Source organism: Megascapheus bottae, chromosome 6 (assembly GCF_031878675.1).
Source record: "Megascapheus bottae isolate mThoBot1 chromosome 6, mThoBot2.hap1, whole genome shotgun sequence".
Taxonomy (NCBI): Eukaryota; Metazoa; Chordata; class Mammalia; order Rodentia; family Geomyidae; genus Megascapheus; species Megascapheus bottae.
The window spans coordinates 78,713,209-78,855,103 of record NC_143514.1 but is presented as its reverse complement, the minus strand read 5'-3'; the positions used below and the strand labels follow the sequence as shown (position 1 = coordinate 78,855,103).

At 48.2% G+C, this 141,895-nt stretch overlaps 2 protein-coding genes, 1 long non-coding RNA gene and 1 other non-coding gene across 5 annotated transcripts; 2 read left to right on the top strand and 2 right to left on the bottom strand.

Annotated features, from left to right (window-relative positions):
- The first annotated feature begins 41,861 nt into the window (after positions 1-41,861).
- Positions 41,862-55,486, top strand: Pik3cd (phosphatidylinositol-4,5-bisphosphate 3-kinase catalytic subunit delta). The gene is made up of 22 exons (XM_090335878.1): positions 41,862-42,025; positions 42,962-43,190; positions 43,266-43,495; positions 44,005-44,184; positions 44,646-44,795; positions 45,100-45,189; positions 47,007-47,228; positions 48,089-48,185; positions 48,277-48,407; positions 48,744-48,794; positions 48,872-49,039; positions 49,131-49,252; positions 49,367-49,510; positions 49,678-49,777; positions 49,861-50,039; positions 50,140-50,252; positions 50,431-50,509; positions 51,333-51,500; positions 52,024-52,147; positions 52,429-52,574; positions 52,897-53,029; positions 53,559-55,486. The coding sequence occupies exons 1-22, from the start codon at positions 41,885-41,887 to the stop codon at positions 53,694-53,696; spliced, it is 3,135 nt and encodes a 1,044-aa protein (XP_090192004.1). The 5' UTR covers positions 41,862-41,884; the 3' UTR covers positions 53,697-55,486.
- Positions 55,487-55,564: 78 nt separating this feature from the next.
- Positions 55,565-125,720, bottom strand: Clstn1 (calsyntenin 1). 2 transcript variants are annotated; one of them, XM_090335879.1, is made up of 18 exons: positions 125,555-125,720; positions 89,794-89,916; positions 81,398-81,427; positions 80,071-80,266; positions 77,901-78,109; positions 77,154-77,303; positions 76,841-77,026; positions 71,242-71,490; positions 70,790-70,911; positions 66,873-67,035; positions 61,320-61,477; positions 60,939-61,087; positions 60,186-60,412; positions 59,586-59,756; positions 59,166-59,311; positions 58,116-58,251; positions 57,463-57,647; positions 55,565-57,146 (listed from the first exon to the last, which is right to left on the bottom strand). In XM_090335879.1, exons 1-18 carry the CDS (start codon positions 125,673-125,675, stop codon positions 56,949-56,951), a joined length of 2,919 nt encoding a protein of 972 aa, XP_090192005.1. In that variant the 5' UTR covers positions 125,676-125,720; the 3' UTR covers positions 55,565-56,948. The 2 variants fall into 2 exon arrangements, with proteins under 2 accessions (XP_090192005.1, XP_090192006.1); XM_090335880.1 differs by lacking the exon at positions 81,398-81,427 and having other exon boundaries at positions 125,555-125,719.
- Positions 102,191-102,378, bottom strand: LOC150062542 (U2 spliceosomal RNA). Its single transcript, XR_016536115.1, has one exon. It is a non-coding gene; the product is annotated as a U2 spliceosomal RNA (small nuclear RNA).
- Positions 125,721-126,142: 422 nt separating the features above from the next.
- LOC150062540 (uncharacterized) lies at positions 126,143-134,806 on the top strand. The gene is made up of 3 exons (XR_016536016.1): positions 126,143-126,411; positions 126,681-127,950; positions 134,024-134,806. It is a non-coding gene; the product is annotated as an uncharacterized LOC150062540 (long non-coding RNA).
- Positions 134,807-141,895: the final 7,089 nt, after the last annotated feature.

The window sequence follows — 141,895 nt, the reverse complement described above, 5'->3', positions numbered from 1 at the left end:
CTGGCCCCACACGTGTGGGGTCTTCTTTATAAACATCTTGTTTTTGCTCTTCTTTTGCTGGGGTGGCGGGGTGGGGAGCACTGTGAGGTGGGTCCTGCCAGCAGCACGCCCATCTTTCCCTAGGCCAGCTGCAAGTCCCCTGCAGTGTGCAAAACAAGAGCAGGAGGAGCTGGCTTCCGAGTCTGAGAGTGCAGGCAGGGAGGGAGGACAAGAGGGACAAGAACTGAGAAATGCCCTGGGCTCTGCGGTGCCCCCAGAAGGCCCACCACATTCTGGCCAGAAATGAAGATAAATGTCTGGCCTAAGGCTGGTGGGTCACACTAGTAATCCTAGTTGGTCAGGAGTCATGATCCGGAGATCATGGTTCAAATCTAGACTAGGCAGGAAAGTCTATGAGACTAACCACCATTAAAAAAAAAAAAAGTGGTGGCTCACACCTATAGTCCTAGCTACTCAGGAGGCTGAGATCTGAGGATCAAGGTTCAAAGCCAGCCAGGGCACAAAATGACCTGAGACTCTTATCTCCAATTAACCTCTAGAAAATGGGAAGTGGGGCTTGGCTCAAGGATAGGGCAGTAGCCTTGAGCTGAAGAGCTCAGGCACAGCGTCCAGGCCAAGTTCAAGCTCTATGACTCACAAAAAAAAAAAAAAATTGGCAGTGTGGCTTACGTGGTAGAGCACCATCTTTGAGCAAGTCAGTAAGAACTTAAGGCTCTGAATTCAAGCCCCAGTACTGGCTTTAAGGAAAAAAAAAAAGGTAAAGGGCTGGGAGTTTTGCCTAGTGGTTAGAATGCTTGCCTAGTATGCACAGAGATTGGGGTTCAATTCCTGGGTAACACATACATAGAAAAGCCGGAAGTGGTGGTGTTGCTCAAGCAGTAGAGCGCTAGCCCTGAGGAAAAGCCCAAGGACAGTGCTCAGGCCCTGGATTCAGTCTCCAGGACTGGCAAAAGGAAGGAAGGAAGGAAGGCAGGCAGGCAGGCAGGCAGGCAAACTACAGACCAACAGACTTTATTTGGGAGGAAAATCTAAAAAGGGAAACTAAGTCTCCTTCAGCCTGGCTGAAGAAAAAGTGGTGCATCCCCTTTACAACTAGGTCCCTTTAAATATCAGGCAGACAAGTGAAGTCAGGGTGGGCAGATGGAGGCTGGGGTAAGTGGAGGCAGGAGGGGGGAACACGGCTGTTTTGACTGAGGAGTTTCAAGGTCTCAACAGCCTCTGTGTCCACCAGGGACATCAGCGCCTGACTTGGCAGCTTTGCCCTCTGGCTCGCTGGTTCTCTGGGTGCGTACGTCCAGGTGGAAGGGGCTGTCGGGGACACAGGGAGGAAGCACAGGTCAAGGCAGGTCACAGTGGGTGGGAGCTTGCAGTGCCCGCGTGGGGAGTACAGGGGAGGCCACTGAACAGGGGGGGGGGCAGCTACAGGAAGGCAGGGCTGGAGGCTGTAGTGGACACGGGACCCGGAGCAGCTGGAGAGGGTGGAGAGAGCAGGCGCGCTCTAGGCTCTCGCTGTCCTGTAAGCAGAAAGGGACACAGCTCTGGAGTGGTTTGTCCTCCGCAGCCCAGGAAGTGAGGGAGTTTCAGCCTTGCTGCCCCCACCACCGCCCAAGTCTGCATCTCTGCTGGAAGGTGGTAGGCCTGAGCTGGAGAAGAAATAGTGACTCATCTTATCCCAGCCGGCAGGGGGTGGCCCTGTGCTCTGAGCTGTTGCTTGGGCGGCAGCAGCAGCACCCCTCATTGCCACTAGATGGCACCCTGTGCCTTTCTTGAGCCCAGTAATCTCCAGGCAGAGAGGTCCAGATGCCAGGGAGATTGGCAGGCCTATGTAGGGGTGGGCAGCCCCAGTGGCTGTCGCAGCTGTCCTAGGGACAGCCTCTGTCCCCCCAGTCTTCCTGCACAGATAAGCATGAGTGCAGCGTGTGTACCTTCAAATGTGATCCCAAACAAGAGGAGATGAAATCACCCCCCCCCTCGTGCCCAGAACACAATCATCCAACAAGCTTAGGCCCCGTTCCTGTTCCTCCTCAACACTGAGCAGATGTGAGCGTGGCCTTTGACCTCTCTGTCTCTGCCTTCTCAAGGGTGGAGTGGGAGCGTTGTGCCGATCTGCAGGGCTGGTGTGAGGATTCGTCTAGCCAATAATGCCAGTAATATCTCAAACACCTACTGAGTTCTCACTAGCCATCAGGCGCTGTTCTAACACTTAACACATTCACTTAGCTCATTATCATAATTCCCAATGAAACTCCCCCCTAAAAGGAGGCCAGGCCTCCCTTACAATTCCCAACATTTCCCCCTGGGCCTGGGTGCTGCCCGGTTCCAAAGAGTCTGTGTGTGTGTGTGTGTGTGTGTGTGTGTGTACACATGTACACGTGCATGCATGCTCAGGTACTGGGACTTGAACTCAGGGCCTCTCTCTTGCTATCTATCTATCTATTTAGTTTGTTCAAGGCTGATGCTCCCTCGTTCAAACCATACTCTACTTCCAGCTTTTTGTGGCTTTATTGGAGATCAGAGTCTCTTGGATTTGTCCACCTGGGTTGGCTTCAAACCGCACTTTTTAGACCTCAGGTGAGAGCCACCAACTCCTGACACAGCTGAGACGTTAAGAGCTGCCGGCTGCTCATGTTACCGGTTTTGAGGACCAGCAGCCCATTGTGCGAGGGAGCAATGGTTGCCTGCGGCGTAGAGCCTGCAGATGCGAAGGAAGGGCTTTCTCCCTCCTTCCCTGCCTGGCTCCTACTGTGCTCTGCACCGCCCTGGAGGCTTCTGGGAAAGGCAGCCTGCTGTGGAGAGAGGATGGGTCCATCACGGGTGAGTGAGGGCCACAGTGTGACACCAGGGTTTCAACCTTGGGAACGAGTGGCTAGGATGGGTGGACTGGGGGGGGGGGGCTGCTTTTGAGATGTGCAGAGTTTGGGGACTCTATGGACTCTATGGAGGAAGCTGGAGGTCCATGGCGAGGGTCAGGATGTAGGGGGGAGCCTGGGAGAGAGCACTGGTCGTAGTCTGAGAGATACTGGGTTCTCAAGGCCCTGAGGCAGGGAGAGGCCTGGTGGACGTCTCCAGAAATCCCTGTGACAGTGCAAGCAGTCTGACTGACAGGCTCGCGAACCTGGACCCACGTGAGGACTTGGGCTTGAGGAGAGAGGAGGTCAGCAGGAGTGTGTGTGTGTGTGTGTGTGTGTGTGTGTGTGTGTGTGTGTGTGTGTGTACCAGTACAGAAGTTTGAGTTCAGGGCCTGGGCACTGTCCTTGAACCACAGCTCTACTTTCAGCTTTTCAGTGATTAATTGGAGATAAGAGTTTCAGGCATTTTCTGCCCACCTGGCTTCCAACTGTGATCCTCAGACCTCAGCTTCCCGAGTAGCTAGGATTACAGGTGTGAGCTGCCCGTGCCTAGCCACTTTAGGGTCTTACCTCATCCGGACCCTTGAGTCCCTTAGGTTCTGGCTCTGATGATGCCTCTGACCCTGAAACTGCGCCTGAGGCTGCTGCAGCCCTAGGCTTGGGAAGGAAGAATTCTGAAGTCACCAAAAGTTCTGGGCCTCTCAGCCCACTGAGATCAGGAAGAGCCCGTGTTGTTTGTTTGCGGGGAGGGGTTCATGTCTAGCACTCTGCATCACTGGGGTGACATTCTCTCTCTGGCCTCAACAGAGACCAAGATAACGACACCTTTTGGGAACAGGCCCCAGAGCCTCCGTGATCCCGCCTCCAGTCCTGAGTGCAAGGAGGCAGAAACAGCTCCACCACTGCGGAGCACGCAGGCCCAGACCCAAAGCATATCACTAACAGAAATCCAAGTCTGAGAAAGACTTTGGCTCTGTCACTTACCCTCTCTGAGTCTCACTCATCTGGCCTCGATCTGGAAGAGTTTGTGAAATGCTGAAAGCAGATGTAAGGTACAGGGTGTACAGATGTGATGAGTGATCCCCACATAAAGCTCCTCCTATAGGGGTCCTTCCAGGCTCTCCCCCTACACAGTCAGGCCTGGAGCACTGGGGCCACACACCTCACTATGATCTGCAGGGCGCACTGGTGTCCACTTCCTGTTTTTCTCACCAACAATTGTGTGCACAGCTCTTTCATCAGGGGTGCTGGGGCGGGAGGCCTTCAAGTTAGACCACCCTGGACATCGAGAGGCTGGCCAGAGGGGTGGCTCAGAGCAGATGGGGATGGACAGAAGGAGGGAGGGAGGGAGGCCGCCTTTGGGGGGAGCAAAGGGGCCTCACTTCCTGTGTTCTCTCAGCCTGGCTTGAGAAGGACCTGGGATGCATGGATCCAGGTTGAACCCTTCTTTCGGTGAAATAAGGGACAGAGGAGCTGCTGGAAAAAAGGAAACCCAGCCTCTCTGCCTCCCTGTGGCCCTCAGGGTTGAACCTTGGGCTTTAGAATTGTGGTGTGAGCCAGGAACCTGTGGCTCACACCTGTAACCCTAGCTAAACAGGAGGCTGAAATCTGAGGATTGAGGTTCAAAGCCAGCTGGGGCAAAAAGTCCATGAGACTCTTGTCTCCAATTAGCCAGAGATAGTGTTGTGGCTCAAGTGGTAGAGTGCTAGCCTTGAGCTGAAGAGCTCAGGGACAGTGTCCAAGCCCAGAGTTCAAACCCAATGACAAAATAAATAAATGAATAAATAAATGCTGTATGAAAGCTCCAACTTGAACGGGTGGGGATTGAAGGGACTTCCTCCTCTTTTTTCTTTTCTTTCTTCCTTCCTTCTTTCCTTTCTTTCTTTCTTCCTTCCTTCCTTTCTATCTTGGTGTGTGTGTGTGTGTGTGTGTGTGTGTGTGTGTGTGTGTGTGCGCACAGAGGCATCCTGGAGCTTGAACTCAGGACCAGCATGCTGTCCTCAGATTTTTTGCTTACCGCTAGCACTCTACACTTCTGACCTTTTGCTGGTTAGTTGGAGATAAAATTCTCATGGATTGCATGAAGACCTGGGTTCGATTCCTCGGTACCATATACATAGAAAAAAGCCGGAAGTGGTGCTGAGGCTCAAGTGATAGAGCTCTAGCCTTGAGAAAGTCCAAGGACAGTGCTCAGGCCCTGAGCTCAAGCCCAGGACTGGCAAAAAAAAAAAAAAATTCCCATGGACTTTTCCTGCTTGGGCTGGCTTTGAACCTTGATCCTCGGATCTCAGTCTCCTGAGTTTCTTCCTCTTCCTGAGCCCGCCCCCCATTCCTCCTTGAGACAAAAAAATGGCCTTGTCCATTAGTTCCAGGGTTGTTCATTCAACATGCTGCGCTCTCCTCGCTAATGAGCCCTGTGCCCAGCAGGGGACAAGTGGCTCAAGATGTGAGCCCTGATCAGTGTCCCTGCTCCCAACAGAAAGGTGGGCTTCTGTAAGCAAGGGATTGCCTTGCTGCTCATTCCTTGGCTACTTTGATGGCAAAGTGGTCGGCCAAGGCTCTGTCCCTGAAAGTGCTAAGTCCAGTCCCACGGCCAACCCTACAGAGTTTCTTGGGAAAGTAGAGAGTTTTTGTTTGTTTGTTTGTTTGTTGGTTGTGGAGCTTGAACTCTGGGCCTGGGCACTGTCCCTGAGCTCTTCAGCTCAAGGTTACCACCCTGCTCCTTTAGCCGCAGCACCACTTCTAGTTTGCTGGTGGTTAATGGGAGATAAGAGTCTCATAGACTTATGGCTGGCCTGTCTTTGAACTATTATCCTCATATCTCAGCCTCCTGAGTAGCTAGGATGACAGGTGTGAGCCACTGTGCCTGGCTTGTTTCTGTTTTGTTTTGTTGTAAGCTTCTACTGGGGCTTGAACTCAGGGCCTTGTGCTCTTACTTAGCTTTTTTGCTCAGTGCTGGCACTCTACCACTTGACCCACACCTCTGCCCCCAGGCTTTTGCTAATTAATTGGACTAAGAGTCTCTCCAATTTTCCTGAGGGCTGGCTTTGAACAGAGATTCTCAGATCTCAGCCTCCTGAATGACTAGGATTTACAGGTAAGAGCCAGCGGTGTCTGGCTGAAAATATATCTTTTGTAGAAGGAAATAGAGCCATCTTAGCCCCTGTCTCTTGGTGGTCCTGAGGCTTTGACCTGGCATCCCTTTGAGGGAATGATGAGATGTCGCTAGCTCACAATGCCAGGCTTGGATCCTGATGGCCTTCGTAAGGTCCTGCAGATATTTGGTGGTCATGGCATTTGTTAATGGCCAGTGCTCTGAGATCCAGCCCTGGTGAATATTCAGCTTTGTCCTCGGCCAGGCCACAGGGCGTGGGTCCCCAAGGACCTTGCAGGAGATGATGTCTTTTGTTCAGCCCAAGCTTGAGAAGGTGAAACTCACTGGGGCTAGGGAGGAAGGAAAACCTTGGTATCCATTCTCTGGTGTCCACTCCCTGCTCTCCTGCCCTTTGCAGCACACAGCATCTCCATGCTGTCAGGCTGGAGGGAAGGGACGTTAGCATGTGTTCTTCCCAGAGCCTGCCAGGCACAGAGTGCTGACTTTAGTACTGTATGCAGAGTGATCCTCATGCCATGTAACTGCTCCCTTCCCACCCAAGGATGGGAAACCTTCACTGCCTCTTGCCACACCACTCCTTTATCTTGTGCTTAAAAGACTGTTTTTGTAATATCAAATTCTTCCTCCACTAGTATCTGTAGTCACTGAGATTGTGTGTGTGTGTGTGTGTGTCTGTGTGTCTGTGTGGTACTGAGGTTGAACTCAGGGCACTGACTGGTTTTTTTTCACTCAAGGCTGGTGCTCAACTACTTGAGCAACCTTTCTGCTTCTGGCTTTTTGCTGGGTAACTGAAGATAAGAATTTCACAGACTTTCCAGCCTGAACTGGCTTTGAACTGCAGTCCTTAGATCTCAGGCTCCTGAGTAGTTAAGGTGACAGGCATGAGCTAGTGGTAATTGAGATTTTTTTTTTAATCTGTCCTGAGGCTTGAACGCTGAGCCTGGGTGCTGTCCCTGAGCTCTTTAGTTCAAGGCTACTGCCCTACCCCTGAGCCTGAGTGTTGTCCCTAAGCTCTTCAGCTCAAGTGTACTGCCCTACCCCTTGAGCCACAGCACCATTTCTGGTTTTCTAGTGGTTCATTGGAGAGAAGAGTCTCTCAGATTTTAGTGCCCAAGCTGGCTTTGAATCTCAATCCTCAGAGCTCAGCCTCCTGAGTAGCTAGGATTACAGGCGTGAGCCACCATGCCTGGCTAATTGAGATTTTTTTTTGTTTCAAATAATAGTAACTAGTATTACAGGGTTTATTCTGGCTTAAATATTACTCTTCATCCCCTCAATAATATTAATGTTGGCTCAGAACCTCAGAAAGTGATCTGAAAAGAAAACATATTTTTGAATAGGTGCTAGTTTGTGGTGAGGTCACACTGGCACTGGGTCTTTAAGAAATTTGGGCTGCTCACCAGTAGCTCCTGCCTGTAATCCTAGCTATCCAGGAGTCTGAGAACTGAGAATCGTGGTTTGAAGCCAGCCCAAGCAAGAAAAGCTGTGAGACTCTCAACTCCAATTAACTACCAAAAAAAAGTCAGGAGTGGAGCTGTGGCTCAAAGGGTAGAGTGCTAGCCTTGAACAAAACAACTCAGGGATAGCATCCAGGCCCTAAGTTCAAGCCACTCCAAACAGTCAAAAAAAAAAATTTTTTTTTAAAGGATAATTAGGCTGGGGCTGCAATGGCTCAAGTCTGTAATTTTCCAGATACGTGGGAGGCTGTGATTGGAGAATCAAATTTGGAGGCCAACCCAGGATAAAAGTTACCAAACTCTTATCTGAAATAAACAAGCTGGGCTTGGTATTTTACAACTGTAATCCCAGTTACTCAAGACTGGGAGATGGGAGGAACAAGGTCTGAGGCCAGACTGGGGCAAGAGCAGACCTAGTGACTGAAACAAAAAAGACTGGAAACATGGCTCAAGTGGTAGAGCTAGACCTTGTGTCCAAAACTATAGTAATAAAAAAAAAATGATAAAAGGGTGAGAGGTATGTTCCTAAACCCAATACAGACTTCAAAAGGATGCAGAGACGCTGGGGCCAGGAGTGGGGCCTAGTGCTAGCATGCTCACCTTGCAAGCACAAAGCCCTAGGTTCAATTCCTTGGTACCACATACACAGAAAAAGCCAGAAGTGGCACTGTGGCTCAAGTGGCAAAGGGCTAGCCTTGAGCAAAAAATGTCTAAGGACAGTGCCTAGGCCCTGACTTCAAGCCCCAAGACTGGCAAAGAAAAAAAAAAGATACAAAAAGTAGCCTGGCACCAGTGGCTCACACCTGTAATCCTACCTACTCAGGAGGCTGAGATAGGGTTACAGTTCTAATCCAGCGTGAACCAGAAAGTCTATGAGATGCTAATCTCCAATTAGCCATCAAAAAGCTGAACATGGAGCTGTGGTTCCAAAGATAGAATACTAGCCTTGACCAACAAAGCTAAGCCAGGCCTTGAGTTCAAGCTCCAGTACTGGCACCAATTTAAAGTGGGGTGTGGGAAAGGAGCGCTGAGATCCAGAGGATCAAGGTTTCAGGGAGAAAACTTTGCGAGAGTCCATCTCTAAAATAATCAGCAAAGTAGGCAGGCTAGTGGTGTGGCTCAAATGGTAGAGAATCTGCCAAGTAAGCTAAGCTGAGCAAGCTCAAGGCCCTGAGTCCAAGCAGCAGTTTTACTAATAGGCTTGTTTTTTCTTCCTCCATTTTCATTCATTTATTTGAACTAGGCCTCACACTTACCAGGCAAGCACTCTGTCATTTGAGCCACACCTCTAGCCCTTTTCCTTTCAGATCATAAGATCTGATTATACCTGGGCCAGCCTTAGACCTTAGTCCTCCTACTTCTATTTCCTGCTGCCAGGATTTCCAGCTAGGATTGTCAAGCCCTACCTAAAGGAACAACGACCCCAGAGGCTTAGACGCAGGAAGCTGAGATCTGAGGAGCATAGTTCAAAGCCAGTTGGGGCAGAACCATGCATGAGATTCTTATCTCCAATTAACCAATTCAAAGCTGGCAGTGGAACTATGGCTTAAGTGGTAGAGCACTGGCCTAGATTTTAAAAAAAAAGCAAAGGGATTAGCAGCCAGGACCTGAGTTCAAACCCTAGTCCTGGCACACAAAGAGATGCTGATAGCTGGAGAGGCACCACAGTGACCTTGCCCCCCAGTGGCGCGCCCCCTGCCTCAGGCCACCCTTTCTTTGTAATGGTTGCTACCTCCTGACACTGTATCTTATTTTAAGTCTTCAAAGTTTCCCTTCCCTGCTGGGAGATGGGAGATAGGCTGGGGGAATCAATTGTAGCAAGTATGGAGCAAACAGAGCTGTTGGCAGGAGTCAGTGTAGCAAAGCCTGGGTCACCGCAGGGCTATGCGGGCATCCCGTGGGGGTGCAGTTGGCCCCCCTTCCAGCAGTGACCCCACCTTCCTGGGCCAGGAACAAGATCACAATAAAGATTTTTGTTTGTTTTGTATTCCAGTACTAGGACTTGAACTCAGAGCACAGGCATCTTCCCTGAGTCCTTCCTTGCTGGGAGTGGACCCCCAGGCTGAAGTGGTCACCCCACACAGGCGCATGCACACACGTATAGCTGGTTGAAATTGCAAGCAAAATAGTATGGGCTAGAGGAATTCGTGTTTTTCAGAACTTGATGACTTGTCCGGAGGCCACAAACCCAGCTATTAGCCTTGGGCCTGAGGGCCTGCTCCTCCAGGGGCCTCTGCTGCACCTCTGCTCTGGGTCATTGTGAACTCTTTCACCAGGCCCCTGCCTGGAATCAGGATTAGGGACCCCATTCCTCCACCTCCACAAACCCAGCCTGAGGGTCAGAGAGTCCCAGGCCCAGGACCTCGCCCTCTCCCTCCTCAGGTGACCCCTGCCAGTCGCCTCTCCACAAGTCAGACTTCAAGCTCCACTTCCCAGGAATGTCCCTGAAGGCGGCGGATGCCCTGACTCTGTGCTTTGTGCTTCCCTTCCTAGCAGCTGCAGGCGGCCGTGATTCAGGCCAGCCCTATCTGTTTGTGCTGACATGACCTGTAATTCATCCTGAATTACACACACACAAACACACGCGCGCACGCACACACATACACGCACACACACACATACACACACACAGGAACACACAAATGGAGCTACAGTCTCTGGCACTAAGATCACTACGTAATATCCATATTACATTACAGAATCACCAATTTCTAGTCTTTTTTAAATTCAATTTTTGTATTGTTATTATAAAGGTGATATACAGAGAGGCTACCATTTTATAAGTAAGGTAATGAGTACTTTTTTTTTTTTTTTTTGCCAGTCCTGGGCTTGAAGTCAGACCCTGAGCACTGTCCTTGGGCTTTCTCAAGTTCAGTGCTCAACCACTTGAGCCACAACACCACTTCTGGCTTTTTCTGTATATGTGGTACCGAGGAATCAAACACTCCATGCATTCTAAGCAAGCAATGGGTACATTTCTTTTTGAACCATCTCACCCCTTCCTTCCCTATTTTCTTTTTCATTTGTTTGGTGGCAGGGATTGAACCCAGTCAGGGTCTTTCACACACTACCATTGAGCTACTTTTCCAGACATGACCCTGTTTTTTGGTTTTTGTTTTTCCAGTCCTGGTCTTGAGCTCAGGGCCTGAGCACTGTCCTTGGGCTTTCTCAAGGCTAGAGCTCTAACACTTGTGCACAGCACCACTTCCAGCTTTTTCTATGTATGTGGTACCCAGGAATTGAACCTGGGACTTTGTGCATGCTAGGCAAACACTCTGCCACTAGGCTAAATTCCCGGCACCTTGCTTTGGTTTTTGTTTAGGGTTTGAACTCAGGACCTGTGTGCTGTCCCTGAGCTTTTGTGTTCTACCACTTGAGCCCAGCTCCACTTTTGGTTTTTTGGCTGTTAATTGGAGATAAGAGTCTCACAGACTTTCTTGCCTGGAAAGGCTTCAAACCATGGTCCTCACATCTCAGCCTCGTAAGTAGCTAGGATTCTACACATGAGCCATGATGCCCTGCTAAAGTGGGCTTTGTGCCAGCCTGGGATATGGAGGCAAGTGCCTGAATCCCCTTGTAGACTGGCTTGTCACTTGCCCTGCTCTGCACCCAGGTGCTCAGGGCTGCTCTGAGATAACCTTGTCTGTGGGCACGTGTGGGTGTTCCTGGCAAAACCACTCAAGGCTGCTCCCAGCAAAGCCACTTGCTTGTCGGGGACCTGCGGAAGTTAGTTGGCCTGGCAGGGGAAGTTGTGCAGAAGGCTTGAGGCATGTCTCTCTGCCTGCTGTCCACTGACCAGCCCCCACCCTGCAGGATGGAGACCTTTGTCCCTCCCATCAAACAGAGCCTGAATTGACAAAGGGACAGCATGGGTCAGGCTTCTCACGGCTATGGGCCATTTTTCTTCAGATTGCTATAAATTCTGTTGTAACTGGCTCGTTTTGTTTAGTTCAAAGGGAACTGGAGGTAGCTTCCGCCAGTACACACACGACACCAGTTAAAAATAGAGTGAGAGAGATCAGAAACTACAGAGATGAAGGCAGGAGGCCATTCTACCAGGAACTAGAGGAACCATCATGAAGAGTGCAACAGTTCTTCAATGTCCAATTTAGTTAGACTGAGCTTCCTGGTACTCTAAGCAAGAAGGACATGCTAAGTCCTGACCATTATTTTCAGGAAGATGACACTTCTTAGGAGAAGCTATGGCAAAGTAAAAGGTCTGGAAGGAGGTGGCCATATGCTGATAGTGTGGTCTCTGAGTAAGATTTAATCTTCAGAGCCTCAGATTTTTTCTTTAATCTATCCATGGGAAATGACAAAACATGATAAGAAGGTTAATTTGGCTTGTCTATTGTGGGGACCCAAGAGGAAAAAAACAGTCTAGGAAGCACTTTCAGTGCTTGATTCTCCTAGGACAATTTTCATGGTAAAAAAAAAGGCATGAGCTAGTGGCTCACACCTGTAATCCTAGTTATTTAAGAGGCTGAGATCTGAGGATTGTAGTTCAAAATCAGCCCCAGGAAAGGAAAGTCCTCGAGACTCTGATCCCCAATTAATCACAGCAAAGCTGAAGTGGGAGAGTGCTATCCTTGAGCCGGGAAGCTCATGCACAGTACCCAAACCCTGGGTGCAGTCCCCAAATAGCCTAGCGCTTAGCAAGCACAAAGCCCAACGCAAAGAAAGCCAACGACGATAATCACAAAATACCTCCACAACAGGCACTAAAAGGCTGAGCCCTGGGAGCTGTTCCTAAACTTAAAAAAAAAAGTTATTTTATTATGACTATTTGTTTATTTGGTAGTGAGGAATTGAACCCAGGGCTTTAGTGTATATTAGGCAAGCCTTCCTCCTCTAAGTCCCAGTCCCCGCCTGGTCTCGGGCCTTTCACTCAAGGCAGCGCCTCTTGCGGTCCTTTGGGGTCCTTTGGAGTCTGGGGGGACTTTCTTGCCCCAGCTGGCTGTGAAGACCACTGGGATGGCAGATGTGCATGTGTGCCCAGTGCCAGGGTAATTAGGATTCATGACGGCTTCATTCCGTACAGAGGTCCCCAGCTGCCTCCTCGCAGGGGACCCTACTGGGATCTGAACCCAGCGCGCTAGGCTTGGGAGAGGCTGGCCTTGTTGTGTTGCTCAGGCGCTGGTGTGGAACGGTGGTGACTCCCCACCCGCCTCGGGTTCTCCAGCTGCCCCCTCCCCCAGGCTCTGGCGAGGAAAATGGGGGGTGCTGGGGGCACCTGTCTGGCTGTTGGCCTGTTTTGGAGAACGGCAAGGTGGGGCTTCCCCGGGGGCGGGGCGCAGGAGCGCGGAGGCCCGGTGCTTTTCCTGTTCCGAGTAGACGGACGGCACACCAAGTGGGAAGTGGGGTTCGCGGGCCGCCGGCTGCCCCGCGCCGCCCGAGCCCCGCCTTCGGCCTCCAGCCTCGCTCGCCGGGCGGCCTCGCTCCGGTGGCCTCCGCAGGGCGGCCGGGCTCCGGCTCTGCCAGCTTCGCCCGATGGGTAAGCGCCTCGCGGGGTTGCACTGGGGATGCGGGAGGAGGGCGGATCGCCCCACCAGGGGCCAGGACCCGGGGTGGACGCGTGGGCACGGATGCCGGGCGCGCTCCGGACCCGGTGGGGGGGGGGAGCACGGATGCCCGGCGCGCTCCGGACCCGGGTGAGGGGGGCACGGACCCCGGACGCGCTCCGGCCCGGGTGGACGCGCGGGCATGGACCCCGGGGTGGCACGGTTCGTGGTGCGCTCCGGCCCGGGCGCCCCCTGCGCTTGGCCAGCGGGCCGGGGCACCGGGGCTGGGTCGTGGAGATCTCTTCCAAAGAGCCCTGGGGACCCGACACCCTTGATGTTTGCGTTCCAAGGGACACGCGCAGCTCCCGGCGCTGGTGCTTGGTCGGGGAGGCGAAAGGCTCCCAGCCCGGGGTGGGGGCTGCGCCGGGGACCACGTTTCCGAGCCCCCTCTTTCTGCGTGACCCCCACCCTCTCCCGCGGATTTTGGGGTTCAGAGGCCCCGCAAGGGTGAAATCGGCCTCCAGATCTGCTGTTAAACCCGGGTGACAGCGGCAAAACCGCCTCCAGTTTTGCATTTCCGGATGTTTTTTAATACTTACGAGCCTAATCCTAACTTAGTCTGAGTGAGCCTATTTTTCTTTTTTTAAGTTTCCTGTTTTTATTTAGGCTTCCTCCCATCTTGAAATCAAGGCGATGGGATGGGGACGACCTTCATGGATTGGGGGGGGGGTCCTGAGCAGCCTCTTTCTATCCTGGAGAAGACGAATGCGAGGTGGGAGGGGTGGGGGGCTCTGAGCCGCCTACTACAGGGGTCCACTCGCCACCCCGGTTCATGGAGCAGTGGCACAACCAGCATCTCTGACTTGGTTCCGGCTTTCCCAAACGGGACCAGTGGGCCTCGAACCCACCACACTCTCAGCAGCTGGACTGTTGCACCTGGAGTTCTGAGAAGCCACACCCTGGAGCCCCTGAGTCTTGGGGCACCGTTGTGTGTGGAGGGGGGCTATGCTAGGAGCAAGGCCCCAGGAAAGGGGAGGTCCGGCCTCCTCCCCCAGGGGTTCATGGGACATGGGACACAGATACACAAATAAAGCCAGGGTGTGTGTGGGGGGGAGAGAGAGGGAGAGAGGGAGAGGGAGAGGGAGAGGGAGAGGGAGAGGGAGAGGGAGAGGGAGAGGTTGTTGTTTTCCCCTTGGTGATTGGTTCAGTGATTATTTTCAAAGCCAGTTTGGTTTGGAGAGCAACTTCCCCCCTCCCCGGGGCCAGCTGCTTCTGCGGTGCCTAGCAAATGTTTCCTTAGTGCCGGGCTTTAGAAAAGCCAGGAGGCAGAGGGACGTCCCCTGTACAGCAGGGGATGGAGGGTCCAGCTGGGCGGTAGTCAGGGAAGATGAGAGAGGAGAGCCCTGGGGTGGGGCATGTTGTGTGATAAAAATATGGAGCTGCAGGCCTGGAAGCTGGCGGAGGCCTGGCTTGTGTGGCTGGGAGAAAAATGGCGCGTTTGTCCTGATAATAGGGCAGGTTGCAAGTTCTCATTCTTCCCCGCAGTGAACCGTAACAAAAGCAGAATGAGGCAGGAGCTGGTGGCTTCTACCCTCTAACTGTAGCTTACTCCGGAGCTGCCATCTGAGGATCACAGTTCAAACTTACCTTGAGCAGGAACATCCAGTAAGACTCTTCTCACCAAACAAAATCCAGAAGTGGAGGTGTGGCTTAAGTTGATAGAGTGCCAACCCTGAGCAAAAAAAGCTAGGGGACAGTACCCAGGCTCTGAGTTCAAGCCCGAGAAACACATACACACACACACACACACACACACACACGCGCGCGCGAATGATCACTAACAAAGCTGGTGGAAATTCCCAGCCATCATATCAGAAAAGCTGTCAGTTTCAAGGTGGAAAAAAAAAAAAAAAACAAGCCTAGCAGGAAGCCTCCCTCTTCTTTCTTTGCAGCTAAACACTTTCTGTGGGGTACAGCAAAATGTAGTCCCCATTCTGCACTCCCAGGGGGCCAGGACAGTCCCTGGGGCCTGAGAAAGTTCCCCACCTGGCTGGCTGCTGGTACACGAGAACCCCCCCCACCCCAGTTCTCTTCCCCCAAAGTGACAGCTCCCTCTGTGCCACACCACATGGATGAGGGTCAGTCTGCTCCTCCTGACGAGGCCAGCTTTCCCGTGGGTCTTGCTTTCTGAGCCCAGAGCAGTGGGTGGTGAGATGCTGTGTTCATTTCTTGTGGCTTCAGTCACATAGGGCTATACACCCAGAATGTCTTCTGGGTGGTTTGGAGGCCAGAGGTTGGACATGGAAGGAGCAGTGGTCACTGTTTCCTCGCATGGTTCTCTGGGCGCATCTTTCCTTCTTCCGTGGCTCCCAGTGGTTCTGGCTGGCGACTGCCTCCCCTCCATCTCCTCTGGCTTCACTTGGCTTCTCCATTTGTGTCTCCTCTTTGCTTTGCAAACACGTGGCCTCAGGCACAGGCTAGGAGGAAATCATGGCCTCATCTACAATGACAGTTTTTCCACGTAAGGTGCAGCTTCCAGGAGCTGAGATGTCTGGAGGTATAGGGTGGGGGGGATGGCATTTCTTCTCTCCTGCCACTTCCCTGGGGAGACATCAGGCCCAGATTTCAGTCCCCAGTGGTCTCTGCAGGACTGCATATCCCAGTTTTCACTCTGCCCTCTTTATTGATCAGGCTGTCCCCATCACCAACACTTGGGGTCCTGGGATAGGAAAGAAAATTGCTTCAGGGCTAGAAGCATGGCCTAGTGGTAGAGTGCTTGCCTAGCATGCACAAAGACCCAGGTTCGATTCCTTGGTACCACATACACAGAAAAAGCCAGAAGTGGTGCTGAGGCTCAAGTGTTAGAGCTCTAGCCTTGAGAAAGCCCAAAGACAGCCAGGCGCAGTGGCTCACACCTGAAATTCTAGCTATTCAGGAGTCTGAGATCTGAGGATCACGGTTCAAAGCCAGGCCAGGCACTGAAGTTTGTGAGACTCTCATCTCCAGTTAACCACCAGAAAACTAGAAGTGGTGCTGTAGCCCAAGGGTTAGGTCAGTAGCCTTAAGCTGAAGAGCTCAGGGACAGGGCCTAGCTGAGTCCAAGCCTCACAACAGACCAAAAAAAAAAAGTGCTTCACTCTCTTCCTTTCCTTCACAGCCCCTCCTTGTCTGGACCTTTTTCCCCCTGCCCGGACCTCCCTCCACAGCCCCAACACAGCCCCTCGGGTTTTGAACTTAATTTTGGCTGAGCAACTACCAAGAAAGGGGACAGCAGGCCAGGTGGGTACACGGTGGCTCACTCCTGTAATCCTAACTACTCAGGAGGCTGAGACCTGAGGAGTGAGGTTCAAAGCCAGCCCAGGCAGAAAAGTCCCTGAGCTACTTTTCACCAGTTAACTGGCTTAGATTGTGGCTCAAGTGTGAGCCACACTTTTACTTAAGGCCTCAGCTTCTGGTAAAAACAAGAAACCCTGAGTTCAAGCCCCAGAATGGGTGCCCTCCCCCCCAAAATGACAGTAGAACTCAGTTGTTGTTTTGCCAGTCCTGCAGCTTGAACTAAGGACACTGTGTCTTAGCTTCTTTTGCTCAAGGCTAGCACTCTACCTCTTGAGCCACAGAGCCACTTCCAGCTTTTTCTGTGTATGTGGTACTGAGGAATCAAACCCAGGGCTTCATGTCTGCTAGACAAGCACTCTACCACTAACGCATCATTCTCAGCCCCAGTACTCAGTTTTGCCGTGTGTCCCCAAGTCCTCCTTAGAGACCATAAATGCTTTACTGTCCCCAAAGTTTTTATGGGGTGGGGTTGACGGTGTTGGAGGAGGTCTGGGAGCCTGGACTGGATGGGGTGTGTGGAGCTCACGTCTCTCCCCCTGAGAGGGTCAGATAAGGATCTACTTTTCTTTCCTCTTTTCTTTTCTTTCGTTGTTCTTCTTCTCATTTCTTCTCTTTCTTTCCTTCGTCTTTTGTGCTGTGAAAGCCACAAGTGCTTTCTTGCAAATAAGGAAGCAAGAGCAGAGAGAGGCCCATTACAGAAACTTCGGGAAGTTGTTGGTTTCTGGGTGACAGCGGGGCGGGGAGGGACAGAGGTCACAGAAGGATTGCCACATGGCAGCAGCAGACCCTCCTCCCGGTCAGGATTGGGTTTTCATCAGCTGATTTTTTTTTATCTGCTGGGTGACTGGGAAGATTGCTTAATCCTTAATCCTTCCCAGGCTCCCCCCCCCCCGCCCCCCCCAGGCCCCAGCTGGGAGAGTATCAAATAGCAATGGCTAGGTGTGAAATGTTTGCCACTTCCTACATTGTCCTAAGTGCCAGTGTGCAGGGACACTCAGGATGTGGGCAATATTGCTTTGGGGGGGGGGACACTGGCATGTGGTTTGCTGTTGTCTGCCAGGTCAACACAGCCATGTCCCATTTAGGTGTGCTTTCTCATGGCTTGTGTTATGTGAGGTTTATTTACCTGTTATTTATACCAGTCCTGGGGCTTATAAACTCAGTACCTCACACTTGTGCTTAGCTCTTTTTGCTCAAGGATGGCATTCTACCACTTGAGCCACAGCTCCATTTTTGGCTCCCCCCCCCCCCCCCCGCCTGGTTGGTTGGAGATAAAAGTCTCACAAACTTTTCTGTGCAGCCTGGCTTCAGACCTTGATCCTCAGATCTCAGCCTCCTGAGTAGCGAGAATTACAAGCATGAGCCACCAACATCCAATGTGCTGCACTTTCATTTTAATTTAGTTATAACATGTTTTTGTAGAGATGCGTTTCTCTATAGAGCAAGTATTCTTGCCCTATCCTCTGAGGGGCTAGAATGACAAGGTTCTTGCCACTAGCCATTACTTATTCATATTTGGACCTCTTTTATTTTGGGGGCTGGTACATGAGCTTGAACTCATAGCTTCCAGCTTACTCAATTGTTGCTATACCATTTAAGCCACATTGCCAGCCCTTTGCTTCCTAGTTATTTTGAGATGGTGTTTCTGTAATTTTTCTGTGTCAGCCAACCTTGGCCCTTCATTCTCTGAATCTTTGCCTCCATGTGTGTGCTGGTCCTGGGGCTTGCACTCGGTGCCTGAGCATTCTCCTGAACTGCTTTTGCTCAAGGCTAACGTTTTAGCACTGGGCCTCAGCACCATTTGTGACTTTTTCTGAGTAGTTTATTGGACCTAAGAATCTCACAGATGTTCCTGCCTGGACTGGCTTTAAACTGTGATCCTCCCATCTCAGCCTCCAGAGTAGTTAGCATGAGCTACCAGCACCCGGCTACTTACACGTTGCGGGGAAGTTTGGTCTGAGCTTTTGTAGGTGTTTCTTTTGTTTTGTTTTTCACATCACGTTGGCTGGCTCATCCTTTTGCACATTGCTTCATCACCTAGCCAACCACTCAGCGCAGTGTAAGTGTCCTAACACAGGAATGCAGCCACTTTCTGAAGTGCCCTCCATGGAGGGACATTAATGTGGCTTTCAGACAGTCATCCACACTCCCGTCACATGATGGCCACCAGTCTATCACTGCCCACAAGCTGTAACTGGTATTTTTAGGCATGTGGACTTCCCATGTTCAGAAACTATCACATCAAAAACATTGAATGTGTTTGTGGCTCTTGGAACTGAATGGTTTCCCAGAAACGCTGCACTAATTTGTCTTGATGATATATAATAGTTTGTAACACCCTGCCAAGCATGAAAAAACATTGAAGGCGATGTTTTGCTAATGTTTTCCTAAAAGGTAATCACTTGAAAGTGTATTTCTTTCACTGCTAATGAGGTTGAGTAGTTGTCAAACACTCAAACTCTGACTTGCTGCAATCAGAGTCTAACTAAAGCTCATGGCTCCCCTACTGTGTAACTTCTAGAAGATTACCGAACCTCTCTGATTCTCCATTCCCTTGTTGGTCAAATGAGGATGATAGCATTTGTTCCTAGGTTTCTCTTGGAGATCAAATGAGACAATTTAGATAATGAACCTCACCTAGCACACTGCGCATACTCAGTTGATACTTATTATTATTGTTTTTGTTTGTGTACTAATACTGGGACTTGAACTCTGTGTCAGGGCATTATCCATTAGCTTTTTCACTCAAGACTGGTACTCTCTCACTTGAGTGACAGGCCAGCTTTTGGATTTTTGGTGCTCTAATTGGAGGTAAGAGTTTCATGGACTTTCCTGCCCCTGAAGGCTTTGAGCAACAGTCCTCAGATCTTACCCTCCTGAGTAGCTAGGATTACAGGCCTGAGCCACCAATGCTAAGCTATTACTATTAATTATTATTATTATTATTTTAATGTAAGTTTACAAGTTGCTATTCAAAGAGCTTACCCTGAAGCCAAAGGAATTGGTTGTCTAAGAATTCATTTTTCTTCCCCAGAGGTAGATGATCTTAGGAGGTTTCTGGTAAATTCTCCCTGTCCAAATGTGTCCTTGGCTGGATTTGGGCGGGAAAGGCAAATGACCCTACCTATAGTGGGGTGCTGGCCCCTCACAGAGCAGCTGTGGGGCTCTGAGGGCCTGGGAGGGGCGCCAGGCCTGAGAGGGTCATTTCTCCAGGACTCCACATACCTGGCCGGCTTGGACATGGAGAATTAAGATTACTCGCGCATGAGCTGGGTACTGGTGGCCTTTCACCCTAGCTACTCAGGAGGCTGACATCTGAGGATGGCAGTTCAAAGCCAGCGTAGACAGGGACATTCTAGCCTTTACTACCTTGCTTCCTCTCCCGCCTGCGGCGGCCCTCAAGAGCAGAGTGGCCTTGCTGTCATCTCAAGTGCTTTGCTCAGAGACTCCCAGGGGCCAGGACCTGCCCAGGGGTGGGGCACTTGATGCTCTTTCCTCTCCACTGCTGCCCTGCTGATGAGAAGGAAGTTCAGAAAGCCAGGACATTGGTCTCAAGTTACTTCATGAGAAATCTCCTCCAGGGGAGAGAACTCCCCATCCCCCCCTTACCCTCCTCCCCTTACCTCCCCTCAGCCCCAGCCTAACTTCCCCTCCAACCTGTCTGTCTAACAAACTTCCATCAAAAATGTTTACTATGGCCGAGAGTTTGGCCTAGTGGTAGAGTGCTTGCCTAGTATGCATGAAGCCAGAAGTGGTGCTGTAGTTCAAGTGGTAGAGCTCTAGCCTTGGGAAAGCCCAAGAACAGTGCTCAGGCTCTGAGTTCAAGCACCAGGACTGGCCAAAAAAAAAAAAAGTTTATTGCAGCCTGGTACTGGTGGCTCACATCTGCACATCTGTAATCCTAGCTAGTCAGGAAGTTGAGATCTGAGGATCAAGGTTTCAAGTCTGCCTAGGTAGGAAAGTTCATAAGATTCTCATTTCCCACTAACTAACAAAAATGTTGGAAGTGGAGAGCTGTGTGTGGTTCAAGTGCTAGAGTGTTAGCCTTGAATGAAAAAGTCAGGCGAGAATGGTAGGCCCTGAGTTAAAATGCCAGTACCAGACCACACACACACAAAATGTGTTTCATGCCCAGAACCAAGAAAAGAATGGTCACTGAAATGATTGGGTCACGGGCCAATTCCAGAGTCCCGGTTGTGTGATATGCCAGATATTTGGTCAACACAACCCAGCTGTGGTCATTTGGAAACCACTTTAGGTATAGCATATCTAATAAGGGGCCACTGCCTGAGGCATGCATTGCTTCATATTTTGCTGCTTTGAAGAAAATGAATGACTTCAGGCACTCAAGGCGTAATCCTAGTTACTTAAGAGGCTGAGATCTGGAAGATCAAGGTTCAAGGTGAGCCCAGGCAGAAAGTCCCAGAAATCCATCTGCAAAATAATCAGCAAAAAAGCCGTGTTGGAAATGTGCCTCCACAATAAAGCTCCTACCTAACAAGCTCTAGACCTTGAGTTCAAATCCTAGGACCAGCACAGGGGTGGGGAAATGAGTTCCTAAAACCCTGGCTTCTAGGAAGCTGAGGAAGGAGGACCACAAATTTGCGGAGAGCTTGAGTTCTGTAGCAAGACCTTGTCCCTTAAAAAAGAGAAGGGGTGGCCAAACGCGGTGGCTCATGCCTAGCAATCCTAGCTACTCAGGAGGCTCAGATCTGAGGATCATGGTTCAAAGCCAGCCCGGGCACAAAAGTCCATGAGACTCTAACCACCAGAAATCCAGAAAGTTGCACTGTGGCCTGGGGTAGGATGGTAGCCTTGAGCTGAAGCGCTCAGGGACAATGCCTAGGCCCATAGCCCAAGCCCGACGACTGACAGAAAAAAAAAGGAGGGAATGGTGGTGGAATTGGAGGCTTGGCTCAGTGGGTAGGTGCCAGCCAATAAGCAAAGTGTCAGGTATCAAGGTTGAGTCCCAATCTTACAACAACAAAAACAAGTACAGAAAAAAAAAAAAAAGAAAGAAAAAAAGACATCTAGGCATGGGTGGCTCATGCTTGTAATCCCAGGATTCTGAGACCTGAAAGTAAAGGCAGGATGGGGAAAAGGTCATACAAAAAGCTGAATTGGATTTGTGGATTAGGTGGTAGAGTGCCAACTGAGAAATTCTTTTAAAGAAAAGAATTAAATACATGGTTAATTTCTTGTCTTTGATACTGCATGGATGTAATCTTGATAAGCTAAAAGGTTCTTATCTAAAAAAAACACAGTGAAGGGGGCAAGGAATTTGGCCTAGTGCTAGAGTGCTTGCCCAGCATGTACAAAGACCTGGGTTTGATTCCTCAGTACCACATACATAGAAAAAGCTGAGAGTGGTGCTGTGTCTTAAGTGGTAGAGCACTAGCTTTGAGAAAGCCCAAGGATAGTGTTCAGGCCCTGAGTTCAAGCCCCAGGACTGGCAAAAGAAATAAAAATTTAAAAAAGTACCGCAAGCCGGGAGTTTAGCCTAGTGCTAGAGTGCTTGCCTAGCATGCACGAAAACCCTCGTTCGATTCCTCAGTAACACATACATAGAAAAAAAGCCAGAAATGGTGCTGTGGCTCAAGTGGTAGGGCTGTACCCTTGAGAAAGCCCAAGGACAGTGCCCAGGCCCTGAGTTCAAGGCCCAGCCCTGGCAAAAACAAAAATGCCATGAAGATATGTCTTTTTATTATTAAATATTTTTATCATTATTATAAAAGTGATATGCAAAGGGTAACCATTTTGTAAGTCAGATAATGAGTACATTTCTTTTTGTACTATGTCTCCCTGAAAGCACCTCTCTTACCAGATTGTTGAAAAAATTAGAAGTAATGAAAAATCTATAGCAAGGTATAGCCACTGAAAAAGTTGCATGTTGTGTGGTGTGATGTGGCAGATTTCTATTACTGTAATAAAACACCTGAGACAATTAAAAAGAGAAAAGGGTTGGCTCACAGGTTTGGAGGTTTTAGCCTCTGATTAGTTGGATCCATTCTTTTTTTTTTTTTTTTTCCAATCCTGAGTAATGTCCATTATAGGTGTGAGCCACTGGCACCCAGCTATTAAAAAACAAAGCAAAAAACCAAGAGAGGGTTACTTAGTGACTCTACTTCCAACGAGGCTCTACCTCTTAGAGGTCCCCCGACCTGAGGACCAAGATTTCACATGGAGGTTTGGTCTTTTGTATTGTTGGTGTTGGTTCTGGGATTTGAATTTGGGGCTTGGCCACTGTCCCTGAGCTCTTCAGCTCAAGCCTAGTATTCTACCATTTGGAGCCACAGCTCCACTTCTGGTTTTCTGGTGGTGAATTGGAGAGAAGAGTCTCACTGACTTTCTAGTCCAAGGGGGCTTTGAACCATAATCCTCAGATCTCAGCCTCCTGAGTAACTAGTGTTACAGACTTGAGCCACCAGCACCCATCCCAAAGTTTGTTCTTTATCAGCCTGTTCTGATGTGGGAAGGAGCTGCAGGTAGCAGAGCCATTGGTCAGATGTCATCTGATCCATTTCCCCACTCCTCTAGGGCCCAGGCAAGGACCACTTTCTGGACTGACTCTTGGGGTCTGGACTGGCTGGTAAGATAGCAGGCCAGATAGACCCACTATCTACTGACCCAAGTCACCACAGAGGACTCTGGGTTGGCCCCATGCATGTAAGCTTCAAGCTGACACTCCTGGTGGACAAGCTGCTCTGGAGGCAGTTACCCAGGGATCGTGGGGAAATGGCTAGATATGTGGCAGCAACTTTGACCCTAATGGACCATTCTCCAACATTCCCACCCTCCACTGGCCAGAGGAGTTGGCTGTGTAACCCTGGCCTGCAGCCTTCCACCCCACCCAGGACCTTGCTTTGAAGCTTCAGGTTCTATTTTTAGCCTTAGCATTAATTTTTACATTCTATTCCATGATACTTACATGTTTATTTTACTATAAGGAATATTTCCCTTCAACCTCTGAGTCAAATAGATGCTCTGGGAAGATGTTTAGGTTTTCTCTGTGGCTTCCACTACTCCCAGCACAAATTCAGATCTTAGTTTGAAAAGAATGTGGATTCTGGGTCATATGGTGAGTGGAGAGATAGAATTGTGACAAGAAATGCATATTTTAGCGGGAGCCTTTCAAGTCTATGTGATCCACAGTGGTTGAGCAATTTAGATTTGGGGAGAGAATAGTCAGAAAGCTATACTTCAGGTCTAAGCATTTTGTTTGATGATTTCATTTTATTTAGTTAGTTATTTTTGCACCAATACTGGGGTTTGAACTCACCCAGCACCCAGATGTGCTGTCTGTCCCTTGGGCTTTTTGCTCAAGGTTGGTGCACTATCACTTAAGCCACAGCTCCACTACCACACTTTTGCTCACTAATTGGAGATAAGCATCTCTTGGATTCATCTGCCCAGACTGACTTCACAGTGAGGTCCTCTGAACTCAGCTCACCCCCTAAGGGTTCTCTCACATTATATCAGCTCCAGACCGGGAACCTGGAGCTGCTGTAACTCTTGGACCCGATCTAAACTACAGAGGGATGGCTCAGATACGGATAGTAGCATATGGCTATTAGTATGTAGGATATTAGCATTAGTCACCTGTCTTTCCTTTTACCACCTGATCTTAAGTGCAGTTCTGTACCATGTTTGGTTTAACATTGCCATATTCATTTTATTTACCTTCTTCTGACTCAGACCCAATTTCTGATGTTTTCCTAGCTTTTAGTCTAAGTTTCTGAAACACATCTAGAGATTTTTGAAAGAAGATTCTAGAAAATCAGTTCCAGACATTCAGGAATTTATCTCATGGGCCTTGGTGTGAGACCACGGATTTCCTTCTTTTATCCAGGAAGTATTCATAAGTAGCCTTGTCCACAAAGAGAATGGTGTTTCCCCTTTAAAAGATTATGTGTAAAAAAATGAAGAAAAAAGAAAAAATACAAAGAAGTTGCAGGCAGCTCACATCTTTAATCCTAGCTACTCAGGAGGCTGAGATCTAAAGGTCTTAGTTTGAAGCCAGCTCAGGCAGGAAATCATGAGACTCTTATCTCCAGATAACCAGCAAAATGCCCAAAATAGGCATGTGGTTCAAGCGGCAGAGCATCATCCTTGAGCAAAATAAGCTAAGGGACAGCATGCAGGTCCTGTGCATGCATGTACAAATGTGGGTATACAGACAGACAGACAGATACACACACACACACACACAACACACACACACACACACACATACACTCACACACTATATGTCTTTTCTTTTTTTGTCAGTTGTGGGGCTTAAACTCTGGGCCTGGGCATAGTCCCTGAGTTCTTTAGCTCAAGGCCAGCACTCTACCACTTGAGCCACAGTGACACTTCCAGTTTTCTGGTGATTAATTGGAGATAAGAATCTCATAGACTTTCGTGCCCCAGCTGGCTTTGACCCGTGATCCTCAGATCTCAGCCTCCTGATTAGTTAGGATTCCAGGATGATATACTACAGTAGAGAGGCAGGAGCCAATGCCACCTCCTGCAGGTGCTGCCTTGACCCTTCCTCCATGTCCAAGGTCAGCCCTGGGTGCCGGTACCTCTCCTCACTAACAAAGCTCCTCTCCACTTGGCCGTGGTCTCCAAATCTAGTACGAAGCGGAGCTGTGCTCCTGCACCAGCTTCAGGGATGACACAGGAAGGAATGACGACTGTGAACCCAAGGCTCTTCTTTCTCCCCCCACCCCACGATCCCCCCACGCTCCCAGCCTCCTTTAAGACAGGCTCTTGGTCTAAGCTTAGGGAATTGATTTAAAAAAAAAAAGGTTCAGGTTCTAATTAACTTTTTAACTACAGTTGAGCCACTTTTTGAGCTCACTGAAGGGTGAGAATGCAAAAATTAATGAAAGTATGTAAGGACAGCAGGAGAGCAGCGTCTCCTGTAATTAGGCTTGCCATTCACCCTTGTCTTTTGAGAATGAAAATATAAAGACATCAGTCAGGTGTAGTGGAACACAACTTTAGTCTCAGCTACTTAGGAGTCTGAGACAGGAAGCAATTGTGGCCAGCTTGAGCAACATAGCAAAAAATCACATTTCTAATCAACTCTTCCCCCCCAAAAAAAAAACTCCACACAAACAAGACAAGATATATACTAAGGAGGGAAAGGGGGTGAATTCATGTGAATAAACATGGAGGAACTCACTCCTTTTTGAACATTTTCAAAACCTTCTTAGTAGAAGGAAAAACTAATATTTTAGTAGGTGCATGTGGCTTGAGCCTGTGATCCTAGCTACTCAGAAGGTGAGATCTGAGGACTGCAGCCTAAAGCCAGCCAAGGCAGGAAAATCCTTAGGCTCTTATCCCCAGTAACAATCAAAGAGCCAGAAGTGGAGCTGTGGCTCATGTGGTAGAGTCCTAGACTTGATTGAAAAAGCCAAGTGAGACCATACCACCTGGAGTTCAAGCCTCAGTCCTGGACACACACAGACAGAACAAGTATGTGCTAGGTATTATTCTCAGGTAATCCTCCTGAACAATCTATCATGGTGTCTCTCCAGAGTTTGCTGGCGCAGTTCAGGCACGTCTTTGTAGTACAGCCATGGGACTTTTTGTAGGTTTTGCCATTTCAGAGAAACCAGGGCCTGAGGCTTCCAGTCTACATGCCTGGCCACCACTGGGTTCCATGGCTAATGGTCCAGGACCTTGTCTTTGAGTTTGGCAATAACTCAGACCCAAGCTGGAGCAAAAGGGAGGCTGGAGGCTGGAGGACTTGGCTGGTCGGGGCCCCTGGGTGGGGTGGGGTCGCGCAGCTCCTCTCCTTGGGAACTCAGTATCACCATCTCTTGGTTTGAGAGGAAGGGGGGATGGGCGCCCCCCTCTGTGCCCAGCTGGCTGTCGGAAGGACTTCCAGTTTCTGTGGGTCAAAAGTCCAGCTGTGACTTCTGGCGACTTTTTTCTTCTCTCTAGACATCCCCACCCTGTGTGGGTCCCTGGTGGCCTGCGCTCCATGCCCTGCCTGGGGAGCTGAGCTGTCCTGGTCCAGCGGCTCCCAGGCCAGACGTGGTCCTCCTCGGCGGGGAGGAGGGTGGGGCGGGGCCTGGCCGGTCAGGCACCGCCCAGGGTCCCGGCTCCGCCTTCCCGGAGGCAGAGGGTGGGCCTGGAGCCAGCCTCGCAGCGATGCCCTCGGGTGTCTGTGCCCGCAGCTGGGTGGAGGGTGTGTCTGCGGCCTTTGGGTGTGTGACATCCAGGGGTGGCACTAGCGGGCACTGCCCTCTCCCGTCCCCCGAGCCCCCGCCTAGGGCCCCTGGATGTCTGCCGAGGGAAGCTCGGGGCAGGGGCTGGAACTTGCCGGGTCTCGGCCGCCCTGCCTCTGGTGAGATTCCTGGACGCTCCTGCCGGAGTCTCCCCCAGCCTCCCTTGCTGGCCTGCGGATTGCTCCCAGGGCCGGGCGGGATGGGCAGCCCGTGCCCCCTGCGACGCCCCGCGCACTGCTCCGCCCGCCTCACACCTAGGCCGAGCCTGGCTGTGCGGTCCCTGTCGGGGAGAGCAAGACCCTGGGCTCGGCCATGCCGAGCTGGCCCCCGGGCTCGGTCAGGCTCCAGGGCTGGGAGCGAGGCCTCGCCCGAGCCGGAGCCTGCTGCCCTGGGGGGTCCGGGGGGGGCCAGCCCGGCCTGCAGCCGGCACGGCCACGCGCAGCCCCGCCCCGCCGCCCGCCAGCCCTGGGCTCGGCTCGGCCAGTGGAAAGGTGGGTGGGGAGGTGGCGGGCTTGGGAAATGACACGTCGGGGGAACCCCTGATGGCAGGACCTCGCAGGGGAATAGCCAGCAGCCTTGATTCGAGCCCCAGGTTCCTGCTGGCTAAGTTCTTGGGTGCCCAGTCGAGCCAGTGGCCTGGTTCTAAGTACTGGGACCTGACAGTCACGCCCAGGGCGGGGTGGGTGGGGGTGCAGTCCTCAGGCATTTGGCAAAGAGACACCGGCAAACCGCTCTCTACGAGACGAGGCCCAGGGCCGAGCCAGCAACTGCTCTGGGGCTCTGCGTGCTGGGGAGTGAGAGAGGGCCCCTCCGGAGAGGGTCCTGGTTGGCATGCCCCAACCGTGGGAACCCGGGCAGGCGCTCCAGCGCGGCGGCTGGCTAGGGATGAGAATTTGCAGACGGTGCCCGGCGTTGTGGCCCCGCCCTCCGCGGCGCCCCGCCCCTCCGCGGAGCCCCGCCCCTCCGCGGCGCTCGCCCCGCCCCCTCCGCGGAGCCCCGCCCCTCCGCGGCGCCCGCCCCGCCCCCTCCGTGGAGCCCCGCCCCCAGGCCCGCCCAGGCTTCCAGATGTTGCGCCCCGCCCCGGCCGCGCCCCTCCGCTGCCGGCGGCCCACACCTCCCGCTGCCTGTCCTCCTCGCCCCGCGGGCTCCTGTGCAGCCAGCCACACCCGGCCACTCCAGGACCCGCAGCCCCTGGGCAGCAGTCTCCCGGGAGATCGAGCCCCGCCCCTGGCACCGACACCGGGTACGGAGCGCACCTGCGCGGGCGTCCGCGGGGTCCCCGTGCGGGGCGCCCCCCACCCCGAGCAGATGCGGGGCACCGCCCAGCGCTGGGCTTTGTCAGCCTGGGGCCGGGGTGGGCGGCCCCTGGGGGTCGGGGCGCGCGGGGCCGGGGGGAGCGGGTAGGTCCGGAGCAGACCGCGCACACGCGCACCCCGCGAGGCGAGGCTGGGGAGCCCCGGCATGGCCCGGCGGGGGCCCTGGGACGCGAGCCTCTCCTCGTCGCCTTGCATCCCTTTGTGCTTTCCGGAAGACGGGGTCGGGGTGTCCGGGTGCCGCCCGTGGCGGGACAGGCGGGCCCCGGGTGGGCTCTCCAGGACCGGGCTGTTCACTCGTGAGAGCCCGAGCGGCCCTGCGCCCAGCGCCCCGGCCCTCCCGGGCGCCCCGGTTCCGCCCCGGTTCCGCCCCGCGCTCCGCCTTGCGGGCTTCGCCCTCGGACCCCGGGGTCCAGAGGGGTCCGCCCACCGCAGGGGCTCCGGCCTGCTCCCTCCTGGGCCTCGGTGAGTCCCGACCTGGCTCCTGGGGAGGAAGCCTCGCCGCCGCCTCTCCAAGCGCTCCCTTCTCCAGGCTCCATGCCGCTCTTGTCTCATCGTTCCTGTTTTGAAAGCGCTGTCCCGTGCTCGGTCCTCCTTCCACCCCGCTATTCTTCGTCCTCTCTGTGGCGCTCACTCGTGGACCGTGGAAGTTATTTCTCCTTAGTCTTTGGCTTCCCCTTCTCCGGCTGGGAAGCCCCGGCCGCTCTCTGGATGCAGAAGAAAGCATCCTTTGCATCCTGCATCCTGGGCCGGCGGCTGGGACCCGGAGCATTCCTCCAGGGCTGCTTAGCAGGCCAGAGGCCTCCAGTTTCCTTCCTGGGAAGTGTGCTCCCATAATAAATGCACTTGCAGTGGGTACCCAAGAGCTCTGCTTTTTCTGTCCTGTGGAGAAGCCAGTAGTTTAGGTTTTCTGTTGTTTATCAAGAGCCCTCCTCAGCTGGCCTAGGTACTTCCAGGCCAAAGGCCCCAGCCAGGGCCAGGATTGAGAGTGCAGCTGGTTCATCTGGGTTCATCTGTCTGAGCTGGAGCTCTGGTAACTTTCCCCCCTTTTTCAGGGTCATTTTGTTTTTAGGAGTGGGGGGGTACAGATGCACTGAGCAGGTGGTCTCACCCTCTCTCCTTTGCTTTTCATCTTCAGTCCAACAGGGAAGAATTGTCATTCGTCTTGGGCTTTGAACACATCTACATAGGAAATCAAGCTAAATTCATGAACTTCCCTTTTGTAGCCATTGAATGGAATTGGAGATCAAGTGAGATCAATTACTTTGCTTTCAAAAAGCCAGACGAAACCAACCTGCAGCTCTAAAACTCCACGAGCATCATTTGCGAATCTGCTCCTGTCGCAGACTCTGGAAGTTTGCTTTCATGCCTCTGAAGGGAGCTGAGGGTGGCATGGGAGAAGGTCATTAGGAAGGCCCAAGAAAACACCATGGATTGGTTTGCAGCAAGAGAAACCAGGCTGAGGCTGCCACTTTTTTGTGTATGTAAAGAGGGCCTCATATTTTTGTCTGGGTAGCTTGGACCGTGATTCAGACACATGCGATTATGCCCAGTTTCCAGCACTCAGAAAAAGATGGTGGTCTTTTAAAATGGGCTGGCCTCCAGTTATGATCATCTTGTCTACATCTCTTGAAAATAGCTAGCATTATAGGTGTGAGCCACTGTGGTCAGCCAGCTGCCACTTTCTGCCTTCCTTCCTTCCTCTCTTCTTCCCTTCCTCCCTTCCTCTCTCCCAGGACCAGGACTCAACCTTAACTACCTGATGCTTTTGCTCATTAGCTGTCACTCTACCAACTGAGCAATGCCTCCAACCCCTAGCTGTCACTTTTGTGTTAACATTGTGTAAGAGCACAGTTTCTGAAATTCCCTTGCTTTTATAACTGTTCTTCTTTTCTTTCTTTTACTTCAGACATATCAGAAGTTCAGAGTCAGGAAAGGGTGGGATGAAGCTCACTGATGCCCGAGCACCTGTGATCTGCCAGCCAGAGGGGCCCCTGCCGGCCACCTCGCGTGGCCCATCCGTGAGAGGTAGGTTGGAGGAGGGGCGCAGTCCTGGGAGGAAGAAAGAATGTGTTGCTGGTAAGTTAAGGATTTGGAGAAAACTCTCTGTCTCCACCTTTCTAGCCAAAAGAGGACTTCACCAGAGGCCTAGCATGGCCAGAGGAAGAGGATGGGGACAGAGGACATGACCCTAAAGTAGTAGGGCACAAGGCCTGGCTTCCATCCCAGCACCAGAGAAAGGGATACTGGGGAAATGAGAAGCACAAGGGGGAAATAAACTAGAACTCATCCTCGAGAGGCTGGGACCTGGGCAGGGGTGCGGGGTGGAGGATACAGTAGATGGTTCTGGGCTGGGGTCCCAGCTAGGGTTATGGAGGTGAACCACCAGCCTCTGGCCTGCAGGACTTTGTAAGTGTGTTAATGATCTATGGGCTCCTTCTTTGCTTCATTAATTAAACAAAGAAATTAGTTTCACTAATTAAGCAAGTGTTTTTGTTTTGTTTTGTTTTGTTTTGTGCTGGTCCTGGGGCTTGAATTCAGAGCCTGGGCACTGACCCTAAGATTTTTTTTTTTTGCCAGTTCTGGGGCTTGAACTCGGGGCCTGAGCACGGTCCTTGGGCTTTCTCAAGGCTCACTTGAACCAAAGCACCACTTCTAGCTCTTTCTATGTATGAGGTACTGAGGAATCAAACCCAGGTCTTCATGCATGCTAGGCAAGCACTCTACCACTAGGCCAAACTCCCAGCCCCCTGGGATTTTCTTTTTATTGTTATTACACATAAAGGAATGTATAGAAAGGTTGCAGTTACTTAAGTCAGATAAGGAGCCCATTTCTTTTTGGACAATGTTACTCCTTCCCTCCCTGTCTCTGGTTTTTCCTCCCATCCCCACCCACAAGTTGTATCGTCATTGCCACATCGTACCATTGCTGCCTTTGTTTACCCTTTTCTGTGTCTCCTCTTACTCTCCCAAAGACAGAGAAAGAAACAAATAAGATGAAAAGAAAAGAAGAAACACAGCAACAAAGAAAAATACCTCTTGCTTCTATTTCCTAGAACTCATTTAAATATTAGTTTGTATGACCAGATGCACATAGGCGTTGTGCCTTTGTGTTCCTCTCGTAAGAGTGTCCTCCTCTGGTCTCACTGTGTGTGAATGCCTACAGTCCTGTATGATTCATCATGTCCCATGCATTTTAGATCTCGCTCCTGCATATGAGAGAAAACACACACTATTTGTCTTTCTGATCTTGGCTAACCTCACTTAACGTGATTTGTTCTAGGTCCATCCAGTTCCCTGCAAGTGACGTAATATTTTTTCTAATGACTATATAAAATTCCATTGTGTGCAGATACCCCATGTTTTGGATCCACTCATCTATTGTGGGGCACCTGGGCTGTTTCCATAGCTTGGCTATTGTGAAAAGTGCAGCAGTGAACACGGATGTGCAAGTGTCTTTATGGTTTCCCAGCTTGCAGTGTCCTGGGTAGATTCCCAGGAATGGTATGGCTGGGTCCTAGGGAAGATCTATGTTTCATTTTATTTATTTATTTTGTAGGTTTGGAGCTTGAACTCAGGGCCTGGGCTCTGTCCCTGAGCCTCTTTGCGCTCAGGGCTAGCACTCTACCACTTGAGCTACCGTTCCACTTCCAGTTTTTTCTGAGTAGTTTATTGGAGGTAACATTCTCACAGACTTTCCTGCCCAGGTTGGCTTTGAACTATAATGCTCAGATTCCAGCCTCTTTGGTAGCCAGGATTACAGGTGTGAGCCACTGGCACTTGGCTATGTTTGTTTTTTTGAGGAACCTCCAGACTTTTGTTCAGAGTGGTTATACTAGTTTACATTCCCACCAACAGTGCTATAGAGCTCTTTTTCCCACATCCCTGCCAATATTTATTTGTTGTTGTCGTCCAAATTCACAGCGTTGGCCAATCTAACTGAGTAAGTTGGACTCCCAGAGTTGTTTTGATTTAGATTTTCTTTTTCTGTTCTTTTTTTTAAAGATTTTGTTAACATTGATTTTTACATCCTATTTCAAATGTCATGTTTAATAAACAAGTATTCAAGAAGGGAATCTATATACAATTACTGACACATAGATTTTAGGACATAATATTAAGCTGAGGGTTTGTATGTCATAGGTACATATTAATCTATGTAATAAAGCATTATGTCTATAGAGTACCTAGCCCATCATAGATTTTTTTTTTTTGCCAGTCCTGGGCTTGAGCTCAGGGCCTGAGCACTGTCCTTGGACTTTCTCAAGGCTAGAGCTCTACCACTTGAGCTTCAGCACCATTTCCAGCTTTTTTCTACGTATGTGGTACCGAGGAATCAAATCTGGGTCTTCATGCATGCTAGGCAAGCACTTTAACCACTAAGCCAAACGCCCGGCCCCCCATCATAGATTTTTATGTCTATGTAGTTATGTTTATATCTCTAAGACCATGTCCACAACCTTGGGTACCCAAATATTGAGTCCTCGCTCTTGTACTGTTTGGATCTAATATCCACATATTAAGGATACCAATGCCTTTTGTTCCTTTGGTCTTGACTTAGCTCATTCAACATGATTTGCTCTAATTTTATCCACTTCCTAGTGAATGCCATTATTTCTTAATGGCCAGGGATGATGATTTCCTCCTGTGTTTCTTTGCCATTCTCACCTCTTCTTCTGAGCAGTCTCCCCCTATTCCCTGCCTATTTAGTGATTGGTTTATTAGCTTAGTTTCTTGAGCTCCTTGTATATATTGGATATTAGGACTTGTGGGATATATTGCCAGTAAAGATCTCCCAGGCTGTTGGCTGTCTTTCTAGTTTAGTAAGAATATGTAAGATTTAGTAACCAAATGTAGTCCCATTTGTCAAATCTCTCTCCCATCTGCTGTGCCCCTGGGACTTCTTTCCAAAACGTTTCTGACTATGCTTATGAATTCTAGTGTTTCTCCTACTCTCTCCTATAGTAATTTTGAAGACTGATGTCTGATGATGAGGTCTTTTGATCCACTTTGAGTTGATATTAGTGTGTGGTAACAAACAAGGATCCACTTTTAGTTTTCTGCAGATGGGTTTTCCACCACCAATTATTGAAGAAGCTATCTTTTTTCCACTGCATATCTTTGACTACCTTGTCAGATATGAGATAACTAAGTATTTGGCTTTAAATCTGGGTCTTCTAGCCTGTTCCATTGATCCTATAGTCTATTTTTGTGCCAGTACCAAACTGCTTGAGGTCTGAGATTGTGATACCACCAACATTGCTTTTTTTGCCTAGAATTGCTTTGGCTATTCAAGGTTTTTGTTGTTCTATAGGAGAATTTTTAGATTGTTCCCCCCCCCTCTCTCTCTTTTTCTCTCTCTCCCCGCCAAAGAACTTTATTGGGATTTTGATGGGGATTGCATTAAATTTGTAGACTGTTGGAAATATGTCCATTTTTGCACTGTTAATTCTACTTACCCACAAGCATGGAAGGGCTTCTCATTCCTGATCATCTTTGATTTCTTTTTTTTTTAATAGTTTTTGCCAGAGGTTTTTGGCTTCTTTGGTTAAATTTTATTCCTAGATTTTTTTTTTTTTTTGCCAGTCCTGGGCTTGAGCTCAGGGCCTGAGCACTGTCCTTGGACTTTCTCAAGGCTAGAGCTCTACCACTTGAGCCTCAGCACCACTTCCAGCTTTTTTGTATGTATGTGGTACCAAGGAATCGAACCCGGGTCTTCGCTCATGCTAGGCAAGCACTTTAACCACTAGGCCAAACTCCCGGCCCCCTAGATTTTTTTTTGAGGCTATTGAAAATGGAGTTGTTTTCCTGATTTCCCTCTCTGCTACTGATTAGCCAGGCATGGTGCTAGGATTACCTGTAATCCTAGCAACTCATGTTCAAAGTCAGCCTGGGCTCTATAGTTCATGAGACTCATATCTCCAGTTAACCACCAAAAACCAGAAGTGTGGCTGTGGCTCAAAGGGTAGGGCAGTAGCCTTGAGCTGAAGAACTCAGGGACAGCGCCCAGGCCCAGAGTTCAAGACCCCTGACTGACAAGAAAAAAAAAAAAAAAGAAAGAAAGACAGAGAAATGCTACTGATTTTTGTGGGTTAATTTTATATCCTGCTACTTTGCCAAAGTTATCAGTGAGCTCTAGGAGCTTGGGAATGAAGTCTTTTGGGTCCTTTAGATATAAGATCATGTCATCTACAAATAGGGATACAAATGTGAATCCCCTTTATGTCTTTTGGTTGCCTATTGCTCTTGCTAGGGATTCCAGAACTGTATGAAGAGGAGTGGAGAGAGCTGGCGTTCTCGCTTTGTTCCTGAAAATGGAGCCGGGCCTTGCTCATGCTAGCCATGTGTGTCTGTGCCACTAAGCTACATCTCCAGATTCCAAAAGTGCATTTTCTTTCCTCTTTTTTCCCCAGTCCTGGGGCTTGAACTCAGGGCCTGGGCAGCTGTCTCTAGTTTCAAGGCTAGCACTCTACCACTGGAGCCAAAGCTCCACTTCTGACTTTCTCTGTGTATGTGGTACTGAGGAATCAAACCCAGGGCTTCATATATGCTAGGCAAGCACTCTACCACTAAGCCACATCCCCAACCCAAGCACATTTATTATTATTATTATTATTATTATTAAGATGATATACAGCGGGATTACAGTTATTTAGATAGGTGATGAGTACACTGACCGTGACTGGGCTGTCTGCCCATAGGCTGCTGCTGTCTGCTAACCCTCAACTATCTGTGCGTCCTCAGGTACCGGGTTCCAGGCCCTTGGCTCATGTCCAGTAAGCAGCTTGATTTACACTGAGGGGAAATGCTTGCTGTGGTTTTCTTTATTTCTTCCTCCTTCTCTTGCTCCTGCTCCTCCTGCTCCTCCTCTTCTTCCTCCTCTTCCTCCTCCTCCTTTTCATCTTGTCTAAGCACCATTTTGTTTTTGAAATCAAGGCTAGCATTCTCCCACTTGAGCCACACCTCCACTCCCAGCTTTTTGCTGGTTACTTGGAGCTAAGGGTCTCAGTTTTCTCTGCTCAGGCGGCTTTTGAACCAGGATCTTCAGATCTCAGCCTCATGAGTGGCTAGGGTGACAGGTGTGAGCCACCAGCACCGGGCAAAAATGAGGATATTCACACTAAACGTATGCTTCGCTATTTTTTCCCCTTCGTGGTGGGGTTTAGACTTGGTGCTTTGTGCTTGCTTAGCTGCACACTCAACGGATGCTCTGCCGCTACCGACAAGCATCCAGCCTGGCTGCACTACCTACTCCCTGCTCACCTAACTCATCCTCATCCCATGTGCCCTTCTATCACAGCCCCCTTTCACAGCCCCAGCAGCAGTGGGCATCGCTGGTGGTTCTCCCCTCCTCCCCCCAGCTCTTTTGGCTCCTCTGCCTCTCATGTTGGAATTCTTTCCTCACAGGGGTCTTCCTGCTCCCCACTCCCCCAATATGCTGTGACTTTTCCGTCTCCTTCTTGGCCCGGCATGGTCTGCTCTCCCGCCCTGGCTGGTTCATTTATCTGCTGACCTGAGCACTGGTAGATCAGTGTCTCCCCTGGGTGGGGTGTGAGCGCCTTCAGGACAGTTTCTACTCTGTTGCCAGCATCCCCTGAAATTCCTGGCACACAGCTGGGTTCCATAAATATCAGTGGAATGAACAGATAGCTCAGACTGTATGATCTGCACAGACAATCGAATCCAGGCGTTCTCTATGATGTCACCTCACGACACCAGCAGCTCTTGCATTTGATTCTTTTTTTTTTTTTTTTTTGCCAGTCCTGGGGCTTGAACTCAGGGCCTGGGCGCTGTCCTTGGACACTTCTTCCTCAAGGCTAGCACTCTGCTTTGAGACACAGTGCCACTTCTGGCTTTTTCTGTGTATGTGGTTCCAGGGAGTTGAACCCAGGGCTTCATGCATGCTAGGTGAGCATGCTACCATGAGGCCACACTCCTGGCTCATCTTGCATTGGATTCTGAAAGTCGTTCCTGGGACAGGCTGGGAGAGCCTGGCTCCGGGCAGAAAATGCCCGGCAGGTTGGCCAATAAGCTCAGATGTATAGAGAGTATGGAACACCATACAATCAGACTCTCTGTCTGGTCAGCTCAGAATTCCAGGCTTGGGCCAAAGGGTGTAGAACCTGTGATATGGTGGAGTTGGTGAAGGTACACGGTTAGGCCTTCACAGCCAGGGGGGAGGGGGTGACACCCCATCCAGCCCACCTGGTGAAGTGGATTCCTCTGGGTTCTTTTAGGCTTGGCACAGAGGGTGGGGACTGGCTGTTGTGGATGGGCCCGTCTCCAGGGAGAGAATCTTGCAAATGCTAGATGCTTCCAAATGGGAAGCAGGCTGCTTTCAACTGTAATCTGCAGAAATCCAAACTCTGGCAAGATAAAAGACAAACACACACGAAGGGATAAAGGTGCAGTTCACTGGCTGACAGGTCTGTAAAGCCCAAGGATAGAACTAGCTGCAGGTATGGCTGTATCCAGGGAACTGAAGATGCCAGAACTCATTCATGGATCGATTCTCAAGTTCTGCTCCTGCAAGCAGAGAATAGTTCTGGCAGCCACCAGGTAGATAGTCCAGCTTTTCTGCTACTCTAGAAAGAAGTTACATGTCAAAACATCATTAAACTGTATTGAAGCTAGATATAGAAAAATATATGCTTGTAATCCCAGCACTCGTGAGGCTGGGGCAAATGGATCATAAATTTGAGGTGAGCCTGGACTATATAGGGAGAAATGTTGTCTCAAAGAAAAGGGGGGAGTGGTTTATGTTCGTCCTGTGCTCATAAATGAGCACTTTTTTTTTGTTTTAAGTTTTATACTGTAAGATCCATTTATCTGTCTGTCTGTCTGTCTGTCTATCTATCTGAGCTTGATCCTGGGGCTTGTAATTCCACTTGGCTTTCTTGCTCTTGGCTGGTGCTCTACCACTTAAGCCATACCCCCAGTCCAGCATTATGCTGGTTATTTGGAAATGGCGTCTAGTGGACTTCAAACTGTGGTCCACCAGATCTCGGCTTCATGAGTAGCTGGGATTATAAGCCACTGGTGCCTGCTTCTGTAAGACTTCAGCATGTGATCGCATGCATTTGTAGACTATGCATCATGCTGCATTCCATTATTTCACTGGGAAGAGAAAAAACATTTAATTTTGCATCCTGTGCTGTTGTACATCAGAGGAGGCTCCAGTCGGGTGTTGTCATGAATGGCACTTTTTTTTTTTTTTTTCTGGGTGGGCCATGGGGCTTGAACTCAGCCTGGGTGCTGTCCCTGAGCTCTTCAGCTCAAGGCTCCCACCCTACCCTTGGGCCAAGCCCCACTTCCCATTTTCTAGAGGTTAATTGGAGGTAAGAGTCTCAGGTTGTTCTGATCCCGGGTAGTTTTGAACCTTGATCCTCAGATCCCAGCTTCCTGAGTAGCTGGGATGACAGGCATAAGGCACAGGGCCCAGCTACGAATAGCACCTCTATGAACCCTCCCCACTTGTCCTTTAGCTCATTCCTATGAGCCCAAGCCTGGGAGAGATTTGCCAGGTGCCAAGGCACAGGAATTAATTACATCTGTACATCTTACAGATTGAATGGACCAATTTGCACTGTTTCCCCCACCCCTGTGTTTGAGCTTAGGGTCTAGATGCTATCCCTAAACTTTTTCACTCAAGGCTGGTACTCTACCACTTGAGCCACAACTCCATTTTTGGAGTTTTGCTCATTAATTGGAAATAAAAAGTCTTGTGGACCTACCCAAGCTTGTTTCAAACTCTGCTTCTCTGACCTTAGCCTCCTGAATAGCTGGGGTTATAGGCCCTGGTCTAATTTGCATTTGTGTGTGTGTATAACATTTTATTGCTATGATTAGGATATCGTACAGAGGGCTTCCCACTCATTTCACAAGCCCTGTATTAAATGCACTTCTTTTATTGGATAATGTCACCCTTTCCTTTGTTTTCTTTCCTTCTTTTTTTTTTTTTTTGGTTGGTTATGGGGACTCTGGGCCTGGGCTCTGTCCCTGAGCTCTTCAGCTCAAGGCCACCACCCTACCCCTTGAGCCACAGTGCCACTGCCTGTTTTCTAGTGGTTAATTAGAATAAGAGTCTCTTGGACTTTAGTGCCCCAGCTGGCTTTGAACCTTGATCCTCAGATCTCAGCCTCCTATGTAGCTAGGATTCCAGGCTGAGCCACTGTGCCCTGTTCCTCTAATTGGCATTTTTGAGACAAAAATGGAAGTCAGGTCCTCTGGGAGGTGCTGGATCTCCACGTCCTTAGGTCCCTAAGGCCGAGGCTCGGCTGGTGTGTATGAGTCACGAGTCAGGGGCCAGAAAGAGAGCGGGAGCCCCATCGGGGAGGACACAGCCGTCGTGGTTGTCAAGACCCAGGCCGCCTAGAGTCCTTTCCTACCACCCCGCTGCGGGTAGGCTGGGGCAAGGGCAGTGCCAGGGAAGCCAGGCCTCGGCTGGCACCCAGAAGCTCCTGCGCCCTCGGTGCTCCACCTCACCTGCCCAGACTGCGTGGCCCAAGGGTCCCCCCTCTCCATGCGGAGCAGAGCAGGCAGATGGCTGCTCCAGCATTTCTGCCTGCCTCCCCGAGTGGGATCGGTAGGAAGGTCTGGCCCAGCCTTTCTCGGAAAGAGGAACTCCACGTAGGATGTGGTTTCACGATCTGAGGAAGTGGCTGAAGCTGCTGTGGCCTGGGCGTGTGAGCTGATGCGCGATGCTGCACAGTGAGGCTGGGCGGCGTGCATGGGTGGCTCGCTGCTGCTGCACAGGGAGGCGGAGGCGCTGTGAGGCTTAGGGATGGGGTGGGGCTTGGTGAGGCTGGAGGTGCTGGAGGGTGAGGCAGGGTAAGGCTCGTGAGGGTCTGAAAGGCGCCCTGAGGCTCAGCACCTGGAGGCTGGCTGCTGCACACTGAAGCTTCCATTCTGCTGCTCTGAGCTGCAGCAGCAACAGCCAGCAGGGCAGGGGAGGCCTTGGCCCAGTCTCCGCAGTCCCCCAGAGGACTCAAAGCATGTGTCTTCTTGCAACCAGGACACAAGTCACTTGGATTCAGGAGAATGTGACTTTACATTAGGTGCAAAAGCTTTTATTTATTTATTTATTGCTTTGGGAGTTCAAACCCAAGGCCTCATATATGTTAAACATGTGCTCTGCCATCGAGCCACACCCCAGTCCAGGCTTGTGTTCTGCATGGCCAGCAAACCATAAAACTCAAAAGAAAGGGCCGGGAGTGCAGCCTAGTGGTAGAGTACTTGCCTAGCATGCACAAAGACCCAGGTTTGATACCTCTGTACCACATACATAGAAAAAGCCAAAAGTGGTGCTGTGGCTCAAGTGGTAGAGCTCTAGTCTTGAGAAAGCCCAAGGACTGTGTCTAGGTCCTGAGTTCAAGCCCCAGGACTGGCAAAAAGGCAAAACAAAAAAAAATATGGGGCTGGGAGCAAACCTTATCAGTAGAGTGCCTGCTTAGCAAGTGAGAGGCCCTGAGTTTAAACCCCAGTACCACGTGGAAGGAAGGAAGGAAGGGAGGAAGGGGGGAAAGGAAGGAAGGAGGGAGAGAGAAGGGCAAAGGGCAAAGGGAAGGAGAAGAGGAAAGGAAAGAAAGAAAAGGGAAGGGCAGGAAATGAAAGGGACAAATTTGTTGACTGCATCAACATGAAAAACTTTAGCTCACCAGAGAAACACCATAAACAGAAATGGAAAGATGACTCCAACTAAGAAAACGTGTTCCCAGATTTTAATCCACAAAGGGACATAATGAAGAATAACCCAGAATGCAAAGATAAATAACCTCATCAGAAAATGGGCCAAGGTTATAAGCGGGCTATTTAAATAGCAGGGGATTACTGTTTGGCAGATAATCATGGAAATGCAAATTAAAATAGCCACCCAAAGGAGTAAGGGTTACCACACTGAGGGCACGGAAGGCAGAGATGAAGCCTGGATTAGCAGGGCATGATTGCTAAGGGCTACTACCATGTGAAGAACAATTTAATGCTATTGAGTAAAGTGAATGATGTAGTTGTACCTATTGGATTATGACCACATGTTTTCTTTTTGGGGGGGTACTATAATTGAGGGTTTTATTTTAAGGAATGGAATTTTAAAACAATTTAATTTACATTAAGTTAGTTTGGTATGGGTAGCTTATACCTGTAATCCCAGCTGTTCAGGAGGCTGAGAGTGAAGGATCATGGTTGGAGGCCAGGGCAGGCAGGAAAGTTCATTACGTTCTACCTCCCAAATGATCAGCAAGAGGTTAGAGGTGTAGCTCAACGGTGGAGTTCCAGCCAAACAAGTGCAGACCCTGAGTTCAAACACTAGTACTGCAAAAAGAAAGTACATTCATTCATTTTTAAATTTAAAAATTGATACATGATTACTAGAAGAGTGTTGAGACACCCGGAGTCTGGGAATCTCCTTATCACCTACATCTCTGCAGGGCTAACTCTAACCGAAAAGCTAGCAGCAAAAATGCTAGTGACATATTCCTAAATTCAATCACCAGAATCAAAAGGTGTCAAGAAAGTATCTCATTAGTCACTTTTCTATTGATTACATATGAGGGTTACCATTTTTGGGGTATATTTAGTTAACAAAAGGGCTAAAATTAGCCGGCTGGTAGCTCACCCCTATAATCCTAGCTAATCAGGCGGCTGAGATCTGAAGATCAAGGTTCAAAGCCAGCCTGGGCACAAAAGGACCTTGAGACTCTTATCTCCAATTAACCTCTGGAAAACAGGAAGTGGGGCTTGGCTCAAGGGTAGGGTGGTAGCCTTGAGCTAAAGAGCTCTAGGACAGCAGCCAGGCTGAGTTCAAGCCCCATGACCCACCAAAAAAAAGCTAAACTTTCACTTGGCCTGCTTTTTCTTGTTTTGTTTTGGTGATTCTGGGGATTGTGCTTGCATAGCTGAAGCGCTGGCAGATGAACCAGGCCTTCAGTCTGGATCATCATCCTCCCATTTATACCTCTTATCTGCCTGGGATAACAGGTGCATACCACCATGCCCAGCTTTTCTTGTATATTGGTGGAGACGTGAGTACCTTGAACGTTTTGCCTAGGCTGTTCCCTGTGTCTCAGGAAGCTAGGACTCCAGGCCCTACCTAGCCAACTTTGTTTCCCTGCCTCCCCCAGACTGGTCAGAAAAGTCCATGAGACCTTTTTTTTTTTTTTTTTTTTTGCCAGTCCTGGGCTTGAGCTCAGGGCCTGAGCACTGTCCTTGGACTTTTTCAAGGCTAGAGCTCTACCACTTGAGCCTCAGCACCACTTCCAGCTTTTTTCTATGCATGTGGTAGCAAGGAATGGAACCCGAGTCTTCATGCATGCTAGGCAAGCATTCTACCACTAGACCAAACTCCAGGCCCCTTCATGAGACTTTTATCTTCCATTAAACCACCAAAAATGTGAAAGCGGAGGTGTGGCTCAAGTAGTAGAGCACCAGCCTTGAACAGAAGAGCTAAAGGACCGTGTCCAGGCTCTGAGCTCAAGCCTTAGGAGTGACGTGCAAACAACAATCAGGGATTGTTCATTGTAAATAATTAGCATAATAAATTGTATTTTAAAAACCTGCACAGCACTACAGACAAGTAGATTCCAGTTGGTGACTTGGAGGTGAGGGAAGGGAAGTGGTTAATGGGGGATCGGGTAGCCAAACACTTTTAATCATGTCTGTAGTGTTCTTGTGGCTTGCTGTGGGGCCAGGGGGCAGACGGGGGTGGGGCAGAATGATGAAGCTATCCAGCCAGTTGTTACATGGCCAAAGCCATTTTCAACCAAGTGGATTCCTGGTTAGAGCGGGGCCTCCCTGGACCCCGGCCTCCCTGCCTGCCCTGGTGTTTCCTTGCCAGCGCTGTGATGGGGCCTCTCTGATGTGTGTATTTCTGAGGGAAAATGGCTGGGCCAGGAGCTGGCGTGGATCTGTTCCCAGGGTGTCATTGCCTCTGGTGGAGGCAGTGGGACCCGCAGGATAGTGGGGTGTGGTAGGAGCCCATGCCAGCTGCCTGCACAGGAGGAGGCCCCACATCCAGAAGACCCACACTTCCTGCTCACTCCCCTGTGCCTCCTCCCTCTTCAGAGCAGCTGGCCTGTGAGAAGTGACAGGGCAGGATGTCCCCTGGAGTGGACTGCCCCATGGAGTTCTGGACCAAGGAGGAGAATCAGAGCGTGGTGGTGGACTTCTTGCTGCCCACTGGGGTCTATCTCAACTTCCCCGTGTCCCGTAATGCCAATCTCAGCACCATCAAGCAGGTATGGCCGCCACCACAGTATGTCAAAGACAGACACACAGACATCATTTCCCAAACTTGCGAAGTCTTCAGTGTGTGTGTGTGTGTGTGTGTGTGTGTGTGTGTGTAGGTGCCGGTACTGGGGCTTGCATTCAGGACCTGCGAGCTGTCCCCTAGCTTTGTCACTCAAGGTTAGCTGGCCACTCTACCACTAGTGCCCACAGCTCTCCTTCTGGCCTTTTGGTGATTCGTTGGAGATGAGTCTCATGGGCTTTGATGCTTGGGCTGCCCTCAAACTGTGATCTTCGCATCTCAGGCTCCTGAGTAGTTGGAGTTCCAGGCATTGCGCCACCGGAGCCTGGCTTAGATGTGAATTTTAAAAGATGTAAAGTTCCCAAGGATCATTTGTAAACTTTGGTTAACCTCCACTTGCTATTCCGAATTCTGCTTCCCCTTTAGCAGTGCCCCCTTCCTCTTGCTAGATGGCTGCATCACTGGCTACTGGACTAGAAGGCAGTGGAGATGGTGGTTCTTACCACAACTGGCCACTGAAGAGCCTGTGGGCCTTGGCTCTAGAAATGTCATCTAGAGTCCAGCTTTAGTGGCTCACACTCGTAATCCTAGCTACTTGGGAGGCTGAGATCTGAGGATGAAGATTCAAAGCCAGCTTGGGCGGGAAAGTCCATGCGACTCTTAAAATACAAAATGTCTGTGCCGGGAGTGTGGCCGAGTGGTAGAGTACTTGCCTCACATGCAAGAAGCCCAGGGTTTGATGACTCGGTCCCACATGCACAGAGAAAGCTGGACATGATACCGTGTCTTAAGTGGTAGAGCGCTAGCTTTGAGAAAGCTCAAGGACGGTGCGCAGGCCCGGAGTTCAAGCCCCAGGACCAGCTTGCCCTCCTGCGCGGGCTGGGCCCCCAGGCCAGCGGGGACTGACCAGGCCTGTCCCTCCCAGGTGCTTTGGCACCATGCCCAGTACGAGCCGTTCTTCCACATGCTCAGCGACCCCGAGGCCTACGTGTTCACCTGCGTCAACCAGACGGCGGAGCAGCAGGAGCTGGAGGACGAGCAGCGAAGGCTGTGCGACGTGCAGCCCTTCCTGCCCGTGCTGCGCCTGGTGGCCCGGGAGGGCGACCGTGTGAAGAAGCTCATCAACTCACAGATCAGCCTGCTCATCGGCAAAGGTACCCTGCAGGCGCCCCAGTCACCCCGCTGGGTGCCCCCTGGCCTCTGGGCTCACCATTGGCCTCACCCTGCAGGCCTCCATGAGTTCGACTCCCTGCGGGACCCAGAAGTGAACGACTTCCGGGCCAAGATGCGCCAGTTCTGCGAGGAGGCAGCCGCGCACCGCCAGCAGCTGGGCTGGGAGGCCTGGCTGCAGTACAGCTTCCCCCTGCAGCTGGAGCCCTCGGCCAGGGGCTGGGGGGCGGGCACCCTGCGGACCCCCAACCAGACCCTGCTGGTTAATGTCAAGTTCGAGGGCAGTGAGGTGAGCCCGTGGCTCCTGTGTCCCAGCTGTGAGACCCTGGCTCCCATTCAACTCCTCATTTACCCACAAGGTCCCAAATCTATCCTTGTCCTGGGGCTTGAACCCAGGGCCTGCACACTGTTCAGGAGCTTCTTTTGCTCAACGCTAGCGATCTACCTCTTGAGCCACAGCACCACTCCCAGCTTTTCTGAGTAGTTTAGTGGAGCTAAGAGTCTCATGGACTTCTCTGCCTGGGCTGGCTTTGAACCGTGCTCCTCATATCTCAGCCTCATGAGTAGCTAAGAAGTGTAAGATAGCATTTGCCAGGGCTCCAGGCACGCGGAGGCAGTAGCCAGATGTCCACAGGGCAAGTTGGACTGGGCGCAGGCGCCAGGGGCCCATCGATTCTCTGGCCCCGCATTTAGGTGTTGGCTAGGTGTCTTCCCCCGTGGGCTCACATTCAGGGTGGCTGTGGCCCAGGAGCTCGGGAGGCCTGCCCGGCCCCGGCCTGACCCTCCCTCTGTCCCCAGGAAAGCTTCACCTTCCAGGTGTCCAGCGCAGACAAGCCCCTGGCGCTGATGGCCTGCGCCCTGCGGAAGAAGGCCACGGTGTTCCGGCAGTGCCTGGCCGAGCAGCCCGAGGACTACGCGCTGCGGGTGAACGGGAGGCAGGAGTACCTTTACGGCAGCTACGCCCTCTGCCAGTTCCAGGTGACCTCCGCTCCTGACTGCTCTGCTCTAGGGACACCGTGTGGGGGACGGGGATATTTTGGGTCTGTCTTGAGCGATCAGATCAGCCGGGGCTTTGGGCTCACTGTGAAGAACCAGTCAGGCGCCTGTGGCAGCTACTCAAGAGGCGCAGCCAGCCTGGGCAGGAAACGCCATGGAACTCCTATCTCTAATTAAGCCAGAAGTGGCTCTGTGGCTTAAGTGGTAGAGCACTTGCCTTGAGCCAAAAAGCTTAGGAACAGTGCCCAGGCCCTGAGTTCAAGTCCTAGGACCAGCACATACACACACACACACACACACTCGCACACACACGCACACACACGCACGCCCTCCCAGAATATGCTGTTGCTGAGTGTGGGAGTTGGCAGAAGTGTTGGGGCTCTCAAGGCCCAGGATGGGAAGAGCCACCATGGGCAGCTGACCCTGCAACCCTCCCCCCCCAGTACATCTGCAGCTGCCTGCACAGCGGACGGACGCCCCACCTGACCATGGTCCACTCGTCCTCCATCCTCGCCATGCGGGATGAGCAAAGCAACCCCACTCCCCAGGTCCAGAAACCACGCGCCAAGCCGCCCCCCATTCCCGCCAAGAAGGTGAGAGAGGTGCTCTCCTCCCCCTCCCTCCCTTCCTTTCTCCTGTGGTCCAGCTGCCTGTTGGGCAGCACCCTAGGATAGCCACAGGTCCAAGGGTCCTTGGTTGGTCCATGAAGAGGCTTGGGACTTTGGGAAGGGAGGCCATCTTCCCAGGCCTGGTGCCAGGCCTGTCAGTACAGCCTGAGAACTGGCCCTTCTCTGTTGACCTGGGGGTATAGGGGGTGAGGAGGTTTTCTGGAGAAGGTTGCTGTTGGGGACCAATGTTGGGGCCATGTCATAGACTCTGCCCCCTCCTGTCCCCCAGCCTTGCTCAGCGTCGCTGTGGTCCCTAGAGCAGGCATTCTGCATCGAGCTGATCCAGGGCGGCAAGGTGAATGCAGATGAGAGGATGAAGGTATGTGGGAGCTGCTGGGCCGGGCGAGGGAGCCCGTGGGTTTCTATCACAAACAATGTGTTTGTAGGCTGGAGGGGGAGGCAGGGGAACAAGGGGGAGGTGTCACACGAAAGCCACCTGACCACATTACCCAGAATCCCCTGTGTGCAGTGGCTGTGAGCCACTGCAAAACAGGAAGAGGGGAGGGGGGGCGGCCCAGTGGGCCACAGGCTGATTCGTGGAAACCAGGATGAGCCCATTTCTGGGTATTTCGCTTTGGTGTTGGTTGTGGGGATGAAAGAGGTGCAGGCTGGGGAGGTGTGAAGTGCAAGGAGGGGGCGCTTGAGCCAGTGCAGGGTGTTCTCAGAGACACCTGGATGTGCCTGCAGTCTGAGGGGGTGCAGGGCCTGGGGGCAGGGGCGCCAAGCCTCCCTTTGGGTTTCGAGGACAGTCTGGAAGTTTGTGACACTGTTAAAACACTTCCATATACACCCAAACACAACTGCTGGTCGGGGTGGAGGGGGTGGGTGTGTGTGTCTGTGTGGGTGTCTGTATGTATGCACATGGGCGCTCACGTAGATCCGATCTGGGGCTTGAAGTCGGTTCTGGGTGCTTTCTCTTAGCTTTTGCACTCAAGGCTAGTTCTTACCATTTTGAGTCTCAGCTCTACCTCAGGCATTTTTTGTGGTTCATTGGAACGAAGACTCTCAAGGACTGTTTTGCCCAGGCTGGCTTTGATCCTTGATTCTCGCATCTCAGCCTCCTGGGTAGCTAGGATTGCAGATGTGAGCCACCAGAATCTGGCTGCTACTGAGCCAGACTTGCAGTCCAGCTTGTAGGATGTGATACCTGGGTCCACAGAGGCCAGGTCTCTTGCCTGGTCACTTTTGTTGGGGGTGAGGGGACTGCTGGTCCTTGAACTTGAACTTGGGGCCTGGGCACTGTCTGAGCTTCTTTTGCTTGAGGGCAGTGCTCTTCCACTTAAGCCACAGCTATACTTTCAGTAGTTGAATGGAGATAAGAGTCGCAGACTGGGACCGGGAGTTTAGCCTAGTGGTTAAAGTGCTTGCCTAGCATGCATGAAGACCCGGGTTCGATTCCTCGGTACCACATACATAGAAAAAAGCCGGAAGTGGTGCTAAGGCTCAAGTGGTAGAGCTCTAGCCTGGAGAAAGTCCAAGGACAGTGCTCAGGCCCTGAGCTCAAGCCCAGGACTGGCAAAAAAAAGAGTCTCAGACTTTTGTGCCCAGGATGCTTTAAAGCCTGATCCTCACACCTCAGACTCCTTGGGTTGGGGTGATTTTACAAGCCTGGTGGGAAACATGGATTGGATGGGCAGGGCTCTCAGGATGGCTGGCAGGCTTCCGCTGGACGAGGTGCTGCTGGAGCTGGACAGGGCATGCTCAGTGGCCAAGACTGCTTGAAAAGGGAGCTGGAGGATGTTAGCGCCAGAGGCACCTAGAATCATCCAACCTCAATGAGGAAACGGATCTTGGCTCTGAGATCGAGTTGTCGGCACTCAGCTACAGTGGCTCCCTGCTTTGATCACCTGTCCAGCTGTGGTCTACAGCCCATGGTATTTGCTGGACCCTCTTCCTCCATGTAGGAAGTCTAGATCCAGATGCCTGTGAGCACAAGGGCATTTGAAGGGCTAGGGGCGTGGCTCAAATGGTAGCGCTTTTGCCTGACATGTGTAAGGCTCCAAGTTCAAACCCCAGTACTCCCTTGCCCCAAAGTACAAGGCTATTTGAGGGAGGGATTAATTCATGGGGGGGACCTGAGAGACAGAGGGACCCCAGGCCTCACCCCATCACCTTGCGCCATCCCCCGCCCCGCAGCTGGTAGTCCAGGCCGGACTCTTCCATGGCAATGAGATGCTGTGCAAGACTGTGTCAAGCTCGGAGGTGAGTGTGTGCTCGGAGCCTGTGTGGCAGCAGCGGCTGGAGTTTGACATCAGCGTGTGTGACCTTCCCCGCATGGCCCGGCTCTGCTTCGCGCTCTACGCCGTGGTGGAGAAGACCAAGAAGGCTCGCTCCACCAAGAAGAAGTCCAAGAAGGCGGTAGGTAGGGCTGGCCAGGAAGGGGCTGTGTCTCACACAGCCGGCACAGCCACTTGTGGGCCTGGGAGCCCAACCTCCCCGCCTGTCTGCAGGCTAGCCCTGCTTCAGTAACCAGGCATGAGCAGGCTGACCCAGGGTGGTGGGACTGTGGCCGAATCTTGAGTCGGCCCAGGTCATGACTGGCCCCTTGGCCCTTCTGACTCGTGCCAAGCAAGCTGGGCCAGCACAGTGGCTATTGGAGCTGGTTCTGAGCTTTCTCTAGAAGCCAGGAGCAGGGAAGCAGGCAAGAGGTGATGTGTGGCTTCATCACTGGGACCACAACAAGAAAGAGGAATCAAAGCCAGACACGGGTGGCTCATGCCTGTAATCCCAGCTACTCAGCCGGCTAAGATAGGAGGATCACAGTTCCAAGCCAGTCTGGACAGGAAAGTGTGTGAGAATTTTAGCTTTAATTAATCAGCAAAGACTCAGAAGTGGAGGTATGACTCAAATGGTAGAATGCCAGCCTTGAGAGAAAGAATAAAAAATAAGGGACAGTGCCTAGGCCTTGAGTTCAAACCCTAGTACTAGCATTAAAAAAAAAAAAGGAAGGAAAGAAGGAAGGAAAGGAGGGAGGGAAGAAAAGGAAAGGAAAGGAAAGGAAGGAAGGAAGGCAGGAGGGAAGGGAGGGAGGGAGAGAGGGACGGAGGGGGGAGGAAAGGGAGGGAGGAGAATCAGTGGGTCCTCCCACTCCCTGGCTTCCTTAGAGACTCAGGGTAGGGGGACCTCAGAGGATGGGGTCTTCTCTCCTGTGTGGCCTGGAGGCAGCTCCCCATCTGAGATGAGCCGAGTTGGCGCTGACCCCCAGCGTCCTTTTCCAGGACTGTCCCATTGCCTGGGCCAACCTCATGCTGTTTGACTACAAGAACCAGCTCAAGACGGGAGAGCGCTGCCTCTACATGTGGCCTTCTGTCCCAGGTAGACCCCAACCCTGGGCAGGGGAGGCTGGAGGGAGGGCGTGGGAGGGCCTGCGCATGCCCTGTGCAACTCGGCCTGTGCCCGTGCTCAGATGAGAAAGGAGAGCTGCTGAACCCCTCGGGCACCGTGCGCAGCAACCCCAACACGGAGAGTGCGGCGACGCTGCTGATCTGTCTGCCTGGGGTGTCCCCCCACCCTGTTCACTACCCCGCCCTGGACAAGGTCAGTGTGCGCCTGTCCTGTGGCCCCAGGGCCCTCTGCCTTTGCAGCTCCTCCACGGGCTGACCCGCACCACGCCAGGATATGTGGCTGGTGCCTGCTGCGTGGGTCGCCATGCCCATCGGGGGCTTCTAGGGGCCTTTCCCCACCAGGGAACATGGGTGTTAATGGGAGGGGGGCTCCTGGCATGTCAGAGGTAGAGGCTAGGGATGCTGCCAGACACCCTGTAGTGCCCAAGACAGAGCAGTAGGCACCAGTACCATGGTGCAGATGCCCAGAGCTGGGCTCTGCTGGGCGGGTCTGAGCCCTGGGAGCTGACAGCAGTGGGGTTTGTTGCAGATCCTGGAGCTGGGCCATCATGGGGAGCGGGCACGAGCCACGGAGGAGGAGGTGAGCAGGTGGGGGGGGTGTCCCGGGCAGGGGTGGAGCTGGGGGAGGCTGGGTCCCTCATGGCCGGTGCATTTCAGCAGCTGCAGCTGCAGGAAATCCTGGAGCGCCGGGGTTCTGGGGAGCTATACGAGCACGAGAAAGACCTGGTGTGGAAGCTGAGGCATCACATCCAGGAACGCTTCCCAGAGGCGCTGGCCCGCCTGCTGCTGGTCACTAAGTGGAACAAGCATGAGGATGTGGCCCAGGTGGGCAGGCGGGAGTGGCCGGGGGGCAGAGCTGGGGGACAGAGAGCAGGGTCCACCCAGCCACCACCTGACCACAAGCACCCATTCCCAGATGCTCTACCTGCTGTGCTCCTGGCCCGAGCTGCCCGTCCTGAGCGCCCTGGAGCTGCTGGACTTCAGCTTCCCCGACTGCCACGTGGGCTCCTTTGCCATCAAGTCTCTGCGGAAACTGACGTGAGTGCTGGCTCCTGGTGAGGGCCTAGCCCCGGCCCCGGGGAGTGGGTGCTGGCAGCGGTGAACCTGGCCGGGCTCCACCAGCCTCACACGCCCGGCCTTCCTTTGCTGCAGGGATGACGAGCTTTTCCAGTACCTGCTGCAGCTGGTGCAGGTGCTCAAGTATGAGTCCTACCTAGACTGCGAACTCACCAAATTCCTGCTAGACCGGGCCCTGGCCAACCGCAAGATCGGCCACTTCCTCTTCTGGCACCTTCGGTAGCTGGACAGACTCTGGCTGGCTCCTTGGGACCCTCCCAGGAAGGCCCTGCTGACCTTGTGTTTCTAGCAGGCCGGGGTGTTCAGGTCCCCCCTGGGGCTCCTCCGGGCTGGGAGGGGCCGTGTGGCTCTGCCTGGTGAGACTCAGCCTTTTTCCTTTCCTCCAGCTCTGAGATGCATGTGCCGTCTGTGGCCCTGCGCTTCGGCCTCATCATGGAGGCCTACTGCAGGGGCTGCACCCACCACATGAAGGTGCTGATGAAACAGGTGAGGCGCCCCGTCCCAGGGACCCGCCCACCAACTCCTTTAGAACCACCTGCCGAGGCTGTCTTCCCACTGTCCCCCACTAGGGGGAAGCACTGAGCAAGCTGAAGGCGCTGAATGACTTCGTGAAGGTGAGCTCCCAGAAGACCACCAAGCCCCAGACCAAGGAGCTGATGCACTTGTGCATGCGCCAGGATGCCTACATGGAGGCCCTCTCCCACCTGCAGTCCCCGCTGGACCCCAGCACTCTGCTGGAGGAAGTCTGGTAAGCACAGGCCCCTCTCCTCCCGTGGGGAAGCTCCCTCCCCAACCCCCGCCCCTCAGGACCTGTGGATTCACCCCTGCCGTGTTCTGCCCGGCCACAGTGTGGAGCAGTGCACCTTCATGGACTCCAAGATGAAGCCCCTGTGGATCATGTATGGCAGCGAGGAGGCGGGCAGCGCTGGCAGCGTGGGCATCATGTTTAAGAATGGGGATGGTGAGTCAGGGGTCAGGAGACCTGCTAAGATCTGGGCAAGCCCATCTCCTCCCTGTCCTGTCCTGTCCTGTCCTGTGTCTGGGGGACCTGGGGAAGGAGCTGCAGAGGACAGGGTCCTGCAGGGCCCGGCAGGAGAACCCAGGAGAACTCCGTGTTCTTCCTCTTCTGACCACTGCAGACCTCCGCCAGGACATGCTGACCCTCCAGATGATCCAGCTCATGGACGTCCTGTGGAAGCAGGAGGGCCTGGACCTGAGGTAGGGCCAGGGCCTTGGGAGGGTCCCCGCTTAGAGTTGTTATCATGGCATTGGCTGGGAAAGGGGCCGTTCTCAGAGCTGGGAGGCTACAGGGCAGCTTGAGAAGGCCGGGAGTCATTCCTGGCATCTGCCTCCTTCCCTCCCACGTTGCCTCGCTTCTCCGCCTGCTTTGGGAAGCAGCAGCATCCTTCTTCCAAGCCCCCTAGCTTCAGAACCAACCCAAGCTTAGCCGGGGTGAATTGCCTCTCAGAAGTACTGGTGCTTTTCCTCTCTGCAGCAACTTGAGCAACAGTGTCCTCTGTGATTTATTTTGTTGTGCTAGTCCTGGGACTAGAACTCAGGGCCTGGGCACTGTCCCTCTGCTTTTTTTTTTTGTGTGTGTGTGTGTATGCGTGGGTTATGGGGCTTAATGGCCTAGGCACTGTCCCTGAGCTCTTCAGCTCAAGGCTATCACCCTACCCTTGAGCCAAGCCCTACTTCCCATTTTCTAGAGGTTCATTAGAGTTGTGCCTGGGTTGGCTTTGAACCTTGATCCTCAGATCTCAGCCTCCTGAGTAGCTAGGATTACAGGGGTGAGTCACCATGCCCAGCTTGTCCTTCAGCTTTGAACCACACCACCACTTCCAGCTTTTTGGTAGTCAATTGGAGATGTGAGTCTCACAAACTTTGATCCTCAGATCTCGGCCTTCTGAATAGTTAGGACTGCAGGAATGAGTCACCCAGCTTCCCTGTGCTTCTTTTTGTGTGTATGCCTCTAACTCCTGGGGCCCCATAGTCCACGGAGAGCCCTTGACCATGACGTTCCCCCCCCCAACTTGTGTAGGATGACCCCCTACGGCTGCCTCCCCACCGGTGACCACATGGGTCTCATTGAGGTAGTGCTCCATTCGGACACCATAGCCAACATCCAGCTGAACAAAAGCAATATGGCGGCCACAGCTGCCTTCAACAAGGATGCCCTGCTCAACTGGCTCAAGTCCAAGAATCCTGGGTAGGTCTGTCTCTCCTGAGAGGCACCATGCAAGAAGGGCTGGCTTTGTACTAACTCTGTGCTACCTGGCTGAGCCAGGAAATAACCTGTCTGGGTTGGGACAGGCCAGTTAGCGATTGCTTTGTAATTCTATTAACACTTAAAGCCTTAAAGCAATCACCATTTCTCACTGAGCTCAGTTGAATTGTTCTGTTGGCCTTGCTTGGAATGGCCTCACACAACTGCTGTCATCTAGGACTTTGCCTGAGCCTGGAGGCCTGAGATGGCTCCAGTCAAATGCCTGTCAGCCTTGCTCTCTGGGTGGCCTGTTACCATTCAGTACCATTCCCCTGCCTCAGCTTTTCTCCATGGTGACAGGGGATGGTGGGGGGTGGCTTCAAGATCTGCAAGCTATCCTTAGGTGAAAGCTCTGGCATGGGTCCACTGTGTGCCTCTGATGAAAAGCATCACAAGGCCAGGTTCAAGGGGAGGGGAAAGGGGCTGCAAAACAGTTGTGGCCACAGCTTTGGCTCTTCTCACCCAGGGAGGCCCTGGATCGAGCCATCGAGGAGTTCACGCTCTCCTGCGCTGGCTACTGTGTGGCTACCTACGTACTGGGCATTGGTGATCGGCACAGTGACAACATCATGATCCGAGAGAGTGGGCAGGTAGGGGGCAGAGCAAGCAGCTGCCCCACAGGCCTGTCTATCAGGCCCACAGCCTGTTCTTGTGTCCTGTACACTAACTTCCTGAGCACAGCTGGCTCCCTTCTCCCTGAAGAAACGCTCTGTCCTTCCTTTGCCATGCTTTCCCGCTCTGTCCCTTTCTTCCTGAGGTGCTGGGGCCAGGGGTCTCATGCACACTAGAGTAAGACCCCATCGCAGAATGGCATCCCAGCCTTCTTTTCATTCCCCTTCTCCTCTGAGTGCCCCCTCTTCCTTTCCCTTAGTTGTTCCACATCGATTTTGGCCACTTTCTGGGAAATTTCAAGACCAAGTTTGGAATCAACCGTGAGCGAGTCCCGTTTATCCTCACCTATGACTTTGTGCACGTGATTCAGCAGGGGAAGACTAACAACAGTGAGAAGTTTGAACGGTGAGGGTGGCAGGGCCCCCAGGGAAGGCGCTGAGGTTTCTGGGCAAAGCAGGGTCTCAGCCTCAGTTCCACTCCTGGCCCCTAGCTCCTCATTACTGGTAATTGTAAGGTATTTCTACGTTCTCAGCAGAGGAACCCCAGACCTGGATGTGCTTTGGGGGCTGGGAGGGAGGGTGTCCATGGGCCATGTGGGAAGCAAGCTGGGGTTTAGCTAGAGGAACCCAGGGCCCTGTGCACCAGGATAGGGGCAGCTGCTTGGCAGTGTTGGGCTGGGCTGGCAGGGAGGATGTGGGGCCTCACCTGCTCTGCCTCCACACTGCAGGTTCCGGGGCTACTGTGAAAGAGCCTACACCATCCTGCGGCGCCACGGGCTCCTCTTCCTCCACCTCTTCGCTCTGATGCGGGCGGCAGGCCTGCCTGAGCTCAGCTGCTCCAAAGACATCCAGTATCTCAAGGTGGGCCAGGCACAGTTGTGCCAGGCAGGATGCTTGCCTGAGCAATATGTGGGCTAAAGGATCTTACAGGGTGTTCCCGCTAAAGGGGTCCTCATGCTCTCCCACGTCCCAGCAGCAGAGTCTGCTGAGAAGTGGCCAGTGCTGTCAAGCGAGCTGGACTCAGAGCTGCAGTTAGATGAGCCGCCCCACGGCCATCCTGGGTCACCAGGCCCTGCTTGTGCACAAGGGCTGCCTGGGCTAAGCTTCTGCCCCCCTCCACAAGATGGCTTCTTTCTACCCACCTCCGTGTTTTTGAGTGATGGGGCAGGCTGCAGAGCCTGCACCTCCTAAAGCCCCTCCTTCTCCTCCTTCCTCCCAGTCAGGGCGAGACCCCATGGCAGTGGTTCAGGCCTGGGCAGCTTAGAGATGAGTCCGCTGGGAGCTCTCGGGACCCCCTTCAGCAAATCTCCCATCCCCTAGGGGAACAACAGGCAGGCAGATGGGGCTGGGAGACGGGGTGGGGACACTGACGCTGGAATGACTCTCTCAGGACTCTCTGGCCCTGGGGAAAACGGAGGAGGAGGCACTAAAGCACTTCCGGGTGAAGTTCAACGAGGCGCTGCGGGAGAGCTGGAAGACCAAAGTGAACTGGATGGCGCACAACGTGTCGAAAGATAACAGGCAATAGCAGCCCTGCCCTGGCGGCGGCGCACGCTGTGCCCCGCTGGCTCTGGGCCGAGAGCAGCAAACCGCTGGTCCTAGGGGCCAGGCACCTCAGTCATCTTAAAAGGAGCCCAAAAGCCTGAGCTCCACCTCATAGGAAAGAGCCACACAATTGCCTTTTGTTTACACTGGTTATTTATTTGACTCCAAACGTTTAAGGAACAAACAGCCATAAAGGGAAGTGCACCTGGGCAGGGAAGGGCACTGCCCCGCGGCTCCAATCAGAGCACTGTGAGCTGGGCACCTCAGGGTTGAGCCTTCCTCTCAGCTGAGGCCTCTCACCCACATCGACCAGCTGGTGGATCCTCACCTGGCAGTGCTCACCGTTCTCTAGGAAAAGCCTTCCCAGGCTCCCATCCGATGCCCTGCATCTCGGCGCCCCCGGTGCTCACGTGGCACCTCCCAGCCAGGCGCAACACCTCAGTCCTCAGCTCACCTCTGCCACCTTTGGGTGGCCCACTCAGTGATACCCACTGACCAAGCTCTGGGAAGCTCCTGAGGAAGTGGGGTGCCGTCCAGACTCAGGGACACTTGCTCTCCACAGCGGAAGTGACATGATTCTTGGATATGGGGAAGCCCCCCCACCTCTTGCATTTGCGGGTAAGGAAACAGCCAGATTTCTCCCTGAGCCTCTGCCGCTGGGGAGAATGGAGCTCCCGCCCAGTGCAGTAACACATGCTGGCCCTGTGAGAAGCCTGGAGGTGGGCTCGCCTGGTCACAAACCGGAGTGGCAGGAAGCCACCATGACATCCTCAGTGCAGTGATGGGGAAGCCTCTCGGGCTCAGCCCCAGATCTCTCCATGCTAGTTATTACCTTCTGAGAACGTCTTAAGGAACAAACAGCCATAAACAGAAACGCATGCTTGTGCAGGGGAGGGACGCTGTGCCCATGTCCCCAGTTAGAGCACTGTAATCTGGCCACCTCAGACTACCTGGGGAGCTGTGGGGAGGCAGCAGGGGTGTGGCATGAGGGTGAGTGGAATCATTTTAGCTCAAGTATTCAGTTCAAAACAGTTCAGGGTCAGCTTGGACTCCCCCAAAGGGCTGGATCAGAGCAACTTTACAAGATCAGGTTCAGGACTTCTCAGTCTTCCAAAACGTAATTGTTGACAGACCCTGAACCAAGGATTTTAAAAGCCCATAGTGGGCTGAGAACACAGTTCACCAGTCCCAAGCATACTGAAGAAGCATGAGGCCTTGGGTTCCACCCCAGCACCCCCAGTGATAAAATACATGGGTGGGTGCTGTTCTTGGTACACTGGCAGCTGACTCAGGACCCGCTGGCTCACTGTGGAGCTCACAGCACTGCCCTTCCGCGGGCAGGCGCACAGCTTCAGGAGCCCAGAGCCAGCTCCCTCCATTTTGATGAGCCAGGGATTCAGCAGCAACTGGTACCACTGCAGAGAACTTGCTTTGTTCAGTAGCCATACTCTGCTCCCCAACTCAGTGCTGCACCCCCAAGAACACCTCACTTGCTTTGAGACAGGAAAAGCCTCGTGTATGTATACATGTTATGTTATTTATTCAAGTTTGGGTGCTCCGATGCGGCCTGCAGATTTTGCATACCCATGGCATTCGGGTTGGGTGTGCAGTCTGTGCGCCTGGTGAGAAGAATATTTTCTATTTTTTTAAGTCATGTCATGTTTCTGTACAGGGAGGCAAGTTCTGTATCCATGGTATGATAAAACAGGCCTGTGAAAACTTTGAACAAGGTAAAGGCAGGTGAAAAGAAATAAAAGCCTTTTTACGTTCTTATGTTCTTGGCTCCAACAGTAACAAGGGCCTGCGGGGTTAAAGCAGAAACAAGACGGAAACCAGCCCGTGCGGCTGGAGTTAGAGCTGGGAGTTTTATTGTGGTGTATACACCTTCCGACCTAGCATCAATATACACATCTGAAGGGGACACGTGAGCACACGCCACTCTGCCTTAGTGTCTTTCCATCGTCGAAACAGCAGCTACAAGTACAGGACACAGAAGGGCGGCCACACAACATAGCACAGCTGTCAGTGTCCTCAAAGGACCAAGAGGGGCCCAGGATGGTGGGCACAAATGAGCTCCCATTTGTGGCAGTGTGAGGTTCACATGGGTTTACATTGGACTGCTTTCTTTTTACCTTACCACTGAGCCCCAAGGAGGGATCCTGCCTATTGGGGTACAGACTTCACCACCACCCGGATGGCAGGGGTATCCATAGGGCCCCAGGGAGAAGAGGAGAACAAGGGGGTCTGTTTGGGGACACCCTGGCACTTTGCCTTTGGGCCTCAGGGTCTCCTTTTGGAAGAAGGCAGATCCCTCAGGCCAGCACTGACTTCCAATAAGCCAGGTGGCACGTGTGCCCGCGGCGGTGTCTGTGAGCTCTGCACAAGCCTGCACTACTAGGGAAAGCCTCATGTATGAGGCTGGCACACGGAGTCTAGGCTAGTGTGCAGGGGCAGCCAGGCAAAGGAGGGGTGTGTAAGAAGCCATGGAACGGCATCACTGCGTCACTCTTGCGGCCAACACCCAACTAGGAACCTAATCCTGTCCCGTGAGCAGCACTCCAAAGCCGAGGGCCCTGACCGCACAGGAGACCGGACAGGGCTGGGGTGAAGCAGCCTCTGCAGCCTGGCTTGAGGCAGGACTGGAACCCTGCCCCCCCCCCCCCACGCCTGGCCTTCTCAGCCTCACTTTACATTCCTGGACTACACTAGCACGAAGGACACACAGAATCCCTATTTATTTACAAAATATTAAAAAGTCAGTTGGTCATCTACATATTAACCCCCATTCTGCCATTTTATACATGCACTAATTGGAAAAAATAAAAACTTTCTTTAAAAAAACAAAAGAAAAGATGGTTACCTGGTGAGCTCGAGCACATCGAGCTCTGTCACCAAGTCACTGCTGCTTCTTGGAGATAAGGGGCCGGTGGCTTGCTGCCAGCACTTAGGGGACTCTGGCCGCATGTGGGGCCGTTGCAGTGCGGGGGGGAGGGGGAGTCCCATGGCAGCAGTGCGGCCAGGGAGGAGGCGCCAGCTCCTGGCATAGCTGGCAGAGGGAGGGCAGAGGGCAGGAGCCTAAGGTCCTACACACCAAGCACGCGGACAGGGGTGGGGGGTCTGCAGACCTGCTGGCCCAAATAACTTTGTACACCGTGGACCCGCTGGGCTGGGGAAGGCTGGCGGAGTCTGGAGAAGGGAGGACAGGCGAAGCAGAGGGCAGGCGGTCGGGCGTGCGTTAGTAGCTGAGCGTGGAGTCGTCCCATTCCAGCTGCTGCTGCCGAGTAGCGTTCTGGCCATCTCCAGGGCCACCCTCCTCCTCTTCGCTGCTCTCTGACTCAGCACTGGTGATATCCTCTTCCTCCTCCCCATCCTCACTCTCCTCCTCCTCCTCTTCTTCCTCCTCCTCCTCACTGCTGTGTTGGTCCTCATATGTCTGGCAAGCAAACAGCAGCATAAGCCCAGCCTGTGGCTCCATCACCACAAGGGAAGGAGAATGCCCCGGACTCCCCAGTGAAAGGAGAAGGCTGGCGCCTAAGGGGAGGCTCCCACTGGGGACAGTACCTGGCTCTCTGTTGAGAAGACTCGGGCATAAAGAAGCAGTAAGGCCTTCAATAGGCCTCTGAGCCTTGGTCACCCATCTGAAAACGAGGCCCCCTAACCTCGGAGAGCTGTCATTCACACTCTGTGCCATGGGCAGGCGGACGCAAGCGGCCACGGCCAGGCTTCGCAGTCAGGCTGTGGGCTCCTACCTCCATGGGGTTGACGGTGATGGTCAAGGCGGAGTCGTCCCAGTCCATCTCGTTCTCCTTCCCCGAGTCCTGGTCCCGCATGCTGCGCTGATGTGCAGCCCGGATCCGAAACACTCCCAGGATAATCATGAAGACCAGGAAGCTAACGCACACCACAATCACAACCGTGGCGGTACTGGGGACCACTGTGAGGAGATGGGAAGGTGAAGCAAGCCTGACGGCTGCAGTTAAGTCAACAGGCTGGTGGGAATGCCTCGCCCCACCTTCAGAGACCAGGGTGGGTACAAGAAAAAGGCTTCTCAACTCTCACATCTGCTCTGTGGCTATGAGTTAACTTTTTGTCCTTGTGTGACATGTAATTACAAGGACAGAGAGATGAGGTGTCCGCCTGGACCCTATGTGGATGCCAGTGTTTGGGCTCCAGAGCTCCCCCTGCTATTTTTTTTTTTGCCAGTCCTGGGCTTGAACTCAGGGCCTGAGCACTGTCCTTGGACTTTCTCAAGGCTAGAGCTCTACCACTTGAGCCTCAGCACCATTTCTGGCTTTTTTTTCTATGTATGTGGTACCGAGGAATCGAACCCGGGTCTTCGTGCATGCTAGGCAAGCACTCTACCACTAGGCCAAACTCCTGGCCCATCCCCCCGCTATTCTACCTGCGAACGGGTGAGGATTCGCCAGGTTGTGTCCTGACAGGTCCACGAAGGAGCGATGTTCGGGGTGAACAAACTGTGGCTGGGCAGCCATGTGGTTGGCGTGTTCCATGGGGTTGGCCGTGTGGATGACATTCACCTGCGGCGAGAGAAGGGCATTACTGCTGACTGAGACCAGCACTGCACCCGGGGTGTCCCAGAGATAATACCAGGCAGTAGCTGGCAAGGCACATGGCGTGGTCCCTCAACCATGAGGGGAAGAGGGACCATCTGTGACCAGGAAAAAAGGGAAGCCCTAGAGGCAGTGCAATAGCTCATACCTGCCTGCCACGTCACACAAGAAGAGTAAATAGGATCGAGGTCCAGGCTAGCCTGGGCATATATGTGGGATCCAAGACCCAAAATAACTAAGGCAAAAGGGTGGGAGATGCACAGATGCCGCTTAAGTGGGAGAATGCTTGCCAAGCAAGCATGAGGCCCTGGATTCAAGACTTACAACTGCCTAGCATACACGAAGACCAGGTTCATTTCCTTAGTACCACATACATAGAAAAAGCCAGAAGTGATGCGGTGGCTCAGGGTAGAACACTAGCCTTGAGGAAAGCCCAAGGACAACGCTCAGTCCCTGAGCTCAAGCCCAGAATGGGAAAAAAAAAAAAAAGGAAGAAAGGAAGAAAGGAAGAAAGAAAGAAAGAAAAGAAAGAAAATTGAGCATGAACCTCGGCATGGTGGCTCATGCCTGGAATCCTATCTACTCAGAAGGCTGAGATCTGAGGATCACAGTTCAAAGCCAGCTCAGGTACCAAAGAATGTGAGACTTATCTCCAATTAACCACTAGAAAACAGGAAGTGGGGCTGTGGCTCAAGGGATAGGCAGTAGCCTTGAACTGAAAGAGCTCAGGGACAGTGCCCGGGCCTAGAGTTCAAGACCCATGATCCACAAAAAGAAAAGAAAAGAAGCTGAGAAAGAGTGCAAGGCCAGAAACCTGGAGCTCGCCAACACCGGGCCTGGTGTAGTGTGCTCAGTGCTGACTCATGAGTCCGTAGACTCACCTCCACCTTAAACTCATTGCTGAGGTAGCGGCCGTTTAGCTCAGAGCATATGAGCTTGAACTTCCGGTCCAGCAGGGACCTGGTGTGCCAGTTCCGATAGCGCAGGAGGCGCAGAATCTCCTCGTAGCTGGCCATAGTGTCCACACCTACAGGAGGAAGGGAGAGCCGTGTCAAAGGTCACACCCAAAGGTCCAGACAGCTCAAGTCTGACACCTCGATTGGCCATAATGGGAACACATTTGTAGCTGGGTTTGGGAAAAGGTAAAGCCCGGGGTTGGGAAGGAAGGGGGTAAGGGGAGGGAATGTGCCTCAGCCCCACCCTTGCTAAGCAGCACCTACTTCCCCTCCCTATCCCAAAGGGTCAGTGGTCAATAGCCTCCATTTTCTATTCCTGGCCTCTGGCCCACTCCAGCCTCTCACCTGTGAAGACCACGCCCAGGTCCGAATGGCTCACTTCAATGCCCTTCTGTTGCAGGCGGGCCATATCCACCTCCAGGCTCTCCTGCTCAGGATTCAGCTCTTCCCCCTCCACTGTGACCTCACAGGTATCCAGGTCATGCACGATTTCCTCAGACACCAGGGACTCTTGAACTGTAGAAAAGGTCCAACCAAAACTGTCAAGAGGCCTGGGACTCAATGGACAGCTGGCTCATGCACAAAGTAACAAAGCCTTTCTAAGAACCAGCAGCTGATAAAGGAAAGACTCAAGAAGTGGGGGTGCAGCCAGTGGTAGAGGCCCTGGGTTCCATCCCCAGCCCTGGTGAGTCCCAAACAAGAGCAATGGAGATGACGGCCTTCTGGGATGGCCTTCACGCCGCGTCTCTGAGCCTGATGTCACCCAGAAAAAGCTGGAAGCATCCACAGGGAGGTTTTCAAGGCTAGTAATGACTCCAATTACCAGCAGGGTCTAGAGACATGCACAGCACCGAAACAGCAAAATCCCCAGGCCCACAGAGAGCAAGCGCTCCGTCCCTAGGTGAGTGGCAGCATAGGGGTTTCTGGCAGACAGAAAACTCTCACCTGTGGGGTCCTCGGCCCCATCCCCCTCTGGCTCCACTTCTCTCGTGATGGTGCTGATGATCCGAAGCTCGGGGAAGAGGAACACCCCTTCTGAGCTCTCAAACTCAGAAGCTGCTCGAGCAAAGTGATGGATGCCACTCAGGCTGATCTTGGGCTCCTCCGGCTGCAAAACCATCACATAGCCTTCCACAGGGGGGACCACAATGCAAGTGGCCTCGTTAAAACACCTGCCAGCAAAAAGCGGGAGAGGAGGGGAGGGACTGTCAGGGCTTGGACAGCCCTCTGTAACCCACAACTGCGAGGGTTTGTGGAGGCGGTACCCACAGGCTTCCACAAGTACCCAGGGTGGGGTAGGGAGGGGGGAAAGTGTCCCCTCCCCTCCAGGTACCCATTTCCTAACACAACACAGCCATTTTCCAATCCCTGAGGAGCAAATGATAGCTTGCTTCCCTTCTAGAAAGGAAGTAAGGATGTGTGAGGCAGTGTCACGGCAGGATCATAGTCTGAGGCTAGTCCTACGCAAGTTTCTGCCTGAATTAATAGTGAAGCAAAAAGGGCTGGGGCTGTGCCTCAAGTAATAGGGTACTTGCCTAGCAAGTGCTGAGATCCTGCATTCAAACTTCAGTACTGCCAAAACCAAACAACCCCCCACCCCCGGCCAAAAAAAGCGCCTAAGTGTACATATTGTCTTCTCAAGGATCACTGAATGAAATAAGTTTGTTGAGTGAGAGAGAGAGAAGAGGGGGAGCATACTTGACATTGCTGGTGATTCTGATCCTTCGGATGCCGGGAGTGGGGAACTGCCTGGAGTTGAGGTAGGACACACGCTGCATGGCTTTGTCCAACTCCCCAAAGTCGTCTCCTACCAAGGTCAGCACCGACTGACTGGGGCTTGCTTGGATCTGAAATCAGGTGGTATGAGGGGACAGGGAGGAGAACAAAGGCTCCAGCTGCGGCGCTGTCATCACGCATGCCCACAGCAATTTGAATTGGTATGAGAAAGAGACGAGCCCCTCTTACACCAGGGTAACATCCACGATGCAGACACACCCAGCTCAGTGCCCACCTCCCCAGCACTGCCCCGTGTGTGTAGGCAGCGCATGTGTGCGCTGTGGTCGGTGAATGCTCTGTTACCTGCACACCCCGGCTGCCATCATCAGGGATCTGGAGGTCCAGCCCCTCTTTGCAGGTGTACAGACAGTCAATCACCTTCTTATCTGCCAGTTTCCCAGAACGGACTGTCAGACCAGCCAGGTTGCCCCGAAAAAACTGTGTCATGTGTAGGTCGCCACCTTTGGAAGAAGGGGAGAAGTGAGGCGTGCGGCGCGCAGCAGGGGCGCGGCATCATCTGCAAGGCAGTGTTACCGGTGGCGGCAGCTCAATGGATGGGCATGCAGGTTAGTGTAAACCGAATCCTGTTAGCCTTGCACTCTACATGGAAGCGCAATGGAGAAATTAAATCCTTTATGATCATGCACACGGCCTGGAGAAGAGGAGCGGTGGTCTTTACCTAAAGCCCAGGAGCCCGGGGATCCTATCAGAGTCCCTGGTGATAGCAGCTTGTCCGAACCTATCACTCCGGAGCACAGCAACATTTCCTACCAGCATCAGCCTCTGCAACCTCTGCCACTGGTGGGTTGAGTACTCTGGGCCGCTGTCCCTAGCCTTGGAAACCCATGTTTATGGGTAAAGCCATGCAAGCATGACAGGAACACAAGGATGTGAAGTCACCATCTGCACTAAAGCCTGTGCCACACTTTGTCCAGGGAGCTGCTTTGCCAAGGCCCATGATGTTTTTCACAGGATGGGAAGAAGCCATAAGTAAACAATCACCCAGAGGACAGTCCTTCAGACTATAACGAAGCGCCAACATCTAAACATGCCTCATTCTGATAAGGACACACATGGAAAGTTAATGCTAGGGACAGAGATTGCTAGGAAATGTCAGTTTAGAAAAAGCCAGAAACAAGCCTTGTCCTGTCTTGTGGCTCAGCTGCATGAATGCCGTGAGGTGGCCCCCGCCCCATGCCATGGAGGAGTAAGGGAGGGTGCAGAGGGGTTAGGATGGGGCTCCGTGAGGAACTAAGGACCCCTGGAGCATATGGCATGATGAGTCATCTGCCCTGTCAGAAGGCAGAAAAGGAAGTCCCACGAGGTGACGGGAAGCACAATGCAGGGAAGCAGCTGAAGGTATCAGGGCTAAAAGGCAACTGGTGCATTTCATGCGACATGGAATGAATCAATGTCTCATCTTTAAATGAAACACAGTAGTGAACTATACAGGGGGAAAAAATCCAGCAACCTGAGGAGGCCATAGTCACAGGCTCAGTTTCATTGTCACTTTCAACTCCTGAATACTCTGTGGAAAAGCAAGACAAAGACAACAGAAAAGGACCAACAGGTTAGGGTGTTCAAACTGCACTGCAAAAATCAGTTCTGAAGCAAGCAAACATGAAACCCAAATATTTTCCAGGAAATTCCCCCGATGTCCTCCTTGGAGATATGTTCCATGTAGATAGAAGCTCACACTCAGTCACCTTTCCCGAGAAGGAGTATCTGCAACCCCATGTGTCTTTGGTACTTTTCATCGTGTCCTCTAATATCCTCTTGTCAGAACATAAATTAGCTTCCACATAAAGTGAATAAAAGCATTCATCATCCTGACTCCAATAATATGCTCCACCTAGGCTACCAAAGCAGGACAGTGGAGGAAGGTTTAACCTCAACTGCAGCACTGGACCAACATCACCTTCAAACAGGGAAGACAATTTTTTTTTTTTTGGTGGTACTAGAGTATGAATTCAGGGTGTTATTCTTGCTTAGCTGGTGTTCTACCACTTGAGCCACACCCACTTTCTGGCTTTTTCTATGTATGTGGTCTATGTGGTACCAAGGAATTGAACCTGGGTCTTTGTGCATGCTAGGCAAGCACTCTGCCACTAGGCCAAGCTCCCCGCCCCAGCCCTGGTTTTTGATGGCTGTCTTGTATGTTGTGTCTCACTGACTTTTCTAACCCATGCCGACAGCAATCCTCTGGAGCTCAGCCTCCTGAGTAGCAAGGATTATAGGTGTGAGCCACAGGAAGACACACGTATGTGTCCCTCCATCCGCCCCCCCCCCCCCCCGCAGTCTTGGGGCTTAAACTCAGGGCTTGGGCACTGTCCCTCTTTTTGCTCAAGGCTAGTGCTCTACCACTTGAGTTACAGCACCACTTCTGGCTTTTTCTGTTTTTTTTTTTTTTTTTTTTTTTTTTTTTGCCAGTCCTGGGCTTGAGCTCAGGGTCTGAGCACTGTCCTTGGAATTTTTTCTCAAGGCTAGAGCTCTACCACTTGAGCCTCAGCACCACTTCGGCTTTTTTCTATGTATGTGGTACCGAGGAATCGAACCCGGGTCTTCATGCATGCTAGGCAAGCACTTTAACCACTAGGCCAAACTCCCAGCCCCTTGTTTTTTATTTTTAAGAGATAGAGTTTCATGAACTTTTCTGCCAGGGCTGGCTTTGAACCACAATCCTCATACCTCAGCCTCCTGAGCAGCTAGGATTTGCAAGCATGGGGCGCTGGTGCCCGGTGAGTCTGTATATTGTGGAAGCTCAATATAAGTTTGCCTGTCCAAGCTTTCAGCAACAGAAAAGTGAAAGCATTTTAAAGCATGTTCTGAGGAGGAGACTGGCCAGGTAAGGAACTCACCCAGACGAACAAATCTCAGGGCGGGCCCACACCCCTCACCTGTAGAAGCTACAGATCAGGGCCGACTCTGATGCCCTGCTGGTGGGCAACAACATCAAGTTCTGGACCATGCTGCAGGAGAAACGCTCCCCACTCACGCTGCCAGTGATGGCTGACAATCAGCTCAGACCTTCTGTGTAGTAAGTGTGGGACACACTTGGGGTAAGGTTAGACCTGTGTGTCCAAGTGAAGTGGCGTGTCACATCCACACCCACTGCCATTCCTTCTTAGCACATGGTTACTGCTGACACAGCATCCATGGAAATCCAGCTGCTGCCCACAGCCTGGCCTTCCTGGAACTGAACTAGCTAGGAGGGAGGCTCACATCACTGAGGAGAGAGGGCGCCCTCCTTCCTGTTAACCAACGTTTAAAGAATTTGTTTGTTTGGTCTAGGAATATAAGCCAATCTTTCTAGCTGAGGAGATTGAGACAGCTGAGGTAAAAGGAGATGAGAGAAGATGAACAATAATTGCCATTTGATGGCAGAGGCACTGTGAATAAACAGGAACCAAAAGCGACAGGGTGGGACATGATGGTTGATTCTAACCAACAGGTGAACCTCTGGTACATAAAGGTTTATTTAGGCTGACACTTGTATCTTTAGTCTTATTTCTTTTTTTTTTTTTTTTTTTTTATTTTGGCCAGTCCTGGGCTTGGGCTCAGAGCCTGATCACTGTCCTTGGGTTTTCTCAGGCTAGAGCTATACCACTTGAACCACAGCACCACTTCTGGCTTTTTCTATGTATGTGGTACCGAGGAATCGAACCCAGGTCTTCATGCATGCTAGGCAAGCACTCTACCACTAGGCCAAACTTCCGGCCCCTTATTTCTAAAATACTAGTTAGAAATTACTTACTCTCGGCATTAAATCTGAATTTAAAAATTAAATATTTCTATATCCTTCGTAAGTTCTTTTTTTTTTTTTTTTTTGCCAGTCCTGGGCTTGACCTCAGGGCCTGAGCACTGTCCTTGGACTTTCTCAAGGCTAGAGCTATACCAATTGAGCCTCAGCACCACTTCCGGCTTTTTTCCTATGTATGTAGTACTGAGGAATCAAACACGGGTCTTCATGCATGCTAGGCAAGCACTCTACCACTAGGCCAAACTCCCGGTCCCTCACAAGGTCTTTCTTATTGCTGGGTTCCACACCCCATTTTCTCATGGTTAGTTGTCACCAGAACTAAATTTGTGGATCTGTTGGAAAGATTCACCCAATATACATCTCAAGTGTACCCTCCCTTTCTTCCTTTCTTTTACTGCCCCTCTCTTCCTCTCTTCCCCCTCCCTTTTACTGGGAAGTATTCTACCACTTTAGCCATGCCCATAGCCTTGTTGCTTTACTGTCTTTGGTGCTCTATCACTTGAGTCCTGGTTTTTGGGTTAGTTGTTTTTCATATAGGGCATCTTTGCTGAGGGCCAGCCTCAGACCATGACACTTCTACCTATGACCACAGGCACAGGCCACCATACCCAGCTGCTGAGATAGGGTCTCAATAACTTTCTACCTAAGCTAGCCTCAAAGGATGATCTCTACTTGCTAGGAAGCTGGGATTACCTGCACGAGTACCAAGCCTGACTCTTTATAATTTCCTAATTCGAGTTAAAGCGCCATGTTTCCAAAGGGAGAATATAATATTCAAAGGAGCTGATTAACAAGCACAGGTAGTGATGGTGATGCCTGAGATGACAGAAGATGAGGTCAAGTGCAAGGGCCAAAGTAGGGATCCTGACTTCAAAGTAGTCTGAGGGGTCCACTGTTCTCTTGGATGAGAACAATTAGCACTTATTTCCATTCACTTCAGATATTTAAGTATCTCTTTAGGCCATGACAAACCATGGCAGTGTTTGCAGTAACTGTCACCAATCCAACACATTGCTATCTTTATATCACACCATAAAGCCTGCTCCTGTCTTGTTCACAGAACACCATGCTCTGATGAGTTCATCGATAAACAGTATATTGTATGTAGAATCCATTCTACATACCCATGGTTCAAAGCCAGCCTGGGCACTAAAAACCATGAGACTCTTTTTTTTTTTTTTTGGTGGGTCATAGGGCTTGAACTCTAGGTCTAGGCCCTGACCCTGAGCTCTTCAGCTCAAGGCTACCGCCCTACCCTTGAGCCACAGCTCTACTTCCTGTTTTTCTAGTGATTAACTGGAGATGAGTTTCATGTTCTTTAGTGCCTGGGCTGGCTTTGAACTGATCTTCAGATCTCAGCCTCAGGAGTAACTAGGGTTACAGGCCTGAGACTCTTACTTCCAATTAATTACTAGGAAACAGGAAGTGGTGCTGTGGTTCCAGGGATAGGGCAGTAGTCTTGAGTTGAAGAGCTCAGGGACAGTGCCCAGGCCCAGAGTTCAAGCCCAACAACAACAACAGAATCAATTCTACAGGGAATGTTCAAATCCTTGGTCTGGTAGGATCCTGTAGGGATTCTGGATGCACTGGTTTGTCAGGTTCTAGTCCCAGCTTTGTGATTCATCATCCGAGTGACCACAGAGTCACTATTTCTGAGTTCAGGTTCTTTAGCTATACATATAGGACTATGAGGATGCATGGAGAAAACATATGTAGATACAGCCACAGAATCCTCTTCAAACATGGCATGTGCCAGTTCCTACCAAGATGTCTAGCTCTAAAGCCTTTGGGAGTTCGGACTGCTAACTGTTGCCTGTTTTTGTAAACTTCAATAAACAGATGCACTTATAAATGAGTTCCCTCAATTACACGCTGCCTGTGCAGCATTTGCACCCTCCCTGGATCAAAGGGAAAAGGTGGTAACACACCTTTACTGAACAGATGGGGTTACATCCATATATGATACCATCAGTGAACCTAAAAAGGCTATGCACAGAAAAAGGGATAAATAAAATGAAGGTAAATAATGTGAGGTTCTAATAACAGATGTAATTATTTAACTCCTGAGCCTTAGCGAACAGTGGCCAATGACTTACCTTGCCAGCAAGCACCGACTACGAGCTGCGTTTCGATCTTGGCTGGATGAAGTGGATAGTCCTCCGTCACAGAGAAGGGCTCATGAGAAACTCCATCCACATAGAGAGTCACACGCGGAAGCTCCACATTGAGGACCAAGTGGTGCCATTCTTCATCACAGACCTACCCAGGGCGGAGAAGCAGGAAAAGTCAAGCTGCTTTGCTCCCAATGACACACACTGAGAACAAAACAATTGGGCATGGCAATCAAGTCATGGATAACGAATATCAGTCTCCCAAAAACAAGATTTTAAAATAAATGTAACAACAAGTATTCTGCAAACATATCTCACCAATAAGGGACAAGTCAACACCATAATTTCTAAAACATTTCAAATCAGGTAGTGTTTATCACTCATCACAGGACAGGACCCCAGGAAGCACCTCACTTTTTCACCAATAGCATGATACAGAAAGTTTCTCAATCAGCAGGCTGGGTACCCACCTTCTAATGGCTGACTTAGGCTGCTATCGAGACATTCTTTTTCTGAATCAAAATTAAAAGCAACTCTGATCTCAAAATGAGGCACACAATTTATCAATTTCTTCAAATTGATAATCTGAATAGGAATTTACTTGGGATCCATAGTAGCTCAAAGACATGTGCAAGGCCCTTAGCTGGATCCTCAGGACAGAAATTACATCTATCTGTCTATCTGTCTGTCTGTCTGTCTATCTGTCTGTCTATCCATACTACATACATACATATACACCCATAATACATACAAGCAGAAAAAAGTCAAAACCCATAGCTCAGACTGTAGTTAGAATTACACTGTGTTCCTTTCCTGTTGAGGACGGGCATCATCTAACAACCAATTTCCATGTATGATCTGTAATTTGGATCCTGACTTAAGCAAATAAACTGTAGACACAAAAACATTAATGAAGCCAGATGCTGGTGGCTCACACCTGTAATTGTAGCTACTTGGAAGGCTGAGATCTGAGGATGATGGTTCAAAGCCAGCCTAGGCAGGAAACTCCACAAGACTCTTATCTCCAATTAACCAAGAAAAAAGTGGCTCAAAGGGATAGAGCACTAGCCTTGAGCAGAAAAGCTCAAGGACAAAGCCCAGGCCCTAAGTCAAACAACACAACCAATTTTTAAAACAATGAGACAATCTATAACTTGACTCATGAGTAGTTGATTACAATTAAATTGTTTTTTTGGGGGGGGTTGTCATGGGGCTTGAACTCAGCCTGGACACTGTCCCTGAGCTCTTCAGATCAACCCTACCCTTGAGCCAAGCCCCATTTCCCATTTTCTAGAGGTTAACTGGAGGTAAGAGTTTCAGGTCCTTTTGTGTGTGGGCTGGTTTTGAACCTTGATCCTCAGATCTCAGCCTCCTGAGTAGCTAGGATTACAAGGCATGAGCCATCTCTCTCTCTCTCTCTCTCTCTCTCTCTCTCTCTCTCTCTCTCTCTCTCTCTCTCTCCCTCTCTCTCTCTCTCTCTCTCTCTCTCTCTCTCTCTCTCTCTCTTTTTTTTTTTTTTGCCAGTCCTGGGCTTGAGCTCAGGGCCTGAGCACTGTCCTTGGACTTTCTCAAGGCTAGAGCTCTACCACTTGAGCCTCAGCACCACTTCTGGCTTTTTTCTATGTATGTGGTACCGAGGAATCGAACCCGGGTCTTCATGCATGCTAGGCAAGCACTTTTAACCACTAAGCCAAACTCCCGGCCCCTCTCTCTTTTTTTTTTTTGGCCAGTCACTGAGCTTGTACTCAGGGCCTGAGCACTGCCCTTAGGCTTTTTCCTCAAGCCTAAGCACTCTGCTACTTGAGCCACAGCACTACTTCTGGCTTTTTCTGTGTATGTGATACCTTAGAATTGAATGGAATTGAACCTGGGTTTTCGTGCATGCTAGGCAAGCACTCTACTACGAAGCCAAACTCCCAGCCCAGTTTCAGACATTTTTGATTTGAGTATTAATATATTTTCTTTCTTTCTTTTTTGTCAGTCATGGGGCTTGAATTCTGGGCCTGGGTGTTGACCCTGAGCTCTTCAGCTCAAGGCTAGTGCTCTACCACTTGAGTCACAACACCAATTCCAGTTTTCTGGTTAACTGGAAATAAGAGTCTCCGGTGTTTTTGTATTTGGGCTGGCTTTGAACCTTGATCTGTTGGGAGCCAAGTGTGGGGTCAGGATGACCTATGGATCTGCATCGTTGATACAAGGAGATGAGCTGTTATGAAAAACAACTTGTACCATGATGGATGATACCATGCTTACAAATTTTGAGCTGTGTCAACAGTATTGTGAACTTTCTGGCTTCTTCTAGGCTGTTATGTCTGAAATGTGCTTGTTGTTTTGTATGAAAGTAACCCCTGGATGTTTCTGTTTCTAAGATAATATATAAGACTGGAACTAAGAATAAACGGAGCTGCAGTCTTAAGCTGCAGACCTCCCGACCCCATCTGTTTCTTGTCTTTTTCTTTTCATCCTCACCCCCTAAATCAGGAATCCCGCCTTGCTGCCACTGGCTCTGGCACTGATCCTCAGATCTCAGCCTCCTGAATAGCTAGTATTACAGGCGTGAGCCACTGTGCCAGGCTAAAGACATAACATTCTTAAAAAAATAATGTAATCTAGTCAAAACCATAAACTACCTTGTATAATGTTTCAAGGATATAAAGATTACTGGTTCCTTGAAATTTTAAAGCTCTCTGTGTACCTTACCTGCTGAGTCACTCTAGCAGTGACACAGTCCACCACCAGAGGCGTAAATAGTGAATTAATATTTAAGCAAATGGCCCATACTTCAATAAGTAATAGGATTTCAAGTTTAAGATATATAATTTTTTGGAGGAGGGGTCAGTCATGGGGCTTGAACTCAGGGCCTGGGTTCTGTCCCTGAGCTCTTCAGCTCAAGGCTACCACTCTACCACTTCAAGCCACAGCACCACTTCCATTTTTCTGGTGGTTAATTGGAGATAATAGTCTCATGGATGGGGCCAAGAGTTTAGCCTAGTGGTAGAATGCTTGCCTAGTGGTAGAGTGCTTGCCTAGCATGCACGACGACCCGGATTCAATTCCTCAGTACCACATACATAGAAAAAAACCAACTGGTATAGCTCTAGCCTTGAGAAAGTCCAAGGACAGTGCTCAGGCCCTGAGTTCAAGCCCCAGGACTAGCCAAAAAGAAAAAAAAGGCTCAAGGACTTTTGTGTCTGGGCTGGCTTTGAATAGTGACCTTCAGATCTCAGCCTTCTGAGATCTAGGATTATAGGCATGAGCCACCGGTGCCCAGCTAAGATACATAAAAAAAATTTGGGGGGGGGGGAGCAGGGAGCATTGGTCATGGGGCTTGAACTCTGAGCCTCAGCACTGAGCACTTTTTTGGCTCAAGGCTAGTGCTCTACCACTTTGAGTCACAGCACCACTCCTGGGTTTTCTATGTATACAGTACCAAGGAATTAAACCTGGGTCTTCATGCATGCTAGGCAAGCACTCTACCACTAGGCCCCATAATAATTCCACCCCCCCCCCACCAGTCATAGGGATTGAACTCTGGGCCTGGGTGTTTTCCCTGAGCTCTTCAGTTTAAGGCTACCACCCTACCCTAGAGCGACAGTGCCACTTCTGGTTTTCTAATGGTTAACTGGAGATAAGAGTCTCTTGGACTTTTGTGCCCAGGCTGGCTTTGAACTGCCAATCCTCAGACCTCAGCCTCCTGAGTAACTAGGATTACAGGCATGAGCCACCACGCCCAGCCCCATAATATTTTATCTGTATTTTATGTCTAAAATACACACATGGAATGAAGGACTCTCAGTGGAAGGATGTCAGTGAGTTGAAGGGACTAGCTTATGACCCACAGATAAACACCACACAAGGCCACATTTCCTAAAGAGCCAGAGTGCTGAGGAGCCCTTGCTCACCTGATTCAGCTTCCAGTGGAATTCTGCAGGTTTGTATTTCTTTTCCTCAGAAGGATCCTGGCGGAGTAGGAAAATAAGCCTGCACCCATGGACATAGAGCGAATAATGGTGTCGGTTCATATCTGCAAAGATAGTTTCTATGGGTAAATTGCCAACTTAAGATCCAAGGGAAGAACAAGAGCTATTTCCTTAATGGATTTTAAGGTCATATTTCATTTGCATAAATAAACCCTGAAGCTGGGACAAACCCACTTGGGTTTAACTGGGAAGTTGGGCCCACAATAACTGCTGGGTAAAATGAATCAGTTCCTGAATGCCATGTCTCTTGAGGACACTGGGTCTCCAATACCAAATAAAGACCAGCAGGAGGCTTTTGAAGCTGAAGGCACCTGCTTCCAGCCACTACCCTGTGGATGATGAGAAATGATATAACGTACAGACACATAACCCACCTGTTTTGTCGGAACTACAGAGAATCGTCTCCTTCCTCCGGCCGAAAGGCCCATGCCGCATCCACACAGAAATTGTAAAGGGCTCTTTGGGGTTGAGGGACACAATGCCGTCAGGGATCCTCACTGCTTGCGTGCCATTGAACTCGAATACCTGGTCACTATCGTGGCCATTGTCAGTAGGGAGGCCGATGGTCCAGTTCAAGGAGCTGCTGGGAGAAGGAAGCAGCTCGGCGGTGCCAGCAGCAGCCCCTGAAACCACAGCAATGCCCAATGCAGGAGTGGTTCAAAACCACACGAAAGGATGACTGTATTATCCCAGGGTCACTCTATTTACAATTTCAAATTTACTTTTCCTCAAAAATAGGATTAAAAGGGCCAGGAGTTAAGCCTAGTGTTAGAGTGCTTGCTAGCATGCATGAAGACCCAGTTTCGAATCCTTGGTACCACATACATAGAAAAGGCTGGAAGTGGTGTTGTGGCTCAAGTGGTAGAGCTCTATCCTTGAGAAAGCCCAAGGATAGCACTCAAGCCCTAGAACTGGCAAAAAAAAAAAAAAAAAAGAAATTAAAAGATAATAATTGTATTGTTCCTACTAATGTGTTGTACAGAGGGACTACCATTTCATAAATTGGGTAATAAGTGTGTGTGTGTGTGTGTATTTTTTTTTGCCAGTCCTGGGCTTGAGTTCAGGGCCTGAGCACTGTCCTTGGACTTTCTCAAGGCTAGAGCTCTATCACTTGAGCCTCAGCACCACTTTTGGCTTTTTTCTATGTATGTGGTACTGAGAAATTGAACCCGAGTCTTCGTGTATGCTAGGCAAGCACTCTACCACTAGGCCAAACTCCCAGTCCGTATATTTCTTTTTTTATGGACAATGTCACCCCTTCCTTTGCTTTCCCTCAGTTTTCCCCTCCCATCCCTGCCCAGAAGTTACCCAAGTTATTTTCCAAATAGTATATACTGAATAGCATGTGGCATTTGTTCCCCCTTCATCCCACCTTTTCTGGGCCAACCCTTTACTCCCTTAGAAGAAAACAATAAAGTAAAATGTAATAGTACAGATAGGAGAAAGATGCAACAAGTGGAACTACATTAAAATAAAGTTTCTGCTAAGAATATAGTTACAAAAAGTAGAAAGACAGCCAATCAATTAGGAAAAAAGATCTTTACCAGCAATACTTCAGATGAAGGCCTATATGTACAAGGAGCTCAAGAAACTAAGCCCTTCCAAACTTCTTTTTTTGTTTTCCCAGTCAGTTGGGGGGCTTGAATTCTGGGCCTGGGGGCTGTCCCTCTGCTCTTCACCTCAAGGCTAGCGCTCTACCACTTGAGCCACAAAGCCACTTGCAGTTTCCTGGTGGCTAATTGGAGATAAGAGTCTCATAGACTTTCTTGCCCGGACTGGTTTTGAACCACGATCCTTAGATCTCAGTCTCCTGAGTAGCTTGGATTTCAGGCATGAGCCACTGGCACCCAGCTCATTCCAAACAATATACCAGTTACTAAATGGGTAAGGGAACTAAGAGATTTCTCATCAGAAGAGGTAAGATCAGCAAAGAAACACATAAGGAAATATGCATTATCCCTGGGCATAAAGGAAATGCAAATCAAAACAACTCTGAGATTCCAATCTCACCCAGTTAGATTGGCCAACAGGTTGAATTTGAATAACAAGTGCTGGTGAGGATGTGGGGGAACAGTACTACACTAGGTGGGAATGCAAACTATTGCAACTACTCTGGAAAGTAGCCTGGAGGCTCCTCAAAATACAAACATAGGGCCGGGAGTTTGGCCTAGTGGTTAAAGTGCTTGCCTAGCATGCACGAAGACCTGGGTTCGATTCCTCGGTACCACATACATAGACAAAAGCCGGAAATGGTGCTGAGGCTCAAGTGGTAGAGTGCTAGCCTTGAGAAAGTCCAAGGACAGTGCTCAGGTCCTGACCTCAAGCCCAGGACTGGCAAAAAAAAAAAAAAAAGAATACAAACACAGAGTTTGGTCTAGTGGTAGAATGCTTGCCTAGCATGCACAAAGACCCGGGTTTGATTCCTACATATCACATACATAGAAAAGCCAGAAATGGTGCTGTGGCTCAAGCCTTAAGGAAAAAAATCCATGGACAGTGCTGAATCCCTGAGCTCAAGCTCCAGGACTGGCAAAAAAAAACCCAAAACAAAAAAACCCCACAGACCTTCCCTATGACCGCACCACTGCTCAAGCACCCTGAGCATCCTGAATCAGGACATAATAAAGACACTTGCACATCCATGTGCACTGCTGCACTACTCACAAGTGCCAAGCTAAGAAAACAACCCAAATGCCCCACAATAGATGAGTGAATCCAAAAACCGTAATACTGCCAGGCACAGTGGCTCATGCCTGTAATCCTAGCTGCTCAGGAGGCTGTGATCTGAGGATCTCCGTTCAAAGTCAGCCAGGGCACTAAGCCTCAAGGGGTAGTGCAGTAGCCTTGAGCTGAAGACTCAGGGACAGTGCCCAGACTCAGAGTCTGAGCCCCATGACCGACCCAAAAAAAAAAAAAAAAAAAAAAAACAAGGAATACCTATTTTACAATGGAATTTTACACAGTCATTAAAAAGAATGAAATAAGGTTGCGTCAGGTAAGCCAAGATCAGAGAAAGGTGCATGTTCTCTCTGATATGAGGAAGTTAGATATAAAAAGCACTTAGATATGACAAATTACAAAGGATTCTAGGCATTCACATAAAGATACCAAAAGAGGGGGTTAGGAGTTTGGCCTTGTGGTAGAGTGCTTGCCTAGCATGCATGAAGATGGGGTTTGATTCCTTGCTACTATGTACATAGAAAAAGCCAGAAGTGGAGGTGCTCATATGGTAGAGCACTAGGCCTTGAGAAAGCCCAAGGACAGTACTCAGGCCCTGAGTCCAAGACCCAGGACTGACAAAAAAAAAAAAAAAAAAAAGACACCAAAAGAGGATTGTCTTAGGAGAGAATCACAAAGGTGCTATGCCTAAATCCCTCTTCCTATTTATGTAAAATAATATACATACTGAAATAAATTCCAAAGGTATGAAACTCAAATATTTTTTTTTTTGCCAGTCCTGAGGACTGAACTCAGGGACTGAGCACTGTCCTTGGGTTTTCCTCAAGGCTAGAGCTCTACCACTGAGCCACTGCACCACATCTGACTTTTCTATATATGTGGTCCTGAGGAATGCATACTAGGCGAGCAGTCTACCACCAGGCCACGCTCCCAGCCCCTCAAATAATTTTTCAAATTTGTTTTTTTCCTTTTTCTGATGATTCTGTATTCCTTCCCTTATATATAGTACACTCATGAGTATATCTTCAGGAGGGGGGAGGGGAGGGCGTAGAACTCGAGAAATCAAGGTGAAAAAGAAAAGCAGCAGAGCACTGTGGACACTGGTGAATGTGAACCATACAAGTCATGGTGGAGATGGGAGGGAGTGAGGGAACAGATGACACTACAAAAAGAAATATACTTACTACCTGATTCATGTAAATATAACCCCTCTATAATAAATATAATAAATGATGCACATTTTTCAAAGGGAGACAAACAAATGAGGTGTCTCTTATAATCCTACCCAAATAGATGCCATCTGTGTACAAACATTTTTAGTCTTCTTTTATGAATTGTTTTTTTTTTCTTTTTGTGCCAATTCTGGGTCTTGAACTCAGCATTTCATGTTCTAGCTTATTTTTTTTCCCCTCAGTGTAGGCACTCTAATATTTGAGTCACATTCCACTTCCAGCTTTGGTTAACTACAGATAAGAATCTATGACTTGGGGTCGGGAGTTTGGCCTAGTGGTACAGTGCTTGCCTAGCATGCACAAAGACCCAGGTTCGATTCCTCTGCACCACATACATAGAAAAAAAGCTGGAAGTGGTGCTGAGGCTCAAGTGGTAGAGTGCTAAGCCTTGAGAAAGTCCAAGGACAGTGCTCAGGCCCTGAGCCCAAGCCCAGGACTGGCCAAAAAAAAAAAAAAAAAAAAAAAGAATCTATGACTTAAAAAAAAAAAAAAGAATCTGGGACTTTCCTGCCCAGGCTGATTTCAAATCTCTGTCCTCTGATCTTAGCTTCCTGCACAGCTAGGATTGTAGGCATAATCAGTGTCTTGATTAAAAAAAAAAAAACCCAAAACTTGCCGTCTTAACATACATATATTTTCCTTGGTATTGGTCTGTAGTATAGTTTAGAATGTCTGCAAAATGTTTCGCTATACAATAGATACTCTAATTTATACTAAACCCATCTCCCAAGTAGATAGTGAGGCTGTTCCTAATTCTTCCCACTATAAACCTCTGTGATGAGCTTCTATGTATCCCCATGATTAAGCTCTGAAATAAACTTCTAGAAATGGAATTGGCAGATCAAAAAACAGGGGGAAATTTTCTTTTTTCCTTTTTGGGGTAGGGATTGCATCTAGGGCTTCATGTGTACACATACTGTATTACTGAGTTGCACCTGCAGCTCTCCCAATTTAAATTTGTTCACCAAAATATTTTTTTGCATATTTGTTAGTCTTGGGATTTGCAGGACTCCTGTGAACCATCCTGGTCTGTGGACAAATATGAGATCCTGATCCAAATCTCAGCTCTGCCACAATCTAAAATGTGCCACTGGGCAAGCTATTAACCTCTCTTAATCCCAATTAGCTCCTTTATAAAAACAAAGACAGTCCCACCTACAGCTGTTAGGAAGATTAAGTTAAAGCACACATGAAAACACTTGGTCTGTGGTATATTACATGCCAGGATCTAAATATCAACTCGTAGCCAGTTTCCAGTGGCTCGTGCCTGTTTTCCTGCTCAGGAAGCTGAGATCTGAAGATCATGGTTTGAAGCCAGCCCTGGTAGGAAATGTCCATGAGAGTCTTATTGTCAATTAAACACCAAAAAGGTGGAAGTGCAACTGTGGCTCAAGTGGAAAAATGCTAGTCTTGAGGGGGAAAAACAAAATGCCCACAGGACAGGCACTAAATTCAAGCCCCAGGACCAAGATACATATACGAAATTATCAAATACAGGCAGGTTGTAGACAGCTGACAAACATATCTTGTCATACACCAAATGATTTCATAAGCTTTATATAATCTGACTTTGTATGGCTAGATTATAGGCTTAATCCACCACTCCCAGCTAGAGACCATTTTTTTTTTTCTTCTTCAGATTGCAGGGCTTGAAGTCAGGACCTAGGCACTATCTCTGATCTCTTCAGCTCAAGACTAGCACTCCACCACTTTGAGTCACAGTGCCACTTCTAGTTTTTGAGTGGTTAACTGGAGATAAGAGTCTCATGGGACTTCGGCCTGAGCTAGTTTGGAACCATAATCCTCGAATCTCAGCTTCCTGGCAACCAGCTGGACTAATTTTTAAAAAATTTGTATTAAGGGATTTTATCATTAACATTTCATTCAGATACCAGTCTGAGTAAAACCAGGTTTATGTACTCCCCAAAGCCCACTCAAAATGAGCAGCCAAGAAGGTAGCAAAAGCCTCAGAATGTGGATGTCCATTCTGCTTATAATGCACATGAAGAAACACGCACGTTTCTGGTTTTGAGGGTCTCTCTTGCCTCCCCTGAAGACTTACCACAGAGCCGGTGAAGGGACTTCTCAGAGTAGGTGTCTCGATCACAGCCTTTCCCTATGTGGCTGGTCTCCAATTCCACCGTGGCCTGAACTGAGGCAACTGGCTCATCACAAGTCTCCAGGTGGATGTTTGGGAAAACAGCCAAAGCTCCCGTGCCAGGTTCATATTCGATCCTATTGCTCCAGCCTGTGTTGACGCACAGGTTGGCGTGGGGAAAAAAGGAAAACTCACACTAAGGTTTCAGAACACTGAGATTTCAGAAACACTAAGGTTTCTGAACAGATATGGGGGCTAAGGAGAGAGTGCAACTCACCTTGCCACCCAGGCGTGCAGGTGGGTTTAATGGTGATCTTTACCAGCACATCTTCTGTGGCTCTCTTCTTCCCACAATCATATGCAGTGACAGTCAGCTTGTACTGATGCTCTTTCCCATAGTTTAGCTTTTCTGTGTTTTTTATGTAACCTGGCAGAGGAGGAAAACCAACAGTAAAAACTGTCTTAACTTTAGTTGTCTTAGAATTGAGAAAGACAAAAAGGCAGAAGATTCTAGTTAGAGAAAGGAAACAAGAGTAGAGGTCCATCTCATTCAGATGCATGTGGATGAGAAGTGAAAAAATGCAAGGAAGCATGCTGAGTGAAGGCATTTAACAGATTTGGGTGGAAGCCCAAGAGGACTTAGAGCTCTGGGTTCTAGAGAAGCAACCAGGTCAGGGTAAAAATCCAAATGTGAAATGCACACACCCAGGCAGGTCTCCACCAAATGGTGAGCTTGCCTGTTACTGAGAATAAAGTTGGGTTCAAAGCTGACAGAGTTGGGCAGGGAGCGTGGCCTAGTGGTAGTGTGCTTGCCTAGCATGCATGAAGACCAGGGTTTGATTCCTCGGTACCACAAACACAGAAAAAGCCAGAAGTGGTGCTGTGGCTCAAGTGGTAGAGGGCTAGCCTTGAGGAATGCCCAAGGACAGTGCTCAGGTCTTGAGTCCAAAGCCCAGGATGGGGGGGAGGGGAGAAGCTGACAGGGTCGGAGGGGTCGGGTCAGGCTGCCAGGAGATGTCCTTACCATCTTTGTCCACGGTAAACGGCACATCCGGAGTGATGATGTCATAGCTGCAAATCTGGCTGAACTGAGGGGAACAGTCTGCATCGACAGCCTCCACCCTCAGGATGCTGCTATACTGCTTGCCTTCCACAACAGTCGCTTTGTAGGACTTTTCCTTAAACACGGGCGCATATTCATTCACGTCGTTCACCTGGATATGGACAGTTGCCCTAAACGAAGGGAGAAAAAACTGTTGCAACTGTTGCAAGGATTTTGGTTTAACTTTTTATCCAAAGGATAACAATTCTATCTTATTTCTGGTACATCATCTCCTGAAACACTTAGGATAAGGACAAGATACAAAACCAAACTTCATTATTTTAAATTCAGCAGGAGAGGCAAGAGAAAGGTAAAACAGGGGCAGGCATGGTAGTCCTGAGTGCAAGGAGACAGGCATGAAGAAGAAAGAGAGACAGACAGAGACAGAGAGAGAAAGAGACCATTCAATGGTGGATGCTTGTCTGGCAATTTTTTTTTTTGCGGGGGGGGGGGGGGGGGGCAGTCCTGGGCTTGAGCTCAGGACTTGAGCACTGTCCTTGGACTTTCTCAAGGCTAGAGCTCTACCACTTGAGCCTCAGAACCACTTCTGGCTTTTTTTCTATGCATGTGGTACTGAGGAATCGAACCCGGGTCTTCATGCATGCTAAGTAAGCACTCTACCACTAGGCCAAACTCCCGGCTCCCTGGCAAATCTTTTTTGTGCAGTGCTGGGACTTGAACTCAGGGCCTGGGCACTGTCCTCGGGCTTTCTCAAGGCTAGCACTCTACCACTTGAGCCACAGCACCACTTCTGGCTTTTTCCATGTATGCAATATTAAGGAATCAAACTCAGGTCTTCGTGCACCCTAGGTAAGCACTCTACTACTAGGCCAAACTCCTGCCCAAATCCTTTTAGTTTTTGTCAATTGTGGGGCTTGAACTCAGGGCCTGGACACTGTCCATGAGCTCCTCTGCTCAAGTTAGCTCTCTAGCACTTTGAGCCACAGCTCCACTTCTCATTTTCTGGTGGGTAACTGGAGATAAGAGTCTCATTCATAATCTTTTGTGCCCAGGCTCGATTTGAGCCAGGATCCTCAGACCTCAGCCTCCTAAGAAACTAGAATTACAGGTATGAGCCACCAGTGCCCAGCTGTGTGTGTGTGTGTGTGTGTGTGTGTGTGTGTGTGTGTGTGTGTGTGTGTGTGTGATGGGGCTTGAACTCTGGGCCTGAGCGCTGTCCCTGAGCTCTTCAGATCAAGGCTATAGCTCTACCACTTGAGCCACAGCACCATTTCTGGTTTTCTGATGGGTAATTGAAGATGAGAGTCTCATGGATTTTAGTGCCTGGGCTGGATTTGAACTGTGATCCTCAGATCTCAGCCTCCTGAGTAGCTAGGATTACAGGTGTGAGCTACCGCACCCAGCTTCTAACAATTTTTTTTAAGGAAACAGCAACATCACATTGTATAAAAAGGTAAGGAGTAGGTCCAGGAGCGTGGAAAACTGAAAGTGGGGCTGTGGCTCCAGAGGTAGGGTGGTAGCCTTGAGCTAAAGAGCTCAGGGATAATGCCTAGGCCCAGGGTTTAAGTCCCATGACCGACCAAAACAAAACAAAACAAAAAACAACCTTTCCTCAGGGCATTGTAGGCTTTGGGAATGCTCACAATAGGGTGTTAGTTTATTTACCAGAGTATTTTGTGATATAAAATTCGCTTTTTTTGTGTGGGGGGGGGAGTCATGGAGTTGACTCTGGGCCAGGATGCTGTTCCTGAGCAGTTTAGCTCAAGGCTAGCACCCTACCACCTGAGCAACTTCCATTTTTCTGGTGGTTAACTGGAGATAAGAGTCTCATGGACTTTAGTACCCAGGCTGGCTTTGAGCTACAGTCCTCAGCCTCCCGAGTAGCTAGGATTACAGGTGTGAGCCACCGGTGCCCAGCTTCACGCTTCACTTATTTTTCACAACCTGCTACATGCCAGGCTCTTCCAGGAGTTCCTGCCCTGAAAGACCCCAACTTTGACCCTTGAGAATATCTCTGCCTCTAATTTCAAGATGTAGTCTGAAGAATGGGAATGGTCACTGCTATCTCCTTTATATACAAATGTGTCTACTCAGGGGGGGGTTCTCCAGGCTCTTTGCCCTGCTTGCTTACTTGTGAGATTTCTTCACGCCGGTGCCATCAGGTCCTTTTCCACAGTCATAGGCCTGGATGGTGAATGTGTAGTCTTTCTGCAGCTCACAGTCCAGTTTCTCTTTTGAGCGAATTATTCCCTCACCTGTGGACTTATCCACTACCACTGCATCAAAAGGGACATTCTGCCCATGAATTTTAAAGCCACAAATCTCACCTGGGGAGTCAAAGCACAACAGGTTACAATGACTACTGTCTAACGTCACTACATTGCCCCCCTCTCCCAGAGAAAATAAAAAACAACAATTTGGCAGCCAGGGATTTAGAGGGTCCGTGGACAAAGCAGGGGCACTGTGCTTTCACATGGGTGAGTTCTGGGGCTTTAGTAAAAAGAAGCAGATTCTGGCTTTCCAAGCAACTTGTTTACTTTGCATCCATTCATGCAGGAATACAAAAGACAGAGAGAAAGAGAGAAGAAATAGACAGGCATTCCACAGGAGCACTTAGGATCGCTTGAGGGTAAAAGGAGTCTCATTAGCAAACAGCCAAGGCCTGAGCACACCAGGCTGCCCTGGCCACCAGAGGGCCGGGCAGTTCTTTGGGTTTGGATCAGAGAGGAGATAAAACGCAGTTAAGTGTTGAGAGAGGAAGAAGCGTGAGATATAGGACCAGCACCATAATTACAGAAATTCTGTCAAGGAAAAAAAATCCAAAGAATCAAGTCTTCCTGTGCAATGAGCCTGGCTAAAATTAGGGAATCAAAACAAACTGCTAAATGAGAAAGGTAGAAATACCAACTCTTCAGACATCCATTTCAACAACAGCTCTCCAGTGTCTGGCATGGAAGAAATTTGCTAGTCTTCTCTGTTTGGGGCTTTACCCTGTCCAACCTGAGAAACACTTCACTATAGCTAAATTAGCACAGAAGCTTAAATAGAAGTTTTGGGTTTTTATTTGTTTTAAATCTATGTTCTATTCTTGCCCATGGGACAATAAGCACAAATATTTTGCTGTATATATGAAACTTTACAAAATTTAAGACTGAACTCTTCAACAAGTCTAATGAATAAGAAATTATAACAATGCAAATCTCTAAAGTTCAACTAAACAAAAATAGATAGTATTGTCAATGTGGTTCAAATGGATGTCTGATTTCTAGGTATTTCTAACCAAGGGGTCTTGGTTACATACAATTTCCATCAATACATTTTTAAAAACCAGAAACAAAGTAGGAGAATAAATGAGGGTAAAGCATGACAGTTGCTTCTGTTTAGGGGCTGATTCCCAATTTTATTAACAAGTTAGTGGGTTAATACTCATAAAAGGGAGACAAAGAACCCTTGATCACCTTCTTTGGTGACTGTCACCTCAAAACTCTCTAAAGGGAGAAAAGATAAACAAACCCATGTCAGTAATTCAAGAAAGAGTAAAGATGGAATAACAAGGAAATAAAGTCAAAGATGCATGTATTACACAGAAAAGCTTGATATAATTTAATCCTACACCCAGCAACTAGAATTAGAATTGCTGCAACTAGAACTTGAACTGCTGCAATTGAGTCAGATGCTTAATGACTGAATCCTGCTCACCCTGAGCTACCATCATCTTAAGAGTTATATTAAGCAGAAGTACAACAGGGACCACTATCAGGTTTCTTAACTCCTGTACATGTATTAAGATTTTTCCTTTAATGAATACTTTGATGCCAATAAGTAAACTAATGTCTTTTCATTTTTAAATGTTCTCTTGGCTAGATTGTGGTAACAACCTCATTAGATTTAATGAAGCAAAAGTTTGGAATGAAAGATTTTAATACTTAGTTCTTAATAATAACATTTCTTAATCTAAAATACCCAACCAAGGCAAAAAATATGAGTCCCTCTTAACCAAACATTAGCTTAAATGTGAACACAAACCAGATCAAAACTATCTGCAGTAGCCAGGTGCCGTGGCTCACATCTGTAATCCTAGCTACTCAGGGACCTGAGATCTGAGGATCACAGTTCAAAGCCAGCCCAGGCACCCAAGTCCGTGAGACTTATCTCCAACTAACCACCAGAAAATGGGAAGTGGGGCTGTGGTTCCAGGGATAGGGCAGTTGCCTTGAGCTGAAGAGCTCAGGGACAATGCCCAGGCCCAGAGTTCAAGTCCCATGACAAAAACAAAACAAAACCAAACAAAAAACTATCTGCAGTGATGGCCACTGTTTTTGTCTGTGAAACACTGTTCTGCCAACTCAACAGTAACCCTGCAGGCCACACCGTCTCTTGGCCCTTCAGAAACATATTCATGCTACCTCCTCTCTCCCAAAGATAGCAGTGCTTGAATTCCCTTCCTTTTACCACGTACCCACCTTGGACAATAGTTTCATTTCGCTTGTTTTCAAGGTTTTAAAAACAACATCTAGGGTCGGGAGTGTAGCCTAGTAACAGAGTGCTCGCCTAGCATGAATGAAGCCCTGGGTTCGATTCCTTGATATCACATACACAGAAAAAGCCGGAAGTGGTGCTGTGGCTCAAATGACAGAGTGCTAGTCTTGCACAAAATGTGTTCAACGACAGCGCTCAGGTCCTGAATTTAAGCCCCATGACTGGCAAAAAATAATAATAATAATAACAGCAACAACAAAACCCAGAATCTCATGACATGCCCTTTTTATCTTTTTCCTTTCTTTCTTTTTCATCAGTCATGGGGCTTGAACTCAGGGCTTGGGCACTATTCCTGAGCTCTTTTGCTCAAGGTCAGCACTCTACCACTTTGACCCACAGTGCCACTGCTGGTTGTCTGCTGCAACTAAAGAGAATCATAGATTTTCTTGCCCAGGCTGGGTTTGAACGAGCAATTAGGAATGCAGACATAGCCATGGGTACCTGGCTTAAGAATGGCTCTTTCAAAGGGCTCTATCAGCCAGAAAGTAATCTTAACTATTCAGGAGACAGAAAGGACAGAAGTTTGAGACTGGCTCTAGCAAAGAGTTAACAAGACCCCATCTTAATCAATTATTTTTAAAAATCTGAGTGTGGTAATTCATACCTGTCACCTAGCAGGAGACATAAATGGGAACACTGCAGTCTTGGTTGACCCAGGTTTTTTTTTTTTTTTTTTTTTTTTTTAACCAGTCCTGGCCTTGAGCTCAGGGCCTGAGCACTGTCCTTGGACTTTCTCAAGGCCACAGCTCTACCACTTGAGCCTCGGCACTATTTTCAGCTTTTTTCTATGTATGCGGTACCGAGGAATCGAACCCGGGTCTTTGTGCATGCTAGGCAAGCGTGCTACCACTAGGCCAAACTCCCGGCTCCGGCCCAGGTATTTTATGGAGTCACATCCCTGTAACTACACACACAGCTCCTCCCTTGGCTCTCTTCAACTCCACTTCCTTCTCCTACAGAGGAGAGCCTTCTTGGGAGAAGTTCTTCTACCCCACGCAAGAAAGGATCTCCTCCTCTCACCTCTCCCATGGGACTACTTTTCTGTTCTGCTCCCACTCACTCAACTCAGACTCTATACTGAAGTCAACTAAAACCCTGCTCTCATCACATTAGAAATTCCTGGCCAGGTTTCCAGGCTGGGACAACATGGGAGTGGATGAAACCTTTTCCAGTCTCCTCTCCCTATGGCCCACCATTCTTCTAAAACTACCCAATTAGGAGTAGATCAAATCTTTCTCAATCGAGTTCCTTTCCCATTTCCCTAAGACCATAAAAAGAGGAACAATCTGAATATTTTTTGAATGTCTTTCCTCCTTCATCACCCTATGATCAAAATTGTTGAAAGGAACTTTATTAAGGGTACTTTAAGAGTTTAAGGATGTCGGGCCGGGAGTTTGACCTAGTGGTTAAAGTGCTTGCCTAGCATGCACAAAGACCCGGGTTGGATTCCTTGGTACCACATACATACAAAAAAGCCGGAAGTGGTGCTGAGGCTCAAGTGGTAGAGCTCTAGCCTTGAGAAAGTCCAAGGGCAGTGCTCAGGCCCTGAGCTCAAGCCCAGGACTGGCAAAAAATAAAAAAAAAGTTTAAGGATGTAGCTCAATGGTAACATGTTTGCCTGTCACTTTACAAGGTCCTGGGTTCAATCCCTAGTAAGATTAAAAACCAAAACAAAAAAAAAAACGATTTTTTTTCAAAATTTAAATATTGAGTCAGGCATGGTGACACACATAATAATAATAGCACTAAAGAAACTGACACAAGAGGACCGGGAGTTTGGCCTAGTGGTTAAAGTGCTTGCCTAGCATGCATGAAGACCCGGGTTCGATTCCTCAGTACCACATACATAGAAAAAAGCCGGAAGTGGTGCTGAGGCTCAAGAGCTAGAGCTGTAGCCTTGAGAAAGTCCAAGGACAGTGCTCAGGCCCTGAGCTCAAGCCCAGGACTGGCAAAAAAAAAAAAAAAAAGAAAGAAACTGACACAAGAGAATCTTGAATTCCAGCTCAGCCTAGAATACATAGCAAGAGCTTGTCTAAATAAATAAACAAAAGAGCCTGTCTAAACAAACAAACAAAAATCCTTTAGAAACCAGGAAAGTAATGATAGTAGGGCAGTGAATAAAAATGGGGCAGAAAGGCGGTGGGAGAAGTAAGTGCCAGGGCTCTGGGGGAGCAAGCTCGTATGGCCACAGGCTCCGCCAAAGCCTCAGGAGACAGAGCAAAGGCGTGTTCCCAATGGTGGAGTGCAAGGCACGACTGGAACAGGAGCATCAGCTTAAACTGTGTGTGAGAACAGCGCACTCCACAACAAGATAACACCACATAACAAAAGAGTAAAATATAACAACATATAAACTGGATGAACCCAAATCTAGATTTGACTTCCAAATACATGAACTCATCTCTAGGGTCCTCAGCAGACAATTTCCCGACCTTCCTCTATTTCCTCAACTGCTGCTTCAGAACTCCCAGCCACAGGCTGGCCCTGCCATTCTCCCCACGTCCTTCTCCATTCGGAGCAGGTGCAGGAATCTCCATTGCCTCACTCAAGGGTCTCCCAGCTTTGGGGAACTTTTCCTTTCCATGACAAGTATGCTTTTGCACCTCACGGCAGTCAATAGTTCTATGACTTCAGAGAACAGATTCATTCTAGCTAATTTAGGCAAAATGGAATTTACTAGAATGCCAATGGGAACTCATGCAAATGGACTGTAGGTCCAAGAAAGGGAACTGGAATGTCAGAAACCAAAGCAATTCAGAAGCAGGGACTGTACGAGCCCCAAGCCAAAGCCAACCGGATAGATAGAATGGAACTACAACTATTCTAACATCTTTGCTTACTATTGGAATTCTAACACACACAAAGGGGAGGTGGGTAACAGGCTACGGTTTCTCTGTGCCCAATGGGCAAGAGATCAGGGGCCATTAAGAAGGGAGAACAGACACTAGCAGCAAGCATCCTTTCCAATGCACCAACTAGTACAACTCCTTCCCTAAACCACTTTGTTCTGGTCTACTAGATGTCGGAACTCACTAATGAGGAACACAGGCTGGGGCTTAGTTTAGGAGACTTGTGCTTCCTTGCTCACTGGTCCAGGATGTTTTCTGGGACAGCCTTATTTGTGGTGCTCATGAGCACACTACCAAGATACATTTACTTATTTATTTAGGTGCTGGGAATGGAAGCTAGGGCCCTACACATGCTACAAAAGTACTGCACCAGGGCCGGGAGTTTGGCCTAGTGGTTAAAGTGCTTGCCTAGCATGCATGAAGACCCGGGTTCGATTCCTCGGTACCACATACATAGAAAAAAGCCAGAAGTGGTGCTGAGGCTCAAGTGGTAGAGCTCTAGCCTTGAGAAAGTCCAAGGACAGTGCTCAGGCCCTGAGCTCAAGCCCAGGACTGGCAAAAAAAAAAAAAAAAAAAAAAAAAAAAAAGTACTGCACCACTGAGCCACACCCTAAGCCCTTGTTTTGTGATGGAGTCTCATGTCACCAGGCTGGTGATTCTCCTACTTCCAACTCCTCAGTACTGGGATTATAGGCATGTGTCACCAACCTAGCTCTGCTGACATACTTAAATATACAGTTAACAATACACACACACACACACACACACACACACACAGAGTCAGGGCTATGTTCTTTTCCATTGCTGATTATTGCAGTTCTTTAAATCTGGGTGTGCCAAGAAGAGTCTGGAAAGCTTGTTTACACTTTGGTTTTCTAAGCCTTATCTCCAGATATTGTGACTTAGCAGTTCTGGGGGCAGATCCAGTACTAGCTATTTTTAATGAATGCTGCCAGATGGCTCTAGTGCCATGTCTGCAAAGAAGAACAAGCCTATGCATGGTTCCCAAGGCCAGCAGTCTGGACTGATTCTCAGACTCCAGCCCTGGAGTTCGGACTGGGTAATCAAAGGGAGCACAGAAACCCGCATTTACACTAAGTGACGTGGTCACAGAGTTAGTGTGCGCATGTGCGTGCTGACACTCCACCTGTTCTGACAGCTCAGCATGGGAATGTGTGCACCTGGAGTGACCAGTGGACTCCAATCTTCTATTCCTAATACTAGATCCTTAGAAAAACAGCTACTCAATAGATTCTCCTCTTTCATTAGGTTTTGCCATGTCAAATTTCTATTATTTTTGTGTTTTCAACATACAAAATGTCTATTTCTCATGGACCAACCTGACTTGTCTAATTCACAGCAGCTAATAGTGTCAGTCCAGACCACATGTGTATGCTGAAAAGGCAACACTCAGCCATCCCATAGGTTAAAGGCAGGGCTACAGTTGGCCTATCTTTGATCCTCAGGGCACAAGTCCCATACATTACCAGAGAAAAAACATTAGATCTTCTGAAACAGTGGATATCAATGAGAACATGACTCTCATTCTTTTGGATTCTATTGAGTCCAATTCTCATGTTCAGCCAGGGAAGGCAAGACACAGAATGCTGGAATAGCCTGAACTGCCAAAGAGAAGAGCTCACAAGAGAGAGGGGCACAGACAGTCCCCAGGTCTGAGACACGTCTGACAATAGTAACATTATGGCTTATAAATGTCATTCACACCTTCACCCTCCACAAAATCATGACATGTATTACCTTACATCTACCCAGGTTTTTAATAGGTTAAGGAAAAGGGTAAAGTAAGAAAGTGAGTCACTCGGGCCAGGAGTTTAGCCTAGTGGTAGAGTGCTTGCCTAGCATGCACAAAGATCTGAGTTCGATTCCTCTATGTATACTACATACATAGAAAAAAGCCCGAAATGGTTCTATGGCTCAAGTAGTAGAGTACTAGCCTTCAAAAAGCCCAAGGACAGTGCTTAAGCCCTGAGTTCAAGGCCCAGGACTGGCAAAAAAAAAAAAAAAAAGAAATGAAAAGAATTTGGGCTGGGCACCCATGGCCACTCAGGAGGTCAGGATCTGAGGATCAAGGTTCAAAGCCAGCCTGGCAACAAAAGACCATGAGATTCTTATCTCCAACTAATAACTACCAGAAAACCAGAAATGGAGCTATGGCTCAGTGGAGGAGTGCTAGCCTTGAGCTGAAGAGCTCAGGGACAGCACCCAAACCCAGAATTCAAGCCCCACAACTAACAAAAACAAAACAACAACAAAAAAACCCTACAATTTGGGCTCCCCTGTGTGTTCCACACCAACTGTGATGGTGACAAAGCATCCTATAACATATACATGTGTCTCAGAGCTGACAAACCAACTCAGTGGTTTCTCCCACAGATTTGCACAGGGCTCAGACTAGGAACCACTGCATTTGTAACTTTCAACACATCTGTAACTTGTAACAGCACAAGAGCCACACAGTAATCCTCAAAACCCAGGCTGTAATTAATTAGATCGCTGGACTCAAAAAAGACTTAATACTTATGAGCTGTATTGTCTTGGGTAACTCATTCTACGGGACACCTACAAAGCGCTTACAGGTTCTTCCCAGCCTTTGTCCTAGGTGCTAGGAAGAAATACACAATGCAGTCTCTGCTGTCATGTGACTGACAGACAGCTCTGAGCCAGTGTCCTCATCCAGGAAATGGGAACAATGAGAGCATCTTCTCCACACACACACACACACACACACACACACACACACACACACACACACACACACGCACGCACGCACGAACGCACGCACTCATGCACAAATATGCTGGGAAAAACCAGGCAAAGTGGTCCACACAGAGTTTCAGGACAGCCACATTAGTTAGGTGCAAGCTGCTGTCACTTCTCAGCCATCCTTATCACAGAGCTACAGCAAACTACTAAAATCAATCCAAGCTCAAAATAAGGTTCCACAGATCTCCAGATCTGGCCTCAGCCTTGTACAAAATTTATTCTAAGAAACTGTGAGAAAACAGAACATTCTCAAGACTTTTGTAAAAAGATAGTAAACTATTTCTCACAGAATATTTTAAAAACTGTAAGTGGAAAAATATTGAGAGGCTCTGTGCCCACCACTGACTCACTGGCATAAGCAGGTCCTCATGTTATTTTTCTGAAATGGGGCACAGCACTCGAACAGAATGTACTGCAAATTTATTCTTTAACTAGGTTTTCAGAAACAACCCCACTCATTTCCCTCAATTTCATATAGAAAAATTAATGTATGATATATTTTATATAAGCTCACCTAATCATTTTTATTTGTTCCTAAACAGAACACTTTTTAATAAAAGAGGTTTTGATCTGGGGAAAAATTATGTGAAAACTGCTCTTTAAAAATTAACTTTTGGGCCAGGAGTTTGGCCTAGTGGTAAGAGTGCTTGCCTAGCATGCATGAAGACCTGGATTCAATTCCTTGGTACCACATACATAGAAAAAAAGCTGGAAGTGATGCTGTGGCGCAAGTGGTAGAGTTCTGGCCTTGAGAAAGCCTAAGGACAGTGCTCAGGCCCTGAGTTCAAGGCCCAAGACTGGCAAAAAAAAGAATTAACTTTTGAAGATTGGGTGCCAGTGGCTCACACCTATAATCTTAGCTACTCAGGACGCTGAGATCTGAGGATCACAGTTCACAACTGGTCTGGGCACAAAAGTCCATGAGACTTTTACCTCCAATTAACCACCAGAAAACTGAAAGTGGCGCTGTGGCTCAAGAGGTAGAGGACTAGCATTAAACTGAAGAGCTCAGGGACAGGACCCAGGTCCAGAGTTTCAAGCCCCACAGCCAACTCCCATCTCCCTCTTGCAAAAAAAGTAAATAAAAATAACTTTTGCACTAGCCTTGAGAAAGCTCAAGGATAGTACCCAGGCTCTGAGTTCAAGCTCCACGACTGGGGGCTGGGACTCAAAACCGTAGAGAACTAGCCTTGTGGTAAAAAGAGCTCAGAGACATGTCCCAGCCTTCCTTCAAACCCTACAACTGACAAACTAAATAGATAACTTTTGCAAGCCAGACACTGGTGGCTCATGCCAATAATCCTAGGTACTCTAGAGGATGAAGTCTGAGGATCATGGGTTCAAAGACAGTCCAAGGCTAGAAAGCCCAGGTGCCTCTGGTCCAGCACAGCACGTCTGTACTTTATTTATCAGTCCTCAATGTGCATGATGAACTTTAAGGCACTGGTCTAGAGAGTATCTATCAAACTGCATCAAGGCAAGATGTGGAATGATATAATTAAGATAAACATTTTCCTTCTCAACAGTCAGAACAAGTTTTAGTCAGCTATCTGGAGGAGAGCATGTGGTGTTCAGGAGGCACAAACAACCCTCAGCGCTTTCTGCCCCACTCAGAGTAATTGGAGGTGTGCCGCACCTATGCCGTCCACGTTTCCCAGAAAGGAACAAAACCAGCACCATACCTGCAAAACGCAGGGGGGCATCTTTATCCAGGGCGATGAGGGGAGGATCGAGCAGCACCGTGTTGTCATTCTCCGTAACTATTCCGTGGTAGGTAGGTTCGAGCCACGGCTTATGCTTGTTAACTGTGTGAGAACAAAACAAAACACAGAATGACTGTTTTAAACTCTACTACCTTAGACACATAGGCAAATTGTTTTAGGGCCTGCTGGGATCATTGGCATGGAACAGAGAGCAACACTCCCCTCTGTGATGGAGCTGGGCATTTACCTGACTGCCGGAGCCAGCATCTGCCTCAGGCAGCCTTTTAAATAAAACATGCCATAACGATAGCCGGGGACTTGCAGTGAGTGACCACAATAAGACAAATAGGCATTTTTAATACACACAAACTCTGAATGTGCTGCTGTTTGTCATTTTTTTTTTTTTTTTTTTACCAGTCCTGGGGTTTGAACACGGCCTGAGCACTGTCCTTGGGCTTTCTCAAGGCTAGAGCTCTACCACTAGAGCCACAGCACCACTTCCTGCTTTTTCTATGTATGTGGTACTGAGGAATCAAACCCGGGCCTTTGTGCATGCTAGGCAAATACTCTACCACTAGGCCAAACTCCCGGCCCAATTCCTCATCTTTTAAAACTAAAGAACAGAAACTTTTTTTTTTTTTGTCAGCTGGGGGGCTTGGACTCTGGGCCTGGGTGCTGTCCCTGAGCTCTTCAGCTCAAGGCTCGCACCCTACCCCTGAGCCACAGTGCCACAGCACCAGCAAGAAGAAAAACTTGTTCTCAGATTGGAGACTAAGCCTCAGCTCAAAGAACCAGAATGTCAGCTCTGGTGAGCACTCTCTTCTTTACCAATAGGTAACTGCCTTCTCACAGTAGCCACCCAAGGCAGAAAGAGCCAAACTCTAATTTCAAAGCACAAACAAAAGTCAGGGCGTCAGTGGTTCAAGCCTGTAGTCCTAGCTACTCAGAAGGCTGAGATCTGAGGATCAAGGTTCAAAGCCAGCCCAGGCACAAAAGGACCTGAGACTCTTATCTCCAATTAACCTCTAGAAAATGGGAAGTGGGGCTTGGCTTAAGCGTAGGGTGGTAGCCTTGAGCTGAATAGCTCAGGGACAGTGCCCAGGCCAAGTTCAAGCCCCATGACCCACAATAAATAAATAAATACATTCATACATACATACATACCAAAATTAAAAAAATTTTAAAAACAAAACAAACCCCCGAACTATTACTCTGATTTACCATTAATAGCATTATTTGACTCTAATTTATTTTATACTTAAGATTATATTAATAAAATACCCAGTATAAGTAATGAAACTGTAGATTATTTCAATATATGAGTCCATAAAACTGACTTTAACTAAATGAATCCATTGCCTGATTTAACCTGTAAGGAATATAAAAACATTGGGCAGAGCAATCTGAAGCAAACACAATATGCAATCTGCCACCTTACTGGAATACCAAAGACTGAAAATGGTTAGTGATTCCAGGGGGAAAATAACTTCATAGGTATATTCCATCACCTTTATCCACATCCCTAGTATTCTAATTTTATAATTCAAAGTTTCTAAACTGTTCCTTTAAGCAGCCTGTAGAATGAAAGGACCTGGCAAGTTCCAGACACTGAACTTTTCAATATTTAATGAATGATATTTTTAATATTTTATCACATTCAATCTGCATTATAAAACATTTATAGACACAAGTGACTGTTTCTGTAATCATCCCCCCAATCACTAATATAAGAGACTATTAGACCTTAAGTCTAGGAATGTACCACCTGTGTTCAAGTCTATACCAGATTCACCATTACATTCTAGACCATTAAGGCCAACTACATTTTGAATGTTAAAACACTAACTCAAAAATAACAGAGGAGGGCCGGGGGGGTTGGCCTAGTGGTAGAGTGCTTGCCTAGCATGCACGAAGACCTGGGTTCGATTCCTCAGTACCCCATACGTAGCAAAAAGCCAGAAGTGGTGCTGTGGCTCAAGTGGTAGAGCCCTAGCCTTGAGAAAATCCAGGGACAGTGCTCAGGCCCTGAGCCCAAGCCCAGGACTGGCAAAAACAACAACAAAAAAAAAAAAGAAAAGAGGAGCAAACAGGAAATGACTGGTTTTCTTATGGCTGTGGGAACTTTTAAACCTTAGAAATTGTCATTTAAAAAAATCAAGTCAGGAAGCTGCCAGTGGTTTACTCCTGCAATCCTAGTTATTCAAGAGGCTGAGATCTGAGAACAGAGGTTCAAAACCAGGTTGGGCAGGAAAGTCTATAAAACTCTTTATTTCCACTAAACTAACAAAAAAAGCCAGGAGTAGAGTGGTGGCTCAAGGTGGCAAAATGCTAGCCTTGAGCAAAGAAGCTCAGGGACAATGCCTAGGCCTTGATTTCAAACCCCAAACACACACACACACACACACACACACACACACACCCCACACCCTCTCACAAAGAAATATACATCAATTAACTTATTAACAGAATTGTCAAGTTATGCCTTCCCAGCATATCCAAACTCTGTGGGTTACACAAGGCTAATACCTGCTCAGTCACACAAGTCAGAGCCTCTGATAGACTGTTCACAGATGGTCAGATGTGAAACCAGGTGTAACGGGTGCCCTAATATTAACCATGTACTATAAACTCTTACCTTCTGATTTACTCACTTACAAATAAAAATCCACTCTTTCCTATTTACCAATAATACATCTGACAAATGCTTAATATCCAGTATCTACAGGGAACTCAAGAAACTAATCCCCCCCAAACCCAACAAACCATTCACTAAATGGGCAAGGGAACTAAAGAGAGACTTATCAGAAGAAGAGATTAAAATGGCAGAAAAGCATATGAGAAAATATTCCTCATTCATGGTCATAAAGGAAATGCAAATAAAAACAACCCTAAGATACCATCTTACCCCAATAAGAATGGCCAAGATTTTGAACTTAGACAATGACAGATGCTGGCGGGGTTGTAGAGAAAAAGGAACCCTACTACACTGTTGGTGGGATTGTAAACTAGTTCAGCCACTCTGGAAAGCAGTGTGGAGGCTTCTTAAAGAATTGAAAATTGACCTTCCCTACGATCCCGCCATACCACTTCTGGGCATCTACCCTGAACATCATAACCCAAGATATGATAAGGACACCTGCTCAGCTATGTTTATCTCTGCACTATTCATAATAGCCAGGCGATGGAAACAATCCAGATGCCCTACTGCATGCAGATGAATGGATACAGAAAATGTGATATGTATATATATATATATACACACACATATATATATACATATATATATATACACACACACACACACAATGGAATTCTTCATAGCCAACAGACAAGATAAAATAATGGCATTTGCAGGGAAGTGGATGATTCTAGAATGAATCATGTTGAGTGAGACAAGTCAAGACCAAAGGAACGAAAGGCGTACGGTATCCTTAATATGTGGCTATTAGATCCAAAAAGTAGAAGAGGGAGGACTCAATATTTGCATACCCAATGCTATGGACATGGTATTGGAAATATAAACACAACTACATAGACATAAAAACCTATAGACATAATGTTTTATTACATAGATTAATATGTATCTATGATATACAAACCCATAATTTTGATTATGTTCTAAAAACTAAGTAACAGTGATTGTATATAGAGATTCCCTTCTTGAATATTTGTTAAACATGTCATTTGAAATATGATGTAAAAAAAATCAATGTTAATAAATTCTTTAATAAAAAAAGACAAAACAAAAAAAACCCAAAAAACAAAAAAAACAAAAAATCTACTCTTTCCAAGTAAGAATTTGATGTGTACTTCATTTCAGATAACAGCAGTTGAATACTTCAAGAGTCTGTAGGCATTTCACCTACAAATCCAAGATGGCTGTTTTATTAAGATTTGACTTGCTGGGCATCAGTGGCTCATGCCTATAATCTTAGCTACTCAGGTACTAGAATTTGAGGATCATGTTTCAAAGCCAGCCAAGGCAAAAAGGTCCATGAAATTCTTCTTGTCTCCAATAAACTACTCAGAAAAAGCTGGGAGTGGCACATGCCTCAAGTGGTACAGTGCTAGCTTGGAGCACAAAGCGGCTCAAGGACAGCACTCAGGCCCTGAGTTCAAGCTCCAGGACCAGCAAAAAAAAAAAAAAAGACTAGACTTTTAAGCCAAGATCCAGTGACTCATGCCTTTAATACTAGCTACTCAGGAAGCTGAGATTTTATTTTTTTATTTTTTGTCAGTCGTGGGGATTGAATTCAGGGCCTGAGCACTGTCCTTGGACTTTTCTCAAGGCTAATGCTCTACCACTTGAGCCACAACACCACTCCCAGCTTTTTTCTATGTATGTGGTACCAAGGAATTGAACCTGGGTCTTCATGGGTGCTAGGCAAACACTCTACCACTAGGCCAAACTTCCGGCCCCAGGAAGCTGAGATTTTAATACTGCAGTACAAAGCCAGTTGGAACAGGAAAGTCCATGAGACTCTCACCTCCAATAATTATTCAGAAAAATTCAGAATTGGCACTCTAGCTCAAATGATAAGAGCACTAGCCTTGAGAACAGAGAGGCTCAGGGACAGAGCACAGGCCCTAAATTCAAGCCCCAGAAATGAAAAAAACAAATAACAAAAAAAACTTCTAACCCTGAGCCACCAGAAGAATTTGCAATTACAGATACTGCCACCAGGTGGCAATATATGCATTTGCTTATATGTTCCAAAGTACCATGAACTTGATTGATTTATATTGTGTGTGTGTCTGTTTATGCATATGTGTGTGCATGTGACTTGAACCTACAGCCTGGGCACTGTCCCTGAGCTTTTTTGCTCAAAGCTAGCATTCTACCACTTGAGCCACTATTCCACTTACAACTTTTTAGTGTTTAGGTGGATAAGAATCTCAGACTTTCTTGCCCAGGCTGGCACCAGCATCTGGCTCATGCTTTTTTTGTTTGTTTGCCATTCCTAGGGCTTGAACTCAGGGATTGGGCACTGTCCCTGAGTTTTTTTCTTTTTTTTTTGGTGGGTCATGGGGTGCTGGGTGCTGTCCCTGAGCTCCTCAGCTCAAGGCTACCGCCCTACCCCGAGCCAAGCCCCACTTCCCATTTTCTGGAGATAAGAGTCTCGGGTCCTTTTGTGCCTGGGCTGGCTTTGAACCTTGATCCTCAGACCTCAGCCTCCTGAGTAGTTAGGATTACAGGCGTGAGCCATAGTGCCCGGCTAGGAATGGCACTTCTATAAACCCTCCCTACTTGTCCTTTAGCTCATTCCTATGGGCCTGTCCCTGAGTTTCTTTTGCTCTAGGACAGCACTTGAGTCACAGTGCCACTTCGGCTTTTTGGGGGTTTTGCCAATTTGGGGCTTGAGCTCAGGGCCTGAGTACTGTCCTTGGTCTTTTTCAAGGCCAGAGCTCTACCATTTGAGCCACAGTACCACCTCCAGCTTTTTTCTATGTATGTGGTACCAAGGAATCAAACCCGGGTCTTCGTGCATGCTAGGCAAGCACTGTACCACTAGGCCAAACTCCTGGCCCCATTTCAGCTTTTTCTATAAGAATCAAGGGCTTCAAGCATGCTAAATAAGCACTTTACCATTAAGCCACATTCCCAGCCCTTAATTTTTTTTTAATCCTAGAGTTACTAAAGGGGAATTAGCAGCCCCTGTGATAAGGCAATATTAACAGAAATGTGTTACAAACTATGTTTAAAATCCAGTGAATCAGAGCCAGGCGGTAGCTTACACCTATAATCCTAGCTACTAAGGAGGCTGAGATCTGAGGATGGGGGTTCAAAGCCAGGCTGAGACTCTTCTCTCCAATTAACTAACTAGAAAATAGGAAGTGTGGCTATGATTCAAGGGGTAGGGCAGTAGCCTTGAACTGAAGAGCTCAAGGACAGCTCCCAGGTCCGGAGTTCAAGCCTATAACCCATAAAAAAAAAAAAAATCCAGTTTATCAGTCAGGCCCTGGTAGTTCACACCTGTAATTCTAGCTACTTAGGATCTCATGATCTTACACTCTTAAAATCTGAGGATCTCAGTTTGAAGCCAGAACTGGCACCCCCCTCCCCCCTCAAAAAATTCAATGAATTGAAGATGTCTTTTTTCTATTTAAAAAAAAAAAGAAAAAGGAATAGGCAAATGGTAGAGGTTGGTTGAATGCCTATGAATGCCTAGAAGAGCCCATATGATGAAGTCTTGGTTGCCAACCTGTGGTGCTATCAGGAGATATTGGAACCTTTTGGAAGTGAGGTCTAGAACAGTGTGAGTGCCGTTTATGGGGCTACAAGGGCCTAGGCTCCTTCCTGTTTCTTTGCTTCCCCAGCATCTTGAAGTGTGCAGCTTTCACTAAGTGCCTCTGCCACCATGTACTGTGCCACCACAGACCCAGAAACAATGAGTAAATCAACCCTGGAGATAGTGAGCCAAAATAAACTTTTCCTCCTTTAATTCTCTCAGGTATTTGTTATAACAATGGGAAGCGAACAGAATATTCACACAGCTTCAAAATGAAACAAGTTCTTATATGACAACCAGACCATGCCTGGTCCTAATCAGCGTAATGGTCAAGCCACTGTCTCAGTGTTTCCTAAACAGCTCTGTACATAAGGCAGGAGCCTGAGAAAATACCCATCCCATTAGGCCTCACCATTCCATAAAACCTTGTGACTGGAACAGAAGAACAAATGAAGGGTGGTAGAGAACAAAATGATGGGAGCAATTCACTCAGTGTGGGCCTCCAGTGAAGAGCTGGCACATTAGTCATACTGGAACACCACGCCTACCCCATGCCAGAAGGAAGAGGAGCTGCATCTTCCGCCCAGAGATTATAAAGCATGGCTACTCAGAACTTTATGGCCAAAAGTAATATGGATGCTGCACCCAAAGTCCAAGTGGAGAGCAAGTAGTTTTGCAGGAATGTAGGGCAGAACTAAAGTGTAAGCAGAGACCTCCAAACCTGTCTTCAAAAGGACCAGTGAAGTGTAACAACAGTATCTGAAACTAGCTCACATAAAGGTACATATCAGGCACAAAGGCAGAAGAGTATAGACGCCATATATATGGCAATGCCACAACAAATGTCTGGTTTTAAGACAGTTCAAAGGGGTAGCCAAACTTACAATTTAGGAAACCACTGTGAACACCCCTCCCCTATGCCATACTGATGTGATCTCTTAATTCTGTGGACAACAGTAACTATTCAGAGTTTTAAACCGAGACAGAGCAGAAAAAACGGGAACTTTAGAATCAGACAGAAAATGGCTACTGGGAAAATTCTGCTTCTACTTTATTCTGTGACTGAGTTTTGCATCCTCCTGACCTCCCACCCCTACAACCACAGGCTGGGGATGGAACACAGGCCCTTGCACATACTAGGCAAGCATAGGGAGCAGATTCATTCATTCATGCATTCATTCATGTACCAGTAATAGTGCCTGTTCTCTAGATCTCTTTTGGCTTCCAATGGGCAGCCTACTACTTGAACCACTTTTCTATTTCCTTCCTTCCATCCCTCCTTCCTTCTTTTTTGCTTGTTAATTGAAGACTATGAGTCTCAAATTTGTCTGCCTGGGCTGGCTTTGAGCCACCTGCAAGCCCAGCTACTCAGGAGGCTGAGATCTGAGGACTGTGGCTCAAAGACACAAAAGTATGGGCCAGAGTTTGGTCTAGTGGTAGAGTGCTTGCCTAGCATGTAGGAAGGCCCAAGTTTGATTCCTCGGTACCACATGCATAGAAAAAGCCAGAAGTGGTGCTGTGGCTCAAGTGGTAGAGAGAGCTCTAGCCTTGAGAAAGCTCGAGGACAGTGCTCAGGCCCTGAATTCAAGCCTCAGGACTGGCACCAACTTTCTTCTGGAGCCTTACTGGAAAGGCTATGCATAAGTGTAGTTCCCCACATGCCTGGAACATAGCAAGCTGTCAGCTAACATCTCGAAATAAATTCATTGCAAGTAAGTGCTATGTTTTAGAAATAACTGAGCTCCCAGAGTCATTCCCCACGATTATCTTCCAATTCCTATTTTCAAAGTAACAGCTCAAGACATTCTCCAGGCTAAAGCCCATAGGAGTCTTTATTTTATCCTCTTCACTCAGCAAAGGAAGAGAAAGAAACAGGATTTACAGTGACACTGCCAAGTGTAAACAAAAATCTGGCACTTTTAAGAAAAGGAATCTTTTGAATCAAGCAGTTTCACTGCAAGGGCATGTGAACGTACATACTCCTTTTTTAGCTGAGGTTACTCTGTAGTAGGTTTGCTACACAACATATTTTTAATGACTCTGAGCCAATTTCTTTATTTAGTGGAGTACTTCCAAATGTCTCCAGATGCTGTGGCACCAGTGTTAACACATGCACCTGATCTGATCTGAAGTGCTGGAAGGGTCAGCATGCATCAGATCCAGAGGATCAGGTTTCTCTACCTCACCGTGACCACCTTCTGGGACAGCTCACTTCTGGTATGTGGCCATGCCATGCCTTGCGGGAGGCTTTGCAGCACCTCTGGCTTCCAACCATTAAGACACCTAGCACCTCTCCCAGCAGGAACCTCCCAGTAGGGCCCTCACCCAGCAAAGACAAGCACAGTTGTCGCCACGCATTACCTATAATTTCCCTTGAGACTCACAGATGTGAATCCACATCATTAAGGAACTCCAATGTTTTCCACATTAAAATCACTATTGTACTTTAAAACTGCCAACTTTGCTGAGTGCTGGTGATTATGCCTATAATCCTATCTTACATCAACGTGAACTTAATTTTTAAAATAAAAAACATTCAATGTAAAAGTCCTTAAATTATGTAAGTATTAACTTGTTTTGATCTGTTGGGTCATGGGGCTTTAACTCTGGGCTTGGGCGCAGTCCCTGAGCTCTTCAGCTCCAGGCTAGCCACAGCATCCCTTCTACTTTTCTGGTGGTTAATTGGAGATAGAGAGTCTCATGGACTTGTGTGCCCGGGATGTCTTTGAACCCTGATCCTGAGATCTCAGCCTTCTGAGAAGCGAGGATTACAGGAGTGAGCCACCAGCGAGCACCTGGCTTGCATTACGTTTTTAGTAAAAAGTATAGTGAAATCTTTCTTATGTTTGCTCACCTTGCCCTTGAGCGCTTGCATAGGTGACATACCACAGTACATGTGACAGTAGATGTTAAGCATCTCATTTTCTACAGGATGAGGAGGTTTCAGCAGATCAGACCTAGATCCTGCCTCTGGAGGTGAGTTCATGCAACCAGCCAGCTCTGAAGCTACCCAGGTCCCTCGTGTCAGGAGTATGACGTGCATAAGGGAGAGGCAGAAGATGAGCCTGATGGGGGAGTGGGATGAAGCAAAACCCCTGCTTGTTCCTAAGCAAATCTCATCCAGACTGCAAAGGAGGGTGAGAAAGAAGAAGAAAGGAAGTGTCCCACCTAGCGTGAACTTGAGAGAAGACTGTTCCTTCCTTGGGCATCCCTTCATAGAGTGACACGGGTCAGAAAGAAGGAATCAGAGCAAAAGAAACTCCAGGGGAAGATGAGAACAGCGAGAGCTGATCTAAGACTTCAGTGTAGAGTGCAGGCTTCTACTGCATGGCTGATGGGAAGCTGACCCCAACAGACTTAAAGTCAAAGAGAGACGACAGACATGGAAGGGCTGCTATGGTTTTAGCATGTTCCCCAAAGTTCCTATGTTAAAAATCTGATCCCCGGCCAGGAGTTTGGCCTAGTGGTTAAAGTGCTTGCCTAGCATGCACGAAGACCTGGGTTCGATTCCTCGGTACCACATACATAGAAAAAAGCCAGAAGTGGTGCTGAGGCTCAAGTGGTAGAGCTCTAACCTTGAAAAAATCCAAGGACAGTGCTCACGCCCTGAGCTCAAGCCCAGGACTGGCAAAAAATAAATAAATAAATAAATAAATAAAATAAAATAAAAATCTGATCCCCCAAATTCATATACTGATGGAACCTGGAAGTAGCATTTTGGAAGGAGGTTAGGGTCCCTGTGAAGGCATTAGTGGCTTGATGAGAAAAAGGAAGAACTCTGGCAGCAGGTTTGCTCTGCCTTCCATTCATGCCTTCTGCCATGCCCTCATTGCCAGGTACCAAAGGCTCACGCCTGTAATCCTAGCTACTCGGGAGGCTGAGAGCTGAGGATCATGGTTCAAAGCCAGAAAACTTTGTGACACTCAGACTGGAAGTTTGGCCTAGTGGTAGAGTGCTTGCCTAGCATCCACAAGACCTGGGTTTGATTCCTCAGTACTGCATACATAGAAAGAAGCCAGAAGTGGTGCTGTGGCTCAAGTGGCAGAGCTCTAGCCTCGAGAAAACCCAGGGACAGTGCTCAGACCCTGAGCCCAAGCCCAGGACTGACCAAAAAAAACCAAAACAAAACAAAAAACCAAACCTTTGTGACACTCTTATTTCCAATAAGCTACTCAAAAAAGCTGGAAGTGGCTCTGTGGCTCAAGTAGTAGAATCCTAGTGTTCAGCTTGAGCGAAAAAAAAAAGAAGCCCAGGAACAGTACACAGGTCCAGAGTTCAAGCCCCAGAACTGGGGGGGGAGGAGGAAAAGAAGGAGGAGAAAGGAAGGAAGGAAGGAAGGAAGGAAGGAAGGAAGGAAAAGAAAGACAGACAGAGACAGACAGACAGTTGAAGACAATGAAGAAGGCAGTAGCAGCAGCCCTCACCACATGCTAAACTTAATGCTAAACTTTCTAGCTTAAATTTCTCTAGGAAATAAATTTCTTTTGTTTATAAATGATTCAGTTTGGAGCAGAGCAAGGTGGCTCACACCTGTAATCCTAGCTTACTCAGGAGGCTGAGATTTGAGGATTGAGATTCAAAGCCAGCCCAGGCAAAAAGGAACCTGAGACTCTTATCTCCAATTAACCTCTAGAAAACAAGAAGTGGGGCCTGGCTCAAGGATAGGGCAACAGCCTTGAGCTGAAGAGCTCAGGGATAACACCCAGGCCAAGTTCAAGCCCTATGACCCACAGAAAGGAAGGAAGAAAGAAAGAGAGAGAGAGAGAGAGAGAGAGAGAGAGAGAGAGAGAGAGAGAGAGAGAGAGAGAGAGAGACAGACAGAGACAGAGACAGAGAGAGAGACAGAGAGAGAGACAGAGAGAGAGACAGAGACATTGATTCTTCCTACCCCCTTTTTTTTGGTGCCAGTCCTGGGGCAACTGTCCTTGGGCTTTCTCAAGGCTAGTGCTCTACCACTGGAGCCAAAACACCACTTCCAGCTTATTTCTTTGTATGTGGTACCGAGGAATCGAACCCAGGTTTTCACGCATGCTAGGCAAGCATTCTACCACTAGGCCAAACTCCCAGCCCTCTTCTAGCCTTTTATCCAAACAGTTATCTACCTATCCACTGTTACTGAGTCCAAGGTAGTCTTCTAGGTACTAAGGAAACCCAGGTGAGTAAAACAGCCCTGGCCCTCATAGATCATGTTACACTATATGATATGCTATGTCATGTTGAAATAAAATTTCAATTTGGGGCTGAGCTTTGCATGCCCTGGATTTGATTACCAACATCCTACCCTTACCCTGCCATTGCTAAGAAAGAAATCAACTTGAATCACATTCTGTAAAATAATTCTTAGGAAGCAAAATCATACTTTCTCTCTTTGAAAGCTTCAAATGAGCCTTCTAATTTTTAAGGGTATAGTTCAATGATATTAAGTATATTATTGTGCAATCATCATCATCTCCAGAACTCTTTTCATCTTGCAAAAACAAAATTCTGGAGCTGGGGTATGGTTCAAATAGTGGAGCACCTGAGATCCTGAGTTCAAATATTACTACTATTCAAAAACAAAAAACCTGAAATTCTGTATCGATTAACAATTTCTTATTCTTCCAACCCTTAACAACTCTGTTTCTTTTGATTATGTATTTATGGTTGGTTTTTAATTAGGTTTTTAATATGTAACCCAGAATGCCCTCAAATTTGCTATAGTATATAGCCCAGGCTAGCCTTCAATTATAATCCTCCTGTCTCTGACTCTTGAGTACTGGAATTACAGGCCCCTATTCAACTTTGTCTCCATACGCCTCATACAAATGGAATTATACTATTACGGATTTATCCTATTGTGACAGGTTTATTTCACCAACACAGACCTATCAGAATCTTTTTATTTATCAGAATGTTTTTCCTTTTTGAGCTATATCATATTCCATTATAATTACTACTCATTCAAGGATAGGTACGTGTGTCAACCTTTTAGTGACTGTGAATGATGCTGCTATGAATATGGGCATACAAATAGCTCCTCAAGACCCTATCCTGCCTTCAATTCTTCTGTACATTTACTCACCAGAATTGCATTGCTGGATCATACAGTAATTCTAACTTTAAGTTGCTCTAGTCTACTTACTTTTAGATTTTTTTGGTGGGGAGCAGAAAGGCTCACCATTCTTGAAAGTACTACAATGAGTATAGTGGACAGAAAAAAGTTCCATTCCATTTGTTTCATCCGAAAATCCACTTATTACTATACTGTCCTCAGATACAGTATATAACAGATATTAAACCAATAAGAACAGACACCACAGCTTCCCTGATCTTAGCCAAAAGACAGAGAAGTTATATTTCTAGATTTTTTTAAGATGAAGTCTAATTATGTAGTCCTGGCTGACCTCAAATTCCTCTGCTCCTGTCTACCAACTGTTAGGTTACAGGCATGAATCACCATGACCAGCTTTTTAGTCTTAATTTTTTATGAACTGTCACAGTGGTTCCCATAATGACTGGGCCATTTTATATTCTCCCCAACAGTGTACACAAGGGTTTCAGTGTCTTCACATCCTAACAATATCCCTTTTGTTTTTTGATTATAGTCATCCTGATGGTGACCAAGTAAGTTTTATAACAAGTCATCTTATCATTTTATCACATAATATAAAAATACTGTGTGAATAGAACAAGAGTCAAAAGTAGAAAAAGTAAACTAAGCACCCCATGAGCCCATCACTCAACCACTCTAATACACTCCTCTAGACTTTTTTTTCTTTTTGCCAGCGCTTAGGCTTGAACTCAAGGCCTGAGCACTATCCTTGGGCTTTCCTTAAGGCTAGTGCTCTACCACTCGGGCCACAGCACCAATTCCGGCTTTTTCTGTATATGTGTACCAAGGAATCAAAACGCAGGTCTTTGTGCATGCTAGGCAAGCACTCTACCACTAGGCTAAACTAGGCCAAGAATGTGAGACTCTTATCTCCAATTAACTTCTAGAAAACAGGAAGTGGGGCTTGGCTCAAGGGTAGGGCAGTAGTCTTGAACTGAAGAGCTCAGGGACAACACCCAGGCCCAGGGGTTGGGCAGTAGCCTTTAGCTGAAAAGCTCAGGGACAGCACCTAAGCCCAGAGTTCAAGCCCTATGAGTCCCCCCAAACACACACAAAGGATTGGCCTCTTCCCTCTAGGCCCAATCTTTTTTATGTATCTAAAGATGGAATATGAAGGATTGAGTTCTGTCTTATCCCCCAAGGTCAAGCAAAGCACCAGGTGCATGCCCCTGTGCTTGTCTGCAGGCAGGTCATTCTGATCCTGGTCCTCAGGGGATAACAGCACCCAAACCCAAGAAGGAGCATTCCATTGTGAGCCTGGCCAAGGACACTGCCCTGGGCCTCTAAGAGACCACCACCATCTCTAATTCTTGCTTTCTTATTAAGCCCTATATAAACCTGCCCCAAAATCCAGTCCCTAGCACAACCTCCAATCCCATGGGAAGGTCTGTGCATCTCGCAATTCCTTAATAAATAGTCCTCCCCTGTTGAGGATAGAATCTGGCTATTCCCTTTCCATTCTCCTCCATTCTCCTTACAATATCCCAAACCTAAAACACAAATGCAGTACCTGAAAGTTCATCACTTACGTACCAGGACCTCCTAAAACCAAATTCATGTAACCTTTTTCTCTAGAAAAACCTAACAAAGGGCTGGAAGTTTGGCCTAGTGGTAGAGTGCTTGCCTAGCATGCACGAAGACCCGGGTTCGATTCCTGGGTACCACATACATAGAAAAAAGCTGGAAGTGGTGCTGAGGCTTAAGTGGTAGAGCTCTAGCCTTGAGAAAATCCAAGGACAGTGCTCAGGCCCTGAGGCTCAAGCCCAGGACTGGCAAAAAAAAAAAAAAAAAAAAGAAAAGAAAAGAAAAACCTAACAAAGCTATCAACATTGCCAACCTCCAAATATGCAAGCACAAAAATGGTTTATGAGACTTCTGACCCCTGCAAAATCCAGTTCTGGTGGAAAAAAGAATGTACAGCAAAATCTACTAAGTGGTCTAAGAAACTGACATCGCCATCTTGTACCTCCATGTACCTGAAAATCCAACTGCAAAAAATGAGCAGAAAATAAATGCTCTCAAATCTGTATTTAATGAAAATGGCATTACGATACTTTGGAAAATTAAATGTTACCTTTTATGATAACCTAACGTAAGAGGTTAATGAAGAGCCCCTTTCACTGAAAACTTTTTGTTGTTCATGATGAAATGCAGGGCCTCCTTGTATTATCCCAGGAAAGAAACCAGGAAGAAATACAAGTAAGAAAAGCCTGTGGTTGCACTTTTCAAAGGGTGTGACTAGTAGCACAGAAAGGCTGACCGTAACAAAGAGTTCTTCTGAAGGAACTTAGCTTGAATAGGAGGGAGTTCACATGACATTCTGGGTATCACTTCCCTGCTCAGCTATGGATGAGCATCTTGTTACACCATGAACACTCTGTCCTGAGAAAGATGAAAAGGAAGCTAGCAAGATGGGCAGGTAGAATGGATGGATGAGAAATTACAAAGGTTTCTTGGCTTTGTTTTTGAGATAGGGTCTCATTTTATGACCCTCCTGGCTTAGCCACCTGGAGTAACTGGGGCAACAAGCAGGCAACAACATAGCCAGTAAGATTTCCTTGGGTGAACAAGTTCCAGGTGCCTCCCACTGAAGGAACACATTTACCAGATACAGCACTGGAACTGAGCCATTAGGATGTTAGCATTTTATTCACTTTTATCAGGAAATACTGTAAAGGAGTCTCCAAGAACACATTTTTCTTTTAATGTTTACATTGTGCTAGGGCTGTGGGTCACTGATAGAGCATAGTGTTTAGTAGCATAGGTGAGGCTCTGCATTTCATCTCCACCAACTAACCTCCATCCCCCCACCCATGCAAAAAAAAAAGAAAGAATAGTTTACACCAAAAGAGCTATTCTTCAATTCTTCCATAAAAGATTAGCATTTAATTTTTCAAGACACATTTATATAATTTCCACAAACCTTTCTAGAAACATATAAGAGGGACAGTAAGGCTGGGAGTTTGGCCTAGTGGGAGAGTGCTTGCCTAGCATGCACAAAGACGGGGGTTCGATTCCTTGATACCACACACATAGAAAAGCTGGAAGTGATGCTGTGGCTCGAGTGGTACTAGCCTTGAAGAAAGCCCAAGGACGGTGCTCAGGCTCTGAGTTCAAGCCCCAGGACTGGCAAAAAAAAAAGTGATAGTAAGCACAAACATTAATTTGTTTTCCAATTTTTTCTCCCTCAATAAGACTCACCTCATAAAACTCACAGGCACCGACCCAGAACACAGTAAGCAGGTATGGTAATATCTGCATCCCATATTTACTGTCTCCTGAGTGTCACACACAACTACTGCATGTGCAGAGGCCTCTCTTTAATGTCACAAGTGTGATGTAGTAGTCATTGTAGCATAGAAGCCTTAACCTCAGCAATAAGATTTCTGCTGGTAAAAGCTCTTGCCCAGACCAGTATCTGTTGCTCAGTAGGACAGCACTTGCCTGGCTGAAGACTCTGTGTTCCATCTCTAGTACCACAAAAATGAAATAAAAACAAAAAAAAATCCTAGCACAATCTCCTCAAAATATTAACCGCCAAGAACCCAGGAAAGGCCTCCTTAAATGTTCATGAACAAGATCCTCCTAATCAATTCAGCTGTAGAAACGGGATCAGGTGAAGGTGCTCCTAGGGTCACAGAATTTCTTTCGGTCTTCGAAATTAATGCCCAACAGCTGTCCTGATCCCCTGACCAGAGACATAGATCCACAGAGGCACAGAAGCCACATCCTTAGCTACACTGTCCCTGGGAACAGAATATGCAGAAGCAATGCACAGGCAGTGCTTGGTGTTTGTTCAAGGTGGGTGAGCAGCAGGATGAGAGCAGGAGTTCCTATAAAAATGTTTTCCAAGCTCTGCAGCCTCTGGCAGTGGCCATTCACATAAACGAAGGTTGAGTAAGTGGTATTTCTGGACTTGTGAGAAGGCGAGGATGGGAGAGATGGAAAAATTGCCCAGGTGTTGCTAAAGAGAGTTAGCAGAGGTGGGAAACTAGAAAATGTGAGCAGCCAGCACCTCCTGGGCCCCAGCCCAGAGGCTGAAGTAGCAGGCCTGACCCATGCTGAAAGGTTTGGATGGAACATTCTCTAGGAGACTGTGACGCATTCTCTAACAGAGAACCACTGTGTCACAGAAAGCCCAGGAGCGGAGGCCATCTGAGGTGTTCATTTAAGAGAAGTGATGTTTCTTGGAATTCCTGGGCCATTCTCACTTATACTCTCTTAAATATCTGGTGTGTTCTCCAAACCATTCCCTCTTTCTCGGGGGAAGGGTTGTTTTGTTTTTTTTTTTCCTGTCCTGGGGCTTGAACTCAGGGTCTGGGCAGTGTCCTTGGACTTTCTCAAGGTTATAGCTCTACCACCTGAGCCACAGCACCACGTCCAGCTTTTTCTATGTATGTGGTACACTGAGGAATCAAACCTGGGTCTTTGTGCATGCTAGGCAAGCACTCTACCACTAGGCCAAACTCCCATACTCTTCTTGATACTTGTCAATGCACCAGCTACAACTGCTGGCTCCTTGCTTTTGCTTTAGCTGAGAGTCTGCCTTGGGCAAAGTCATCTCGTGTGAGTTACCCATCTGCATTATAAAGTAACCATTTTCCACAGACTGGCTGATGCAGATCTGTGCAGGGCACCTTCAGTTTCACCCACTGCCTGCCCTGCTCTTCCTGCTGTTCCCGGGTGCCTAGAGACAAGCCATGATTTCCATCACAGACCCCTCCTTTTGACAGTCAGTACAGGCTTCCACATGTTCCTGACTACTTCCTCAGCATGAATTCAAAAACCGTTACCTGCTACTACTCCTACCTCCTACTGCCTTGCTAACACTGACCAGTCTCAGACACTAATTGAGTTGGATGCTAAGGATAATGGATTAAGCAAAATGCTGAGGTGTACACATTCACTTATCAATGAATGCCTACAATAACAATCAGAAATCTAATCAATTAAGAAAGCACATGCACTATGATTTCTTTAAATGTACCATTTTTTAATGTTATCAGAAAATACAGGCCTGGCTTGACCTTTTCTTTCTTCTTTATCATTATCATATTTTTCTTAAATTTAAATTATAACAGAATAGTCTAGCAATAATTCCAAGTCCTGTATGAAAAGTTTTGTCTCCTGACCTTCATAAACAATAGAAAACTTTATCAAAAATAGGTCAAGAAAGGTTACACAGTATTTAAGACCTATTGACATTCATTATTTTTACCAGCTACTTATTCAAAGTGCCACCATAACTATGACTGCCTAATACATTTATAAAAGCGAGTCAAAAAAATCAGGATTCTGAGCTTCACTTTTTTTTTCTCCTTTGTTATTTATGCTCCTACAATACTAAGGTTTTGAGATTAATGCTATAAAACAAGTGTAAGATTTTTAAGACAAAAACAGAAAACAAACTCACTCAATCATACTTTATCACTGAGTCAAGAAGCACGTTTATTTTTACAAGACAGTGCAGAATCTATACAACGAGAGAATTAAAATCTAAGATGGTAAGAATCTATACAACAATGAGAGAATTAAAATCTAAGATGGTGAAAAACACGAAGCAGAGACAAAGATGCACTTTGCTAAGTTATTTTGGGTGTTCCAAATGCCAGGACACCAAGAAAGCCTATAGATAGCACTGCCAACCTACACTATGGTTCATCTGCAAGGATCATGTGAAGCACATAGACTTGAATTTGCAAAATGGGAAGGAGAAGGACGTGCAATACATTTTTGACAAAGTATAGTGAAGGTGTAGGTTGGTTTCTGTGCCTTTGGAGGAGGAGGGGAAATGGCAAGAGCCAGTGACATGATTCACATGAATGAGTTATCTAAACACTTTTACTTTTAAGAGGTTCACTAGGAAAGTCAAGGGAAAGCAAGACAAACAATGTCAGCTATAATTTACTTAATCCCAAGCATATACTTCACTCACACAACTCATTTATGTCTCTGGACATGGTCGTCCCTATGGCAGGCATTTGACAAGGCATCTTCTCATGTGCTGTGACAGGATGTGACAGGATGGCAGAGAGAAACTAGACAAAGGAAAGGCTCTGTGGTTACCATTGGTTGCTACCAACTCAAAGGGGCTCTGAACACTCTGAGACCTAGAGGGTCATGCCTGCAATCTTAGCTACTCAGGAGGCAAAGATCTGGAGGATTGCAGTTCAAGCTATCCTGGGCAGAAATGTCTGAGACACCTGCAACCCCCATCTCCAAAATAAGCAGCAAAGAATCAGGATGGAGGCATGGCTCAAGTGCTATAATACCTGCTCAGCAAGCAGGCCAAGTAAGCAGGAGGCTCCAAGTTCCACAAAGAACAATAAACCCCTAGAAACCAGGAACAGTATGGCCACCTTTCAAAGGCTTCATACTTGCTTGGCTCTCTTCAACCATTGTCAAACAAGAATGACGTCAAGGCAGGATGAACAGATGGAATGTGGAATGAGGATGTGAAACTAATCAACAAAATGCAGTGGAGGGCCAAAGCCACTAAGGGAAATGTAGTGAAGAAAATGGAAAAGCTTGCATTGAGCAAAACAGCAAGTTTAGAGATAAAAAAAAGTGTTGTTACATTTCAACAGGAGTGTGACTTGAGTAAAGAAAGCCAGCGGGACAGGCTGGGAAAATTAGGTGTGGGAGGACTATCCGCCTATCACTCCACCACTGTGACAACTTCTATTAAACCCTCAGCCAAAGAGGTAACAGCTACATTGTAGAGGAATCATCCCGGAGGCCAGAGGAACTCTTGGAAACAAAGCCACAAGAAGAACAGCTCAAGGTCTGAGGAAGGCTAGCTTGGAAATGTGAAAAGCTCTGGGAGGGAAGAGGACAACAAGTTAGCTCACTTTGCTGATAGGAATGTAAAATGTTTCTGGCAGCTGGCTCTGAGTTCTTCAATAAACTAAGCAGATAAGTAATCCCAGTCTTAGGAATATAGTATACCAAAAAGAAGTGAAAACAAGCAGTCAAATACTTATATGTGAATGTTCACAACAGCACTATTCAAAATACCAGTAAATAAAATGAACCCAAGTTGAACAACAGTAGGTAAATGGAAAAGCAATGTGTAGTAGAATTATACAGGAGAACCACAATAAGAATGAAGTACTGACAGCTACAATACAAGGAACCCTGAAAACCTTATGCTAAACTGGGTGCTGGAGGCTCATGCCTATAATCCTAGAAACTTAGAAGGCTAAGATCTGAGGATCCGGGTTCAAAGCCAGTCCAGGCAGGAAAGTCCATGAGAGTCATCTCCAATAAATCACCAGAAAACAGAAGTGGTACTGTGGCTCAAAGTGGTAGAGTGCTAGACCTGAGCAAGAAAGCTCAGGGACAGCGCCCAGTCCCTGAGTTTAAGCCTTACAACCAACAAAAACAAAATAACAACAAAAACCTTATGCTAGGTCAAAGAAGCCAGATCATAACAGATCACATATTGTATGATCCCATTTATATGAAATACTCAGAATCAGCACAGAGAGAGAGGAAGAGACTGGGGAGAAAGAAGAAGGGTCAATGAAAGCAGGTTTGAGACCAGCAGGGGCAAAAAAAAAAAAAGGCAAGGTCCCATCTCATTCCATAAGTGTGGTGGTATACATGGGCCATCCCAGCTACCAGGAGTCACAGATATAAAGGATAGCACACAAGAAAAGGACCTGTCACAAGAAAACGCAAGATTCAACCCAAAAAAATAAGCCAATAATGGGCTTACAGATATGGCTCAAAGTGGTACAGTAAATGCCTAACATAACATCAGCAAATGACATACTTCTCAGAATGTATCACATCACCAAACCATGTATGATTATATTAAAAAGGAAAGATCTCAGGGCCAATGCACAAGCCTGAATTACAGCCACTTGGGAGTCCAAGAAGTCAACATACAAAGATGTAGCTGGCACTGGAAGCTCATACTGTAATCCTAAATACTTAGGAGGCCAGCAGGAAAGTCCATGGGACTCTTATCTCCAATTAAACACCAGGAAGACAGAAATGAAGATGTGCCTCAAGAAAAAAACAAAACAAAACAAAAAAAAAAAAAACAACTGCTTAGTGCCCAGGTCCTGAATTCAAGCTCCAAGACTGGCATTTAAAAAAAAAAAAATCAAAGGGCCAAAAAAAATCTACACAATCAAAAACTGAGTCGAGGCCAGGAAAGTAGTCTAGTGGTAGAGTGCTTGCCTAGCATTCACGAAGACTCAGGTTCCAGTCCTCGGTACCACATACATAGAAAAAAGCCAGAAATGGTACTGTGGCTCAAGTGATAGAGCTCTAGCCTTGAGAAAGCTCAAGCTCAGGCCCTGAGCTCAAGCCCAGGACTGACAAAAATAAATAAATAAATAAATAAATAAATCTAAAATCAGTCATTTAAGCTTCAAGTTAGGAAAGAAATTACATTGAAAGTAAGTGAAAGAAACAGTAATAAAGGTTAAAGCAGATATTACTAAACAATTTTTAAAAATCTACACAATTAGCTGGTGTGCTGGCTCATGCCCGTAATCCTAGCTGCTCAGGAGATTGAGATCTGAAAAATGTGGTTCAAAGCTAGCCAGGCACAAAAGAACGTGAGACTCTTATCTCCAATTAATCACTAAAAAATGGGAAGTAGGGCTGTAGCTCCAGGGGTAGGGCAGTAGCCTTGAGCTGAAGAGCTCAGGGACAGCATCCAGGCCCAGAGTTCAAGCCCCATGACCCACCCCCCCCAAAAAAAAATCTACACAATTAAAAACTGAGTCGAGGCCAGGAAAGTAGTCTAGTGGTAGAGTGCTCACCTAGCATGCACGAAACCCTGGGTTCCTCAGTACCACATACTCAGAAAAAGCCAGAAGTGGTGCTATGGCTCAAGGGGTCAAGTGGTAGCCTAGAGCTGAAGAGCTCAGGGACAGTGCCCAGGCTCTGAGTTCAAACCCCAGGACCGGCAAAACACACACACACACACACACACACACACACACACACACACACACACACACACACACACACACACACACACACACACACACACACACACACACACACACCTCTGAATGAATGTGGCAGGACACATCTGTAATTACCAAATTCAAATGTCCAGCAAATAGAGGACAGAAGACCATGATTCTAAACCAGCCTGGGCTGTAGGAGAAAGAGAGAAGGGTAAAGGACAGATGTTAACTTGGTTTTTGTCTTTTGTTTCTGGTACCACGGTTTAAATACAGCCTTGTCTTAGTTCTACTTGCTTGCTTGGCTGCCCACTCTTACCATTTGACCCATGCCTCCTAGCCTTTTGCTGCTTATTTTATTTTTTTTTGTGGGTCCTGGGGCTTGTACTGGCCTGGATGCTGTCCCTGGGCTCTTCAGCTCAAGTCTACCACCCTACCCCTGGGCCTGGGTGTTGACCCTGAGCTCTTCAGCTCTAAGGCTACTGCCGTACACCCTTGAGCCAAACCCCACTTCCCTTTTCTAGAGGTTAATTGGAGATAAAAGTCTCAGGTCCTTTGTTGCCAGCTGGCTTTGAACCTTGCTCCTCAGATCTCAGCCTCCTGAGTAGCTAGGATTACAGGCGTGAGCCACTGTGCCCAGCTTTTGCTTGTTATTTTAGAAATGGAATCTCTTGAGCTTTTCTGCATGGACTGGCTTTGAATCTTGATCTTCTAGAATTCTGCCTCCTAAGTAGCTAGGATTAAAAGTGTGAGTAACCAGAGTTCTGAAAAAGCTGGTTCTTTGAAAGATTAAGGAAAAAACAAACAAAACTTACAGCCAGATGCCAGTGGCTCACACCTGCAGGAGGCTAGTCAGGAGGCTGAGATCTGAGAATTGCAGTTCAAGGCCAGTCCAGAAAGGAAAGTCCATGAGACTCTCATTTCCAATTAACCATCAGAACCCTAAGTGGTGCTGTGGCTCAAAGTGATAGAGCAAACTAGTTTGAGTGAAAAAGAGCTCAGGAACAGTGCCCAAGCCCTGAGTTCAAGCTCTACAACCCACCCCTCAAAAAAAAAAAAAAAAAAAAAAGGATAAGTATCTAAGCCAGGCTAAGAAAAAGGAAGATCACGGGGCTGGGAGTTTGGCCTAGTGGTTAAGGTGTTTGCCTAGCATGCATGAAGACCCAGGTTCGATTTCTCGGTACCACATACATAGAAAAAAGCCAGAAGTGGTGCTGAGGCTCAAGTGGTAGAGCTCTAGCCTTGAGAAAGTCCAAGGACAGTGTTCAGGCCCTGAGCTCAAGCCCAGGACTGGAAAAAAAAAAAGAAAGAAAGAAAAAGAAAAAGAAAAAGGAAGATCACACAAAGTACTAGTACCAGAAACAAGGGGGGTGGGGAAAGCAATGGAAGAGATGACATCTAATCAAGATGGAACTGACCGTATACATAAACTGAATTGAAACCCCTTCTACACTATTTAAAGATAATTTTTTGTTGTTTTTGTCAGTCCTGGGGCTTGAACTCAGGGCCTGAACCCTGTCCTTGGGGTTTCTCAAGGCTAAAGCTCTACTAGTTGAGCCACAGCACCACTTCTGGCTTTTTCTATGTATGTGGTACCAGGAATTGAACCTGGGTCTTCATGGGCAAGCACTCTACTATAAGGCAAAACTCTCATTCCAAGATAATTTTTAAACACATATTTTTTTGTTGTTCTTGGCAGTAGTAGTGGTGATGTTTGGTTTTGTTTTGGGAGATTGTTTTTTTTTTGGGGGGGAAGGGGAGCATAGAAAGGGAAGAAGGAAGAACAAATATGATCACCCTAGTTAGTAAACACTATGTAGAAAATGAACTTGTAACTTGTGGGCAGGGATAGGAAGGGGAAACAGGAAAAGCAAAGCAAGGGGAGCCAGGTGCAGTGGCTCACCCTGTAATCCTAGCTATTCAGAAGGCTAATAACTGAGGATCAAGGTTCAAAGCCAGCCAGGGCACAAAAGGACCTGAGATTCTTATCTCCAATTAACCTCCAGAAAACGGGAAGTAGGGCTTTGCTCAAGGGTAGGGTTGGTAGCCTTGAGCTGATGAAGAGCTCAGGGACAGCCCCCAGGCTGAGTTCAAGCCCCATGACCTACAAAAAAAAAAAAAAAAAAAAAAAAAAAAAGTCCTCATTACCAGACTTATGAAATGGTAACCTCTCTGTAGCTAAGGGACAGCACCTAGGCCCTGAGTTCAAGCCCCAGGACTGGAAAAAAAAATTTTAATTAATTTTCCTGATATCCTATGACTTGTGTATTATGATTGCTATCTTCATCTTACAGATGAAGAAACGGAGGCACAATGAGATTAAATAACCTATCCAAGATTATAGAGCTAGGTAGAATTGGAATCCCAACAGTTTAGCTCCAGTCCTTGCTCTTAACTGTCCTATGGTGTTCCTATAGAGCCAAAATTCCTGAAGCAGAAGTATGACAAGGAAGGATGCTCTGACAATGAAATCTGCCCTCTGAAATGAGCATGCTTCCTGATGACAAAGCTTCCAGGAAGGGCTGCCAAACTGATGTCCTTCATGCTAGAGAGGAATGTCACATCAAATTGTGTACCAGAGCAGTTCTAAACTTTTGTTAATTCTATAACTGTGATTTGAGCTACATAGGCAAACTTCTGTGCTCTTTATATGGGAAAGTGTTGAAATTTTATTACTAAGATGTGTTATTTATCCAGAATTTGGGGGCGAGTGCTACGGACTGAACCCAACACATGCTAAGAATGCATCTACCACTGAATACACACCAGCTTCACCCAGATTTTCTTAAACTCCACTCATTTTGTAGCCAATCTTCTAGCTCAATTCTACCTGAGAAGTACATTATCGAGTCTTCCAAATTTTTGCTCTCTGGATCTTCTTTATTTAAAAAATAACAAAACAAGGTTAAATAAACTTGAGACTGGACTCCACTGATCATTTCTGCTTTTCATAGCATAGAAAAATAATCACACTGACAATGGTAACAATCTCTCTTGTCTCCTCTTCAGTAAAACAGGTTAAGATACATGATTTACAAAGTCCCTTCCATTTCTAGAACTCTAGCCATATAACTCAGAAGCTGAGGTTTTTAGATAAATTAGCAGATTTTTTTTTTAAGCTTAGGGCTGTTAAAAGTACTTAACATCCTAATGCAATAATATACAAGTAACCAGAGCCTATTTAAGTGAGGAGGCAAATTGCCAGGTTTCAAAGTAAAGGACTCTCTCTCACATAAAAGGGTAGAAAGGATTAGATGGCCTCTCAAGGGGAAACTGGATTTATGGAATGTAGTCTAGGCAAGGACATCAAGGATAAGGCCAAAGCAAGCAAGCAAACAAATGGCCCTAGAACAGCAGTTCACAACCTTTCCCACTAGCCCACCCTGTGCAGGCTCCCATCAGGCCTAAGTGTTCCTGGGGAAAGCCAGATGCTGAGCAACCCCAACTGATTTCACAGGAAAATAATAAAGCAAACAACAGCATGAACTCTGCTTATCAGGTTAGTTGAATGGGTGTTTAACAATGAAAGCAACCATTTAAAGGTCTTTAAAAGGCCACTTTAGCAAAATAAACAAAAAAGGTAATTTTTTGGTTAACAAGTAAACCTTAAAAAAGAGCCTGGGAGTTTGGCCTAGTGGTAGAGTGCAAAGACTTGGGTTCGATTCCTCAGTACCACATACAAACAAAAAAGCCAAAAGTGGCACTGTGGCTCAAGTGGTACAGTTCTACCCTTGAGAAAACCCAAGGACAGTGCTCAGGCCCTGAGTTCAAGCCCCAGGACTGCCAAACCAAAAAAAAAAAAAAAAAAAAAAAGCTGGTCAGCTGCTAGTGGCCCATACCTATAATCCTAACTATGCAGGAGGCTGAGATTTGAGGATCATGGCTAAAAGCCAGCTGGGGGTGGGAGTTTGGCCTACGGTAGAGTGCTTGCCTAGCATGCACGAAGACTCAGGTTCAATTTCTTGGTACCACATACATACAAAAGCCAGAAGTGGTGCTGTGCTGTGGCTCCAGTGGTAGAGCTCTAGCTTTTAGAAAAGCTCAAGGTCAATGCTCAGCCCTAAGTTCAAGCCCCAATACTGGGGGGAAAAAAAGCCAGCTAGGACAGAAAAGTCCCTGATTCTTAACTCCAATTAACTACCACCAAAAGGCCAGAGTGGAACTGTGGCTCAAGTGGTAGAGCACTAGCCTTGGGCACAAAAGCTCAGGAACAGCACCCAGGCCCTGAGTTCAAGCCCTAGGACCAGCACTGGTGGCTCATGCCTCAAATTCTAGCTACTCAGGAGGCTAGGATTTGGAAGATAACTGTCTAAGACCAATTCAACAATAAGTTTTCTGAATTCCATGTCTAAAGTAAGCAGCAAAATTCAAAGCATGTCTCAAGCAGTAAAGCACCAGTCAGGCAAGCAAGCAAGAATATTTCCAAAAATCAGTGTCCTACTATAAAGGCAAAAATAAAACCACGGGGGCGGGGGAAGGATGTGGGTGGGAAGGGCAAGTAGGAGAAAAAACATGGGAGGGGGTAACAATGTTCAACAAAAAATGTGCTGTTACATATGTAACTGTAACACCTCTGTACAACACCTTGACAATAAAATTAAATTTTCAAAATAAAAAGACAGTGAAAATGAAAAATAAAATAAAGGGGCCGGGAGTTTAGCCTAATGGTAGAGTGCTTGCCTAGCATGCACAAAGACCTGGGTTCGACTCCTTGGTACCACATACATAGAAAAAAGCCGGAAGTGGTGCTGAGGCTCACGTGGTAGAGCTCTGGCCTTGAGAAAGTCCAAGGACAGTGCTCAGGCCCTGAGCTCAAGCCCAGGACTGGCAAAAAAAAAAAGAAAAAGAAAAAGTAAATAAAACTACAGTCATGGGCCAGGAGAGTAGCCTAGTGGTAGACTGCTTGCCTTGCATGCACGAAGCCCTCAGTTCGATTCCTCAGTACCACATACATAGAAAAAGCTGGAAGTAGTGCTGTGGCTCAAGTGGTAGAGCTCTAGTCTTGAGAAAGCACAGGACAGTGCTCAGGCCCCGAGTCCAAGCCCTAGGTCTGGCAAAAAAAAATTAAAAAATAAAACCATAGTTGTCACTGACAGGCACACAGGCTCCTGGGCAATGGCGGCATGTACTGAGAGCCCAGACCAGACTTGAGAACTATCCTCGGGCCCCTTCCCACCCACTCAACTATAAAAAAAGGGAAGAACATAATTACAGGAAGAAGTGAATTAACTTTTACTTCCTTTCTATACATCTTTTGCAAGCTTTGCTTTGCAACTTCACCTATTATTTAGAAGTAAATTACAGATGACTTATCCCCAGATGTACAGGGTAAGATCCAGGGACCCCTGCGGGTATCTAAGAATTCACAAAAAAAAAAAAAAAAAAAACTAACTTTTCCAACTACGTATCTGTGCCAGGCTGAATTTTCTTCATCTACTTCAACCAGACAGACAGCACAGATTGAAGAATTTGGCTGTCTTTTTTTTTTTAATTTTCAGGGTAATGTATAGAGGGTTTACAGTTACATTCATAAGGATGTATGTACATCTGACTGATGTCTTAAAATGGACATCGAAGAGATTAGCAAAAACAGTGACTCTTCTAACTAAATTACTAGTTTTTTTCAGTTCTGGCAAAAAAAAAAAAAAAACCTAAAAGCTTTACGTGTGCTAGTCAAGTGTTTGTTCTTCCTCAGCCCCTGTCCTCTGTTTTACAAAACATGGTTGAGGGCCTGGAGTGTGGCCTAGTGGTAGAGTGCTCACCTAGCATGTACAAAGCCCTGGGTTCCATTCCTCTGTACCACATACACAGAAAAATCAGAAGTGGTGTGCTGTGGCTCAAGTATAGTGTGCTAGCTTTGAAAAAGCTCAAGGACAGTGCCCAGGCCTTGGGCTCGAGCACAGAATTAGAGAAAAAAAAAAGGGGGGGGAGGAGAAAAAAAAGAAAACATGTTTGACTTTCCTTTAAAAAAAAAAATCTTTTAAAGTCCTCAAGTTTTAACCATAGGGTGATGAGGCCAAACAATTTGAGAACCTTGAGGATTAGTTTAGTATCTCAAAAGGATCATCTTACACACTATAGGGGTACAAATGTTTTGTTTTGTTGATTCTAGGCCTGGATATACTGCCCAGGGTAGCTTAAAACTCCTAGGCTCAAGTGGTCCTTCAGCTTTACCTCTGTAGTTCTAGGGACTTGCACGCATATGAGTCTAAACAAGCGTTAGTTGATTGAGTAGCATTAGAAAATGATATAAAATATTCTATGATGATCACATTTTAAAACTTCACATAAACTTTACTTTTTTTGATAACTTTATTTTTTATTTATTTATTTTTTGCCAGTCCTGGGCTTGAGCTCAGGGCCTGAGCACTGTCCTTGGACTTTCTCAAGGCTAGAGCTCTACCACTTGAGCCTCAGCACCACTTCCAGCTTTTTTCTATGTATGTGGTACCGAGGAATCGAATCCGGGTCTTCATGCATGCTAGGCAAGCACTTTAACCACTAGGCCAAACTCCAGGCCCCTTTTGTCAAATTCTTTAATGAAAACCTTAAGTCACTGTGACCATAGTCATTCCTTCATGGAATGCATTTAGTAAATATTCTTTGATAGAGACAGGAATGGTGGCACAGGTCTATACTCTCAGAAAGCTGAAGTAGGAAGATCACAAACCACAGAGGCCAGCCTGGGCTACACAGTCCCATGAAAGGACTGGCCAGTTCCTGTGCTGAACACACACCAGCTGACCAATCTCTTCTCCCCAGTGCTGCACCTGGCCTGCAGAAGGTTCCAGAGTGCCTCCTCCTTCTCCTTCCTTTCCTTCTCCAGACTACAAGATAGGCTGTGGGGCTCCTTTTCCTCTCTGCTATGATCATTCAAATTTAAGCATTCTCCTTCTCCCTTGTCAACGTTTCCTGCAGTCTCACCTTCACCCATGTATGGTAGCAGTGACTGCCCATGGCTGCTGGTCCCCATGCTCTCAGGGCAAGACTATATGAGTAGGAAGCCAGCCCAGATGGAAGTGTAGCACTCTACCACAGTGAGCCTCAGCACTACTTCCAAGGAGTAAGTACCTCAGGCTGTCCCTCTGAGCACTCTTCCAACCGTGTGTGTGAGTGTGTGTGTGTGTCTGTGCGTGCACACAATGGGTTTCTAGAAAAGGCAGAAACTTTAGGAAGCCCTTTCTGGCTTCTCTCTCAGGCCTGTATCACCTCTGGCCTGCCATAGCCATACTCACTTCATTTTGCTTTTGGCTTTGAAGTCAAGAGGGTCCAGGCTCTACCCTTATTCTCTGCCAGGACCAAGACCTCTGGCCCCATTCAGTGACTACATGCCTCTCTAAGACCTCCCTGAGAAGAGAGGACGTGACTTCCAGCCATACTAGCCAGCCAGGAGCTACTTGGAGCCAACACTGGAACTCCCACACTCCCCTGAAGTTCTGTTCTTTTCCTGGGTCAATACCCAGCCAAGGACAATGCTTTCCATCTCTGAAGTCAGTCAAGCAGCTCCCCAACCACTTCACACTCCTAAACAAAGACCAATGAAGACCTCTCCATCAACAGCACCACACCTCTAATCCATAGCTTTCCCCAGTATCTAGGCAGCGGGCCACATCTGCATGGCTCGCCTACATCCTACACATCCTGCTTCTCTCGGTGGGTTCTGACTCCCACAACCTCCCACAACCCAGACATTAACGTAAGACACACCTCACATAAAACAAAGAGAAACACAACAAAGGTCATCCACTCACTTCCACCTACCACAGACATTACTTATTAAAATAAATAAATAAATAAAATAAAAGATAAGCCGGGCATGGTAGCTCATACCTGTAGTCCTACTCAGGAGACTGAAATCTGAGGATAACAATTTGAATCCAGCCCAGGCAGAAACGTTCCCATGAGACTCCTATCTCCAACTAACCACTCAAGTACCAGTGGCACTGAGATTCTAGTGGTAGGGTATTATCCTTGAGCACAAAGAGACTTGGGGACAAATACAAAAAAAAAAGGTTCCAAGAATTTTAATTATTTTTTTATCCTTGCCACTAACTACACAAGTAATAAGAAACTTGGAATAATTCATGAAGATATTTCATTTACTTTATTCATTTTTATTATTATGCTTAAGTAGTAGTTGTACCAAGGTGTTTCCATTCAATATGTCAATTTATGAGCATAATGTATCCTCACAAGTTAAACATAATAAGTTAATAATGTCAATTTATGAGTACAATGCATCTTCATAAGTTAAACATAACCTACTTTTTTTTTTTTGGGGGGGGGGGGGTCATGGGGCTTGAACTCAGCCTGGGCGCTGTCCCTGAGCTCAACAGCTCAAGGATACTGCATCCTACCCTAGAGCCAAGCCCCCACTTCCCTTTTTCTTTTCTTCCTTCACTTCCCATTTTCTAGAGGTCAACTGGAGATAAAGAGGCTCACGTCCTTTTGTGCCCAGGCTGACTGTAAGCCTTATCCTCAGATCTCAGCCTCCTGAGTAGCTAGGATTACAGGCATGAGCCACAGCTCCAGGCTGCTTTTGTTTTTGTTTTTATTTTGCCAGTCCTGGAGCTTGAACTCAGGATCTGGGCACTGTCCTTGAACACATTTTGCTCAAGGGGGATGTTCTGCCACTTTTGCCACAGCACCACTTCCAGCTTTTCCTGTGTACCTGATACTGAAGGATCGAACCCAAGGCCTCATGCATGCTAGGTAAGCACTCTACCACTAGGCTACGCTCCCAGCCCACATAACCTGCTTTTAATTCCCCAAATCATAAGTGACCACATTCCTTATTAGCCTCGATCTCCCATTTATTCTCATTGCGTTTTTTGTTTTGTTTTGTTTTTGAGAACTTAGTATATCTGTGCCCTGGGAGGTGCTGGGTATAGAAAGAGCAGCCAGCCTTCACTTTGAGTCTACTAGAAAACAAAAGCTGTCAGTCATTTTGATCCAAGTAGTGGCTGCTTTCAATCTATTGAAAGAATGTTCCTTTTCCAATTACTTCCCAATACCTTTTCCTGTTTTCCCATCTTACCTGAATTCCTACCCTGCTCAAGGCCAAAGATCAAGGCAGGTGAGCTACATTAACTTTTCTTTTTGTGTGTGTTGGAGGGGGGGGTCATGGGGCTTGAACTCAGCCTAGGTGAAGTCCCTGAGCTCTTCAGCTCAAAGCTACCCTACCCTTGGGCCTGGGCATTGTCCCAGAGCTCGGGGCTCAAGGCTACAGCCCTACCCTTGACCCAAGCCCCACTTTCCTATTTTCTAGAGATTAACTGAAGGTAAGAGTGTCAGGTCCTTTTGTGCCTGAGCTGGCTTTGAACCTTGATCCTGCGCCTCAGGATCAAGCTGAGACCCTTGATCTCAGCCTCTTAAGTAGTTAGGATTATAGACATGAGTCACCTCGACCAGCTACATTAACTTTTTAGTTATTTGCAATACTTGATTCATGAATTGTTCCTTGCTCAAATAAACTAAGCTTGTAATAAAAATTAAATAAATGATGGAGCCAGACGCCAGATGAAGTTGAGATCTGAGGATCACGGTTTGAAGCCAGTCTAAACTGTGACCTTCCGATCTCAGCCTCCTAGGTAGCCAGGATTACAGGCATGAGCTACCAGCACCCTGGCTGAAACTCTTGTCTCAATTAACTACCAAAACACCAGAAGCCGAGTGTGGCTCAACTGGTAGAATGCTAGCCTTAAACAAAAAAGCTCAGATAGTGACTGAGTTCAAGCCCTAGGACTGGCACATGCACTGAAAAAGCAGGAATCTTACCATGGGGCAGAGTGCCAGCTCAGTTGTGCACCAGCTGGTTTGCTTGAGAAGGTACTCAGCGGTCAAGGGTTCTGACAAAACCTGAGATGTAGCCCACGTCTGACTTCTAACACTTGACCATAGGTCCTGGGGTGCAGCTCAGCAGTAGGGTGTCCTTAGTGTATAGAAGCCTAGAATAAGTATCTTTGTTTCATTTTCAGTAGGTATTAAAACAAAGATGGCATTCATTTTTGCTGAGTTTTACCATGCATTTTGAGTCTAAAGCCATATTTCTAAGTCATATTCTGATTGAAGATTGGGTAAATAAGAAATTGTTCATTAAAGAAGTCAAAGGTCAGACAAAATAATTTACTTAAACCATATTCTTCAATTAATATAACAAAGAAATGGAATGAAGAAAAAACCATCACATTCTACACTAGCTTAGGAATCTTGGTGTTTTTTTCAGGTCCTTTTCATGAAGTGCAACCCAGTCCCAAAGCTGAGATCTTTCTTTTGTATGTGCTGCTCCCTGAGCCTGCAGCACTGGGCTGACCAACTCATTTTCAGGTCACCCCAGACATCTGACCTGAGGATGCTGGACACTGGGCCTCTCAGTGAGAAGTGGCAAACAGAGCTGCAGCCTGGATAAGTCCAAGATAGGAAAAAGAGATAAGATTCAACCCTAATGAAAACAAACAAGAGTCTCAAGCACAGTCCCTGTTCCCTCCCCCCACCCCTTCAAAAGAAAGGTCATTAAGCAAGCTAGTGCCCAGTATCAATGAAGTACAAACAAACTGAGTGGTAACTGTCCAGGTTAGGGAAGAAACATCTGGTTTCTGGGAAAGGCTGCAGAAGTAAAGAGATCTTTCAAAGTGATCTTGAATTAGTTCTGCTGCTGCCAGAAAAAGTAGGTTCAGATGGTTGAAGCCTCAACCAGAATTCCTTAAGTAGGCTCTTAGTTTAGACCTTGGAAAACTCTACTCACCAAAAATGGTTATTTTTGTTTTAGAAAGCAGCAATTAAAATAGTCCATTTTTTTTTCCTAAAATTTTAGTGCAGGGAGTTTGGCCTAGTGGTATAGTACTCCACGAAGACTTCAGTTCAATTCCTTGGTACCTCATACATAGGGGGGAAAAAAAAGCCAGAAGTGTTGCTGTGGCTCAAGTGGCAGAGCTCTAGCCTTGAGAAAGCCCAAGGACAGTGCTCAGGCCCTGAGTTCAAGCCCCAGGACTGGCATGCATAAATAAATAAAATTTTAGCCTATCTCAAATTCATTTTAAACATCCAAATTTCTTTTAAAGTAAGCTTAACCAAATCTTAAAACCAATGTTAAGAAATCTCAAGACTTGTCGGGTGCTGGTGGATCATGCCTGTAATCCTAGCTACTCAGGATGCTGAGATCTGAGGATCAAGGTTCAAAGCCAGCCTGGGCACAAAAGAACCTGAGACTCTTATCTCCAATTAACCTCTAGAAAACGGGAAGTGGGGCTTGGCTCAAGGGTAGGGTAGTAGCCTTGAGTCTGAAGATCTCAGGGGCAGCGCAGAGGCCGAGTCCAAGCCCCAAGACCTACAAAAAGAAAAAAAAAAGAAAAGAAAAAAAGAAATCACAAGACTTTTTAATTTCAATGTGCAAAATATTACAGTTGATAAAAACCTTTCTTGGTTCTAGTCTTCATATCTAAGAACCAAAATAGATGGTCTTTTTCGGCTAAAAACCAAGTAATACCAACACAGATAGGACAGGAGCTCCTAAGCCTTCCATTGGAAAAAGAATTCCTATAAACTGCTCACCTCTAAGCTTGTTCTAAAAGTATGCAACCAGTGAATTTCCAGCTTCACAAAGGCTTAGTTAATCAAGATAATGATTCTGGACTGGAATCCACTCTGAATTAATAATATCAATTGTTTCTTCAGCAATGATAGAACTATGATATGACCAAAGTATTATTTTGTCAGCATTTTTTAAAGTTAGGCGAAAATATATACTGCAGAATTCAAGCTTGCAAATGTATATCTGTACCCTAATGTACATCTCTAAGGCTTTCTTTTCAGTTTATTCAATTTATGCGTCAGGTGGAAATTAGGATAGAAAAATACTATGCATTCTAAAAAGAAATACAACGATCCATCCATTCACTCAATCACACAACACACATTTTGTGTCTACTGTTTGCATCTCCAGGCTTCAGAAAGGGAAATGATGGTTCAAACAGGGCAGTGAGGAAGGCTTAGAGTTCACATCACATTTTCTGTACTGGTCCTGTTCAATTTTTAAGCCACAAAAAGCACAATATTTCCATTTTAAATATTAAGGAGTCTGTGAAAATTGGAGTAACAGTAAATTATTTAGTTGGCTTTGAAATGCCATAACTGCCTTTATCGTTCTGTAATATGCATATAACTTTCTATTTCCTCTACCTCCATGTCTACTTCCTGCCCTATTTTGAGATCTCTATGACTAGAAAAAAGGCAGGCAGCCCGCCTGCCCAAAGATTGTTCTTTCTAATACTCTCATTCACTTCACTTTTTTTTTTTTTTTGGAGAACTAGAGCTGTAATTAAAAATGAAACTCTGGATTTTCTTCAAAACAATTAATCAAATGAAATGCAAATGATATGAGGAAATCTATCATTCTCGCCAGAAGTTTATATATGATCTTTATGGCACTAATCATGACTGGAGGCAGCTGGAGTATGAACATGTCATTCTGTCTTGCTCAATAAAAAGCTCAGATATTAGGCTGGGAGTGTAGTACGTAGGGTTACTGCCTAACATATACTAGGTTCTAAGTTCCATCCTCAGCCCTAAAGGGGAGAGGGGCCAGAGATTCAGATGTTAGTTAAAAACAGACATCTTCTCATAAGCCCACAGAAAGTACCTCTATGAATTACATATTTACATATAAAATTCATCTATAACATTTCAAAATGAAATTGTTTTATTAGCATTTCATGTAATATTAGACATTTTCTAACCTCATCTTGAAAGAACAAATGCACCAAAATATGTTGTTTAAAATGTTTTTATTTTGAAAACTAAGAAATCCATAACTGCACCAAGAAAAGCTCAAAAAGAAAGCCAACTAGACTGATTACAAATGACTTAAGTATTCAGCCCATTTGATTTCTGTCAGTCCACCATAATATTTATGAGTTTAAATCTATAGTACCTGAAGAAATTAATGAAACCAAACACCTGGACATTTTTAAAACACTGGTTTTAACAAGAAATGTTATCACCGACTAAATCAAATACACTTGAGCTGCTTCCAAATAAGCAAATCTAAGCACATAGTTTTTTTTTTTTCAGTGTGTGGGGTTTTCCCAAGAGAATTAAAACTCTAAGCAGCCCGCCTCCACCCCTCCCCTTGAATATTGGACCTTCGGACTTCTATTCTCCATCTGGAAAGAATATTTGAAACTTGGCTTGATGTAACTTTTAAAAATCCAATCGAGGGTAACCAGACAATGACTACGATCAGGATTTGACGAGTGGACAGAATGTTAGAGAGGAAATAAAGGAAGTATTCAAAGTTTATCATCCTTGATGTGAAGAAAGGCACATTGGAACAAAAGATGTATTTGGCCTCTCCTGCTCTTTAATCTGTGAACCCCCATACTTCTTTCTTTCCATAAGTCATGCTCAGGAAGAAACTAGAAAATGTTTTTTAAAAAGCTTGCTAAGTTGCAATACGTCTATTTCAATCGGGCTTCTATCAATCCTCCTTTCCAAAAATTCGTATGCACACACCTATGTATATGTGTATGCACATATATATCATATATATATATATATCAGAAGAATAGGCTACCCCTGGATTACTTTGGTCCAAGACTAGGGAAATGTTTATGCTTTCAAGATCCATTCGGAAACCTCTATCTGCAATGCGTAAGCGTTTCATTGGCAAGATCAGTCATTATCAGAAAGCAGGTAACGTTTAAAAGGTTAAGTGGATGAAGGTTAAAATAAAAAAGAATCGGTTTGCCACAAAAAAAAGCCTATGTGCCACCTAACTATAAACCATTTCCAGCCTGCGATCCCAGAGGCTTTGCTGGTCTGCCAAGGCCATGGTCTACGCCGCGCGCGGTCCACCTAAATCAGAGACTGCGGGACCTGGAGGCAGGTCTGGCGCCCAGGGTGGCCGCGGTCTCACACCGCATGGAAAGAATAAAAAACGGGAGAAGAGCGAGCGGTTCCGGGCTCCGCTCGTCCCGCAGGAGACTCGGTTTTCAGGACCCGGGGGAGGCGGCAGGACGGGGCGACGCGGTGGGGTCCACGCGCCGCGCGCCCCGCAGGCGCGGAGGACCGGCGTCGCGGGACGGCGCCCGGGTGGGCTCTTACATAAGCGCCCGCCGAGAACGGGGCGCGCACCCCGGGCCGAGCGCCCGGACCCCGGCGGCCTCCGGGGGCGGCGGGCAGGGTGGGCTGGCCGGTGCCCCCGCCGGTGCGCCCGCCCGATCCGCGCAGCGCCCTGGGGCCGCGGGGAGGGGGGCGCCCAGGGCGCAGGCGCCCCGCCCGCCCGCCCGCCGGGCTTCCCCGGGGGCATCTGCAGCGCGTGCCCACGTCCTCCGGAGCGGACCCGACCCCCACCATCGGACTCCGTAGGGCAGCCGTGCGTGTGACCCGACTCTCCGGCCTGGCTCCCTCTCCCCGGGATTCGAACCCGGGGCCCCGACCTGACGGCAGCCCTCGGATCCTCAACCCCGCGCGCAAACGCGGCCCCCGCTTACCTCGCGCGGCCCAGACGCCGCCGCCGCCGCCGCCGCCGCCGCCGCCGCCCAGCAGCCCGGTCAGTAGCAGCGGCAGCAGCCCGGCGGCTGGGACCAGCGCGGGCGCGGGGCGGCGCAGCATCGCTCCGGCTCCCGGCGCCGCGGCCGGCCCGCGGCAGGAGCGGCAGGAAGACGCGCGGGACGCCGAGCCGAGTCCTCACCGCCCGGGGCCGGCTGCCGAGCGGCGCGGCGGGCACCGGAGCCGGAGTCTGAGTCTGAGGAGGCGCCGCCGCCGCAGCCGCCGTGACGTGACGCCGGGCCGCGCGCTCGGCCGCGGGCGCCCTCCCACCTCCGAGAACCGTTTCGCTGGAGGCAGCGGCAGCAACTAAGATGGCGGCGGCGCTCTCTCTCGGGTCCGACCAGGGTACCCGGCCGGGGGCGGGGAGGGGCGGGGAAGGGAGGGCCGCGCGGCGCGCGCGGGAACGCGGGGGGCCGGGAGCGCGCGCGCGCCGGGGGAGGAGGGTCCCGGGGCGCGCGCGGGGAGGGGAGCCGCGGGCGCGCGCCGGAGCCTGCAGGTGGAGCCCGCGCGCGCTCCTGCGGGGATGCGTCCGGGGATGAGTGACGGGATGGCTCCCCAGCGAACGCGCGGGACCCGGGGGCTGCACCCCCCGGACGCGCCCCGGGGCATCGAGTCACCCCCCACGCGCGCTCCCGAGCGGGCGGGGTCTGCGGGCCCGCGCCTCCCTCCCCCACTACCCTAGTGGAACAGATACCGGCGCCCTCGACCTCCCGGTGCCAGTCGAGTCCCCTCCTAGAGCCTCAGTGTCCTCTTGTGCCCAGTGGAGGGGGTGGTGAGGAGGAGCTCGTGCTGGAGAAAGGTAGGGAGGGAGAGGAGGTCGGCCCACTGAGGTGTGACCCGCGTGTGGGTGGGGCAGAGGTCCAGCCCCCTGGGCGGCAGGGCTGGGGAAGGGGGAGCCGCCCTCTGAAGTTACCCAGGAAGTCTCCCCTGCCATTTGGGAGTGGGGGGATCCTTGGGGCTTGAACTCAGGACGCTGTCCTGAGCTCTTTTGCTCAAGGCTGGTGTTCTACCACATGAGCCACAGCTCCACATCTAGCTTTTTTTTTTTTTTTTTGGTGGTCATTGGAGACAAGAGGTGTATGGGATTTGAGAGACCCTTGGATCTCAGCTTCCGGAGACCACCAGAGCCTGGCTATTATTATCATGGAGCTCACCTCTCAGAGGAGTAAAACAAAATGTACTCCACAAATTTCCCGGAACCTTTGAGATCTTCAGGACATAACATCAGAAAGGTCTAATCTCAGATCCATGTTTGGAGTCCAGAGGCTGATGGAATGAAGGAAAACTTAATGAATTCAGTTCTATTAAAAACACAAACAAAAGCTCTTCAGTGTTTAGAATCCTGACCTCTATGTCCTCACCCTCACTGTCTCATAGAGAAACAAAGCAGGAGATGAAAAAGATGCAACAGCAGGTGGGGCAGACAGACAGCTGGTGAGCTCAGGGCAACCTGCACATGCTGAGATTCTGCCCACATGAGAGTTGGTCCAGCGGGTAAAGCTCAGATTGACACTTTTTTATGAAGCCAGAAAAGTCTGTAATCTTGACTTCCGGTCAGCCTGACAATAGCCTCAGCCCTACTGGCACTTTTCAGAGCTTGTGATAATTAGTCCTTAAAAGAGCCTGGAGATGGGGATGGCTCTGAATTGAGGATTCGTGGTGGGAGGGCCCTGATCTAAACCAAGCAAGCTACCCAACAGATGCAGCCTCCAGGATCCTGGGCCAGTAGGAAAGACGCACGACTGGAGGATATCAGAAGTGCTTTGTAAGCTGGTCAAGGAAGACTTGAACTTCTGAAGGAGAAGCAATAAGTGGACAGGTCACAAAGGTTTTTGTTTTGTTTTGAGTTTCAAGATGCTGCCCCCTGCAAAAGCCTCAGAACCAAGTTCTTTACGTGCAAAGGACATTGTCTTCAGCCACTCATGCAGGGGCCCTATACAACCGTCCTTCTATTGTTCTGATCATACTGAAGAGCAAAATAGCAAATTTGCTCAAGAACACATGCTAGAAATGAGGACCCCTGGAATTCAATTTCCTGTCTCTCAGAACCCAAAATGATGTCTTAGCTCATTTGTGAAATTATTCCCACAGATACCAAAACTGGGTTCCCTAACTGGAAGCCAGCCATTAAGCTCTCCCACACAGGGAGGGAGATGGGGCCTCGAGCTCTGGCTGCCTACCACCCAGCTGTACAAGTGTGTGAGAGGCAGGTCTCAGGGAGCCTGGGCTCCCCTCTGGAGATGTTCATTCTAAGGTCCAGAGTCCCCCTGAAAAGGAGGAAATGAGCTGGCAGGCAGGAAGGTTCTCCATCAACCCAGCCATGCAGAGCCATTCCCAGGTGGGCACGGGATTGCTGGGCTGCACTGTGTGTACTGGGCGAGTTTGTGGAATAGAGTCACGAGCAGATAAGCAGTTATTCAAGGCGCTCTCAATGCTATGTTGGGAACAAATCCACCTCAGGGCTACGACCACAGGTTAGGAAAATCCTATGAAAGCACTGATGACCACTGCTCAAGTCCTGAGGTCTCCACCTCCCCCCAACCACCACCACCACGGACCCCAGAAGCCCCAGGAAGGGCCAGAGGTAGCCCAGACTCTGCCTTCTGATAGCCTGACCATTTCAATTCATTGCTACTAGAAGAGGTTTAACTATCTCCCTCAAATCCTTCCTCCCATCCCTTCTTCCCTCCCTTCCTTTTTGGCTTTCTTTCCCTTCCTTCTTTCTTCCATCATTCCCTCTTTCTCTCCCTCCTTTCCTCAGTTTCCTTTCTTGATTGACAATACTCTGAATCAGCCCCAAGGCATGTATACAGTAGGAAATGTCTCTATCACTGAGCCTAGCTACAGAGAATAGTGGCAGGTAAAATGATGGTAGAAACAGAAGCCAGATTTCTAGCTGGGTAGACTTGGGTTCAAACCCATTTCTATCCATTTCCTTTTAGTAAATTTCAGAGTAATTCAATTTTATAGGCATATTAAATATTTATAGGGTTCCAAAGTTCCATCTAGAAAGCAAGGAGTGCTAAGAAAGCCAGATCCACTCCTCCTTCCCCCTCCCTATCCCCTCTTCCTTCTGCTGGAGGTTTTTGGCCTATCGTTTCATGATTTTTTAAAAAATTTTGATTTTCTTTCCCCTTTCTGAGATAAAAAGCAGAATATAACACCTGCTCTTCTGCATCTTGATATTTTCCCTTAACTATATATCCATATATTTGTATATGCACACTTATACATGTATATGTGGTTGGACTGAAGGTATATCTCAGTAGTAGATGGCTTGCACAGTAGGCAGGATGCTTTGGGTGCAATCCCTAGCAAAGTAGGGAATGGAATCTTAGAGATCTCAGATCTCAGCCTCCTGAGTAGCTAGGATTACAGAGGTGAGCCATGGATGCCCAGCAAATATTCTTTTTTTGGGGGGGGGGTTGGTTATGGGGCTTGAACTGGGCTTAGGCACTGTCGCTGAAATCTTCAGCTCAAAGCTACTGCCCTGTCCCTTGAGCCACAGCGGTACTTCCGGTTTTCTAGTGGTTAATTGGAGGTAAGAATCTCTTGGACTTTAGTGCCTGGGCTAGCTTTGAACCACAATCCTCAGATCTCAGCCTCCTGAGTAGCTAGGATGACAGGTGAGAGCCACTGCACCCAGCAATATTCTTTTTTTTTTTTAACAGCTACATAGTTATCCATTGTATGGACATACAAGAGTATACTTCATCAGGCCTTTACTGAGAAACATTTCTCCCCTGTGGAAGGATTGTTTCGAATATTTGCTTTTCAAAAAGCAGTCTTTTTTTTTTTTATTATTTTTAATTTTTTGGCCACTTGGGCCTTCTTTTTTTTTACTCTGTGACCTTGAGTAAGGTTCTTAACCCCTCCCATCTCAGTGTCTCCATGTGTAAAACGGGGACAACTTAGCACCCTCCTCACTGGTGTTGTGAGGAATAGAGTCGAGAGCATGGTGTCTGTAGCTGGAAGCAAGTGTGAGGCATTGGCTGTTCTCAGCCAGGCACAGTGGCTCACACCTATAAGTCTACCTACTCAGGAGGCTGAAATAGGAGGATCAACGGTCAAAGGCAGCCCTGGCTAGAAGTCCCTGAGAGTTTTATCTCCAGTTAACCACCAAAAAGCCAACGTGGAACTGTGGCTTAAGTGGGAGAGTACCAGCCTTTAGAGAAAATGCTGAGGGACGCTGACTAGACTCTGAGTTCAGGCCCCAGTACCGGCACCGAAAAAGAAAGGCCATTCATTGTGTTCATGGCTGGGAACTTAGAACCGTTCAGATGGTGGCAAGAAGCCTTGACGTCAGAAAGGGCAGCCTGAGATCTCCACCAGGCTCCATGGTATCCAGTTGAGAGCAGTGGGCTTTCTCGCCTTAACTATGGCTCTGCAGTTGCAAAGGAGCTAAGAGGCTTCCCACACAGGAAGCATCAGTTATCATTGGCTAGCCAAAATTACCAAGGAAGGAAAACCTCACCTTCCCACGGAGAGCAGGCAGCTCGCTTCTGTGCCCTCAAAGAGGGACAAAGATTTCTACTTACACTGCTGCCTCCCTCCCACCACAGACCAGTGTTGGCTCGAGGCCTCTTTCTGTCCCCTCTTTGGATGGATGGCTGGGGGAGGTACAAGAACCACTCTGTGTGTGGTGGAGGGGGCAATGGATATTTATTCTGCAGCAGTAATTATACACTGAGTGTACTGGACAGCAAACACGTGGGAAGGGGTGGTCCCCACCCCTGAGGATGCAGAAACCAAATGCAAGGCACGCTAGCCACCCTCAGCTCCCACAAGACTCCAGGGACAAGTAGGGAGGAAAAAAAGATCAGGACAGAAATGGGGGTCACTTATCAACATGGAAGAGAAAGCAAAGCTACTTTCTGAACCCCCCGCACAAATGGCACTGAACTCAGAGTGAAGACACCTGGGTTTTAGCTGGAACTTTGCCAGACTTCCTGGGACTAGGGAGATGGAAAGAAAAAGTAGTATGGTGGCCCATAGCTATAGTCACAGCCACTCAAGAGGCTGAAGTGGGAAGGTCACTTGAGCCTAAGAGTTCAAAGCCAACATAGAAACTCTTTATCAAAAGAATAAATGAAGCCAGAATCGGTGGCTCACGCCTGAAATCCTAGCTACCCAGGAGGCTGAGATCTGAGGATCACAGTTCAAAGCCAGCCTGGGCACTAAAGAGGGTGAGACTCTTAACTCCAATTAACCACCAGAAAACAGGATGTGGTGCTATGGCACAAGGGGGTAGGGCAGTAGCCTTGAGCTAACGAGCTCAGGGACAGTGCCTTGGCCCAGAGTTCAAGTCCCATGACCAAAAAAGAGGATATATAAAATGGGAGGAAGAGGGTAGGGAAATATAATAGAGCAGATTTATTTGTTGAAAGTATTCTCTACATAAAATGGGATTATCACAAATGCTCTCCAGTTATTGGTGTATGTTAACTTAAAATTTTTTCAATACAAAAGCAGCTCTATCTTTGCTGTATCATGAAAGGTGTGTGTGTGTGTGTGTGTGTGTGTGTGTGTGTGTGCGCGCGCGCGCGCACGCACATGCATGCACACCAGAAATGGGGCTTGAACTCAGGGCCTGAGATCTGTCCATAGCTTTTCTTTCTACTACTTAAACCACAGCTTCGCTTCCAGCTTGTTGATGGTTAATTGTAGGTAAGAGTCTCATAGACTTTTCCACTTCAATTCTCAGTTCTCAGCCTTCTGAATACCTGTGCCTGCCTCATGAATGAGTTTGATTGAGGCAAACCTTGGTTCTGCTAAAAAAAAAAAAAAAAACAGACAAGCTAAATTTTCTGAGCTTTAGTGACCTCATCTATAAAACAGGCAGAGCAGTGACAATAATGCCTCCTTAGCTCAGCATGGGGCTGGTGGAAGATTGCCAGCTCATGGCTAGTGCTCTGGAGAGGACGCTGGTACATATGGTATGCTTTGACAAGTCACAGGAAATGATGACTCTATTAATCACATTCATGCTTATACCTATAATTCCGGTGAGAATGGAGGATCAAAAGTTTGAGAGTTATAGAGGTTAGCCTGGGCAAAGGTGAGGGAGACCAAACAAAAGATCCATATGTGGGCTGGGAGTTTGGCCTAGTGGTTAAAGTGCTTGCCTAGCATGCATGAAGACCCGGGTTCAATTCCTCGGTACCACATACATAGAAAAAAGCCGGAAGTGGTGCTGAGGCTCAAGTGGTAGAGCTCTAGCCTTGAGAAAGTCCAAGGACAGTGGCCAGGAATGGCAAAAAAAAAAAAAAAAAAAAAAAAAAATCCATATGTATCCATGACATACAAACTCTCAGCTTAATTTTAATTATGTTCTAAAATTTATGTGCCAGTGATTGTATATAGAGATTCCCTTCTTGAGTGCTTGTTTATTAAACATGACATTTGAAATATGATATAAAACATCAGTGTTGCCAGGCATGGTAGCTCACGCCTGTAATCCTAGCTAAGCTACTCTGGAGGCTGAGATCTGAGAGTCAAGGTTCAAAGCCTGTGGGGCATAATAGGCCCTAAGACTCTTATCTCCAATTAACCTCTAGAAAATGGGCAGTAAAGCTTGACTCAAGGGTAGGGCAGTAGCCTAGAGCTGAAGAGTTTAGGGACAATGCTCAGGCCCAAGGGTAGGGTGGTAGCCTTGAGCTGAAGAGCTCAGGGAGAGCACCTGGGCCAAGTTCAAGCCCCATGACCCTCCCCCCCACAAAATCAGTGTTAATAAAATCTTTTTTTTTTTTTTTTTGCCAGTCCTGGGCTTGAGCTCAGGGCATGAGCACTGTCCTTGGACTTTCTCAAGGCTAGAGCTCTACCACTTGAGCCTCAGCACCACTTCCAGCTTTTTTCTACATATGTGGTACAGAGGAATCGAACCCGGGTCTTCATGCACGCTAGGCAAGCACTTTAACCACTAGGCCAAACTCCCGGCCCCCTTTTTTTTTTTGCCAATCCTGGGCTTGAGCTCAGGGCCTGAGCACTGTCCTTGGACTTTCTCAAGGCTAGAGCTCTACCACTTGAGCCTCAGCACCACTTCCGACTTTTTTCTATGTATGTGGTACCGAGGAATCGAACCCGGGTCTTCATGCATGCTAGGCAAGCACTTTAACCACTAGGCCAAACTCCTGGCCCCTGTTAGTAAAATCTTTAAGAAACAAACAAAACAACACTGGTGGCTCATGCCTGTAATACTAGCTATTTAAGAGGCTGAGATCTGAAGATTGTGGTTCAAAGCCAGACTCCTATCTCCAATAAACTATTCAGAAAAAGTTGGAAATGGCACTGTGACTCAAGTGGTAGAACACTAGCCTTGAGCACAAAGAGGCTCAGGGACAGCACCAAGGCCAGGTTCAAACCCCAGGACCAGCAAAAATAAAACAAAGACTAAAGGTATGGAGACCTAGTTGAAGTGGTAGAATACTTGTCTTATAAGCCCAAAGGCCCGAGTTCAATCCAGTATCCAAACAAAAACAAAATACCCACATAGCATCTGAATTCTCATTTGTTTAGTACACTCCTTTTTCAGAGGGCATCTGCATGCACTTGAGGATAGCAGTTTTTCTCTATCTCCATTAAATTGATGGGAAGCAAAAGTTTATTGGGTGACTCCTAAAGCACGGCCAGCACAGCCGAGGGTGGGCTCAGCAGTGGAGTATTTGCCTAACGCATTCAAGGCCCTGGATTCAACCTCCAACCTCATATAGGCTTCTCTGGCCTTTTTTGTCCGATATAATTTTGTTGGTCTTAAAGCTCACAGGGCCAAAAGTGCCAGGAAAAATCAAGAGCAAGGGCTGGGAGTTTCGCCTAGTGGTAAGATGCTTGCCTAGCATGCACAAAGACCGGGGTTCAATTCCTTGGTACCACTTACATAGAGGGAAAAAAAAACCCGGAATTGGTGCCATCACTTAAGTGGTAAAGCTCTAGCCTTGAGAAAGCCCAAGGACAGTGCTCAGGTCCCGAGTTCAAGGGGCAAAAAAAAAAAAACCCAAGAGTGATCAATCCCTAGCAGAAAGGAAGGGAGGAAGAAAGGAGAAGGGAAGGGGAAAAGAAAAGGAAAGAAAGAAGAGGACAGAAAGGAAGAAAGGAAGGGAAATGAAAGGGAAGGGAAAAAAGGGAAAGGGGGTGGAGGGAGGGGAGGGGGAAGTGGTGGGGAGGAAAAATTAAGAGCCAGACTCTGGCCCTCCTGAGCTCCTGGCTCACATTGTTGCTCGGGGATATTTCCTTTCCCTCCTTCCTCATTTGGGTAGCAGGATTAATCACCCCCCCAGAGATCAAGAAATAACAAGCTCAGCTCCCACATTGTTTGCTGTGAGCCAGCTCTACACAAAGCATGCTACTTGCATTGTCTGATTTCATGCTGACTGCAATCCCACGCAATGAATATAATTATTATCCTTCTTTTACAGATAAGGACACCAGAGCTCAGAAAGGTTAAGTGTTTTGCCCAGAATCACACAGCTAAGATCAACTCCAACTTAGATCTGTCTGGCTATATAACTGAAGCTACTATCAACCCCCGCCCCCCATACACACATTTCTGCAAAGCCACGGGAAGGCAGATGGCACCAAGGAGAAAGGTCTGCCTGGCCTGTCTGCTCCCTCCTCCCTCCAGCTCTGAGAGCTCATATTGTGGTGGGTGCCCTGGAAGGATCCAAGATGTGAGAGAAGAGCAGCAGGAAAGGGGGTCCCTGACCAAGGGTATCCTGCCCACCCCAGGCCGGATCCTCCCCTTACCCGTATGTGCACACACAGCCCTTCTCTCTTTGTATGGCAGTACTACGGCTTGAACTCAGGGCTTCAAGCTCTTCCATAACTTTTTCCACATACACCTGGCACTCTACCACCTTGAGCTACAATTCCACTTCTGGCTTTGGTGTTTAATTAGAGATAAGAGTCTCCTGAAGCCAGGCACTGGTGACTCATGCCTTTAGTCCTAGCTACTCAGGAGGCTGAGATCTGAGGATCAAGGTTCAAAGCCAGCTGGGCACAAAAGGACCTGAGACTCTTATCTCCAGTTAACCTCTAGAAAACAGGAAGTGGGGCTTGGCTCAAGGGTAGGGCTGTAGCCTTGAGCTGAAGAGCTTAGGGACAACGCCCAGGCCAAGTTCAAGCCCTATGACCCACAAAAAGAAGAAGAAAAGGAAGAGGAAGAAGAAGAAGAAAAGGAAGAGGAAGGAGAAGAAGAAGAAGAAGACTTTCATCTTTTAGTTGAAATAGCATATTCATAGTATACAGCTACTCAGAATTTCCTTTTACCTACAACTGATAGCGTTCACCCACAGTTGTCCCTGTATACATGCAACTCTACTGTTTTTGTTTTGTTTTGTTTGCCAGTTCTGGGCCCAGAACTCAGGGCCTGAGCAGTGTCCTTGGGCTTTCTCAAGGCTAGAGCCACAGAACCACTTCTGGCTTTTTTTTTTTTTTTGGAGGGGGGGGGAGCGTGGCACATGGGGCTTGAACTCTGAGGCCCCATGAGCCTCAGCCCCACTTCCAGTTTCTAGGGGTTAAATGGAGATAAGAGTCTCATGGACTTTAGTGCCCAGGCTGGCTTTGAACTGCGATCTTTAGATCTCAGCCTCCTGAGTAGGCTAGGATTGCAGGCATGAGCCACCCCATCTGGCTTCAGCTTTTTTTTTTCCCCTATGTATGTGGTACTGAGGAATTGAACCGGGGTCTTTGTACATGCTAGGCAAGCACTCTACCACTAGACTAAACTCCCGGCCCCGACTCTGCTGGTTGTCTTAAGGGTCCCTGTGCTGTGACATCCCATCTTCTTAGGAGATGGAACTGGAAGAAGATTAAGGTTCCAGGCCAACCCAAGCAAAAAATGGAACCCAATGTCATAAATATACAAGAGTGGGGATGCATATCTATAATCTTAGCGCCCCAGAAGGTAGATACAGGAAGAGCAAGCAACCCAAGCAAAATCAAAAGAGCTTATTTTAAAACTACAAGGCAACAAAGGCGGCTCAGCTGGCACATGCTTCCCTAGCAAACACAAAGCCTTGAATTCCAACCCCAACACTGCACAAATGGAAAGTTATTTTGAACTGGGTCCTGTGTCAAGTCTACTATGAAGGCTCAGTGGTGTGCCTCCCTCCTACCGTCTCAGATCCGATGACCTGCCATTTTCAGGTTTTGGAGCCAGGGCCCAGAGTAGCCCAGAGAGGGCCAGCAGAAGGGGCACTGGCCTGAGGAGGGATCCTCTGCTCCTGCTCCTTTCTACTCACTCCCCCAGCCTCCACCTGGGTCCTGAGGGGCCGCAGGTGGAAGGAAGGGCTCACAGCATCTCTGGGTCTCTAGGGCTCTTCTCCTCTCCGCTGGGCTCTGGTGAGCAAGAACACTGATTTAAGAGATGCAAATGAGAAGGCCACGGGGCTCAGAATTCTCAATGAGTCTCCTGGATGGAGAAAGACAGAGGGGCCCTGCAGCAAGCTCCCCCTCCACCTAGGCCACTGCGGGACAGGACAAGCTTGGGGTCAGCAAGGACGAGGAAGCAGATGCTGCTGAGCAGTCTTTGAATCCCACTCATAGCTGAGTGGGCTCCGCGAGGCACTGACTGATGGGCAAATTAAAGCTGCGTGAGCTGCAGGCCAGAGGCCCAGCCAGCCCTGTTAGCCCTGGCGAGCTGCACGAGCAAGGTGAGGAGCTTGAGGAGATGCAGATGGGAGGCAGAGCCTGAGAAGCCCAGACTCGACACATGTATGGTGGGGGTGGAAAATCTCTGCTTGTTCCAGCTCTGTGTGGGAGACATTGCCTGTCAGGACTGAAGCTCGTGCCAGCCTCCAGCCCTGAGCAGCACACCTTCCCCAGGGAAGAGGCAAGCATGGGCAGCTCTCTCCACACAGCCTGTCCCTGTGGCCACGGAGATACAGAGCCACCACCCAGGCCTCCACGCTGAAAGAGGCAGAGGAAGTAAGGACACAGAGCTGGGTGTTGCCAGGCACTGGTGGCTCACGTCTGTCCTCCTAGCTACTCAGGTGGCTGAGATCTGAGGATCATGGTTCAAAGCCAACCCAGGCACAAAAGCCTGTGAGATTCTTATCTCTAATGAAACACCAGAAAACTGGAAGTGGTGCTGTGGCTCAAAGTGGCAGAGCACTAGCCTTGAGCTACAGAGCTCAGGGACAGCGCACAGGCCCAGACTTCAAGCCCCATGACAGACCAAAAAAAAAAAAAAAAAAAAAGAAAGAAAAAGAAGAAAGAGGGAGGAAGGGAGGACGGAAGGAAGGAAGGAAGTGGTGGTATATGTCTATAATCCCAACACTCAGTGGATCAAGGCAGAAGCATTTCTAGTTCAAGGCCAGTATTGGCAATCTAGGGAAACTGTCTCAAAGGACACAGAAGCTGCACTGGTGGCACACACCTAGACCTTGGAGATCTGAGGATCAGGGTTGAAAGCCAACTCCAGGCAGGAAAGTCCATGAGACTCTTATCTCCAATTAATGACACTCCCTCCCCCACAAACAAAGCAATTAAAACAGTGTCAAGAACCTGGAGCTTCATTTCCTAGGAGGCTCTGCCAGCCCTGGACTTTAAGCAGACTGCCTTCTCCCCTTGAATTTTGCCCACACCCCTGGAATGGAGACATCAGGTCCCAAATGCATTCCAGATCTGCTCCCCTCCCCCGACCCGCTCCCAAGCTGCAGAGAATAAAATACCTTCTGCCTCAGTTACCCGAATCTGTCTCCTCAAGTCAGAGGTCTGCCAAAGTGTCTGCCTCAGGTAGGCTGTGACAAGGTCAGGACTTTGGAAAGTTTTGGCAACCACAACACTGAATAGAGCTGTGAGGCTTCCTCTGGTTCCTAGCTCCAAAGGCCAGGCTTGTGTTCCTGGCTCCGCACAGAACCAAACCAAGGTGCCTACAGGCCATCTCCAGGCCCAGGACACCCCCGTAACTCCCCTCTGAGCAAGGAGAAGGGGGAAAGGATATTAATTGGTTCATCTTTGCTAATTTGAAAAGGAGCATAAACATCAGAGCTCAGCAGCACAGCTCTGCCGAGGGTGGAGTTTAAGTCCAATTATGTGCTATTAGTGCATTCACTCTTTGTTCCCCAGGCATATTAATTGCAGATCTGGTATTGTGGCAATTAACACAATTAGGGGTTGGCTTTCTCTTCCAGCAGGCCATAAACCACATGCTTTTGGCCAAAAAGTGGACTGATGAGATGGAAGTGGGAGAATGCCCGTTGGAGAGAATGCCCACTGTTAGGGGTTGAATGGTGCTCCCCAAAATGTTTATACTGAAGTCCTAACCTCCAACACCTCAGGCAACTTACCGTCCAGTGGGAGGAGGAAGAGAAGCAAGCAAAGAAATATCCCAATTTAAAACAAAACGAAACGACAACAAAAACCAAGCCAGGTGCTGGTGGCTCATACCTGTTGCATTCCTAGCTACTCAGGAAGTTGAGATCTGAGGATGGTAGCTTTTAGCCAGCCCAGGCAGGTAAGTCCATGAAACTCTGTGACTTTTTTTTTTTTTAGCTTATTGGGCCAGGTGTGAGTAATACAGTGGAATTTTTCAAGGAACAATAAGCCGAAAAACCTTAAAGATTTATTTTTTGTCAGTCCTCGGGCTTGAACTCAGGGCCTGATCAATGTCCTTGGGCTTTTTCAAGGCTAGACCTCTACCACTTAAGCCACAGTACCTCTTCTGCCTTTTTCTGTGTATGTGGTACTGAAGAGTTGAACCTGGGTCTTCGTGCTTGGTAGGCAGGCACTCTACCACTAGGCCAAACTCCCTGCCCCATGAGATTCTTTTTGTTTGTTTGTTTGTTTTTTGCCAGTCCTGGGCTTGAGCTCAGGGTCTGAGCACTGTCCTTGGACTTTCTCAAGGCTAGAGCTCTACCACTTGAGCCTCAGCACCACTTCCAGCTTTTTTCTATGTGTGTGGTACCGAGGAATCGAACCCGGGTCTTCGTGCATGCTAGGCAAGCACTCTACCACTAGGCCAAACTCCCAGCCCCCATGAGATTCTTATCTCTAAGAAACTTCCAAAAAGTCAGAAGTAAAGCCGTATCTCAAGTGGTATAGAGCTAGCCTTGAACAAACAAGCTCAACAATAGCACCCAGGTCATGAGTTCAAGCCCCAGAACTGGCCAAAAATATATAAAAACTGGGCTGGGAACGTGGCTTAGTGGCAGATTGCTTGCCTAGCATACAAGAAGCCCTGGATTCATAGCTGGGCACAGAGGCTCACGCCTGTAATCCTAAGATCTGAGGATCGAGGTTCAAAGCCAGTCCGGGCACTAAAGTCTGTGAGACTCTTATCTCCAATTAACCTCCAGAAAACTAGAAGCTGTGCTGTGGTTCAAGGGGTAGGGTAGTAGCCTTGAGCTTAAGTGGTAGAGTGCTAGCCTTGAGCAAAAGGACAGTACCCAGGCCCTGAGTTCAAACCCCAGGACTGGAAAAAAAAGAAAAAGAAAAAAGAACAAATAATGGGATACATTGTCAGAGAATAGAGAGCAGAAGAGGATGGTCAGAGAAAACCTTTGGGGTAGGGTGGGGTTTTGCCCCTGGAGTGGACACCAAGGGAACATGGAGTCCAAAGTAGTGTGAGCAGACACTACCCTTTGGGGACCAGGGTGGGGACCTGGGTGCTTACTTGTTTTGTCATATATCTGAGAAAAACGAGGTGGACCTGGGTGCTGGTAGCTCACACCTATAATCCTAGCTACTCAGGAGGCTGAGATCTGAGGATCTGTGTTCAAAGCCAACCCAGGCAGGAAAGTTCGTGAGACTCTATGTTCAATTAAACAGCAAAAAGCTCAAAGTGGGCCTATGGCTTAAGAGGTAGAGTACTAGCCTTAAGCAAACAAGCTCAGGGACAGTGCCCAGGCTCTTAGTTCAAGCCATAGAACCAACACACACACACACACACACCCCACCCAAGTGGTTGTCACAACCTTTCAAGCAACTCTTGGATTAGGAGCAGAGCAGATTACTCTGACATCAGCAGACTGCCTGTCATTCAACTTCAGTGGCTGGAGAGCCTTCTCATGAAACTGGAATGATCAGAAACAAACAAGCCCAAGGTGTTTTGGGCTTGAAACAGCATGGTTCCTTCCTTACTCATGAAACCTGAAGAAGCCAGGACTGCCAGGACCCAGGCTGAGAGGGCAAAACACTTCTGGAACATTCCAGAGTAGCTTGTACAGAAAGTTTCCACCTAGAATTATCTACCCATCACTCATGCCCACATTTCATTTGCCAATCCAAATTAGAGCCACTTAATTAAAGGGTGTGGGAATATATAATCCAGGAGCATATATATATATATATATATTTGCCAAGTGGGGAACAGCAGGAATGACTCCCAAAAGACTTTTCTCACCCCCAGGCTCAGAGGCACCAATGGATTTACCCAAAATGTGGCGCAGGGTATCCTGCAAAGCTAGCTCCTGGCTCTGGATTGGCTCAATGTGTCCCCAAAGCCCCACCCACTCCATGCAAGCCCAGCCTCCTGGTCAGCCCAATGACCTTCCACAGCTTAATCTCCTAAGCCTCTCTGTCCCACACATAGCTCATGTGTCAGCATCTCAGGAGAGGAGGAGGGGCAGGGTGAACATCCCCCCTCCATTGCCACCTAGGAAACTAGGACATCCCCTCATGCCCTGACTCCTGAAACAAACGTTTGGGACCTTGAATAGACACACACAGCCTGGAAAGGGGAGAAGACGTAGCCCGAGCTGGTCTAAGCAGCTGGTCTCTAACTGTGTCAGCTGCATCAGCGGGAATCTTACCACGCTGGCTCTCTGGCAAATGCTAGGCTTGAGCTCCGGCTCCCAGGCCTGTCCTGACAAATCAGCCGCCATATTTTCCACTGTTTGAAGCAGCTTCCTGGAGTTCTCCAGCAGTGGCCAGGAAGTAGTCATCCTGGGGGGCCCACAAGCATCCATGCCACCCCACCTTCCCTGACTTCCCCAGTGAGCCATGTGACAAGACCAGGACAGCCCCAAGGGCAGGTGCAGGGAGTCAAGGGACAGCTCCCTTTCCTGCAGGCAAGCCTGGCTCTGCCAGTTTCAGTCAGGCCTCCTAGAATGACCAGCCATGTTCCAAATTGATCTCCAGTGACCTCAGCAACACCAAGGCAGCGCTGGGCCCTCCACTCAGCTGGCTCAGGCTGTTCACTCTCTAGAAGTCTGGACAAGGGTCCTGGGTGCCAGCCAGATGGTTCAAGACTCCCCTCTATAGGCAGCTGTATGAGTTGGAGGCTCTCCTAGAGCTGTAGTAGAAGCTTCTGGATAGAAACTCTGAGCAGCAGAGTCCACAAGATCTTAGCCAGCGAGGTGGCAAGGGAAGAGAGGGTTGGGTGGACCTGTAATTCCCACTGGACGCTCAGCTCATTCCACCTAGGCCCAGCTTGCATCTGGCTGCTCTGGCTCCCTTTACACAAGGCACACAAGGATGAGTGGACTATGGTAAACAAAGGGTTATTTTTATGGCTCCATTGTTTCTTCTCTCAGCTTCCTAATTCCTCAGCCAAGGTACACCCCAGTGCTGTCTCCAGGATATGGCAGAGGCTGACCTCTGGACAGGCACAGCAGACACGGCCCTGTCAGGTTATCGCAGTCCCAATCATATCTCCTGTGGCACCAGGCAGACCAGGGCCCAGAGAGGAAAGACATAGCTCCATCCCCATCTGAGGCTGAGAAGGGCCCAGAGGCACTGCTTCGGGGTCACTCACCACTCGAGGACATGGGAGCCATGTGTCTCTATTTTTCTCCCCAGCTGTTTCCCCACCCAGCCCACGAGGACCCAGTCATCCTATTTTTCTGAAATTCTCTACACACAACATATCCCTTATTGTCTGAACCCCAGGAGGCTGCTCCTTACCCCCCCACCCCTGTGTTCCCATCCTTGCTCACTACAGCTGATGAATGCCAGACAGCCCAGCGATGAGGTAAGCGCCAATGTCATTCCCACTTTCCAGCTTAGGAAGCAGAGGCTCAGAGACCTTCAGTGACTCGCCCAGGACACACGGCTAGGAACAGGCAGTCTGGATTCAAACTCAAGTCTGGCTGTCCCTTTGAGGAACGTGTAGGCCTTCTCCCCAGGGCAGCCACTCTTGGGGTGAGTTCCTAGCTTCCCCATGTCCTCACGTTGGGGGCTGTCTGGTGGTAGGGTGGGGGAGGATAGGGGTTGCTGGGCACTCAGGCCTGGCTGGCCCTCCTCCTGCTTCAGTTTGCTGTGAAGCAGAGCCCGCTGCTGTGGGAAGGAGCCTCTGGCTGTGATCATTTAGTTTAGCCACCTGATTTTGATCAAGGCTTTAATTCTAT

Coding starts and splice junctions, on each gene's coding strand:
- Pik3cd (XM_090335878.1), top strand. CDS start 41,885: ATGTCCCCTGGAGTGGACTGCCCCATGGAGTTCTGGACCAAGGAGGAG. Junction 44,796..45,099: donor CCCCCATTCCCGCCAAGAAG/GTGAGAGAGGTG, acceptor CCTGTCCCCCAG/CCTTGCTCAGCGTCGCTGTG. Junction 52,575..52,896: donor AACAGTGAGAAGTTTGAACG/GTGAGGGTGGCA, acceptor TCCACACTGCAG/GTTCCGGGGCTACTGTGAAA.
- Clstn1 (XM_090335879.1), bottom strand. CDS start 125,675: ATGCTGCGCCGCCCCGCGCCCGCGCTGGTCCCAGCCGCCGGGCTGCTG. Junction 77,027..77,153: donor CTGCACGCCTGGGTGGCAAG/GTGAGTTGCACT, acceptor GCGTCAACACAG/GCTGGAGCAATAGGATCGAA. Junction 61,088..61,319: donor ATGGCAGCCGGGGTGTGCAG/GTAACAGAGCAT, acceptor ACCTGATTTCAG/ATCCAAGCAAGCCCCAGTCA.